Below are 141,107 nucleotides of genomic sequence, written 5' to 3' on the forward strand. Positions count from 1 at the left end.
TAACTAAAAGACTTTGGATATTACAGTACAACTCTTGTACACACCCACTTCAGAAGGACTTACACCTCAGCCTACTGAAACTCTTAGTTACTCAACTCTCAAGAAAGTGCGAAACACAATGTTCTGAAAAGACTCTTTTCAGATTACAGACTCTTCTGATAAAGTATAGTAGATGTAAAAATTGTGAAGAGTGTAAGAATCAGTAGCACAAGATGATCTTTAAAAGATCAGATATAAACTATAAAGCGTGTGCTACTATTCTTCGTGTTGAACTAAAAATGCTCAAGGAGTTCTGAGATCTTTTTAATCAGAGAGCAGCTTTGTTCCTTAAAATGATATTATGCGTAGTGTCGTGTCGAACAAGGTCTTGATCCAAGTATATATAGCCGACTGAGTTCAACGTTCATAATCAGAGTATGTCTTCAGATAACTGATAAAATCAGCTTTATTTCCTAAAGAAGTTCCTGCAGAAAAGCTCTAAAACAATCAGTTTGTTTTATACTTAATAGGATAAAATGCATTAAATGACTCCGTATAGTATTTAATGATGCAATTAATACTAGTACTAGGAATTCTTTAACGGTAACAATTAAGATAGCAACGTTAGAAAACGTTCTGCTGATTCCGAAATGTTATCCCTTTCTACTGGTTTAGATACAGTAGGTCAGCAGCTACTGAAAGGTTATTAGTACTGATTCTACTGATCTGCGGGTCTACTGGTTTTAGTTAACATCGCCACAATAAAATTCATATCTAACATTCTCTCATATCCCTTCGAAATCATTTTTATCATTTCCCTACCATAAGAGCTATCCACATGAGACAATATTATCAGTTAAGATCTGATGTTACTCTTTGATGGTCCACCTAGTCAACCAGATCAAACGGCACAATGTCAGCAACTTGACGTCTTTTAATGGAAAAGAGCGATAAAAACTCACAAATCTTATCAAACAGTGTCGCCAGACTCCTAAGAGCCGCTTTAGGCACCTAAGTCACGGTCCTGGAAAGTTCCAGGACATAGACAAAGGCGTCTCCCATACGGCCTGGATTGTTTTAGACCACATACGGGGAGTTTCATATATTTTTTAGTTTAATTTTCATTCATTAAGCTTTAGATTTATCCGGAATTCATTTATCGCTACCGATCTCATTAGTTGAGTTTGATCCTACTTGTATGTGCTATAAAAGATACGTACATATCTAACTTTTAATTATGAAAGTTAATGTTCTCTCTTATTCTCGACGTTTTTATTGATTTTAACCATGTAAAAAATGTCTAGTTAAGACATTTTAAAAATGGCTAGACGTACATATTCAATCAAGATATTGGACCAAAGTCCAGTCTCTCTTATTCTCGACGTTTTTATTGATTTTAACTATGTCAAAAAATGTCTAGTTAAGCCATTTTAGAAATGGCTAGACGTACCCAATCAAGATATTGGACCAAATTCCACGTGAGAGGACATTTACTAAATTAAATAATCTCAATTATAATTCAAAATATAGATTATTGGAAAAATAAGCATGATATGATTACATTAACATATATAATTCATAAATTTTCGATTTTATTATATTCTATAATGATTGCACATAAAGGACAATATTATAATATAAAATCATGAACGAACGAGTGTCGAAATAATCATATACGCACGCACGCATTATATATAATGACACATCAATTAAACAAAACGTTTTTGTAACAATAGATCCAATTAAATTAAATTAATGTAGCAGTTAGTTTAATTTAGGAGGAAAATTACTGTTCACTTGTGTTTCAATATTCAAGAGACGATCAGAAATACATTAAACATTTTTTCCTCAAATTAATATTGTAATTGTTTCAGAAGTTAAGTTAAATTATTTAATCCAAATATAAAAAATGGAATTAAGAATAAAGTGAGGGAAAAAAAAGGCACGATCGACAGCTAATGAGAAATAATTTCATTCATATATAGATAAATATTTTTATTATTAATTATATCATAATAATTTAATTTATTTCTTTTGCATGCACCTATCCAACTATAGGCATTCTGTTAACTTTGTTAGCTTCATCCAGGTGAACCGACACACGATTGCAGCAGAAATTATCTAGCACAATAAAGCCTGGAGGGAGAAGTACAACCGTCACCAAAGGGTTGTCTCGATTGATCGTAGCCTTGGCTTCTTGCGCAGCCACACCAACTAGATTGGGCCATTCATATTTGTATTTGCCATCAAAAGCGCAGCATTTGTTGTCGGAGCACGAATGGCAGCCGTGATCAAAGCACACAGTAGGTACGCATGGTGGATAAGGAATACGAAGAGGAGCCATCTCTATTTTCTTAAGTGCTTGTAAACAAATGAGCTTGCTTGCTGTTATTTATATACATTTTTCTGTTTCCTGGTCTTGATTATTCCTTCATTTTTTGAGATTTTGTGCATGATCTTCTCAGATTTTGAACTTTTTGACCATAATTGTTGAGATTTTCTTCCAGTTTTAGAAATCTAATATAATCTGTCATGGTTGAATTATATTGTTTTGTGTGTGTGTGTGTGTTCATTATAATAAAAATTTCATTTCCTAATTGTATTTGTATATAGAGTACATTTTCTTTTTCTATACAATGCATGTTATTATTATTATTATTATTATTATTATTATTATTATTATTATTATTACTATTATTACTATTTTATTTTTACAAAGAATTACGGCACTTGTTTTATATGTATATAAATTCCATTATATATAATGGGTTAATATTTTTTTGGTATAAAAATTAAATCAATGGTTTAGAATCCATTGATTTTTTGTAAGCATTTATTATGATATATTATGAAACTAATTGTCAAGATCGTTTCCGATTTAGAAATTATATTACGTTTGTTAGACTTAGAATCTTCATATTGTTAATAACATCAAGCAAATAATATTTTGATTTTATTCCAATATAAAACCCAAATATGGTAAAGATTATATTATTTTCCCATAAAATAAACTCACTTGCTCGTAATTTATATGAAGGTAAACAATTTTATGACTTATAGTTTATTATTGCCACAACTTTATCATATGTTTTATATTCCATTTGATGAGATCTTGGCGTCACGCACCTTAAAAATGCAAGTAAAGTACCAAAAGATAGATACATTTGATTAGTCAATGCAAAAAAAAAAAAAGCTCAATTAGCAACTGAATTCATAAAATCGTCGTTAATTTTAGCACAGTTAAATCAAATCCCGTCTCTAATTTGAGTCTAATTATTCATCATTCTAGTTGGGTAAAACCCATAAGTTGATTTCGTAATTCAACTTTTTTTTAAAACCAATAAGATCATGTTATGAATATAAATTTCTTCGTCCAAACTATAGGTAATATTTTGTTCAAAGTTATACCTTTATATTTGTAATAATGAAATTGGATGTATTAAATTGAACCATTAATTAACAAAATATTAAGTTTCGGAAGAGTGAAATGTGCAACAAAAAGTCAAATTATTTTTTGGCAAATATTTTAAATTATAGGAGGTGCATGACTCAGAGTAATAATATGTGAAGATAATATATATAATACTCATACTTCGTATTAATTAATATTTTCCAGAAAACATTTTTTTCAAGATAACTTTGATTCTCCAAAGACGTCAATTTTTTTTTTAAAAAATGAATAATTACATTCCCAAAAAAATAGGAATATAATTGTTGCATCATAGTTAGAAACGTCACACGCATTCTCCTCAACATGGTAATTAATTTTTTTGGAAAAAATAATTAATACATTACTACAATGGCGACATAAAGCAGTATTCAATCCTCTTCAGATGGTAATTTTATATTTTTTTGTTTTCATTTTTCAACATATGTAAGTCGCTACAGAGGAAGGCAACATGTACGTACAGGTTAGAAATCGTGAACAGAATCATGAATTAATCTTAAATTTAATTTAAGATACCAAAGCCGTTAATTAATATTAAAATTTAAGATATTTTAATATACAGATAATTTATTGTATATAATTGAATTATTTCATTTATTTTCATTTGATCAGTATTGGGTTTAATCCATGAGACCAACAAACTTATAGCTATATTTATATAGCTATACTATATTTATATATTTATTATATATATATATAGCTATATAAATATATATATAATAAATATATATATAATAAATATATAAATATAGTATAGCTATATAAATATATATAGCTATACTATATATATTTACTATACTATATATACTATATATATAGTACACTATATATATATAGTGTACTATATATATATATAGTACACTATATATATATATGTATACTATATATACATATATATATATATATATATATATATATATATATATATATATATATATAGATAGTAAATATATATATCTATATATAGTATTGCTATACTATAGGGCAGTGCAAGAGGCCCCATAGTTGTGTGTCTGTGTGTGTTTTAACTTGTACGTTTAAGAAAAGTTTTTCGAAGTGTGGAACACTTTGGCTTCCCTTTGCCTCTCTGCTATATATATGTAGTCCACTTTGGGTTGTGATTAAAGGACATTGAAAATCCTATTTCATTGCAAGAACATGGAAGTTCACATCTCTAGTTTGTATTTGTTCTTATGTGTTCTATGTTTCTCAAGCACGCCATTCATGCCTATTTCTGCAGAATCCAACACTTACATTATCCATATGGACTTATCCGCTATGCCTAAAGCATTCTCCACCCACCAAAACTGGTACTTAGCAACCCTCGCTTCCATATCCGACATGTCAGAAACCAACGGAGATAAACTTGTGTATTCTTACACAAATTCCATCAATGGATTCAGTGCCATTCTTTCATCTTCTGAACTGGAGGCCATCAAGAACTCGAAAGGGTACATTTCTTATACCAAAGACTTGACTGTCAAAGTTGACACCACTCATTCGTACCAATTTCTTGGTCTCAATTTGAATTACGGCGCTTGGCCTGTTTCGAACTATGGTGAAGATGTTATAATAGGTTTGCGTCGATAGCGGTGTTTGGCCGGAGAGCAGAAGTTTCAACGATGATGGAATGAGTGATGTTCCATCGAGATGGAGAGGCGAATGCGAGAGTGGCGAGCAGTTTAATTCCTCTTTGTGCAACAAGAAACTTATCGGAGCTCGTTACTTTAACAAAGGTTTACTTGCTAAGTATCCGAACTTGACTTTTTCGATGAATTCTGCTCGTGACACGGATGGGCATGGGACTCATACTTCATCAACGGCAGCTGGGAGTCCTGTCCAGGGCGCATCATACTTTGGATATGCACCAGGGACTGCAACAGGAGTTGCCCCGTACTCTCGGGTTGCGATGTACAAGGCCTTTTTTGATGAAGGGTCTTATGTTTCTGATATTCTTGCTGCTATTGATCAAGCTATTGCAGATGGTGTTGACGTGCTATCTTTGTCGTTTGGCCTCGACGGGGTTCCCTTGTTTGAAGGGTATTTCTAATCCATTTACTGCTGTTAAATTCGCTGCATAAACAGAGTTTTCTTCCCCAACGTTAGTCACGGTTCTGTAAAATTCGTGCACTTCTTTGACGTTTGATTTCGTGTTGTTTTCCTTGAAGTAGGAAATGAAAGAAGGGTAGTTTAAGTCGAGTGACTGAAATGAGCAGTTGTAAGAACTCGACCTTGTGATTGTTTTGATCTGGCTGGAGTTGAAGCTCAATGCACAGAGAAGATTAATATAATCTTGTAAGTTGCATTGTATATCAATCCAGGGTCTAAGGCACCGTTTGGATCGACATGTCCAGCTCCCATGCGTTTCTGATATTCTTGCTGCTATGGATCAAGCTATTGCAGATGGTGTTGACGTGCTATCTTTGTCGTTTGGCCTCGACGGGGTTCCCTTGTTTGAAGATCCAGTTGCTATAGCGGTATTTGCCGCGATGGAGAAGGGTATTTTTGTTTCGACGTCATCTGGGAATGCTGGGCCAAGTCACCAGACTCTGCATAATGGGACCCCCTAGGTTCTCACGGTTGCTGCCGGCACGATTGATAGAGAGTTTGGAGGAACTTTAATTTAATGCTCGGCAATGGAGTTTGCATGTAGAACTCAGAATCTGTGGCGTTTGATATGAATACTCCACCTACAACTTTGGCTTTTCCGACATAGTATACATGTTCGCTCAGGTCACCGTTGTCCACGCTGATAACAGTCTTGTGCCTAAACTTCTTGAGAGATTTTTATCATCGCAGGCACCTAAAAGAACGATTTGGATGAAATTTAAGGAATATTTTCCAGGGTAGAGGGACGAACCAGAGGCCGAAACTCCATTGCCGAGCATTAAAGTTCCTCCAAACTCTCTATCAATCGTGCCGGCAGCAACCGTGAGAACCCAGGGGGTCCCATTATGCAGAGTCTGGTGACTTGGCCCAGCATTCCCAGCTGACGTCGAAACAAAAATACCCTTCTCCATCGCGGCAAATACCGCTATAGCAACTGGATCTTCAAACAAGGGAATCCCGTCGAGGCCAAACGACAAAGATAGCACGTCAACACCATCTGCAATAGCTTGATCCATAGCAGCAAGAATATCAGAAACGCATGGGAGCTGGACATGTCGATCCAAACGGTGCCTTAGACCCTGGATTGATATACAATGCAACTTACAAGATTATATTAATCTTCTCTGTGCATTGAGCTTCAACTCCAGCCAGATCAAAACAATCACAAGGTCGAGTTCTTACAACTGCTCATTTCAGTCACTCGACTTAAACTACCCTTCTTTCATTTCCTACTTCAAGGAAAACAACACGAAATCAAACGTCAAAGAAGTGCACGAATTTTACAGAACCGTGACTAACGTTGGGGAAGAAAACTCAGTTTATGCAGCGAATTTAACAGCAGTAAATGGATTAGAAGTTAGCGTTTCACCTGACAGACTGGAGTTCACCAAAAAATATGAGAAGAAAAGCTACAAGTTGAGGCTGGAAGGTCCAAAATTGAAGAAATATTCACTGGTTTACGGTTTCCTGTCATGGGTCCAGTCCGGTGGCAAACGTGAAGTTAGGAGTCCAATCGTTGCCACTAGCTTAACTTACTGAAATATCTTATTAAAATAAATTTTACAGTTTATTTCCAAGATGAATGGATCGAATTCCAGTGGTTGTTATATGTCGCTTTTCATCAAATACAAAAACAAGAAAATGACAAAACGGTACCTGAGTAAAAACAATGGTATAATAAAAACACTTCTGGAAAAAAAAATTATTATTGTCTTTTAATAGACCCTTTGGTTCACGGTAGGGAATTTGTTGGTCTACACCTCTTGCTCTCTCCTACTCACAACTCGACATTGGCTCTGGAGATCTAAGTGCCACGATCCTTGATGAAAGCATCTAAGACAGTTGAGATCATAAAATTTGTCGTAGTAGTAGTATTAATAGAATTTAATATAAAACTGAATTTGGATGAGATTGCCATTTTTTATGTTTCTGAATCCGTCTAAACTAGTTGTGTGGGTAGTTACTTACACGGTGTTAAAAGCATTTGTTCGGTACCATTGGCAATTTTTTCTGAATCCTATTCAAGAGAAAATGCTTTCTTGAAAGGCTTGTGGAATTAGAGGAAATCTTCTGCTTAACAAAATGATGAAGGAATACTACAGATACTCATTTGCAAAAGCTTAAATTATCAATATGTAGAGATGATGGTTCCGATATTTATTTAGTTTCATGATTTAATGCACCCTGTTTAAAATTTTTGGCATTACAGATGAAATGGTTTTATCAAAGAAGAAAGACTCAAACAAACGTTATAGTGTCAGTGATCGGCGACAAGATTCCTTTGTATAGAAACGGCGCAAGTATGAGCATTCCAACCGGGATAACCACCCTACCACAGTACCACTGCCACTCAAGTTGGATTTCTCGGTTCGATCAAGAGCTTATATATTGGGTAAACTTGTGAAGCCAAAATTCTACAAGAAGATTGAGTGCGCAGTCGTCTTAGATCCCAAGAAACTTAACGTTCCCATCTCGCTAAAGAACTCATGCACATATGACTAGTTCTGGATCGAGCATTTCAAGTAAAGATATGTGTCTCGCAACGTTTAATTTCATTATAAAGTATGCAGTTGGGCATTATTCACGTCAATTGTCTAGAAGGCGGAGCGAGATTTAAATAGTTACGTTGTATCGTTTTTTCATGTCATGAAGTGTGTATATATACAGGGAACAACTGAGACTCCTTTCTCTATAGTATGACGGAATTCTCTTAAATTCTCGTGATTTTCATGCAGGATGATTCACGATTCTAAATATTTTTGATAAGATCAGGATTCAGGTTGATTGTATAAAAATTCAGATAACAAGACAAGGATTGTCTACATTGAATAGGAGAGAAGGATTATAGAGAACTTAAAATAAATAATAAAATAATTTTTTTCTAAAAAAAAAACATACCAGGGACTACAGAACAAAATTCAAACGAGTGCTGTAAAAAAATACGAAACAGATAAATTTTGCATGGCTTTCCTTCTTCTCTTTTTATCTCCTGCAACGAGTGATAGCGGAGCATCCTCTGGTGTACGGGTGCACCGGCCCACTAGCTCCGAAACAATTATGGGTATAATATGATCTTCCGGAGCGGGGCGGGCATGGGACCCGATCCGCAGTCAGCGCCCCGTACGAAATGTAGTATCTTCCCGGAGCCGCGTGTGCACTCCAGTACAGCATTCTACGACGCATGGTATCATGATCTTCTACACTACCTTCCCAATTTAGGGTTTCGTTCCCCGTCTGAATGCCGGAATAGTGATCGGCCCTGGAATCGACGTTCCGGTTGCTGAAAGTAGACAGGATGAGGAGGATTAGTACTAGCTTTGTTGCTGCCGCCATGCCCGTGGGGATGTGAAATGTGTGTGTGCCTTCGGATGGAGGTAATTAAGGGAAGTCACGTGGAAATACGCCGACTGCAGTAAATCTTTTGTCTGCTGGTATTCATCTTCCTTGATTGACGATGTTTAATGCTCTGTCTCCTTCATATGTATATATATTTGTTATATATTCAAATTAATTAAATCACCTTAAATGCTGGATGTACCCATCAAAATTACATGTTTTATGATACATATGTGCCCATCTAATCTAAAATTATGAAAGAATGGAGAAAATTTTAATTTACGTGTTGGGCACAAGAACCAGCTTCATCATGTTATTTGAAATTGAAATTATTTATCAAACACGTCATAAAAATTATACTCGTGATATAAAATAGATTAATTGAGTTGACATGTTTTAAACTCGCTACAAAAGTTGCAGACCGACGTCCCAACCGGTCAAACTACACACTACACTAAATTAACTTAGACCCGTAGGGTAGATTGCACCATCATCTAAGATAGGTTAATTGAGTTAAGTAATTTTTCAACTCGCCTAAAGTCGGACCGACCCCCTGTAGGAAAAGGAATTGGAATGGCTGGCTTGTTTATGCATCTCGAATACTTAACAAAATTTAAGAGAAAATTGATGCTTGAGGTTGATAAGTAACTCCTCACTACCAATTAATTCCTAACTGAATCCACCAAACTTAACAACTCCATTAATATATACCAAGATTTGATAAGTAATAAATTTCCCCTTTTTTTAACTTTAAATTTCAAAATTTAAAACTTTCCGTATCATATGTCGCAAATAATCATATGGTTCTCAAACGCACAAGTTAACAAATATTCAAGAGGTTTTGTTCATGATATTCGCATGAATAGTATCTTTAACTCATTCAGCGCATGAGACAATGTTTAGTAAATAAATCATGGTTGACCATAATTATCACTCAGTACGTGTGTCATGTGATGAATAGATGAAAATACTACCGATAAAGACAACATCTACCAATTATTTGTGTACAAAATATATATTAATTAAAAATACGTCGAATGAGCTTAGATTACTCACACCCCCAAAACGAGTTGGATGCATTAAGCATTTATGTGGCAATCAAGATCAGCCTCACGAAGTTTACGTGTTTATAATTAATTCACTAAATCTGAAATCATCACACCTACAATCCAATCAAATGCGAGAGAATCAATATATTTGTTTTTTCCACTATATTCTTTTCTCGAAATTCAGGAAATTATTGTTATTATTTCTTTTTAAAAAAAAAATAAATAAAAGCAGACGTAAGATATAATTGAGTATTGAGTGAGTCTCATGTGAGACGTCTCACGGATCCTAATCTGTTAGACGGGTCAACCCTACCCATATTCACAATAAAAAGTAATACTATTAGCATAAAAAATAATATTTTTTCATGGATGATCCAAATAAGAAATCCGTCTCACAAATATGACCCTTGAGACCGTCTCACACAAGTTTTTGTCTTGATTGTATTTTGTTTCCAAATATAATGTATTGTTCTATTTACCACTAGTTTTTATCATTTATATTTTTGCTGATATCTTAGAGCCACTAATTTTAGTTTCGAAAATGTATAAAAAAAATTCTCCAAATACCTTTTCGGATTTTCCCTTGATTATTCTCTTTGTAATATAGATAGTAAAATAAATCTAAGAAAATAAAATTAGAATAACAAATTAGTTCAACATAATTTTTTAATATTAAGAATTTACTTTGACAAATGGCGTGCCAAATATGATCACATACATTATAGCTGTGTAAGTAAACAAAGTGGGAATAAGTGAACAATTAAATATGACTAAAATTGAAAAAGTATTTATATAATTGATAATATGTTTAAACTTGAATTTATATACGTGAATAAGATCGACTTGATCATGCAACGAGGAATAATATTTTTGACATAAAAATTAATATTTTCAGAAGTCGTGTCATATATATATATATATATATTATAAAATTATCATGTAAAACGATCTTATAAAAGTTTTTGTAATTTTACTTAATTTATTATTATGTGTAAAGGAATAACAAATCTGTATAATTGAGATTAAAATAATATTATTATTAGAAGTTTTGGGACTAAGCGTCGAAATACGATGAACAAAAAATATTACTGGACATTATATATACAACAAATGAGCCCACGAATATTCTTTCCATATTTATGTGCATATAAATTTATAATATTTTACATGATATTTTAGAATAGTAATGCATGTTATTAAGTTATTCAAATTTATTATTAGAAACTTAATAATAATCGCGGTAAAAACTATCATGATGCCTATAATTTTTTTCCTAAAATATTTTTGGTTAATATTAAATTGAAATACTTAAAAATAAAAATATGGGAACTAAAATTATATGACATTTTTTCTGCTCTCATCTACTATTATGAAATTTCTACAGGCAACAAGTTCACAAAAATAATAATAATAATAATAATAATAATAATAATAATAATGGTTTCGAAAAATAATTAAAAAATAAATAAATAATTTATAATGGGAAGGGAACAAATGAAGAATTTTTCGAGATTTTTAAGTTCTGAATAGCAGAGAAAATAAGGTTTCTTTCGTATTCTCCCAAACAGACCCTTCCCGTCGTTTCTCTGTGGCCTTCAGCCATGGCTTCTTTCCCTCAAAATCAATTCCAACAATTCCTTCAACATCCACAACAATCCAAACCCTACAGGTGACTGATGATTTTGAAACGCAAGCTCGTAATAAAGCCCGATATTTCTTATAATTCTGTAATCTGTTTTCAAGATTCTTTTTTTTTTGGGGTTTTATTTCACAGAATTTTCTGTTGATTTAATACTGTATTTGTTCCCTTTTGCAGAGATTTGTATAACAATAACATGGAGGGTCAGATTTCGCAGCAAGTGACCTACTTTAACACCCCTAATCTCCTTGAACACCATCCCCCTTACATCCCTCCCTGTATTGTCTCTGATGTTTGTCTAACTTCTATTTGTTCATGAAATTTGAGCTGTGTCTTCTCCCCTAACGCCACTTTCTCTCCTTTTTTCCAGTTCAAGTTCAAGGGTTGGCTCCTGGCCCGGTTGAAGAAGAAATCGGGCTCGATTTACAGTGGAATTTCGAGACGGAGCCCCAGAAAAAGAGGCCCAAAGAACAAGTGTTCCTGGAGAACAGTAATGATTATAATAAGAACAATAGTAACTCCCAGATATCCTCTGTGGATTTGTTGCAGGCCCGATCTGTGTCAACTGGGCTCGGGCTTTCATTGGACAACAATCGATTGGGTTCTTCAGGTGACACGGCTTTGATTGGGCTTGTTGGGGATGATCTTGAACGCGAGTTGCAGAGGCAGGATTTGGAGTTTGAGAGATATATCAAACTTCAGGTAGGATATAATGGCTATTATTTTTATATTTTTTTTTTCTGAATGTTTGTGTGTGTTTGTTTGCTTTTTTTTCCTTTTTTCCCCTCAGTTGTGATTTAAGTATTTGGTTATTATTTGAACATTTTTGCTCATTAATATATTGTTTTTTTTCCTTGCGAGTGTTTTACAGTGCTGTGAGGAAGAAAATTGGCAACTTTGACGTACTATGCATGAATATTGAAAATATAGTCTCAAGTAATGCCATAGTATTTAAAACCTATGAGTTATGCGCTAAGATCAGAGTTTGTCAGCTCAGTCATTGCTCCTCAACAGAAACAGAGATGCAGCTCCTTTTTTCACACCTTAACCATAAAGCCGATAACATTTGTTTTACTGTTATTTGATAGTCTGCAAAAGACTCGTAGAGTTTTATATAATGAAATTTTCTTCGAATATTTAGATCATGTGTATATTATAGCATATCACTTAATAAAGTTTGTGCCTCCCGGTCTTGGACCTATGCTTTACCATATTCATGGTCTTTAGTGTGTCTTTTGCATCAAATGACTCTGAGTTATCTTAGTTCATATGATGAATACCAATGGTTAGTCATTTATGTTTTAACTGATTTCCTCATGTTCTTGTTGATATGCGGTTAGTCATTTATGTTTTAACTGATTTCCTCATGTTCTTGTTGATATGCTCCAGCTCACCTTATGTGACTTTGACTTTGTTATAAGATTCCATACGGGAAAATGTATGTGTTTATTATTTATGTCGTCTAGATACAGTAAACTCCCAGTTAAGTTAGATAGAAAATCAAAATCAAAATCCTAGTTTCAGATTGTCGTTGAAGTTAACAAAGCACTGTAGTTTCTTATAGTTTATTTACCATGCCTTGAAGTGACAAGGCTTCACATAGGCAAACCTTTGATAATCGATGACTTTTCTGGCATGACAAATGTTCCTAACCTGGTCAGAAAACAGGAAGTCATGTCATTAGTTTTTAAAGCTTTGATTATGTATAATCTCAGTTGCCTTGCTGTTTTGAGGTGAGGACTCCTACTTGTGCTGTATTGGGTGGGAAGAAGAAAGTTCTTTAGAGGGGTTCATAAATGGCTGACTTAGCCATATTAATGGCTGTTCATATTTTTTGTCACAAGGCACATATAGATAATGTGCTTATGGGTCTAGGCATGTTAGTTTGGTTTTGCTTTATGATTTTCTGGTAAAAATAAGAATTATTAGATTATTTTTTGAAGCATCCTATAATCAATTTGCAAATATTCTCAAAGCATTGTTCTTGTAACTAGTTCTCCTACTCTAAACTTCATTAATTATTAATATATTAACGTTGAGAAAGTGACTGCATTCTAAATTAACTCTTCGGTTTAAAATTAAAGCCCCCAATCATTTAAGAAAAATGGTCTTTTGTAGTTTGCACTAGGACGAATTTCCCATTCGTGGTAAACATGTTAGCAAATATATTTTTCAATAACAGCAAATAATCACTTTAACACACTTTCTTTTTGTAAAACGCTTGGAGATCTGACTCTAAGTTTGTATGAGAATCTTGTCCAGTGTTTATGCTAATATTTTAGTCCATTTAAAGTAGGTAAGTTCATTTAACTCTGGTTTTGGCATTAATAGATTATCATTGCTTACTTATGGTAATAGGGTGATCGTCTGAGGCAAGAGATTTTACAGAAGTTTCAAGCAAACCAGCTGCAGACCATCTCATATGTAGAGCAAAAGGTCCTACAGAAACTCCGGGAGAAAGAAGCGGAGGTGGAAGATATCAACAAGAAGAACATGGAGCTGGAGTTGCGAATGGAACATCTCGCTTTGGAGGTCAATACCTGGCAACAACGTGCAAAGTATAATGAGAACATGATCAACACCCTCAAGTTTAATCTGCAGCACGTTTACGAACAAAGCCGAGACAGTAAAGAAGGTTGTGGAGACAGTGAGGTAGATGACACAGCCTCTTGCTACAATGGTCGTCCTGTTGACTTTTGCCCTTTTTTCAAGGATGTCAACGAAATGAAGGAGATGATGATGTGTAAGGTTTGTCGAGTTAAAGAAGTGTGCATGCTTCTTTTACCTTGTAAGCATCTGTGCCTGTGTAAAGATTGTGAAAGTAAATTGAGTGTTTGCCCGTTGTGTCACTCCTCCAAGTATATAGGAATGGAGGTTTATGTGTAATTTGATGCTATGAATCTGATGTAGCATTGTGTTGGATACATTTGTCAACCGTTCTATAGTAGTAAGACTGGTTCTTAACTAGAAGGAAAGTTGACATGTGTGTGCCTGAATCACTTTGTTTAACCATCTTAAGCGATTATTATAATGTTATTTCAAGTCGACTTTCGACATTTTATATCAGTAGCTTCTCGATGAGTCTGTGTACCTTTTGTATGGGATCTGTGATCTTTCTGTGACGAGCTGCGTTTATGTATTTGATGGTATCTGTAATCTTTCTGTGACGAGCCGCATTTATGTACTTGTCTTCTGGTTGATTGGTAGTGAATCATAATGCTTGTCGTCTGGATGATTTGTAGAGGATCAGTTCGAGCTTGTCGTTTTAACCGATTGAATATGCTATGAGTTTTGATTGAAAGTGACTTCAGTTGGAGTTGTTTTGTACAACATGTTTGTATAAATCAAAGTATTCAAGAACTAAAAAAAACAAAAAACAAAGGAGAGACGGAGAAGCACGAAGAGCTAGATATAGGCATTAGGCAAGCCCAGCCCTCATGAAGGGGTCTGAAGTGGAGCTGCGAGCAGAGAAACAAAGGGAGGTCGAAGTATGTTCGATAACTTCCGTTTCTGATACAACCATGATACACTTTCTGGTTGCCTACATGAAATACATATAAATTCTGTATAAGATACATTCATTATTCACTCATTTTACCCAAATCAAAAGACGCGCGTTAATAAGTAAATTAAGTTTTTTTCTTCTTCTCAATTTTTAACATTGCAATCCAATCGCTGGATTTGGACATAATGACATACAGTATCGAAATACTAATAAATTTATCATACATCAAACATTTATGACAATATCTACTACCACAGCTTAACTATCGTGAAATATAGAACTGGGATATCACATCGACGTTTAGCACTGGATCCATGATGTGGGCTCCAATTTAATCATGAAAATTCCCTTCTTTTTCTTCTCATAATATTTATCGTCCACAGTATATAAAAAGAAGAGAAACAAGAGAGAAAAGAATATCGGGTATGCATAATGCATGTGATCTTACAGCCTTTATGTTCCCCCTCTTATTGCAATATTCTAAAAAATCATGCAAAAGCCACCATTTTCATTTCATCTCCTTTCTTCCGACGATCTACTTTTCTGTTCAATCATTTTTTAGACCGTACATTATTTTTTTTTTGCTGGATCTATTCTAAGCCAGAAACGATGAGCTCTCTTTTCTGTATTTAAGATAAGCACACACACACATAAATCTAATATCTCCCAACTCTCAATCTTTCAGTTTCGTGTACTGTAATTAATAGAATTATTTGGTATAATTTTTTTAGACTAAGTCACAGTTTACTACAACTTTTGGTTGCATACACATTTTATAAAGGAAAAAGAAAGAAAGGAAAAGGAGAAAGAAAGAAAGATATTGTAAGATTTTAAAGGGAAGAAATCAAAGGAAACAACAAATTAAAGGTAATAAAGAAAGTGTAGTAATGTTGCTCTCTGCTTTTAACGCATCTCTAATTAAAGAGTGTTTAAGAAAATGGGTTCTCTTTATTTGATTAGAAAGAATGAACCATGCAAGTTTTTATAACTTTAACCCTTTAGTATGGAAGACTCCTTTTGGACCAATTCATGATGCATAGGCTGCTAGGAATTGTAAAAATTCGTCAAAACAGAGCATGGGTTTCGGTTTGAATACGAAAATAAGTTCTGAAATTATATTTCATTTCTTAAAAAATAGAATATTCAATAATCTATACTGTATCAAGTTGCATATATGCATGCATTTGAATTTGAATTTGAGTTTCACCCGAGGAAGTTGCTTTTGTAGTGTTTTCTTAAAGGAAACTTTTGCATGGAGAAATCATCTTTTTACTATCCCGATTTATTCCAATTGCTTTCCCCTCCAATCACTACAATACTACTTTCTATTCCATTTTTCAAATTTAATTCGTGTACGTGCACTTTTCTTGGAACTGATCATACCGATGGTGCTTGATACCTGGTCATTTCGCACCCTAAAGGGTTGACAAAGTTACATATAATGGATACACAAATGTGCATTGCTTCCGAGAAAGAGAAAAAAATGCACCATTTTCACCAAATTTTACCTCACTTTAATTCATCAAATTGAGTTCATATATACTAACGAAGCAAAGATATATATTAAACAACGAATAACAAAATCTGAGACTGGTTATAAATATGACTCTCATGTACTCAACACGTGACCAGCTCAAACAAAAGTGGTACTTAGCTTCATTAGTTCAACTTCATCCTATACATTCACCATGTCCTTCCAACTGGTGCACTACTTTTTTCTGCAGTACATATTCTTCTTGTTTCAGACTCACGAGTATACGGGATCTGGGAGTTATTTCAAAATCCAGTGGATATTGTTATAAACACATACGACTTCAAATTAATCAACTTATTTTCATGCCCTCTAGACTTCACATTCAAGACATTTTCAGGTTAATCCACCCGAAGATCACTAGCTAGTATTGATAACGACACTCGCAACTAAAGTACGGCTACGGATAATTTTGATCCCTAGCTCCCTAACTTTATTTCATTATGTTGAGAATGCAACTAAAGTCTAACATTGAAAATATATGGAGAAGATCATTTGTTTATAAAATGGAAGATATCTTCATTGTTATGCGACCTTTTAGGTGAAATTAAAAAACAAATTCACGAAAGTTTATGCCAAAATTGAACTTTATCATGATATTATAGATATATGTGACTTTTAATATATAACAAGTGGTATCAGAGCCACAATCTAGATCGTGCCATGTGGATGGAATCTTCGGATACATACTTAAACGAAGGAAGTGAATGCTCCAAGTAAATTCGTGATGAGATCGAAGCAGGTGATGCTTCAAGTATTTCACATAAGATGTGTGTGCTCCCAGTACAATGAAGATGAGTGATCTCGCTTGGAATATATAATCCTTTAAGTAGAGAAGATGGACGAATGAGATTAAGGGAATACCCAAACCATGAAAAAAATGGTGGACTTTTGTTTGAGACGATGATTATTGAGAATACAATCAAAGTCTCACGTTAGTTATACATAGAAAAGATCGTATGTTTACAAAATGAAAGTTATTTATTTTGATATGAGGTATTTTGTGTAAAACGCTAAAATAAATTCATATAAATTTATACTCAAAGTGGACAATATCATTGTGAAAATATATGACTTTTATGCTATGTACAAAGTATATATGACAACTCAAGTTTTGCCTCTCGCCCTGCAGAAAGAGCCAATACAGTGTGTGAAAGAGAGTTTGAGAAGCCATACAACAAAGAACCTTGCAGCTTGTCGTGTACCGTTATCTTATTTATTCTCCCTCTTCACAACTAGCTGGCTTTCGGCCACTTACATTAGGAAACCGTGCCTAAATTAATATATAGATATACACACACACATACATATATATTCACATTTATACTATACCACCATAAAAAGGATGCTACAAGCAAGACTTGAAAAATATTTTTAATTTCAAATAAGTTATATTAGTCAAATTAGCCATCAAAGTTTGTCAGTTTTGTGTTATGGTCATGTATATTCAAATTTAGCTTTTGATCATGTAAGTTACGTCGTGTTTGAACTTTGATCATTTTTTTAGGAATGATGATGTGCCATCAGACACGTCGACATTTTCTTATGAAAATAGTTTTATACGTCAAGTCATAATTTTTTTTAACTTAAATCTTTTTGAACTACTATAAAAGAAGTTTAAATTTTAAAAACTCGATATACAGAAACAATATAACCGATGAGAATCATACAATATATCAGTTTTTGTCTGAGAGGGAGAAGTATGTCTGAAGGTTGCGTTGGTTTTAGCGTGAGGTCATGTGTTCAAAGATGTCTTTCCTTGAAAATCTCAACGTGCCATTATAAAAGTATGATTATATATATATTTATATTTTTCGTTATTATGAGAGTATCGATCGGCAGTGGTCATGTGAGAGTTGGTGGACTTTACGTATTTTTAATATGTACAACATATCTATCCGAGTGTATTCTGTAGCCAATGTTTACTTTATGTGATGACCAGAGGTCATAAGCAAAGATTCCATGTAATAAATAGCATTTGTTATCTTTATATAAGATATATTATTTAATTAACTTAAGAATTATTAGAAAAATTAATTTCTTGTAATTATAATTCGAATATGAATATCTCATCGAAAAACATTTATTGCAGACAATGAAAACATAAATTTATCGTCTTAATTAACTCAACACTCATCCAACCTCAAACTAATTAAATTTTCGAAATCCACCCCGATCAACTCAAACATAGAAGGAAAACCAAAATTTGCCTTTGATTCAAAGAATAATTAATCAAATGGCCCATGATTAATTTGGGGGCACAAGGTATTAATAATGGAAGTTTGAAAAACTAGTATAAGCCGCGTGAAGCAAGAAATAATAATAATAATAATAATAATAATAATAATAATAATAATAATAATAATAATAATAATGCATAGAAGAAGAAGAAAGAAGATGAAAACTGTCGTCACTCCACAGGCTTTTTAAATCCCATCACGTAATTTCATAGGTGACTTTACCTCATATATTATTCTGTCAAAGAAGCAATTATAAACAAAAGTTGCTGGAGAATACAAAATGATGAGATTCCAACTTCTCTGTTCTTTTCTGCTTCATCTTATTTATTTATATATATATGTGCGTGTAGATAAATTAGCTCGTTTGACGTGAAGTGAGAACCAAGGTCACCTTCTTCTACATCTTCACAATAAGTTATGACACACTGGGAGTTTGGGATAGAGTCATAGAGGGAATATTTTTGTTTTTTTCCTTAAATTGTCTCCATGTATTTTATTTTCTGACGTGACCTCTCCGATGTTTAATTCAGTTCGAAGAACAAACTTAAGAGAGAGATACATTAATGCTAAGTGAGCAAGAAAATGAGAATGTGTTAAAACCGTGACCACTACCTAATATTTATAGAAGCATGAGATGTTAATTACCTTGTTGGACTAGGATTCTTGTGGGGTAGATTCCTCCTTAGATAGAAAACCTCAGACGATAGGACTATTTAACCATGTCGGCTGGGACTCTTAATGGCGGTTATGACTATTGCTTTATCTCGATGAGATTTGATCGAATTTCGTATTATTGTGACCTTAACGAGAATGTCAAGACATTCTCTAAATGCGTCGGGCTCAGATTTCTCGGTCCCTTAGCGTGCTCGGACTTCTAGTAAGCATGGTCGAGGAAAGCCCTTAATGTGCTCGGACTTCTAGTAAGCATGGTTCAAGAAATCGGCCCTGTTGGAGGTTCATGGTCTCACATATAGGTTCGTACTTCTAATGTACTATATGGTTGAGCTCAGTATCCGGTCCTTGATCAACAACGAGATCCGAACCTTAAAAAACTAGAGCTAATTTTGAGATGAGCTTAGATCTGCAAATTATAATAAATACATATTAATTAAAATGAAAATGAAAAAGAGGAGGAGGAGGAAGAAGAAGAACGCCCTACTCTCGAAGCACAAATCGAACCATGTCATCAACGATCGAATACGGTTTTTCAATAGTTATTATTGATTTTAAATGCACAGAGATCGATCATGAAGTGTGTGAAATTAGCTTTGGGAATACAAAATTAGCACTTCTGTGAAACAGAACTCGGGGCTGAAAGTCTTTAAAGAGACTTTATCAAAGTTGGCCAAGTAGAATTAACTCTAAGAGCTAGCTAGTTTGTTTTTGGGATATTTATTTATTTATTTTTACTTTTTCTCAAATTACATTTCCTTCTTGCGAGTTACAATAAGTCCATTCTAAAGAAGACCATGAAACAATTACTTTTTCCACAATAAGGATTTTTCAAGTTTATATGCCCACCGAGGATCCATGAACTATATAAGAAAATAAATAAAAGAGAGTATTATAAGCAAGAAAATGTGTCACGGGTTTGTTTAGGAAATCTCTTAATTATTTCACAGTTCTACGCACACTGACGACACATATTCCTCTCTCACTACTTATTTATAATAATATTATAAAAATAACATCCTACGCCTACCCAAAACATTTTTATTGAAATTGCTTCACTCCAACTCGTCAAAACCCCTCATTTTCAAGAGCCACTGAATACATTGTCCCTTTCAAGAAAGTTGAGCTTATTATCTTGAAATTTTTCGATGGCCTTGATGCTAGATAATTGTGAAGGGATATTTTTATCCTTGGATTCACACAAATCAGTCCCGGCTCCATTCTTGACCAAAACTTATCAGCTTGTTGATGATCCTAACACAGATCATATAGTTTCTTGGGGAGAAAATGAAGCAACTTTCGTTGTATGGCGTCCCCCGGAGTTCTCCCGTGATATTCTGCCTAACTATTTTAAACATAATAATTTCTCGAGCTTTGTACGCCAACTTAATACTTATGTAAGTTGCTCATTATATTGTTCTTAATTTTTTTATCCACCTCGTTAATGGTTGTTGCTGCATGCAATAACGTTGCTGATTTGGGTTTCTTGATCCGTTTTTTGGGCAATGGTGGCATGTGAAACTAGGGTTTTCGAAAGATTGTACCAGACAGGTGGGAGTTTGCAAATGAGTTCTTCAAAAAAGAAGAGAGACATTTGCTGTGTGAGATTCACAGGAGGAAAACAGCTCCTCCGCCGCAAGTGGCTTCGAACCACCAATATCCCATCTCCGGCCAGAGTTTATTCTCCTACCCCAGCCGAGTCAGCATGTCCCCTCCTGACTCAGATGAGCAGACACAGAATACTTGGTGTGATTCTCCTCCATTCTCCTCCCCCAATGGAGGCAACGCCCCAGTATACGGCGGAAACTCCTACAACAGTTCATTTATAGCAATTTCTGAAGACAACGAACGGCTCAGAAGAAACAACAACATGCTAGTTTCTGAATTAACTCACATGAGAAAGCTGTACAATGATATTATATACTTCGTGCAGAACCACGTGAAACCAGTGGCTCCAAGCAACTCATACCATTCCTCTTTATTTCTTAGCGACTCAAGAAACCTCTCTACTGCAGAAATTCTCTCGAATGGCGGCTCTTCAATTCTGCAAAGGCCATCGAATCAGTTGCCGAATAGTAATGGGTTCAACCAAATGGGATCAAACTCAAAGCAAGCTAATGCTTCTCTTGGATCGTTTGACATTAACTGTTATACTCCAAGCAAGACTTCTCAGAGCACTGTGACGATTCTTGAAGATGGTGAACAGTACTGCAGAACTAAACTTTTTGGTGTGCCGCTGAATTCCAAGAAAAGATTGCACGCTGAATATAATTCTTCAATAGAGACAACTGACAAGTCAAGATTGGTGCTTGAAAAAGATGATGATTTAGGATTGAATCTCATGCCTACATCCCATGTTAGCTTTTCCCCTTCAAGAAATCTTGAGCCTAGATAAATCTACCGTAAAATCTCTAGATTTTGTTTTGTTTCTGTTATTTTTAGTTGTTATATGCTCCTCCTAGCTAGTAGAAGAGAAATCTTGAAAGGAGTTTCTATTAGTACTTGGTATTTGTGTAAATATAACGGTTGTTCCAGTATTCTCTTGTTCACCCCAGCCACGAACGCTGGTGGATTTTTTTTAAAATGTCAAAAAAGATCAAATCAAGAGTTTCAAATCCTCAAAGACAATATTGCTTTTTCAATTTTATGTTGGTTTTTCTTTTTTCCTTGTATATCCACTGTTTCTGGTTTTGTTTTAAAGACAACGGGAAAGAGGAGGCTGAAGCTTGAAGCTTTTCTTCTTACAGTTCTAAATATGAAGAGAGAATTTAAAAGGCGCCAGGTTCGGGATGTCAATTTTTTTTGTCTTAGATCTGCTACCCCGATCCACACTGCATTAATTAGTATATCATACCTACATTTTAAGCATATAATTTAACAAATTATATATATATATATATATATATATATATATATATCTTTATTATTAATATTTTCTGTTGATAATGTTTTAAGATCTCGATTTCTAGTTTATGTGAGTACTGAAGGTCACGCAAAAGTGAGGAAACAGACACATACGTATCTTAAGAATTAAAAAATAAAAGTGGGCTATTCTAGGAAAGAAAAATGGAGAAGAAACCGAATAATATATTGTTTGAAATGTTTCGATGAAAGCTTCGATATACTTCTTCTCATCGCCAGAAAACCTTTGCTTTTTCCTACTTTAAGTATCTGATCATTTTCTTTTAAACATATTTCTTGAATCCCCATCCACCATCTAACCAAAGAAAAGAAAAAATTAAATTTATTTTGTAATATATAATTGTTGGAATGTAACATATTCAGAAATCATGTTGATTGATGATATCTTATTGACCAATATTCCTATAAGCCCAATTATATATATCTTCTAAATTCAGGAATATCCCATAGCAACATGTAGTTTGTCTTCATTATGATTTTAATCCTCTGTTTAGTCATATTTCAGTTTAATGTAATAAGATTTTTTCATTCTAACCACTGCAAAAGTTATCCAAATAGTGAGCAATGAAATAAAATACATTATTTCAGGAGATGTTTCATGATCTTTTAATGAAAACGAATAAGATTCTTCGACTCGAATCAAATACATTAAAAAAAATTATAGCAAAGAGACATTTGAATTTTAGAAAATTAGCTCTTTGTAAAACAACATTGTCGTCCCAAAAACCCAACACAAGCCAGCCTGGCCTACACAAAAATTAGGTTAAATCCGAGGGAGCCAAATGATTAAATTCAAGATCCCTATAATCTTCGCTGAAAAAATCCAATCTTTTATGATATACATATATTTCGCTAAATCTAAGTAAATAATGAGGAATGTTTGATTAGTAAATCTAGGATGTGCAATGATTCGGTATCATCATACTGTTAAACCTACCCTAACCCTTGATTAGTGTGTGGCTAAATTAAAGCATCTTTTTCTTGTCTTCTTTTGTTGCGCGCATGCATGGACGAACAACACAAAGTTGCACGTGCACCTTGAATACATAATATATAGAATGATAGATAGATGTAAGATAACTCATTGACTAACTTGGAGTTCTTTTGAAATTTAAAAAGTTTTAAATTTTGTTTTTTAATTTATTTATAGTGAATTTAATATTCTTAACATATACATCTTCACAATAATTTATTTTGATAAGGGTAGTCATCTATATTAGGACAGATATCCATGAAAAAACAGAGAGTGAACGAAAACTTAAGTCGCAGTATTGTAAACTGAATAAAGAATACAAAGAATTATGTTTATATAGCTAGGGTAAAAACAAAAAATGTAAAATGAGTAATCTACCCTTGAGATCTAATAATAATATATTCTAACATCCCTCTTCAAACTCACGATGCTACTGCTAAAAGCGTTGAAAGTTTGTCAGACAAAAAACGGAAATGCGAAGCGGAATGTGTCTTGGTAAACATATCAGCTATCTGCAGAGAAGAAGGAACGAAAGGTAAAGTGATGATGCCAAGCTGGAGATTATAATGAGTGATATGACAATCGTGAGTAGAGTTTTTGTGAGACGATCTCACGAATCTTTATCTGTAAGACGGGTCAACCCTGCCGATATTCACAATAAAAAATAATAATTTTATCATAAAAAGTAATATTTTTTTATAGATAACCCGAATAAGATATATGTCTCACAAAATACGACCGGTAAGACAGTTTCACACAAGTTTTTGCCAAATCTTTTATTTTCCATTTTCTATATTTATTTTCACTTATTGCTTCAAGAAACAAGACATTTTCCATATTTATATATTTTTTAGTTAAATAAAAACATTTTGTGAGCATTGAAAATTAAATGGTAAAATTTATATAAATAAATATTGAATTAGAAATATTTTTAGCAATATTTACGCAATATATAATTCGAAATTAAAATTTATTGAGTAACATTAATTTTAAGTTGATTAATAAATCAATAAAATAATTAAAACATATAATGTGTACCAATAAGAACATAGATTTGACAGGGTAATGATATTGGATATTAGGATTAGAAAATAAGAAAGTTGGCGATGATATTTCAATTGGAAATACCAAAAATCATAAATTATGTTTGTGGGCCGTTTTTTATTCATGTCCGGGCTTCCACAATTCTCTGGGCCCCATATGGATACAAATTTTCCAACCCAATAATTAAATAGAGGCCCAACATTAAGATATTAATTGTCCAGACCACGTGTGTCACAGCAGTTAGCCGAAAGGCCCAAAACCTAAACCCTGTAATGGTCATGGGAGACGCTGAAATCTTGCTAGCGTCATCACCGAGGCATAAGCTGTTGGAACCACCGCAGCGGTGAGGAGCTGATACTGCACAAGTTATGCTCTTCTCCTCCAGATCTCGCCACCGTAGCCGGTCGCTTTCTTGCCGTCCCAATTTTCAATTTTCATGCACGCCCTATTGGCATTTTTTATGGAAGATGAATTTTGTAATATCTATTGATTTGGAAAAGAGTCGATGTAAATTGATTTAAGTTGCTGTGAGTTTGCAGCCACAAGTAGAAGTCAGTAGCTCCCTTGCAGAACCCATTGGGCCACTTGTCTCACATGGTGAGGGAACTCATATTGTTGGAGGAGGCCTTTCAGGCGATGTATACTTTTGGGAGGTGAATACAATCTAGTCTTCTGTATGATGCCTTTTTGAATTGCTTAAATGATTTTTGTTGCAATAGCTGTTTGGTCGTCTATTATGTTTCTTGCTCTATGTTATGCTATATCATTGAGGAAGGACGAATTGAGTGATCACAGAAACACTTAGTTATTGTCGATTGAGAAAATATGTATGTACTTCATTAAGCTAATTTTACCTAGTTAGAGATTGATTACTTATATTTGGATAAAGCAGCCTGGTTAGCTTCTCTTTAAACATTTGGTTCAGTAAATTTTTTATTCTTGTTCTTTTGCCTATTTGCATGTCAAAAGTTAAATTTTTAATGGTAGAACTGATTCTTAATTGTCTGACTGTGAAAGGAGTTTGCGACTTGGCTGGTTTCTAATTGTCCATATAGCATACTTTTGAACTTGATCGCTTTACAGTGCTGATGGATGTCTATTAGTTTCTGGATCAGAGGATGGCATTATTCGAGTTTGGGATACTAGAAGTCGAAATATTTTTCGTGTTTTTAGACACACAAAAGGTACTATTTTTTATGATGCTTGCTCTTTCAATTGATTACTTTACAATTTGCCTCACTTTTTAATTTCTCGACTCAATTCCTTATTTAATTTGACAAATTTCGCTGCCCCACTTGATGTATTTATGTTTGGCTGTGTGTAATGCAAGTCATGAGTCGTTTCTAATAGTTTCTTTTTAACTTTTGGAACCCTGTAAAAACTATATAAAAGCCACTGTTATGCTTCATTATTTACTGAGGAGGGATGCTTGGATGAGTACATTGATGATGTCTGCAATGGTTATTGATCCAGAGCTGGTTGCAAGCATTTTCTGAACAGATGACTGCTTTAACTGGGTGTTGTACAGTTGTAGTAATCATATTGTAGTTTTTGTCATTCTCGTGAGAACTCTATTTCTCTTGTTGCCATCTCAAATGTTATCCTTTTAACCAGTTGAATTGAATGTTCTTTCAATTTATTAGAGTATAAGGACGTTAAACTTGTACTTTTTGTCCTCGGCCTTGTGCAGGTCCAGTTAATAATGTTCTTGTCACCAGACAGCAACGATATATATTTTCCGAGACATCTAAAAAATTCGAAGCTTTAGCACTAGAAGAGGACACAGCTGGTTGTTTCCACCCAAACTAGAAAATTATGCTAGTACGCCAGAGGACAATGCCCGTGTTGAAGTTTATCTCAATCAACAACTCTGATCAATTCTTAGACTCACCGTACATTAGTGTTCAAACAATGGAGAATCGAATTAAAGAACTAGAGGTTTCACTTTCTTTTGATGGAAGTTTCCTCTTTATTACTTGCTTTGGCATCTAATTTATTTCTTTTTATGAGGACGGTACGTCTAGGTTATGAAATCGAATTGATGTATTATGTTTGATTTTTACTCATCTTCTGTGATGTAGTTTTCCGTCCGATGCTTTGAATTTAAAATCTTTGTGCATACATTTTCAAGTTATATTCTGAGGGGTAAGCATTTCATCATTTAGTTTTGCTTAGATTCTGTGTATCAGGAAATTTCTGCTTTCTAATTAAATTTTTTTCGTCTTATATTTTCATCTCGCTGCGTAATATAGGAATCATATGTCACTGAAATGAAATGTGGAGGTAAGATCACTCTTGACATTTCTCACTTTTGTTTCCCTGTTGCAGCGACAAGGTTCTTCAGTGGCTTCTGAAGTCGAATTAGAAAGGCTGAAAATTGAATAACCACAATCTGTTCAAATGAATCAACGATGGCAAAGATTGTGCAAGGAGCTACATCGATTTTGTGTCGAAGAGATTCCGGGTGGTAGTCTCATTGAAGGTGCCAAGAGTCCTCAGATATGAATGAATTTTCTTTGTTAAACTTGTTAATATTTAGGTACGTATTATCAAGTCAAAAAGTTTCCAAGCTCACCATGATCTCGAATGTCGAATCACTCTCTCATTTTTGGAGGGCATGATGGCACCTTTTAGAGTCCGCTACATGATTTTGGTGGTTTTCTTTCGGGGATGTATTTTTTGGACGATGAATGTAAGAGAACCATTGAGATACAGTCGTCCAAGTTGACTTTGTTGCAGCATAAATGGCATTGTTCCCGAGAATTTCCTATCTTTTTGGTACACCTGAAAATTACTCGATTCTTTTTCCAAGAAAAGAGTACTCCATGTTTTTCCAAGAGAAGAGTACTCCATGAAAATGGGAGATCGAGAATTTAAACCAAGCAACTAACTTTATACGTTCTAAATGTCACGCCGTTTCTCATTTGTGCAATTTGGTCCCAAGTCCATTGAATACGCCATCTTCTAGCATGATTACCTCGTCTTAGTCCCGGTTCGATCGAAAATGGCTTCTCAAAGTTACCAAGTCATAGATATTACTGCAACTTGCTAGAATAATAAAATACATTAAGAACCAAACCCCTTTCCAAGTTGGACCCAAGAAAGTCTCGTGGAAAGAAAGACAAATGGGAAAAAAGGGGACCACATCTGATTGACATATGGTAATAAATTTCGGCCTGCGATTTCCAACGAGAGAAGAAGAGTGTAGAGATAGGTGAGAAATTTTTTTTTAATAATCCTAACGTGGAAGTGAAATCAAAATGAAGTCATTCAATAAAAACATATAATAAGAAGATAACAGAATTAAAAAATTACAAAGTGGGGGAGAGAAGATAAGGTGATAATACAAAGTAACCCTCTGATTCTTTTATCCATTGAACCTCTTCTTGCAGGGATCATGACCCCTTTATTCACGTCTTGCTCAATAAAATACACTTTCTTTTTAATATTTATATTCTCAAGAACCAAGGGCATGAATGAGAGAGGGTGAAAAATTTTCAAAATGAAATGATGTTTGTACCTCATGCATTAGGGTTTGGACAGTGATTTGGTCGTAGGGTGGTGAATTTTATATTGTGTTTTGCAGAAAAGAAAAAGGAAGCAAACATCTCCCTTGAGAAACACATGTTTGTTGCATTAATTTATTCATTTATTTCTCTCTATCCTTTGCTCCCATCGCTCTGCAAATTTACAACTGTCTCTTAATGGCTCGATGAAACATAAATCTTGGTCCAAAATCAGAAATTTTTTTAAAAAAATTAAGATTTTGAATGTTTACCCAAAATTTTAATGAGAAAAACTAAAAAAAAAGAAAATTCAGACATAGCACATAAATTTTAAAACTATTGTGAAATCAGTCTAACATGTGAAGCCTTTTGATATTGTGCTGAATTCATAAAAGTCAAACTTTCCACCTATTTACCCTCATAAATTGTGTGCATTCAACCAACTTGGACAAGATTTGAGTATTTAATATTATGTTGCAGGCTTACTCGATTTCATATTTCATTTTTATATTTGAAGAGATAAGATTCCGTGGCACGAGCAAAATATATATTGCACCTACTAATAATAGTAGCAAATCTTATTTTTACTTGTCAATGTTAGTGATGTAGCAGGATCACAAATCATAGGATCGTGACATTGGAATTTTTTTATAAAAAAAGTTCATATTTCCTTAACTATCACATTATTATAATAACCATGATGATAATATACTGTTAATAACTGAATAGTACTTTTTTTTATTTCAAGTTTTTGGGTGTATTCTAGTTCAAATATCATAATGAATAATAACACCCAGAAGATATAGTTTGGTTGTGAGATATAAAAACAAATGACAATCAATTCTCACTTGTCGTTTAACATGATAAAATTTTGTCCCTTACCCAAAGGGTCGTCGTCTCAAGTTATTACCACTATTCATTATACATGCATCCGTTAGTTCATGTCCCTATCAATGTCAAATGCATATGTGTGTTCTTATACTTACTGTTTTTGTTGTGTTTGATATACCATATATGTAACATTATACTGTTTCTTTTAACACACATATACACACAGTATGTGTGTGTGTTTACAAGTTGAAATCACACTTTCCGTAGAATATGTTGTATTTGATTTGTTTTCCGAACATTGGTCCAAAGTCTAGATGATCACAGTCTGCAAATATAGCTAGATAGTCTGGAAGGTATGTTAAAGGCTTAAGTTGGAAGTCCGTTGGCTATAAGTCTAACAGCACATGAAACAGTTGGTGCAGTAATAAACCTGATCAATCCACCTCGAAGGGTGTGCCACCCTTCAAATTCTTTGAACAATACATGTATTTTGTTGAGGTGGGGGGTTATTTTATTTTAGGTGTATAAAATGAAAAAAATATACATATTTAATCTAAATTTTAAAATAGAAGATGGACGGACGTAACAATCATTTTCATATTATATGCTCTTATGTATTTAAAAACGCGTGTCATGGATTTCATCAATACCAAACTCTTCTTCGATTAAAATATATATTAAACAGCTGTATTAACACATGATAATCTGGAACAATGGGGTTTAAATGTGTCTCGTGATGGAATGAGTTGTCGGTGGTTGTCATCTCAAAGAAATGAAAAGGGTTTAATCTTTGCAAAATATGGATTTATCCTACAACGAGGCCGTCCTGATTTCATTGACGACGAGCGATGTCGAACGAACCCTTTCTTCGCTTTAGAAAGAATAAAATAGAAATGTGTACATAGTTTTTGAAAATTTTATGCTTAATATCCGTCAATCGGGACGACTTCGGGCTACATTCTTGGCTAGCAAATCAGTCCCAATAAATAAAATAAAAATAATGGCCCTTCTCTGATCAAACTAAATGAGCTTTTTTTTTAAACTGAAAATACATTACTAAATAAGTTAAAAATTAAAATTAAAATGAATTTAACTGGTAGAATAACCAGCAACGGGATCTAACTGTCGACCACCGGCTGTAGGGTGGTTCATTCATACAGGCTTCTGACTCCTGTCATGTGGGTGGGGTTTGTTTTACACTTGTTTAAAGAAACCAAAACTTTTAAGCCAAAGTTGGGACATATCAAATATATATGACTTGCCATTTTTTTCAAAAGTTGTAATATATAAGACTAAATGCTTTTTATTTTATAAAAAATTATAGTCTATGATAACGATAAAACTTTAATATTTCAAAATACTGAAGCATTATCTTTCCGTTGTTTTTTATTTATAAAATATAATTTCATGCATGTCATATTAATGTCCTAATTAAAGTGTACTTAAAAATTATATATCTATATAAACCACCATCATATCGGAAGCATTATGGCAACCAATAGAACAGTTGGTAGATTAGATCTCTGCAATCGGTACGGTGGGCCAAATTCTTGTTGATGTAGAGTGTTACATCTTCATCAGTACCCTTTCCCCCTTTCATGTTCTTTCGATTAAATACTGTAATTGTTTTTAAAATATCAAATTGTTAATGTAGTTTTAAATTTTATTATTAAAAAAATATTATAATTGTAAACTTTAAAATAATTCATCCTCAATAAATTTCTTCGAAAAGTTAAATTTTGAGGCTTGGGAGTTTTTTTAATATTTAAACATTTTTACCATGATACGTTATTTGCGGTGATTCAAACAATCAAACCTATACGTTGTTTGTAGACTTTCCTAAAGTAACATAAAACATTAGGACACATAGGTTAATTAACAATTCGAAGAGTTATTCATGCACCCCAATTTCGGACACTTGACGAATAACTTAGAAGATTAATCGATTAGAAAATGAAATAAATAAATTTTCCAAAAAACGTACAGAGAAAAAGTTCACCAACTTTAGGATAAACGAAATTATGCGCAATATAAAAATAAATAATCCCAAGTGGATGCTAGAGTGAGTTTCGTGTGAGATCGTCTCACGGATCTTAATTCGTGAGACGGGTCAATCCTACTCATATTCACAATAAAAAGTAATACTCTTAGCATAAAAAGTAACACTTTTTCATGGATGATCCAAATAAGATATCCGTCTCACAAATACGACTCGTGAGACCGTCTCACACAAGTTTTTGTCGTAGATACTATTATAATGGAGTACCACTTGTTATATATACCTTTCGCACCGGCTCAATTAGCCTGTTCCCAATAATCACTATTTTATTCCTTCTTCCCCCCTTAGCTTCGACATCTCTTCTTGAAAAACCTAACTAGTCTGCATCGCCCCAATTTCTGCTGAATTTGTCCGATAAATTTCTGAGTCCTCTCCGCCTTTATTTGCACGCTTCCTTTTTCCCTTTTTGGAACCTCATTTCTTGTCGATATTTGTACATACAAAGGAACTGAAACCCACCAGTTATGGATGCTGAATTCTTGAAATCTTCTGTTGAAGATCAGATGGAAATGATGCTGATGCAAATGGACAAACTTCCGGATTTTTCCGGGGCTTATGAGATCCCAATGATGGAATTCAGTAATCATCACGAAACCAGCAGTTTGGGGATCATGAGCAATAATTGTGATTCTGCTCTTGATAATTTACACGTCAACTCACCTGCTTTCATGAATCTACAACCCGGGAGTTCTTCATATTCCGACGGGTTTCACCAAGAATCGTCGTCTATGTTGCCGTTCCTGCAGCACAATTCAAGCTGCGAAGGGAGATGGAAAATGGGGGAATTTTCCGACGAAGCTGGGGATTCCCAGAAACGTAATTCAATGGCTGCGATGCGAGAAATGATCTTCAGAATCGCGGCGATGCAGCCTGTTCATATCGACCCCGAGTCCGTGAAGCCACCGAAGAGGAAGAATGTGAAGATATCGACGGACCCTCAAAGCGTGGCGGCGCGCCACCGCCGGGAGAGGATAAGCGAGCGGATTAGGATTCTTCAGAGACTTGTACCTGGCGGAACTAAAATGGACACTGCTTCTATGCTTGACGAGGCGATTCATTACGTTAAATTCTTGAAGAACCAAGTTCAGAATCTTGAAAGGGTGGCGGCGAATAGACCAGCTCCCGCGGATGCCGGAGTTGGATTCCCTGTGCCAATGTCTGGTGGAAATTACTTTCCGATTCCTGCAAAGGGTTACCACCGGTCAATGCCTCCCAATGTGCAGCATCCGCAAGATTCTTGATTTACAGAGAGATTTATGGAGACTAGTTTCTTAATTTCTCTCTTTCTTTATTTATTTTTCCCGTGTAAAAGTGCTTTAAATTCTTGCTTAACTGGGACGTGTTGTAAAGAAAAAGATGGTTCTTTTGTTATCATTTCCAAATAATGCCATGCACGCGTACACTATCCATCTTGGGAATAATATTACCACCTCGACCAACAAATTAATATTTAGGATATGATATTATATCACTAATAATTATAAAATTTTCAAAAAGTAGTTTGGACCTCGCAAGCTTAGAGATAGAACATGAATGTTTTATCAAATTAAGTTTTACGTGCTAAATTACATCTTTTGAAATTTGATTATTTGCACGTGACAAACATATCGGTAACCCCATGATTAGGGGAGTACGATATGTTCAATATTAATTCTATAGACAAACCAACACGTTGGAAAATGATTATATTAAATAAATAAATAATACGGCCACCAGGCTAATTAAAAAGTAATTATATTAAGTCAGCACCAAATCTTAAAGATGTGAATTATAAAAGTGCAATTAATTAAACGTTGTAATTTTCAGTATGGTGGGCTTACACTCCCATGTGCAAATTATCTTCACAGTATATATAGTGTACGTACTACTCGGAATATTGCCTCTAAATTAATATTAAACTTAGATATTTTTTCAGAATTCTTAGGTTTCCATGCTGGTACGTAGTAGTTGAATTGGGATCATTTATCGTATCTCGGACCATCTCCAATCCAAACGTAATTTTAGTGTTTCATTCCCCAACCCAGCGCTATTGCAAAGACACATTATGGCAACACGGTAGCGACATTGTCAAAATATTTATTTATTTTTAAATAAATTGTGTTTTTAAATTAGATTTTATTTCTTGTAATGGTTAATTATAAAGTTTATTAATGATTTTAAGTTTCAGTAATCTGATTAGATTATTTCTATAAACTTGTAACTTTTTTTAAAATAAATTTTATAAATAATTATTTAATATTTGACCTAATTAAGGTAATTGTTTAAATAAATTTATTTAGTTATTTAAATTAACTAATTCATCATTTCAATTAATTTCACAATACAAATGAATTAAACATAAAATCATTTTTAAAAACATTAATTATCTTAATTATGTAGTTACAATTTAATTCATCATTTTTCAAAAAATATATCAATTAAGTTAATTAAAACTTATATATTTTTATTTCATATATATATATGTGTGTGTGTGTGTGTGTTGATATATTGTACACACATTGTGTCGCCTATGTGAGCATCATTGAGGTGTAGCTCATCTATTAGATATGATGAAACATATATCAAAATTGTACATCCAATAAGTGAGTGTCACATCAGCAGTGTTCACATAAATGTGCACGATGAGTATACAACATATAAAAATTGGATCTTGTTCCATGGGAGATGGGGTTTTCGATTATGAATTAATACAAAATTGATGAAGATGAATGTGCATTAAAACAAGCAGAATAGGGACCATTAATGTTGCACTCGGTAGGGATTTGAATGGCACACTTGCTCCTTAAACAAGCAACTTGTAGGTCCATTTTGAACTATACACAATGTACAATGTCTAGATCAAACGTCAGTTTCTGGGCAAAAACATCACTTCATTATCGAACTTTCACAATATCGAATTATGAATTTATAAATCTTAACTTCTAAAGAACTGCGGATACAATTTAATTTACAACTTCGCTAGCTTGTCTTTACTTTGCTTGCAATAAGGATACTCCATTAACGTCAATGTGCATATAGTTTGATTCGTTGGATGAGAGATAATAAAGGATATGTCATATAAGAATGATAAATCTATAACTATATATATATATATATATATATATATATATATATATATATAACTATATATATATATATATATATATATATATATATATATATATATATATATATTATTTCATTAGCATCCTATTGTTAATAAAAATCTAGCAATCATTATGAATAAACTATGCAAGATTTATAAGGAATTTCTCGCCAAAGGGTTGGTTGTTTCATAAAGCAGGATGAAATTTGGTGGTGTTCGTGTCTTACGAATCATGCTTTTATTAAAGCCATTTATTCCTTTCATCCAACAGAAATAAAATAAAATAAAATCTCGATGCAATCCAATAAAAATCTTGGAACATTGAACAACTATATATATGTATGTATATATATATAAAGATATTCAGAAGAAAGCATTTCACTTCAAGGGGAAATCCCATGTGGGAAATTCAATGAATCCCCAGCATCTTGTGATGGGAATGCCGCCCTGTCAACTGTTAATTAAGCATAGACTTTTTTCTCCAATGTACAATGAATCTTTTGTATGTATAATAACATAAACTTGCTTCTTTTAATATAACCATTTCCATATTTAAAATATCAGATATTAGATGTATTTAGTATTTTAAAAGAAAAATATGCATATATATATTATATTATGTCTTGGTCTAAAAATGCATTTTATGCTATCTAATATCTTTGTAATATCTGGAGGAAAAGAGGGACATAAAAAGTGTTCTAAAAAACATGCAAGTGGCCCAATGTTTACGGTTTTTTCCCCTAAAATATACACATACACCTTACATATATCTACAAATAAATATATTTATGCAGTGCTCATGTCTCAAGTGTGTCCAGTACAGTCTTGATTGATTTTATTGATATTTAATTAATTTACAGAAAATAATTTAATGGACGTATGAAAATGAATGAAATAACATTGATGTTATATATAACTTTATGGTTGATTTGAAATTTTAGTGGGACGTCTTGTACTACAGAAAAAGACATTAAATTAATATCTCGTGAGCACTAAATTCTTCATCCTTTGTCCTTTGTTCTAGGTGGTCTGAATCGGAATCGATATTTAGAAACCTTGTCCACATGCTGTTTCTGAAATGTGTCGAATAATACACAAGTTCAATTTTATTGCATGGCTTTCGCGCAACAGTGTATTGATACGTCTTATATCCTTTGGTCTACCAAATTGTTTCAGTCTAGTTATGTGTTCTATCGAGAATGCAAACAGTCTCACATTGAAAATATACGAGAAAGATCATTGGTTAATAAGATATGATAATACATTGGTATGAAATATTTTTAGTAAAGTACAAAAATAAATTTATGAGAGTTTAAATAAAAGTGAACAATATCATACAATTATGGAGATATTTAACTTCTATTGTACACCGTGTTCAAATCTTTTGGGCTTCAAATCTGAGCGATTCACATTTTTTGGTTTGTATTTTCTCTATCCATTTTAATTTATTGGGAGGAAAAAATATGGTGTATTCCTTGATTTGATACAAAGCAAGTCCTTGAATTGAACTTCGCATAATTGAACATTGCACAAATATTTTGGTAAAGGCCAAAATGCACCCTGAACTAGTGCGGCTAAGCCCTGGAACGGATTTTGGTCGATTTTAATAACAACTTGAGCCAACAATTTTGGTGAAGTAAAAATAATATGGAGTGTTGCTTGCGCCAATCCGTAACACATTCACCATTAGCTACCATTATTCCCACAATAGCATGAGAATATTAGTTTCTTAGGTCATCTACAACCCAAAACTCTATTTTAAAAAAAATTATTTTAAAATCGTGCAGTTTATGCATCAAATACAATATCTATCTCCAACTCATCTACTTCAAATCTTACTCTAAAAAAGAATATTATTTTTATTTGATTTATTAAATTTTTATTCACTGATAGATGAATTTTGACCGGTAGATACGTTTGGACTGATAGATGAGTTTTGACTGATAGATATGTTTAGACTAAATCTATTTAAATTTTTTTAAAAAAATATATGAACTATTTAAAATTTAATTAAATAAAATATAGGTCGAGTTCTTTGTTTGGATCGAGTTGGACCCACTCTTCAGATCTTGGTCGAGCTCGACCCAAGACTGAAAACCTTGACCCAGGTAGGTCGAGGCCAGTGGGTCGAGCTCTTCACAAGGTGAAGAGCTCAACCAACTCTTCTTTTTTTTTTTAAGGTGAGTGGGTCGAGCTTTTGTTAAGAGCTCGACCAACTCTTTTTTTTTTTTTTAAGGTGAGTGGGTCGAGTTCTTGTGAAGAGCTCGACCCACTCATTTTTTCGATCGACTCTTACTTTTTGTATTTAAATTTTTTTCTTTTTTTAAATATCTAATTATTAAATTAATATAAGTATATCATATTATTTATATCTTATTATATAAATAATATTTATAGATTTTAATATAAATATTTATAATTAAAAAATTAAATAAATAAAAAACTTAAAAAAAAAAACTCCTTTACTCCAAATTTGGCGCAGGGAAATGGAGCTGAGCTGTTCTGCAAAATAATCCATTGAAGGAAACCCCATCATCTAAATAGCGTGAAGTTTCGATGCTGGCATTGGAGCTCGACATTTGGAGACATTTTGACTTTAAGTATAAAGAATACTTGGGAATTACATCTATAATATATTTATTGAAAAAATGAGGTCATTTTTGTTTATTCATTATAAACAACTAAACACTTTCTGTGGAAGTTGATAATGATTAATACAATCTAAATGTCAAGTACTGAAAGCATATTTAAAACTATTTTTTTTGGGGCCTCGCTAAGCATTCAAATATAGAGTACAAGGCAAACTCACACCAGCCTGGATCTTGAACAAGGGTTAATACATAAATTGTATGTGAATGGATCTCTTAGTCACTTCTTGATAAATGTCTGAGACAATATATATACTTACAATAAGACATACAACCACAACGATTCCAAGTTAAACCTCGGTAACAAATGTTTAGCGCGTTGTGATAATTATCATGGCCCGAATATTATCGAAAGGATCTAAAATGCATGACAAGTAAAGCAACCACTTAATGAACCTATTTGACGAGTTCTTCGAAATGATAATGCCTTGACAGAAGGCCTTTCAACCTGATGAGACTGGTTCGTGATCGTCAAGCTTCTCATATTCTGAGCCTTCTTCTGTGCTGATCTCAGTTTGTTCATAATTTTGTCCATAGAAGATGACCTCTTCTTCTCCAACTTCATCTAAACCATGTTCAAAAGTTAATACATTGATGTCTATGTTGATGTAAAGCATAATGGTCATCATTTTACATTCCCAGTAGTTCATGTGCTAAGTGATGTGAATTGGGGAAAAACTCTACGTTGGTTTCTATTTTAAACTTCTCACAAGAATGACTGGATACTATGCGCTTAAAGTTTTTTTTCTTGTCAGCCAACGAAAATCAAGTGAAAATTTGTAGTCAACACAAATGAAGCTGCAAATTGAGCTTTATGACAGCCACCGAGTGAGGGAAAGCTTGAAATTACCTCTAGTTTCCTTATAGCAGCTTCAGCTTTTGCTTTTTGCAAATTCTCCCATGCAGTAATTCTGGCTTCTTCCCTCTGAATCCTGAAAGTGGTAGCAACAATAAATTGCATATGCACTGAGCACCCTTTGCTATGATAGATATATTTATATGCATACTTGTAATTGTGACGAGCAAAAGAAAAGGAAAGAGTTGAATAAGATTACGTAGAAATACACTTAGATGTCTCAATCGAAACTTCCCAAGTAGCAGAGCCAATGTTTACAGCTTTTCTTTTCCAGTCATTTATATAGCCACCGCCCCTCTTAGAATTCTTACTCCTATTCTTTTTGGACCACCTTGTCATGGTGACTGGTTCATCAACCGGCACATCCCTGATCTCTGGTTTGGAGGCATGCGTACTTTCAAATTCTGCAAGGGGTAATATAGGAGTTGCAAGAGAGAAGGATGATCTCCTCTCGGATGAGGAGTGGATACTACTCTCTGGACTCATTTGAGTGGCCATGTCCCGCCTCGAAATATCGCGTGATATATTGTTGGACGAATCTTCAAAACCATTACACTTCCCATTTACATGGATATATAGCAATATATAAAGTGATAATCAATCAAATACCAACTACAAGACGAGAGGATCGACAGAGAAAACAAGGTTGGTTTATACAATATATCTTTTGCAATATGAATTTCAAATGTATTTATGTATAACCAGAATGCGTTTAAGTGCATCCGATGGCATATGATAAAAGGAAAAGGTTTGCCTTAGAGTAGCACAAAATAACCGAGAAATCAATTTTATACCTTGGAGTCTGGGCAATGATGATTGGTTTATCATTTCTGAACATCCGTGTATGCTAACAGACCTTGCCATACAAGGCTCTGTCCCTATAAGAAAGTTCGCATTACCATCAGAACCAGCATTTCGAATCCACAAGCCATCCGCAGCCAACACTCCGGCCGAAAATGGCGAGTTTGCAATTAGCTTCGCTGTATTCCCTCCTGCAGGCATAGGTGCAGAGGGAGAAAACATCTGATAGTAAGCAACACCTGGAGGCCCAAGTGGCCCACTCTTTGATCTGGGACGTCTCCGTGGCTGATGAGTGGAAGCCCTTATAGAACCATCGCCAGAGACAGGACTAAAAATCCACCTTTCTGCATCTTCCCATTTTGAAGGCAAGGTCCTTCCATTACTGTAAGAAAACAATGCATTATTTACAGTCCTCTTATTCGCATTGGTATGAGATGGAATCCGTTCAGAACTCCATCCTTTCTGAATCCTCATACTTGGGTGCCGGTAATTAGGTGTGCCAGGACTCGGGAATGCGCTGGTCCTTCGAGTTGCAGCAAACTGTTTTTTCATCACACCAACCCGTGGCGAAGAGGAGTTCGCAGAATTACCCACGGAAATGTTGAGATCCAGAGAAGCAGTTCTGCGATATGATTTGTTCAATAACCCTTCAGATCTCAACCTTCTGTCTTGACATTCTAATCAAATTAACCCACCAAGAAAGGGCACTAAATTAATGAACATAAAAGATGCATTTTTATTTACACGAGGAATTATAATGCATTGATCGTGATACCTTTAAGGGCTCGAGAGAACGAATTTCTTGCAGACACTATAGCCAGATTTTCATCCTCTGTAGTCTCTGCCTCACTGCTATCTAATATTTGAACTGAGTACACATCATATTTGAACAAAACAAAGTAAGTATTCCGATCCATGGTTGAATTTCGCACCAAATCTTGTTACCATTCAAAATACATCAGTATCTGGTCAAAAGCCAGCTAATCTAGCGTCCAAATTCAAGCAAAAAGGGAAAACAGTACCTTTAGTCTTTCCTTTCCTACTGAGGTTAACATTATTATTGTATACTAGTTTCGGCTTTTTTGGATCTAGATCTGGACCACTCAAATCCTCAGCCAGTTCATGCCCTGTCAAATGCTGTTTCAAATCAAAGATTTCAACTTCCAGTTCATTGATTGAACTCAAATGCTAAAATTCAAAACCCGCGTCTAGAATTCCAGTTCATAGATTATTTAACCATTTACACCAACTACAACCAGCGAGTTTTCCGCTTCACGTTTACGTCTCGACAGCATTCTCACTTTTCAAATGTTGACCAATTGGAAAAGACAAAACCAATTCTATTTATCGAACATGTGTGCATGAAAGGAAGGCAAACAAAGTACGTATCGAGGATCTAAACATAATGCAATTTTACCAGTGTCAAGTACATTGAACAAGTACATATATTTCTTAGAATGCAAGGGGGCAAAGAAAATGTAACGAGAACTGGAGAAAAAGATCAGCATTACTTGAGAAACTTCAGAAGCGGGAGAATCTTGATCAGGCGCATCAGATGTAAAAGAACAGCGCTCCACACTACCAGAAGCAGAAGAGAAGAGGCTGAAGTTTGATTCGGCATTAAAAATGAAAGAATTCGGGCTCACATGTCGGGCTCTGAAGCCCGATCCCGATTCTTGAATACCTGTTCCTGGCATTCTCAAGAAAAAGGCCAAGTCTGCAAATAATCCATGTTAACATAAAAATCGTGTCTTTGTCACCTGCTTTTTAGCTCATGGATGAACATAAATAATCCGTGTTGTTTTCGAGTTTGATGGGATAAAAGGAAGGTCCCGTGTTGTCTCCATCAAATCATGATTGTCTGTAAACAAAAGTTTTGATTGGGTTTTGATCTATTTTTCAGGGGGCGTGGCTGGGAAAAAGTGTGACTGCATTGTGGAGGATTCTTTGGCATAGATTGCGGAAAAGCGAAATTTGGAAATAAATAAAATTGTCGAATTAAATAGGAATAATTATCCCTGCACCGTGTTTGGAAACTGTCACAGGAGCGATTCCAAGTCTATGCAACACATAAAAAAAAAAATTAAAATTCCTCTAGGACTTATTTGTTTTTCATGTAGATTAAAAAATCATCGAAAATATAAAGTTTTTAAACAAACAATTTATTTTGTTTTCGCTTAATTCATTAAAAAAGTATTCATAGATTTTTCAAAATTAATTTAACAGAGATATGTTCGTAAAAATTTAATAAGATTCTAATAAATATAAAAACGATCAATTATATATTTATGACAATAGAAAAAAATGAACCCTATGTAAAAAAGTATAAATATATTCAATCATCTAATGTCCTCATAAGTCAAAATGTTGTGCTCTTCTATGCTATGGCAAATGGGTTGGGATGATTAAGAGAGATAAAATACAATACTTTATGGTCTCCAACGCAAATTTAAGCCAACTTTCTACATTAATTCCATACTTTTGAATCCATTCTTGTATTTTTTCCACGCATTAAACCTAAGAGATGGCTTCATAGATTATATTGGTCATAGATGGTTTCAAGAGATCACCCCACACCGGGTCGGCCGGCTACGCGCGTGTTTCATCGAGATCCACTCTATCAGGGCATTCCCCTTTCGAAAAATTTCCGGTACCTCTTAAGACCCAAACTTGAAACTAATAAATAAGATTTTTTTTGGTACATTTTTCAACGTGAGACATCTCTCACATCTTTTCATTCATCATTCACCATTTATCCAACGTTAACTTGTCTGAAAGAGCAAATTAATGAACATCACGTTTCTGCCATTTGCAATATCTTTAATGTTAAAAAGAACAATATTTATTTATGTAAGAATAGAAATAAACATAAAGTTGAATTCCTACAATCAATGTGAAAGCATCCGATGTTGACATTTTTATTCAAGACGATAGAAATGGCATCACATGGTGCCAAATATTACATTAATGCAATATGTAACTAAACAAGTATTATATGATAAATGTGGAATAAATCCATTTCCAACAGCACATAATGGGGTTATGATCTTGAAATTAATTAACTAATTTTGTAATAGCCCAATCAGTCCTTTCCAATCAATTATAGCCCAAACCCATAGGCCCAGCATAGGTGGTTAATATGTAAGATTTATTGGGCTGGGTTCTTTTTAAACGGGCCGAGCTTGGATTGGATCTAAATCTAACTGTGATTCTATACACACTCGATTATGTCAAATTCGAACGGGTGACAGACAACAAGATTATATAACAAGCATAGAGTAGAAAACACCAAACCACACAAACAAACAAAAATTAACAAATAGGTCTCTTGTGAAATGGTTTAACGAATTTTTATCTGTAAAATAGATCAACATTCAAACCTACTGATATTCATAAGAAAAAGTAAGAATTTTACTATAAAAAAGTAATATTTTTTCATGGATGACCAAAATAAGATATTCGTCTCACAAAATACGACCGTGAGACCGTCTCACATAAGTTTTTGCCGAAACTAATATAAGACGATTTATGTATAAAATTTATGAAACAAATCTGTAATATAATTCAATTCATGAAAAAAAATAATTTTAAACTTTAAATATTATTTTTTAATTTAAGTATGAGTTAACTGATTTCACAAAACAAGAAATAATATCGTCTTAAATAAAAATTAAATATATTTTACTTAGAATATATAATATATTTTCTTTTGGTATAATATAATGTCATGCTAAGTACTTTTCATGTAAAATATCCTATATTACATTAAAATTAAGAATATCGAGATAGTTTTTAAATGTTTTTTTATATAAATTAAACATTATTAGAGAACAGCAAACTTTTCTGTTGTTTTTAAATTTACGGCATTTTATATATATTTTTTCCGTGCCAAAATAAAAAATTTACGAAAACCTAAAACCTGTTTTATTATTTTTAACAAAAGCAGGGTCTTTGCGTCGCCAGACAACTTGAACGAAGCTGCTTAGTGATTTGGAAAATGGAGGAGACGATGGCTGAGCCTGGCGAAATACTGCCGGAGCGTAACGTAGATATGGCTGCGCTATACGATGTGTTGCAGCGGGGCAAGACTTCGATCGAGGATATCGTAGCCAAAATGTTGGCCATCAAGAAAGAAGCTACTCCCCCATCCCATCTCCGTGAACTCGTCACACAAGTTCTCCTCAATTTCGTCTCCCTTCGTCAGGTATTACATGTCATATTTCTTTTGATCGCGTTGAGGACACTTACTTCTGTTCTCATAGATTCGAGGCTTCAAGTGTTTTCTCATGACTAGGGCTCTGTCCGTGTTTAACGAAATTAATGGGAAATGGCTAATTACGGGGCTTTCCAGAATAGAATGTCACATTGCGATGGAAGAATGTAGATAGCAATTTGCAAGTTGGAATTGGATAACCTTGGATCTCACCATTTTTTTAACTGCTAGTTCATTATTATTCTCCAAGTTGTCATCTTCACTCATATGTATAGATCTGCTTGACTCGAGCGCTGTTAATTTCAGTTCCAGATTATTCTGGATGTCCCATGTTGGGAAGTTTGCTGTGAACAGTTTATTGTTAGGTAGAGCTAACATGGTGTACAATGTTCCGGAAACAGGCCAACAGGTCCATCTTGCTCGAAGAAGATCGGATTAAAGCCGAAACAGAGCGTGCTAAGACCCCGGTGGACTTCACAACCTTGCAGCTCCACAACTTGATGTACGAGAAAAATCACTACGTCAAAGCGATAAAAGCTTGCAAAGATTTCAAGACTAAGTACCCTGACATTGATCTTGTACCTGAGGAAGAGTTTTTCTCTGATGCTACAGAGGAGATAAAAAGCCCAGTATTATCAACTGATAGCAACCATGACTTGATGCTCAAAAGGCTCAACTATGAGCAATTCCAGGTAAACCTTTTAGTACGATTTTATTTTGTCTTTTTTACTCATTTACTTCTATACGCACTGCGCCCTTTATTTTATTTCTATCACTTTTCTGAATGAGCTTGAATTTTTTTTTCCTTTATCCGAATTATGATTGGTCCTGCTGCTTTTCTTATTAATGGTGAGTTGTGAAGAATGTGATTTTCTGTGTAGAAGATTTTTCGTTTCTACTAGCGTATGCACTACAAATTGGATGGTTCGTTCTTTACTTTTATGTAATATTTGAGCGGTATAGAAAATTTCAAGAGTTCTAGTTATGAATCAATTGTTTCTGTGGAAAAACAAAACGGCATATGAAGTTGTTGACTGTTGTATTAAACATGCCACAAAATATTGAAGTGTGAAGTGCTCTGGAGTCTGGATGCCTAAAAGGTTATTTTATTTAGCTTTCATGCTGGATGGTGTAGTAGAAACACTCACTAACCATGTATAAAATGGTCTGACTTCAAAAGACACCTTTGAATTGTGATGCTGATTGTTGATTTCTACTCTTCTTCTCTCCACCATTCCCACTCTCCTTCTTTGTCTCTGTTATGTTGTGCATTTGATACTCAATGCATTAAATAGCACTGTTGAGCATTGACATATTAATGTATTTACTTGTCAGCGTAAAGAATTATGTAAGCTACATGACAAATTGGAACAACAAAAGAAAGCTCTTCAAGAGACAATTGCTAACAGGAAAAAATTCTTATCAAGTCTCCCTTCACACCTCAAAGCTCTGAAGAAAGCTTCCTTGCCTGTGCAGCATCAGTTAGGTGTTCTGCACACCAAGAAACTAAAGCAGCAGCAATTAGCAGAACTGCTTCCACCTCCTTTATATGTGACCTATTCTCAATTATTTGCTCAAAAGGAAGCCTTTGGAGAGAATATTGAACTGGAGATTACTGGAAATATTAAGGATGCTTTGGCTTTTGCCCGTCAGCTAGCAAACAAGGACACTGGTAACTATGCCTACTAATCTTTAAGGTTGTTGGGTAACGTTACATAGTTTTATGCACCTCGCCAATTCTATGTATGAGACATGATGTTCGTTGTTGCAATTGTTGGGGAATTGATTTGTATGTGCTTAGTGTAAAAATATTCTCTATTAAGCGAATTTAAGGAATGGAATGCTGGTGACTTTTGTAGGAAGTCGACTGGATAACTTGAAAATGAAAAGAGAAAATAACTTCTCGATGTTAGTTTTTTATGCTGGAATTTTTTTTTTCAAGCCAATGCTGTACCTTGTAATGGATAGAGGAGTTTCCTTTATGGTGCTTAGCTAGTAAACAAGATTTCAAAAATTGTGCTGAATTTGTTTAAGCTTGTTTTTTGCCTTCTGTTGAATTTCCTAAACACCATTAGTTCGTTTGATTGGACAAGTACTTGATTGTTGTTTCAACTTGTTTTTATTTTTATCTACTTTTGTATTTCTTGGAGTATAGCTCTTCGAGTGAATCTGATAAATATTATCTCATATATTAATTGTCAGCTACATCTACGAACTCAGAGAATTGCAAGTTAGAAGATGACGTGCCTGATGAAGATGATGATGGTCAGAGGAGGAGAAAGCGACCAAAGAAGGTTCCAGGCAGGGAAAATCTTGACCAGTCTGGAATTTATCAGAGTCATCCTCTGAAAATTTCCCTGCACATACATGATGATGAGGCTTCCAATTCAAACTTGGCAAAACTTATCACCTTGAAGTTTGAATATTTGATAAAGTTGAACGTTGTGTGTGTAGGAGTGGAGGATTCTGACGAAGTTCCTCCAAATAGTATATTGTGTAACCTGTTTCCTGATGACACTGGTCTTGAGCTCCCTCAGCAGGTTTGATTATGAGATTGTGCATCAGTGATGAACTAATGTATGCTTCATTAGCATTAAAGTAATTGCTTTCGATGTTTGCAGTCAGCCAAGCTCTGCATTGGAGATTCTTGTGCCTTTGATGTAAGGAGAGCTTTTCGACCATACAAATGGGCTCAGCATTTGGCAGGCATTGACTTTTTGCCAGAGGTGTCTCCACTGGTTTCAGTTTCTGAAGATCCAAATAAGGAAACTGCTAAGCACTCTTCCATTTTATCGGGTCTGTCATTGTACCGTCAGCAGAATAGGGTTGAGACAGTTGTGCAAAGGATTCGTGCTCGAAAAAAGGCTCAGCTGGCTCTTGAGTGAGTCGTTGCCCAGAATGTTTATTGTAGCAATGCACCATTAAAAATGATAGATGCTGTAGGGCTATGAAAAGAAAAGGTGGAACCTGATTGTGATCTCTGAACCATTTGAAGTGTTGGAATCTGTTTTAATATGATAGCTTATATAGCTATTTTTCGTCTCTTCTGAATTTCATTTTGACTTTCCTTCTGTATCCTTGCGTTTCAGCTACGAAGTTTCTTTTGGAGATATCTTGTCTTTGATTCTCACTTTGATTTGTATCCTTGGTAACTTGAATAGTTCTACTCTCCTGTATAATGGCTTGCTTAATGTTTGTTTGAAGCCGGAAATCTTGGTTGACTTACAGGGAGTTACTTGGTTCACTAATGAAGCGTGATTGGCCAACTCTGACCTGTGAAAATGTTCCATGGGCCTCGCACACCCCACGCTGCAACTTGCATGGCTGGTTATCCTTGGCTTTTGCATGTGATAGTAATACATCTTTGCCTGTAACTGATGTCCGGCAAGGAGAGCGTCCTGCGAGTTTTGACGAATACAGCAAATCTGCTGTGTCCAGAGAAGAGATGGAGACCACAACAGAGGATGGGGAACTTCCATCTTTGCTTCCAGTTGCTACTGGTGTTAATAATGTTAAACTGACTCCATCGAAAGGAAATGAAGTTGAGCATTCCAGAAAGCTGAGCTTCATTTCAAAGAGTATCTTATCTCCAATAAGTAAAGGAAAGTCACATAGTTTTAAGAAGTACGAGGAGGATATCGATCTCATGGTGGAATCTGAAATTGAACTGGATGAGCCAGTACAAGTGGAGGAGGTGTCTGACGATGCATCACCATTGGGAGGACTAGGAATGGTCGAGAATTCATGGGCTGACTGTGGGGTCCAAGAATATAGTCTTGTACTAATGAGAGGATTGGATAATGGTAGCGAGAACATGAAATTAGAAGCCAAGGTTAAATCTATTGTTCCTTTGCTTTCGTTTGTGTTTTCCACTGATTTCATTTCTGTCTTGCTTTAATTTATTTTGTTTTCAGATAAAGATAAGTGCGGAGTATCCTCTTAGGCCGCCCCATTTTGAACTTAGTATACACGGTTCATCTCATGGTGAAAATGATTCGAAGGGTAAAGATTCCAAGTGGTCCAATGAACTTCGTGCAATGGAGGCAGAGGTGAGAATACTGCACCTGATTAATCGATGAAACAGTTGTTAAGTTTTACAACCCCGGAAAATCTCCAGAATGAACAAATGTACTGGCCTGAGTTATTTAGTTGAGAAATCTCCTATAAGTGATTGCCTTCCGCTGGCCCAATGCTCCAATAGTTGCTTGTGTTCTGTCTGATATTTTTGACATCGTACGTTGGTTTTTTTGTTTTTTAATACATTTTGCACTGTGAGTACTGCTAACTCAAATTGTCCATCTATCCTTTTCAGGTCAATGTTCACATGATAAAGACGATACCTTTCGATCAGGAAAATTCAGTGTTAGGTCACCAAGTGCTTTGCCTGGCGATGATGTTTGATTTCTTCTTAGATGATGAGCATGCATCTCCTGAGAAGAGAACTTGTACTTCAGTGATTGATGTTGGTTTATGCAAGCCTGTGATTGGCAGGCTTATCTCTCGATCCTTTAGAGGCAGAGATCGAAGGAAAATGATTTCATGGAAGGACCACATTTGCACTCCTGGCTATCCTTATTAGAATACAATTCAGAACTTATCGAGCTCGTACAAGGTTTGAACTCGGACAAGAAATGGGTGCTCTCTCCCTCAAATATCTGTTCACAGGATAATGAGTTAAATTATCAACTGATGATCACGACCCTTGTCTTTGTTATATGCGTTGCTCAGTTTTTGTCCTAGAAGTTGTCTGATGTTGAATAGATCAAAATCAAGTTCACGGAATTTCCATGTGATGCTTACATCTTATCTTCAGTATTCATATCAAATTTCAACATGTAACAATAGAAATTACTATATTTACCATAACTTACAAACTCTAATTATTATCATCTTTCTGTAGAGGCTAGTTTAAGCCCGGGACGGAGTATTCACTATAAGTGGTTCTTGTGTCACTCAAACAATCTCTGAAACCTTCCCTTGCAGACTCCCTTAACGTCAAATGAACTTAGCCTCGTCAACGGAATACAAGATAAAATATAAAACTTTCATTTCCAGCACGTTCATAGGTACCGTAAAACCGAATAAATATACACGTTCCACGTATAAGTGAAGACATAGCGACGTCACCTTTGTGATCGTTGTAATAAGATGTACATTGAGAGACGTATCGTCGCAAAATGGAGTACTTTTACTCTAGTTCCTTTTATCTACGGCTGCGACATTTTTCTATAGACTATTTTTGTCGACCTATATCACATTATAGTCGTTGATGCAGCAGCATCGTCTACCATGGACCTGTATTCGTCCTTCGCAAGCATGGCCTCTTAGCCCCATTCATCTGCTGGTTCGTCATCTCTCGAATCTATTGACATAAAACGAGACGTGAAAAAAGAAATAATGGCAACATTTTGGTTGAAATTCTTTCTATGCCGCTACTACGGCGGCGTGTATTCACTATTAGATATTCATTTCAGACAGAAAACAAAAACTTACGTAGTATCATTGATACAAAAAATTAAATTGCCAAATAATTCGCTGAAAGTTTAAGAATATTTAAGGTGGTACTTTATTCTAACCCAAGGTTGATTTGATATAACTAGATTTTGATGTAGTTAAACTGTTTTGTTCTAACTAAATTTGTCATGTATATTATATCTTAACTTTTACATTCTTTTTATTAGAACAATTAATTTCACCTATTTTCAATCAAGATGAATGTTTTAAATCAAAATTCTAAATTTTCAGACTCATCAATCTATAATTATGATTTAGGAAGAAATTTATATTGACATGATATGTTCATCGGTACGAAAAGTCATTTAAACAGATTTTTAACATAATATTTATTTAATTGTTTTGCTTATATGAGATTTTGTGAAGCGGAGTTTTGATAATTTTCCCTATATTTTACTCGAGATTTTGTCGTATCAACTACGCACCAAGTTATCGTGAATCATAGTACTTGTGTAGAATAATGTATGGTACTAGGATTAAAAGATGGATGATGAATACCAGACTCTTCTGCATTGCCTTCATTCCTGCCTGTGGAGCACGAATCCAACAAAAAATGTATCAATATACAAGAATGAACATTAACAGTGAAATATATGTAATAAAGTAGCTAGAGTGATCAGTGCATAATCATTAATTTGTTTACCTGTTTCTTCTGCAGTTCTTGATTTTCCTCCTTCAGTTTCGCCACTTCTTCTTCCAGTTCCCTCGTGTATGCCTTTCCAAGTATCCATTCTTATAATGAGTTAACGAAGACTATGCTATACATAAGACTTACTAGTAAAATACTGAAGCAAAACCATATCAAAAGCTTCAATATGAAGCTGCCTCTTGAGCTATTTCAACCCATTGTTCGAGTTCGTAAATTTCAAAGTTTGAGTGCTTATGGTATACTTTAGGTCGGGTCATATCTATTTATTTTGATTCAATATTATTTACCGCTTGATCAAGCTCGAGTAGTAGGAACTATGTGTCATCGTGAAATTATGTCAAAAGCATAAAATCTAGAATACTTTAATCTAGAATACTTTGGCATCCAAATGTTTCAACTTCTTACCTGCTTCCGAGCCCGTGATCTTGCCGCGGATTCTCTATTCTTGATCATTCTCCTTTGCCTCCTTTCAAGAACCTTCTCCACCGCGGCCATTTTCCTACCCCGTAAACCGCTGAACATGTACGGGGTTGGCGACACGGACGACGACATACCACCATTACCCTTTAAGTCGTCTGATGAAACTGCCGGTGATCCTGCCGAAAAACCAACACCATTATTTCCTAAACCATGAATTCCCAATCCTCCACCCTGTAAAACTGTATTCTGTGTCCCTGTATTGTTTATTTTCTGACTTGTAATCCCCAGGATTCCGGCCATAGCACCTGGACTTCTCAACTGACCATTGCTTGTCACCACCGTGGGAGAATGAAGCAACTGCTGCAATTGCAGTGGCTCCTGCTGACCCCCGAAATTTATATTCAATGGTAAATTAGCAGGTCTAGCAATCTGATTGCGGCTTTCCGCAATCCCAGCATTGATCGTGTTCAAATCTCCATTCCCATTTTCTTGCTGGTTGTCAAATCTGAAATCCCAATTATTCGAAGGATCATTATTAGGCCTTCCAGTTACATGATCCTCATCCCTAACGATCCCGGCTTTAGCCAAGAAATCTTCAAGTGTCATCTCCCCTAATGTCGGCTCCCTCTGAGACCCACTAGCACCAACTCCTCCACCACTCGATTCTATCCCCCCGCCACACTCCTTCAGCATATCCTGCCAAACCTCATCTACCGTCTTTAGGCTCAGTGTCCGAGGAATAGTCAATGATCCCTGCCTCTGAAGACAACCACCCCCAGCCCCTACTTCTTGGTCGCCCCCACTGCCACCACCACCAGTGATGGATCCAATGTTCTGATTTTCCTCCGCACTCCATATGTTTTTCAGAAACTCATCCATGTTCATCGACCCAAAATCCTTCCCAAATCCCCCAACTGTGTTTTGGAACTCATCAAAAGTCAATGAATATACTGAGGTCTGCCGCGATAAAGGGAAACTAAACGGCGTCACTTCGCCGCCGTCTCCCTCCGCAAGCTTTCTGTTTCCAAAATCCTTGAAGTTCAAATCGGTCTCCATTTCAAACTAGCTATACGAATATTTGTGGGAAGCAAATTCAAACTCCTTTATTCCTAAGCAAACACCAAGAATGACTGGAACCAATACCAGATCAGCCTTTCGTTAGCTCTATTCTTCCTGCATATACACCAAATTAAGATGCATGTAAATGGTTACTGGCGATGATGGAAATTATGGAAAACCACGTAAAATCACTGCATTGAATCAATCTTCAAACACGAATTTTAAATTACAGCATCATTAACGTGCATGGAAATATAAGCGCATGTGTATCCCCAAGCAGCCCACCAAATCCCACCATAGAGGAAAACCAAGATCGAAACCAAAAACAAGAAGCAAATGCTAGCTAGCCCACATGAATAATTATGCCCTAAAAGCAAAAGGACACAAAGGTTTCATCTTTGACTTAAATTTCACTCATTTAGGCAATGGAAGAAGGCTTAATTAGGAAAAAAAAGATAAAAAGTAATACACAGAAGATAAGGCAAGATAGATTCTTTATCTTTTCCAAAAAAAGGAAAAACATTTTTTACCTGGTTTTCTTTGTGTATTTTCTTTAATTTAGGGCCAGCTAGAAACTGCCATGGGGTACTGACAAGTGTGACGCTGCTGCGGACTTTTCAAGCAAGAAGTGGGGATGGGAGAATAATGGCAATAGCGTTGGCCACATGTGCTTATCATTATCTCCTCTTTTGGAATATATTAATTTTGCGCAATTAATTTTACAAGAAAAAGAGAGGAATTAAGTTGGTCAAATCAACAAATAGTGACATAAGAAAATCGTATATTAGAAGGAATGGTCCCACTGGTCATTATTTCCTATTGCTAGAACGGTCGAAATGATAAATTAATACAATCAAGTTGATTATATATGTGGTGATGTTTTGTATTTTTATCTCAAGTCAAGATTTTAAATTTTGAGTTTTTTTGATCTAATTACAGTAAAATTACTCCCTCCTCCAACTCCCAAAAAAAAAAAAAAAATCAAGAATACACATAAAAAATTTAAATAGTAAAGTTTAGTTTTTCACTACAAATACAAAATGGGAATGCCTACGAAGTTCAGGCATGGTAGGTGGGATGGACAAATAAAATAATGAAGATGATAAATGATAAGGAGCGGTTGATGCGACCTTAGCAGAATGGGAAATGGGAAAGCGAATTAATCGACCGTCCACGTATGGCATTATCATTCAAGTGGAGCCTGATTTTGTTAGCATTTGTCTTCTGTCATATAAATATATTTTGGATAAGAAATAGTTTTTAACGTAGCATATGAAGATATTATCAAAATATATTTGTTTCAAAACCATAATAATATGTTTGTTTTGAATCTTAGGAATCGGTAAAAAAAATGTAAAAAGATGGCATAAATATGTTTTTGGAAAAAGTGATTATCGATAATTTATTTCATTTTGAGTTGAGTAATAGTATTTTATTCACATTAAAAAATTCGACCCCAGAAACGACAATTTTGAGTTATAAGTTTAGATATATAAAAATTGCTGAAGCACCTAGTTGGAAGCATAGCATATTAACGAAGATTCTGCCCAAAAAAAAGGAGATGTTCAGTTATTATTTTAACTTCATTCATATTTAAGTCAACTAGATGAAAGTTTTTTCATCTCAAAAACACAAATGAGTAGCTCTTTGGTACGCAGCTACTTCCAAATTACTCAAACAAATATGAAAATTTTCTCTTTTTTGGCGACTCAACAGGCCCTGCTCCCTGCTCGTGGCTCTTTTCTTTTTCTAAATCTCAATGCATGCAATGTTTTGACTTTGCATGTGCATGATACCCTAACTTTAGAATTCATCTGGGAATTCTAAATATATATTAATCTCTTTTTGGTAAGGCCTGCGCCAGAAATACGCCGCTGGTGAAACCAAAGCAACATATATATATATATGCGCGTCCGCGTGCGTGTGTGTAATATTATGGTGACACCTGGTTTTCACATGGGTTATGTTCGTAGCAATGGTTGGCATGAGGCCGAGGCCGAGGCCGGCAATATAGTTGTCATTCAACATGAAAAAGAAGAAGAAAAAATTGTTTAATTTTTGAGAATTTAAAGTATTTCAAGTAGGTTTTTGGTTTATAACTTGTAAAATGTAATTTATAAGATTCAAGTGGGCTCTTAGCTCAAATCCCACAATTACATGAATAATCTATTCAAATAAAATTAAATAGAAAAAATTATCATCGCATTAAAAGAAAAACGACAGTGGAGCCAGCCATGATTGGCTTGTCCTCCGAAAATCGCTAGATGCCAAAAGTGTAGCAAAACACGACACTTGGCGCGTGAGACATCTTCTTCAGTCAGCATCATAGACGTAATGCGACATAATAGTTGATCTTCATACTCTTTAATTAAATAAAATCAAATTCAAGCCGTTAATTAATTAAATAAAACTCACACCGGACATTAGGTAATGTCAGACAGGACAGGCTTTGCCTAAACTTAGAAAACTTTAACCATTTGGCAGATTATTAATTACGTGAGCAAGTATATTAGGCAGGATATTGTCCGGAAGCGAATACAAAATTATATTTAACAAAAACAAAAGAAAATATGTTTTACAGGGTTTCGGCGTTAATTTTCCTTTTAATTTTCGCCCTCTTTCACTAATATATTTAACTACAACAATATTGACTTTATTAGGTAGGATTAGCTCTCCCAACACAGTCATCTCCGGATTATTCCATCCTACTCCTGCAGACTGCCTGCAGGGGTACATACAATGGCCGGAATTTTTTCTGACCTAATTTTTTTTTTAATTTTTTTCCCATGAAATAGAATCCCAACCATTCATATGAGGTGGATCGAGCGAACCGTCATCTCCGTGCATATGACTTGAATCCAAGACCTTAATCTTTTATGTTACGTTTTGTTGGAAGATAAAATTATGAAATGATTAAGAGATAAATGATAAAAAGAATGATTAAAATATCAATATAATATATAATGATAAAATAATATTATGTTTGGTATGATTTTTAAGAATGAGATAATTAAAAATCTTTTGATGAATCGACAAAATTGTCCACCCATTTCGACGGCGGCGACTGTCGGTTGGTCGGCCGGCGGAAGGTGGTCGGTGGCGGCGGACGGCGGTCTGCTGGCGTTCGGTTGGCAGTCGGCTGGCGACGGTGGTGGTCGGCCGACGGTCGGTGACGAGAAGTGGTACTGGTGAGTTTGGATATAGGAGAAATGTAAAATTGGAAAAATATGATGGATTAAGAGTTAGATAAATAATTCTAGTGGGTGAGGAGTGATTATTTTATCACAATTAATATAATTTAATCATTTATATGAGATATTGACTATGTTAAATAAAAATCCTACCAAACATTAGATTAAGTGAGTTAAAAAACAATAAGCCTACCTAATCTCTCGTACCAAAAACCATTTGACGTATTATCAATTTATCATGGCTTTCTCTTCTTTAGTAGGTACTACTTAAAAAAGAAACAACTAATTTACAACAAATGTAATCAGCACTAAAATCTGCGGTGTGATGATGTCCTTGGAAGACAATCTCAAGGGTAAAAGCTTAAAAACCCTGATCTTTTAACACACACATCAACAGTGTGGAAGAAGCAAGGGCTCCTATTGGAGTTGGGATAGAAAAGGTCACTTGCATGGTATTCGAGAGGAAGAGAATTGATTTACTGTTTCACAATTTATACTTGAGATTATTCATTTTGTTCATCGTTTTGGGTACTGCGCGAAGCTAGCTAAGAGGAATGGAATGTAAAAGACGATGAGAATAGTTTTTGGTGGGCTGGATTTTGGATAACGGATCACGAGTCTGGCCTTTCCAATAGCCAATCCGATCTGTTATAGTGGTCCAAACGAAAGCCCATTTGATTAGGTAGTGCTATATACAGGCCTAAGATAAAATACATATATTACATTTGCCGTAGTTCACACACAGGCGCCTGTAGCTCAGTGGATAGAGCGTCTGTTTCCTAAGCAGAAAGTCGTAGGTTCGACCCCTACCTGGCGCGATTTTCTTTTCATTTCTTTATTTATTGTTGTCTGTATACATATCACTACCATTCGGAAAAAATAAAATAAAAATCTCAAATTTGCATGGTTCAATATTAAAATAATAAATTCGTTTCACAATTGATTCTAATTAATATTTTTATAACATACTCTTTAAAAATAAAATTCCCATTTTAAATAATGTTTCTTTATAAATTTAACTTGCATTTCTCTTTGTCAATTCATAATTTTCAGTAAATTAAATAATTCGCAAGGTTTTTACTATTATATGTTAAATGGAACGAATAAAAATTAACAAATCATACCAAACTCTAATTAGAAAGTGGATTACGTGAGGTGATTTTCATCGAAAAAGAAGTCAAGTCTCCTCCTGTGTATGCAAATCTTCTCTTTTCTTAAGCTTTATCGAGCCCATTAATATTCTCTTTTTGTGGGGCTTTATATCTTTTTTTATTTTCTCGCAAAATAATTTTTCATGGTTAATGAACTCATAGTGTTCAATTGTGGTTCATATATTATTATTCTGTTGTAATGTTGCCTTTATTTATTTATTTATATATCGAAAGCTTAGCACTATCTTTTCTTGAATGTATTTGCCAGTAATACCATCTCCTCTGTCAAAGTTTCATTCAGTCTACACAACTTTGAAGCAAAAATATAATGGACAAACCTAAAAGAGTTGAGTTCTTCAAAAAATTTACCACTTTGATCACATGAACCCTTTTGTTTAGTTTTTCATGTAGTAATGTTTTTATATACATGTTGTTTATTGGAAATCACAAAAGCTATGCGTGATCTCCAAAAATCACATACCAGATAATCATTAGGCTATCGATTTGAATGATTTGTCTTAATTTAATGTTGATAAAACTATGAAATTGGTATGAGACTACAAGCAAAGTATTCTAACTTGTTTGAATTTAGTACCTTAATTTTTCCAATGGACTAAATATTAAACTTTGACGTACATATCACATGTTTAAACAAGGTAACTTTGGTACACACATATGGCCAATTAATTATTTCACAAGTATTGTTTCTTCTGCAGCAATGGATTTCTTGCAATGAGCAATTGCAGATTGAATTGCAGCCTGTAATTCTTCCATGGTACTGTCTCTTGCAGAAGGAATAGGAGTTCCACTTGCCACCAAAAGGCCACTATTTGTAGGAGAATTTATCATTGAAGCTGGTGCTGAGAATACTCCTCTCCTGCCTCTGCTCAGTTCCTTGTTGTTTCTTACCCGTAAGTTCCCCGAAAATGAGGGATGAGTTTGCCCGTGGAACTGAGGATTCATTCTCCTGTTTCTTAAAGAAAGAAATGGATTTATGAATCTCGTGTACCTTTTCACGACATTGCTTAAGTTGAATTTGGGCTTCCTTTGCTGTTTTTGATCTGTTTCTTGACCACCCTTGTCGAGTTTCCTCTCATCACGCCTTTTTCTCCATTTCAAAATCGAAAAGGATCTTGGTTTCCTTCGTACCTGTACCCCTTCTTCTTGCAAGACGCTGCTGCACCTTTCTTGGCTAGTACTGGGATTGATATGATCAATGCTGATGTATTCTTGGTCGGTGTAAGTATTGGAGCTGGAGTTATTTTCTCCGGAAAATCCATCGATTGGGAGCGGGAGCGTGAAACTGTCGAATGAATCATCGATGGAGTAGCGCTGGAAGACAGGGAGATTAGAGAGGTAGTGCTGAGGAAGTAAATGGCCATGGAAGAAAATGTTATCTGCAGGTGATAAGTCAAATGAAGGGCTGGATTTGTTTCTACCCGGAGCTTTCGACTGCGGATGGAAGGAGATTGTGAAGGAGAATTCATGGTTGGGAGAGGATGTTGGTGACAGTGGATTGAATGTTTTGGATTCATTAGGGCTCTCTTCTTCTGTATTTCTTTCGATTTCAGACTGTACTTCCATTGTGGCAAGTTTTGTAAGAGGGAGAGGGATAACGATATATATGTTTCTCTGTGGCGAGGGAGTTGGGGAATTCTTTTGTATCTCTAAACTAATTATTGCATGTTGAGTTATCAAAAGTATTTATAGAGCTGATCAGTGAGCCATAAAGGGACAATCGTGCCCCTCAAAGATATCTATATCCCATATTATATGTATTTCACACCGATTAATTTAGAAAACTAGCATCGATCTTATGTTTATATAAACATACATTCATACATAAAATTGATTAGTCGTGGAAATCACTAGTTGAAGGGTCACAAACTTGAATAATAAAAAGGTTTCCACAATCGGGTTAGAAGTCTTTTTCAAGTACGTTTCCAATTTATGAAGAATCTAAGGGGCTTTCGAGCTATCATGAGTTTACAGATTTTGTAAAGATCAAGGGATAGCAAGACACAAACCAGTAAGACACGAGCCTCAATAGAATGAGAATGTATGAATCGAACAATACTTGAAAGAGTTTGATGTATGCTCAATCATGCTAACTTAGGTAAGCATTTTGGGGAGAAGTCGTACATCTAATCAATAGAAGTTCTTCTACAACATTAGATTTCAAAGCACCCAAAAAAGTCCTTATATGATGATTAATAAAGTACAGTATTATGGAAATCAGTGCAAATAATGCAGTTTTGATCAAAAGCATGACTTCATCCAGCACAAAAGCTCACGTGCTTCAAGACTTGAAACTCCTTCAGAATGATACTGGATTACTACTCCTATCCTGGTGTCTAAAATTCCAGATCCAATTTGATGGTCATGAAAATTGCCAAGGAACTTTTATTAGCTCATCTCTTTAACGAGTTTTTCAAGTGCTTCACTTGTGAGAGGAATGTATAAGCAATCTTCACCATCTGAATTTCTTTTATTTTTGACCAATTCATGGTCTTTGAATTCTGTCAAATGAGCATTCAGAGTAATCTGACTGCTCACTATAAAGCTTTCACGACATACTGTGTAAAGATTATTGAACGGCATCCCTGGGAAGAGGAACAAACAATTATTGGTTTGACAAGGAAAAAATGACTAATTTCAATTAAACAAGTGTTTCATGTGAACACTTGCCTTCTTCATCAGGATGGGACAGCTGATGGTTGGCCAGAACTTTAAAAACGCCCTGAGCATTGGGTGTTAAACTCTGTAACACTATTGAAGCAGTCTTCACATTTTGCGCACTGCCACTGTGTGCGAGTATCAAAGGGGAGAACATTCCTTCAACCTTGTAAGGTGCATAAGTAGGAACATGGAACCAGTACCAATTGAACTGCGTTTGAACCATTTTCTTGTCCCACACTGGAAAAAGAATTATAATATACTTAGAACAGGGACTCACTCACTCACATGATATGTGCATAATAGAATGTTGACAAACAAAAAATCCTAATAAATCATAATTTGCTTCCTTGGTTTCCTTTTCACCTTCATACACCACAATATGACCCAGACTCCAGATTTAATGCTCAACTCCTGTTAAACCAACTGCTACACCAATGGACTGATTTTATGTTCAGCCACTGGCTTTATAATGGTTTTTTTTCCCGAAACAGGCTTTATATTGGTTTTGGTATTAGGAAAAATATACCAGAATTAAAATTCAGGGATCAAAACAATTTCTGAGTGAATATAGACTTTCACATAGCATTGAAAGAGAAACCCTCTAGCAACCTGACTATGAAACTTTCTACAAAACAGCTGGAACAAAATATAAACGATGCAGAAACTCAAGTAAGCCATTAACTTTGAAGCTCTCGATAAGGTAAAGAAAAGTCGCATGTCCCCAGCCATGGCAAAACTATCTAGTACAAGATAATTAGTAATGATCAGATAAACTTACAGAGAGGTGCATTCACATGATCAATGGAAGCAACCATACGGATATGAGAACAACCTGCAATCCTCGCAAGATATTGTTGAGTCTCGGAATCACGAAGGCCAGGTCCATCTATATTGTTAACTATGATACACACAAAGCATTCATCACTTCCTAAATGTGGTCCATCGAGAAATGAAATAAGGTCATCCATGGAGCGAGCATTAAATGGTTGTTTGTTTTTAAGATGCTTTTCCGAAGTATTTTTTTGCAGCATTTTCAATTGATCCCACAGGAGTTCAGCTAAAGTTGCCACAGCCTACATATTGCACATCAATGAACTGGTGAGCATCAAAAGGAAACTGATTTTGTCTACACCATTATATGACTTTTCTTGATTAAAATCATTGCATTTCTACAGATGTTTATAGTCACTACATAAGAAACTATAAGCTGAGTATCTTATTATGATAACGAGTTATGACAAACAAGTTGTGAGAGAACAAGTACCCGAACGATGGCTGATACAAAAATTCTGAGATTAAAATCCATACCTGTTTGAGATTGACTGATTGGAGATATCCATTGATTACAATAACAGAATAATCCCTCAACGCTGTTGATGCGAAATCCTCTATCAATGCTTTCTTTGACCCAAACCCATACATCAAAAGCCCAAATCCACATCTTTTATAGAGAAGTAGAGAGGTTTGGGTTACTATACTCAAATATTCGAAAAGGAAGCACCCTCAAGAAAAATGCCACAACTTTGGAAAAGCAAGAGATATCAAAATCTAGTGAGAGTACCTCAATACAAAAACCCATTCTTTGTACGAATCCTTATAACTGTGTACTAAATTACTAATTTCTTTCTCGTGCTTCTGATCAATGTTAGCATATGCTTCTCTTAGCTCCTGCAAACATAATAGAAATTCTAATTCTTTTCTGTGGTTTATTCAAATCTCAGAATAAATGACATGGTAGGTCAACAATATTTGTGTCAGCCAGCTCAACATTAAATTAAACAAAAGACCTGTTCGTCCACGAGATTGATATCTGAAACTTTGCGCGCAGGATTTTTTACCCGAGCTGCGTAGTTCTTTAGCTAAAAAGTAGTTTCTCGAGAACCCAAAATCATCCTCTTCCATGCCATTTGATGCCATACAGCGAGTCCAAATGCGTGCCCAAATTATTTTCCGCACGTTTCAACTTTTAAGTTTACAGATCAGATTCAAGTTCAAGAAAGTGATTAATTGGCTCAAATACTTAGGGTTCGAGAACGAGCTCCAGTGTCATGTAAAAGCTGAAAAACAAAATTAAGCACAGAAAAGGAGGTCAAACCAAGAAATATGTGAAAATATAAAGTAGATCAGATATTATAAAACAAAATAAAAAATCCATACAAAAATCTGAACTTAATGACCAACAAGAGATGAAGTATGAGCTTCAAAGGTGTAACAGGTGGGAAAATTGGATATGAGACTCACGTAGAGGTGGCTTAGTCGATGAAACAGTCGGCAAATGGAGGCAGCGACGCGGAGAAGAAACGATTTGGTGCATTCGCTAACCTGTTGAATCAAAGCTTGGAAAGGGGGGAAAACACGGTAATACACAGGTGGAGGTAACGGAGGAAAAGGGGCGGAGGACGGAAGGTGGAGGCGGAGGAGGACAGAGGTGTTCCAGCGGGTGTTGGCCGAGTGGATGAATTGGATCGATTGAATTTGATTAAAAACTTTAAATATATTAATAATTTATTTATCCAACAAGATAATTAGAGATGCAAATTTGTTCCCACTTTTTCATTGGGCAAAAACTTATGTGAGACAGTCCATGGATCGTATTTGTGATACGGATATCTTATTTGGGTCACCCATGAAAAACATTATTTTTTATGCTAGAGTATTATTTTTTATAATGAATATGAGTAAAATTGAACCTATCCTTCACATCCCGTGAGACGATTTCAATGAAACTCACTCCTTTGATTCGGAGATTGGCTAGCCCATAATGGCCCAGCTTGTAATATAGATCAAGCCACGGTGTTATAACACCCACTCACAGGCGAGAGGGCATGGGGCGTTCAATTTTTTGAACGCCCCATGTCAGTTTATTTTTTTAAAAAAATTGGCCAATTAGCGACGGTTTTATAAAAACCTGTCGCTAATAGCGACGCTTTTAAATAACCGTCGCTGTTGCTGATCGGGCCCACGTGTTTGAATGCTTTAGCGACATAAAAGCCGCGCTGTGGCTAAACATATATATCCGCAATACTATAAAAATACATCATAAGTTATAATAATATATCATTTAAATGTTAAAAAATCAAATTATATCTTTCATGTCAAAAATCGTAGTTGGTGACAAATACCGTGATGTTAAAATGATGTGGGGAATAGAGGTTCATGTATTTGTTGCCCTTTCTTGGTGGTGTTAAACCCCCATCGGGTGCCCTAGGGCCTATATTTGATTTTATTTCAGCGATTTGAATGTTTTACCGTGTTCGGAGCATTTTAGTCGAGGGCCAGCGTGAGATGGCTGTTCGGAGGAGTCGAGGGTGGATGGGTCCGGCGGAGGATGACCAAGAGCGCCTCCTGCATCAGCGAACATCCGTTGTATTCACTCCATGTCTGCCATCTTAATTTCGTAGAGATCCCTGCTTTTTTGATAATCTATTTTTTGTACCTTTCGTGTTGTTTATATTTCATATATCCTCCTCCAATTTCAGCGTATGCAATCTCAAAATATTCTATAACTTTTTTTAAAAAAATCAATATCTTTTTAAACAAATAATGGCACACGGCCCCTTTATTAATGTTCTTTACATAAGCGACCCAGGCTTCTATTTTTTGCATTATTTTGTAAACCCTGATACGTGTCGTCTTCTGAAACATGGCTACATTTTCTCTCTCTACCCTCTCTACGGTTCGTACACCTGCAATTCCTTCTTCTTCTTTTCGTCATCAGTTTCAAAGCGGAAGGATATATGTCAAAATCAAAGCTTTAGGTTCTGTTTCAGCTTCTTTATCTTCAACGGCCTATCCGAAAGTTGTGGTCACGAGGGAGCGAGGCAAGAACGGCAAGCTCATTCATGCTCTGGTAATTCTTTTATGTTTTATCTCGGTGAATTCCTATTAGGTTGTTGGGTTTAATTAACTTGTTTTTTTAAAAAAAAATCACTGATATTTAGTTTAAAGAATGAGTCTGATAATAACTTGCTTTGCTGAAGAAAACAATGTGCTTCTATTCTCTACTCGTTTCATCGCATTTGCTGTAGCTTGAATACGGGATTAGTTGTGGAACAGTTTTAGAATGGGTGTTTTTAATTTGTTTTTTCCCCTGCAGCTTGTGAATGATGAATTTCTAGATATGTACCCTAAGAATGTTTTTGTCCAGACAATTTACCTTCGCCTTTCATTTTATATGCATTAGAAAGTTTGCAGCCTTTGAGGAAATGGGATCATAGTTCTGTAATTGTAGATCTGCTATAATTCATTTCACTGCACAAATTAACAGCTCCAATTTTCTCTTGGTATTTATCACATGCAAAGTCCCTTAGTGTCAAGCTGTCACAACCTAACGAATAGCATTGATCATGGCATGTGTTAGACTTGTAAAAATGTATGAATCTTTTGGCTAGCTCATTGTAATATGGTTACGTGTGTAATTTTTTCCTCTGTTTGCAGGAAAATAATGGAATTAACTGCCTAGAGCTTCCTCTTATCCAGCATACTCAGTTGCCTGATTCAGAAAATCTTCCTTCTGTGTTGAGCAGTGAGTTCTAGATGATTTCTTTGCCTATTGTTTCTTTTATATGCTATAATTTATGCTAGTTTAACTTCCTACTCAATTTATGATCAAGGAACCTTGGTTTTATGTAAAAGATACTTTTCTTTGCTAATCTGGAAACATTTGTCCTTTCATAGTACTTGTGGTCTTTTCCCCTTTGTTTGTAGCTGACTTATCTTCCCTGTATTTTTTGGAATTCATTCGTATTTAGAATATGTAAATGCCCAAGTTTTTTTAATTTGTTCCCATGTTTATGGTGAATGACACTCTAAGTGGTGGAAATGATGTGAAAAGCGTCATCTAATATCAAATTGTGATCCACATGAAAATCTGGTGATGGTAATTCTGTATTTAGTAACACATAAGTGATCTCATCAAGTCACTTTAGTCTTGTTTAAATTATTTGGTTAGATTGGAATGTGTTGATGTTATTATAAATAATATCTTCCTAGCTTTCTTTGTTTTGCCAAAACTCCATTCTATGTGGTTGCAGGGTACACAAAATAACTAATAGTAATGTCACTCCCTCTCTTTGTAGGCGTGTATTTTCTCTTCCAATTGATTTTACTTAACTTCAAAAACTTCCCTTGTATGAAAAATCAAAGTTTAAAAAATGAAAGTACTAGTGATTATTTGTTAAGTGAGAGTAGTCTCTGATTTCTGCTTTCTATGGCTGCAGACAATTTGTTTGACTGGATTGTCATAACTTCACCTGAAGTGGGTGAGGTTTTCCTTGATGCTTGGAAGTAAGATTCTGGTGTTTCTAGAGCATTTGTCCTAAATATCATTTGGTTTGATGAGGAGAATTAGTCACTTAAAGCCTGATGCTGTTTTGTCACTTTATAATGTCAAGCAGCTTTCGAGTGATGCAATATTAATGTCTTGTTTTGTGACTCAAAGTAATCACACCTGCATAGTTAAAATTAGGCAGTTACTAATAACTCTTCATTCTGGTGCCGTGTTGGCTGTATTACTTGATAATTCTAGTTATGTGTTTACAGAGCTGCTGGAGCTCCAAAAGTCAGGATTGGAGTTGTAGGAGCTGGTACAGCAAGTGTTTTTGAGAAAATATTGCCTCCTGCAGCGCAAAGTCTTGATGTTGTTTTTGTTCCATCAAAAGGTTTTTACTTAATTCCTTAATTATGATAGAGAAAAACATTTTAGGCTAGTTAACTTGTGAATATGAATCTAGTGTGGGACATTAATCCAAACTAGTCACCGCTTGAAAAAGAGTAATTTTTGTTATGATATTCAGCGACTGGCAAAGTTTTGGCGTCTGAACTTCCGAATAACGATAATACAAGGTGCACCGTCTTATATCCTGCTTCAGCAAAAGCTGGCAATGAAATTGGTCAGTGCTCTAATATCTGGTTTTTTATTTGTGCTCCTTCTTTCTCATCACTAATTTGTTAAAGCATTATATCTGAAACATCTTTCCTGTGAAAGGGGATAACAGCAACAATGCTGAATTCATCAGGCTTTAAGTTGAACTTATCCGTTTCTATGTTCTGGAAAACTACAATAATTTATTGTATTGCTACTCTGTAGTTTTACCACTTGTGATGGCCTAGAAAAACTTCTTGGTTGCCGCGTAGATCTATATGATTTTTTTCATATTTGATTTTTCCTTTACTGTAATGCAGGAAGCAATCAGTCTACTGAGTTTTCGGCATATTACAAATAAATAACCATGTGAATGTAATGATTAGATCATCAGGATGTAACTAGTGAATTAATCATGCGTGAAGTCAAATTGCAGAGAAGGAATACAGCTAAATGGAAATTCCTGTTTGATTGCTTATTTCTGAATTTAGAGTATCCAACCAATTTAGCTGTTTTTTTCTCTCACTTTCTAAAGTCTTTAACCACTATAATGATACAAAGTGATATATCAGCCTTGAAGTTAAGTTGGATTTCATTTTTTAGGCCGTAGTTCATTTAAGAAGTCGAGAGATTATGAAAAATCTTTTGGGTGACTTGAAAAATCTTTTGTTGAAAAGTTTGGTTATGAAATGTTCCTTAGTTTTGAAAATATATTTTTCATTTATATGTGCAAAGGTGCCTATAATATGTTGGATAGTGCTTCTATTGGAACTCTTGCATTCAGATGAATAAGAAAAGATAGTTAATGAGTAATTTCGGGGCTAAAAAAGTAAGATTATGCAAATACAAATAATAAATTGCTGTTTAATCATGACTCTCAATGCTGCATGTGAGATCCGTATTTGTTTCCTTTTTCTTGTTTAATTCTCTCCAGATCTGTTTTTTTTATAATATCATTGAAATGAACAAACATTTGTTTAGTTTCGGGTTTTGTTTTTCTATTTCAGAGGAGGGCCTTGCAAAGCGTGGATTTGAGGTTACTAGACTGAATACATACACTACCGTATGATGCCTGCTTTGATATTGTCAGCTTACTTTTCAGTTGCATAATTTTCATACCTAAATTATACTCTGCTTCTCCCCTCCTTGTTGAGTATTGATAGTGATTATTTCTTGTTGCTGCTGGATTGACATTTGTGAATAAGCTTTTTCCCCCCTTTCTCCACATTTGGGAATGAGGGCTAAACTCGTTTTCTCATCCTTCGATGATTTTTGTCTCCTCTCACACCATCTATGCAATGGTTGAACGACAAACTGGTGTATTTGAATCTCATTGGCACCGTTCATTTAATATGTGGATGTGTGAAGTTTTGTTCTCTTTATACCTTGTCAAATGCTTTTGAAGTGCATAAGCCCACATGTCGATTAGAATTCCTTCACTGATATTTTGGTTGTGACATAAATTTAAGAAGGGTAGTTTATTAATTTTGAGAACTTAACAAGGTCGTGAAAAGGCGGGTACTATTGGGTGAGAGATGTTCGTCAGGACAAGGGCAACTACTGATATATTTGAAAATTGACATATCGAAGTTGAATATAATGACAGGATACTAATTGTAGGGGTTCTTTTTCAGGAGCCTGTCAAATATGTGGACCCTATGGCTTTGGAGCAGGCACTTTTCATTCCTGTAGTTGCAGTTGCATCGCCTTCTGCTGTGCGGTAAACCTCCTTCATTTATTATTGCTGGGCCTTTTTAGTTTTCCACTTTTCCTTCTTGCTTAGCCAGTTAAAAATTTTGGATCAAGCTTTTCGAGGTGCTGTACCGTTTAGAAACACGTTCGATGATCTGTACCACTGTTCATAGAGATTATTTTCCCACCCTGAATCTAACGTATATCTGGTTTTTGCCTGTTGAAAATACCTCTGATTGAGGATCGTTTGATCTTTGCCTTTTACCCTTCTTTGTGGTTCATTACTTTCATTTACAGTGTATGTGATTTTTGTTCTTCAACAGTGCTTGGCTTAGTGTATTGCCAGAATCACCACTTTGGGATAATGCTGTTGCTTGTATTGGGGAGACTACTGCAGTAGCTGCTAACAAATTGGGGTTTAGGAATGTGTACTTCCCAGCAAATCCTGGTCTTGAAGGGTAACCTCCAATCTGTTGGATTGTTTTGGGAAAATTATGTGCCTTGACTCATTCTATTGCACACAAGTCTTTATAGCTCACATGTTGCTTCAACACATGGATTTTTTCTCAGGTGGGTTAGCTGCATTTTAGAAGCTTTAAACGTTCACAGCCAAGTGCAGCAGCAGATCTGAGAACTGAATTTCGCTGACTTGCTGCCCAAACTGCTAACTTTTGACCACAACTCTCATCTGCATCCCCCAAGCAGCTGTACTTTTCGTCTCTGCTCAGTTAGTTAGGAGCTGAAAGGTTGTTTAGGTACTTGAACATACAGGTCCATGGCCAGTTTCGAGTATATGTGGTTCCCCAATACGAATGTCTAAAACCCAGAAACTCCGGAAAAAGAGCACTTGAGATTAAAATTTTACGTAACAAAAAGATCAGTGTATTTTATTTAGGAACCCAAAAAAAAAAAGAGAACCATAATGTACTGTTTTAGGCAAAAACTTGTGTGAGACGGTCTCACGGGTCGTATTTTGTGAGACGGGTCTTTATTTGGATAATCCATGAAAAAGTATTACTTTTTATGCTAAGAGTATTACTTTTTATTATGAATATAGGTAGGGTTGACCCGTAGTATTACTTTTTATGCTAGAAGTATTATTTTTTATTGTGAATATGGGTAAGATTGACCCGTCTCACAGATTGGGATCCGTGAGACGGTCTCACATGAGACCTACTCACTGTTTTAACTCTTGTGCCCGTGAGATTTTCTTCTGAGTTACATATTACGTTGCAAAATGCGCTGATGTAAATATTCTTTTTTAAAGAATAATTTTTGCTGAATTTTTTTGTCTAAAGTGCTGTTATTTTTAATTGTTTTGAATTCTAATTACATTTGCTTCTAAAATTTTGCACAATTAACATTCTAGCAAATGCTCACTAAAATTGCCTGCATGCTTTGTTTCGGCATGCAACCATTGGTGCACTCACGAGATGTAGCAATTTTCGAATTTTTTTTTAAAAAAATTAACTTGAGATATACTATCTATATTCACTGTATTATTATGTTTAAAACATCTTTGGTGAATTTTTAAAATAAATAATATCTCTTAAAATTATAAAAAATACTTTATTTTTATTTAATAAAAAATATTATAAAAACCTATTTTAATAAATTTATGTATTCTCTTATCAATATCATATCTATTTTTCAAAAAAAATCTTTTCTATAATATTTATTCAAATTTTTGAATTTTTAAATGAGTATATCATTTCAAATACAAAAATTTATTATAAGAAAACATTCAATTAAAAATAACAAAAAAAAAAATTAACACAAAAAATATTACATATATGCAATTGAAACAAAAAAATCAATGTTTGTCTGCCCTTCTAGACGGTCGCGTCAGATTTCCTAATTCTTTTTAGTTGAATCATAATTGTCCACCATATATTGTACAAAGACTGTGTGACAAATATTATATCAAAATAGAACAATCTATTTTAAAACTAAAAGAAAAGAGGGTCACGCATCAATTTGCAATTATTCTTATTTGTCCCAGGATACATAATAAAAACTACAATATTTTCAAACCCGATATTGTGACAAGGTTGTCATTTGCTAACCAATTAAAATTTTTTTAAAAAAACTCTAATTTGCAATTGTATCACATAAACATATAAATAAAAAAATTTGTATCTTATGAGACAGATAGACTCGATTCATAATTTTTTGTGACGAAATAGTAAAACGGCCTAGAAATGATCATATTGAGCATTGTCCAATTTTCCCAATTATTTGTTTTAAGGAGTTGTCTTATCAAATAAATGCGTACGATGATTCTGGTTATTAATTGAAATGGTTATTCTTTGACTCTATTGGAATGAATTATGCTTGACTCTCGTTGGACCAGACATGAAGATAATAACATATGTGATTATTTGGTGATTTAATCTTTTTTTTTTCGCTGGAGTTCTTAGAATCTTCAAATATACAATAATATAAATTTTAAGAAAAATAAATTTGATTTTTCTGATGGTTTGCAGATGAAAATTTGTACGATGTATGAAAATATCAAACTTTTTTTTGTAAATTAAGATATTGAGATATCTCATAACCATTAATTATCCATTGTTCGAGTATCATGATTATTATTTATCAGGCATGCCTAAAGAATTAATTAGTTTCTCCAAATTAATATTTATGAATTTATTATTAATACGTTTGAGACGATTTCATCAAATTTTTTTGATTTAATTCATGAACCAACTGTTCCATTTGGCAGGCATGCACTAAATTCCCGCAATTATGCATCTAGAAATTCAAAAGTTGAAGCACACATGCATTGACTTCTCTATACCTGCTTAATTCATGGAATGGTTTATTTCTCAATTTTTGCATCTAACTAATAATTTTTTTTAAAGAACAGTTTTCCTGTCCAAATATTAAATTCATTCTTCTATAACATGCTTCATTAAATAAACTAACTCAAAGTCTGAAAACGATTGTAATAGTCTTATAATATAATGTTTATTTGGACTAATGATTAGAAAATTTTGATATATTTCGTGCAGAAGTATATATAGATTATATTATACTTTGAAAAGACATGGAATCAAATCTTTTAGTATGTCAAATGCCATTTTTGGACTTTATATAATCTGATATTTAAATAAATTTTATACAATATATGACAACAAATATGATGTTTCAAAATTATATAAATAATAACGAATTGCAAATTAGAATAGTATATTGTTTTTTTGTTATTAAAACGGATACAAGTGAAATTATCAAAAGTAATAAAAGGCGGCTGAATTATTAGATTTTTGGAGTCAACAATATATGCTTGTCTCTACTGATATAAACCAAATCTCACATCTCCTCCTTCCTTAATTCTCTAGGCAGAAGCGAACATGGAGGTGATTCTACCTTCCCCGCCGCGGATTTCGATCTCAACAGCGCAAGGTCTTCGCCACATGTAACCGCGCCTTCAACACCTAAGCTCTTAGGGGAATACTATTTCAGTGCTCCTACCAGCCCCTCTCATCTCTCTCAGTTCTATAAAGATTTTGATGATATCTTGGTGGCAGCTGGGAGTGGCGGGATGGTGCCGAAATGCTCGTCTCCCAAGAATTTGATCGGAGATGATTTTGCTTTTGATGTGAGCGAAGAATGGGAAACTGCGTCTCAGCTCTCTGCTGAAGAACTGTTTGACGGTGGGGTGATTAAGCCTTTGAAGCCTCCGGTAGTGGGGATTCAGCTCCCTAAAGTGGCAGCGAAGAAAATTCAGGGAGCCTTCTCACCTCGCGGGAAGAACAGAAAAGAAAGGACCGACCTTTATGCGGTGGCCACAGCTGAGATTTCTCACAGAGGAAGACCAGTTAATGCGTCCAAATCCTCGAGTCGAAGGGCGGCACGTTCACTTTCTCCTATCAGAGACGGCGAATGCCAATACTGGGAAGATGACAAGCAGCAATCTGATAACACGAAGAATTCTTCAATGCTTTGTTCATCTAAAGGCAGCAAGAAATGGAGACTGAAGGACTTCTTCTTGTTCCGCAGCGCATCAGAGGGACGCGCAGCCGAGAAAGACCATCTGAAGAAGTACACGGCGGCTTACAGGCTCTCAAGCTTCAGGGCGATCGACAGCCCTGGTCCGAGGAAAGGACCGGTTTCTGCCCACGAGCTGCATTACACAATGAACCGGGCGGTTTCTCAAGACTTGAAGAAGAAGACTTTCTTGCCGTACAAGCAGGGGATCCTGGGCCGCCTGGCCTTTAACCCCGCCGTCCATGCTCTGGCCAACGGCTTTGGCTTCTCTCGTAAATGAAATCAAATAAAAATAATACACACATATCTTCATTTTTACACAAAAATGTCCGCTTCTGGTTCACCGTTTGTTTATTTATTTATTTTCAAATGTTTATATGAATTCGTTACTTTTCTGCTGTGTAAAATAAAATCATCAACATACAAATCAATTGGAAAATTCTAGTTTTGCTATTACTTTGTGCAAATATATACACACATATATATATAACCACTTCATTTATATTAAATATATCACGTCAACTAGATTAAGTTCTTGTGAATTATATATGAGTTTGGATAATGTCTCCCGTTCAACTAGCATTTGAAGTAGAGTTAGATTCAAATCTAATATCATTATGTGTTGGAAAACCTCATAATCAACTCATTAATATATCGTAGAATCCACAGTACTCTACGACTCTAGTTGTTTTCTTGATACTTTACTTCCGCTCCGGTTATCTTAACACTTAACTTCTTTGGCTTTGTTATAATTATTATTGTTGTATCAGTCAGTGCACTGTCTTAAAAATCACATCATAAAATAAAAATATTAAAAAGATCCTTTTATCAAAATTCAAATCGAATACGTGTAGGCAAACTTAACCAAACATGACAGCATGACGGAATTTTTAGCACCCCTTCATAAATATTTACAACCTAAAAAAATGAAATGAAAGCTTAAACTTAACCACTTTATTCCAATATTGACTATGAATTTACTAAAAAAATCAAGTCATTAATCACATTTATTTGTTTGTATATTTAATTACAGCATAATTAATTCATAATTCGACAGCGTACACGTTATGGAGTAAATTATATTTAATATGCCATATATTTTGTTCGACAATATTTTTTGTGCAACATTTAGTGAGAAATTTGTTTGTAAAGATGATAATGAGGCATCATTTCATAAGATAGAGTTAAAAGCAATTTAACCCACATAATTTAATTTATGAAAACATAATTGCGAGATATTTAGTACGAATGATTTGACAAATTTAAAGCGAAGATACGAATTTAGACAAAAACTTGAATTGTAGTATCATCTACTTTTTCTTTGACAATACATATATATTTGTACAAAAAAACTCATGTGACGATTTTACGAGTTAATTTTATAAGACAGATTGTCATTTGGATCATTCATAAAATAATATTATTTTTTTATGTAAAAAATATTATTTTTTATTATAAATATAGACAAAATTGACCAAAACCGTCTAACAAAAAAATTTCAATATAAATATATTAAATCCATAAAAAAGTCAAGATGGATATTCGTCAACTCTAGAAGAGCAAATACGTCATTTTCCATCTGAATTAAAAATCGGGGGTGGGCCCCTGGAGGGGAAGTTAGGCTCGACAGGAGCCGATATCAACAAGTGACATCTACGAACTACGGACCTACCACATTTTAGGCAAGTTAGCGGCTGGGAAAGGCTTGGGCTCTAAGTCAAAGTAAAATAGTTAAAAATCTCCCCACCCGACCCCCAAGTTGTATAAAAAAAATTATATTCAACTTGCATATTTTTCCATAAATTCAATTTACAAGATAAATATAATTAAATTAATATATGGAAATTGAATATGGAGATAAGTGTCTAAAATAAAATTAAAATAAATTAACATCAAAATATAAAGGTCTATCATTTGCAATCCACTTTATAATACTCAACTAGGAAAAAAAAATGAAAACAATTTTTTTCATAAAGTAAAATATACACACTCCAATATAAAACAAAGTACAAATGATAGATCTCATATCTGAACTATAGATAATCTGAAATGATGCACGATATCCTCAGTCAATATTATCGATTTTAATTGGAGTGATTTCATCCGCGACATCGAATCGTCCGACCAAACGGGCAAAGAACAGCATCTGCTGTTCCAGCGTGAACTTTATATTTTGGGCCTGCAAATTTACAATTATTCATCAGCAATATCCTTCCATCGAAATACAATCTACAAACAACGTACCTTGCGAAAACCATGTTGCTCTCCTTCGTATTCCACGAGCGCCACTGGCAACCCTTTGTCCTTCAATGCTTGATAGATTTTTCGAGCTTGATTCGGGGGGACGACCTGTAAGATCAGACGATGTTTCTTAGTTTTCATGAAGAAAACATGCATCAAAACAGATTGATAGCTTACCTTGTCATCCAATCCTTGGAATAGTATTATGGGGCAGGAAAATTTATGCACAAAATTGATTGGGGATCTTTTAAAGAATTCCTCGTCACTTCCTGGAATCACTTCAAGTAGTATCCAGAGGAGAATTAGTAAAATATCGTTATAAAAAAACTAAAAAAGGAGATGAGAGAAATTTCGAAAACAGCATATTAATATTCAGTTATTACCTACAAGATTGTCGAGGTAGCGAGATTCAAATTTGTGAGTGTCAGCTCGCAAAGAATCTAAATCAGCAACCTGTTTGTTAAGAAGAATAGAGTTGCAAAACTTTAATCCAAATACCCGACATGTTTAAAAAATAGACTAATCTCCAAAATAGGATCCAAGATAATGTCATTCAGGAATCTCGAATCCTTGCCAAGTTTGATTGCATTATACAAAATGCGCAACAAAAGTCTGGTGAGAGGAAAATATATATGACTGCTATCTTCAACCAAATGGTAGCACTCACACCATACAAGGATGCTCCAGCTTTGAATGTTTCTCTGAATGCAAGTGCCGCCAGGGTCGTGTATCCACCAGCAGAACCCCCGGTAATACATAGTCGGTTGCCATCAACTTTTCCACAAGTCAACCTGTGAAACCAAACCATATTATGGCCACAAAAAGAAAATTTGCAGTTTCCCACATTATTCGGAAAAAAGTTTGATTATTTTTATCTTACCAAAAACTTGGCACAGCTACAACAGTCATCAACATCGACAATTCCCCAGCGTCCTAGTAGCCTCTCTCGATATCTTCGGCCATAACCTTCATAGTTTTCACGAACAAACCAAATGTATAATAGCACAAAAAATTGAGACGCAAGGAAGATAAGGTTCAAACAAAATACCAGTACTTCCACCATAATTAACATCCACCAAAGCCCAACCACGACTGGTCCAATACTGGATATTGAGATTTAGAATACCACGAGTCTCAGCTGTAGGTCCTCCTGTATGTTACATAATAGGAGATTGATGTTTACAGTAGAGTTAAGAATCATATCTATTTTAAAAAATTCTCATAGAACCACCAATATTGAGGCAGGTAGAGATTTGATTTTTCATCTTTCTTCTATCGCCAACAAACAGTTTTCAAAACTGTGCCAAGTTTCTTCGTGGCGAACAAAATTTGAAAATAACAAGTCACCGTAGACAAGATCAAAGGGCACAGGGGAGAAAACTAAAGGACAGAAGTGCATAGGTGCCAATAGAAATTCTGAATTTTAGTCCCAATTGTAACGAGAAGAATACCATGACTCTTTAACAGAAGTGGAGGTTTCTCGTCTTGACTAGCTTGATATAGAGGGTTGGTTGGAGGGTAAAAGTACGCATAAGCATTTTCCCCAGGGACTTCTGTCGGGAACTCTATAAATTCTGGTGAACTTAAGTACGGCCTATATGATGAACTAATAGAAGCAGAAGACCATATAATCTTAAAATCAGCTGCTTTAGAATTTTGATCTTCTAAAGCCACCTGTAGAGAAAAAATACAATGCTCAGGATAATGAAACCGAAAATGAAAAAAATAGTTAAAATATCATATTGCAATCATCATTTGTATCCCAAAAGTAAAAACATTTTCATGGGTTTCAAAAGAAAGAAAACCATTTTTGAGAAAGAATAATGACAAGAAGCAGCACCTTAGCGATTGACGATGGATGAACTTCAGATGCTCCCTCAACATAAAGGCAGTCAAGCCCAGAAACCTGTTATTCATTAAGGCAGATAAGCAGAAAAATACCATATTTCATTGAGTAGTTATTTGCACTGAAGGAAAAAATGAATTTGATGATATATAAATAAAAAGATGAGTTGTTTACAATGTTGCTAATGTCCGTGAAAGGAATATCAAGAGGTGATAATTTGCTTGAAACAACATCCAGAATTGCAAAATACGACCTTCCTTTCTTCCTACAGACAAAGGCAGCCAATTGAATATATCAGCAACTTCAATATATGCGAGTATCTAGTCAAGAAAGAGGTAAAAGAAATGAATCTCATGAAAATTAGGTCTAACTGATGCATAATTCCCAGCAAAGTAATCTCAGAAACATTTTCATCCGTGAAAAGTGTCATTTTTATTCAATCACCTGTAATTGCAAGCAATTAAGTTCTTCTGACCCGGAATAAATTCATATGAGTTCATGCCAAAAACCCATAAAGGTTTTGCAAACTCAGCATCTAGCGAGTAAACTGGCAGTACTTCATTCATAGATTCTACCTGAGATCAGTTAGGACAAAAAATGAGATCAAGAGGGTTATACGACAGTGATTGTTTATTGGTGTAGAATGTCTTACATTGAGAAACAAAGGGGAAAATAGGAGAGGGTTTCCCTAAAGAGCAAATTAAATTATAAGATTGATACATACCCATTTGTAGATATTCCAAAACCCGCCAGTTCTGTCAGTGATGAAGAAAAGTTCCCCTGCAGGTATTGAGAACAAATCACTGAAATAATAACTTCAAGACAATTGAAGTGGTTACTCTTGGTTAGAACGCACAATAAGGCTGCAAATATTTTGAAAACAGTCAAGTATGAAGTGAACGTAGAAATCTAAACATCAGAATTAAAGGGAATGTTCAAGATCTAAAATATTAGCTGGAACAAAGAAGAAAATTTCAGCATACTGAGATTGATTTTCTAAACACGCACATGTATGCCATCCTTCTAAATAATGCTAAGTACCTGGGATAACAGGTTACTTACAGCTTGGCCATACACAGAAATAATAAGAACGTCTGAATGCAGTCCAATATTGTCATTAATGGGACTAATGTAAACAATTAATTATCTCCAAATGTTTACAATGATAAAAAAAAGGTGTTTGAAAGAAAATGGAGGAGGGTTTTCAGAAGTTCACTTCAAATATATTTGTGTATTATTTGTTGTTCGAGTACCTTCAATCGACCACTTTGGTTCAGTCGGAGATTCCAAAATTGAAGGATCACCACCAGCAACACAAATCCGTTTTTTGATCTCTCTGTAACCCATCATTCAAATGCAAGAACCACTTTAATAGGTATACCTAAAGTCAAGCCTTGAACTTGACCATATAATTATATCACAAGTAAAAGGGACAAGTTTGAGGCTAATAGAAAACTGGAAGTTTTAACATTTTTGGATACATACCCATTGTCCGATATATAGCCTACCCAAAGTTCTGATCGGTCCCATGGCATGTTCGGATGACTCCATTCAATCCATGCCACTTCGTTCTCCTTTGTGATCAATACGAGGAAAAGCATAGAAGTCGTTGCCTCCAACTAGTATTTTAGGTTCTGCGTCATAAACAATGATAATTAGTCTGCTGAGCCGAAAACCAAAAATCTTGAGAAAGAATCAACCTACCTCAACCACCCCTGCTGTCTGTAACACAAAATCTTATTATGAGAAAAATACTTCCACCTATACTCAAAGAAACAAATGAAAGGATGCAATTACCTCTTATATGGTTGCTATTGAGGTCAATCGAGACAATAGTCGTAGTGGCATTTGTACTACTTTCACGACGATCTATTGAAAAAACCATCACAGATAGATAAATAATACACCATACGAAGAGAAACTAAACAATCAATAACGTGCCCTCCAAAAGAATTAAGTATTATCTTCAAAATACACCTTCCATTATAAATAATACACCATATGAAGAAAATCAAAAAAATCAAAAACACGCCCTGCAAAAGAATTGAGTAATAACTTCAAAATACACCTTCCATTATAGTTATATAGCGATTAGATTGAGGATCAAACACTCCATCGGCATAGCACACAAGTGGTCCTCCGTAGTCTGGTGTGAGAGGAACAGGAGCTGAATCTGCAAGGACAAATTAATGTACTATCAATGATAATACAGCTCAAAACAGAAACTTAATTTACAAGAAAGTTATAAGTCTGCTAAAACTCAGATAATTAAATTTTACTAGTCTCTCTAATTACAACAATTCTCCAATGGTGATGACGTAAGCACGTAAGCAGTAAAGCAACAAAAAATATTACTGCTCAACATAAATAGTATACAATAAGGTCATCCACCCGAATATTTAAAAATCCTACAACCTGATTTAACATAACTATAACAGGAAGAAATAATGTGTGCTGCACAAAAACTGAGAAGAGTACAATTGACCTTTAGATGAAACTGACTGCTTGTAGAGTCTTTGATCCTTGTAATTTGAGAAGACAAGGATGTCGCCTGAAATTCTAAAAGCCCCACCTCCATATTCTTGAGCCACAGTCCTCACTGCAAAATCTGGTGGGGTAATATCAGTTGGCTTGTCCCCTTCAATCTCGGCTTGTCTGACAAGGACATCTCTTCTGAAACAGCCAGAAGTTTTCGTGTACTTCAGATAAAACTTCGTCAAAACCATATGCAACATCCCTCTAAAACATTACATAATTATGTTCCAATGAAACAGAACCCCTACTCTCCTGAGTCCTAAACATCATGAAATATGAAGCACAATTGATTTTCCATACACCAAAAAGACTTTGGGATTCGTTCACAGACTACTAAACCTCTTGAAACCTTCTTGAGTAGCTCATTTGGCAGAAAAAGAAAATAAGAAGTATTAGGTACACCAGTAAAAAGAACAAGATATCAAGGTGTGGACATTCATAGTCTCTCACATATAAATTATACAAAGCTTGAATTCACGCACTTAGCTAAATCTCAATATCCGTGTCTAAAAATATACCGTAGAGGGCCTTATTAAGTTAAATATAGTAATGTCTTTCTCAATAAAAATCCCAACAAAAAATTGCCAAAAGCATCTCAAACATTGTACACTTATTCGCATTCATCACGCTTTCGTGTTGGTCACAAAATCAACAAATTCAAGCAACAGATTCTGCGTTTAGCAAATCAACACACAAAAACCACTTTCCAGAAGCCAATTCAACCTCAATAACAACATAAAGGTTCCATCTTCAAAAGGCATACTGCAATTACAAGCACCAACCTTCACGACAATGAAAAACTGATGACTACTGCCAAACAACAAACTCCTTACCCAGATTCAGTGGGACGGGATTCCAGCCACACGAGGCGGCCAAGCGAATCGACTTCGAAGCCACCAAGCCGTTTATTCGACCCAGAAACGACGTCTGCGGTGATGGGAGACTTCCAAGAACCATATGGAGCAGTGAAAATCGTCTTCTCTGATTTAGTTTCTGCAACAGAAGACATCGGTTTTACAGCAAAAACTCGACCTCTGCAGCTGAAGTATTGGCGAGAAGAAACGGCAAACTTTGAGATTGGAAAATTGGGAAGTAAGTGGCAGTGTCTAGTGAACGTGATAAGGACAGCAAATGCCATCGGCTCAAGTTTTGGATTTCATAAATTTTCCGTTTGACATTCCAGTTTCGGAAAACCACGGGTTGGATCCAAACAATCGATCGATCGATCCAAGAGAACATTTGTTCTGGATTGGGCTGTAGAATGATGTTGGATCCAAATCATAGTAAGAGATTGCAAATTGCAATCCTTTAGTTTTCCAAGAAAAGGAGCCTTGCATGGTACGAGGAATTTCATTGCATAAAGGGAACCAAACTCAATCTTTAGGTGGCAGATCATCACACCAAATGTGAACTGATTAAAGGCCACATTAATAAATTATGGGTTTTAATTATAAAAGATGAAAATATACCATATGCTAATACATAACATAATTATGAAAATCAATTGAATAGATTCATAATGATTGAACATTATATCGAGTACAACAGATCTTGTGTTTATATTTTTCGTTAAAAAAATATGAAAACGATAAAGTAAGTTAAACATGACACACAAAAAGTCAAAAAGCATGACACTACAAATCCGATTCATCTTGATGAATGTTATGAGTAACATGCATATGCTAAATGTGATTTTGATTGAAAAGGAGAATCACTTACGTCTGGCAATGTAAAGTATAAATTGACGAGAGATGGGAATTGTTTGAGGGATGAAGGGGCTGCACCTCTATGTGTTAGTTTTTGGCTAAAGCTATGGGGTTGTGAGAATAAAGGGTCTCGTGTTAGTGGCAATACCAAAAGCTATATTACTTTTCCTTTGTTTTTCTCCAAGTCTCAACGGTGTATTTTGAATCCCAAAAACACAAAAGGTAAACAAAAATACATAGATACAATTTTTAAATTGACTTGTTGATCGTATAAATAATTTTAAAAAAAAAAAACCTTATAAATAAATAACATGAATTAAAGCGTCTAGGTGGCTGAAGCCAATTAGGAGGACGAGGAACGGTTGTCGTTCACGGTCTTTTTTTATTGACCTCCTCCTTTCTTTATGTCACATAGAGGTCAAAACTCGAATTACTGTGCAAGTGATTGAATCGATTTCAATATAATTCAATCTATGAAGAAAAAAAATCACGATATGCAGTATTTGAACCTACAATGCCGAGTTTTGAAGACCCACTTTTTCCCAAATTGAACAAAAAAACTTTTTTTAATCAAAATTTCAATCGGGTCGGGTGGGTCGGGTCAACCAGCGAATTTTTTTAATTTTTTCAATTCAAACCCAACCCGAACCCGAAGCAACCCGAAAACCCCCAACCCGAACACGAACCCATCTAACCCGAATTTTATTTATTTTTTTAAAAAAAATTAATGAAAAAAATTCGAAAAAATAAAAAATCATAATAAAATTTTAATATAAACACATAATAACAAAATTTCCGAATTAAATTTGAAAATTTAATTTTTAGAAAATTAAAGTATATTTACTAAATCAAATAAACAATTGTTAAAAAATATACCGAATAAATATTAAATAATGAAAATTTATCATATAAATATATAATAAATTTTGTTCAAACATACAATATATAAAAATATAGATAATATTTTTAAAAAAAGAGTTTTCGGGTCAACCCGCGACCCAACCCGAAACCCTTCTGATCTGACACTAACCCGAACCCAACCCGAACCTGATTTTTTTCGTGGTGGGTCATATCGAATTGACGGATCGTATTGTATTTTGATACCTCTAATTTGAACAATATTAAAGTAGACACGTCTATACAAAACACTATTTAAAAATTACAAACTTCACTAGTTTGGCCTTTTTTGACATTTTAATTATTATTTTCTTTTGAATCATTTAGATATCCAAGGATCCTTGTGATTGACTCAATTCGAACATAATTATTAAATCTCAAACCTAATCATACCAAAAAATCTTGCCATCTCAAGTCTCAACTACCTACCTAGAGTGAACTGAACCCCATCTTAACTAATTACTGTAGTGAGGTGTCTAGCTAGCTCCCTCGCCCACTCCATATCATTCCATTATCAAATACTCACGTCAAAAGTATATATACCTCAACTTTTCAGTACAACATTTGAATCTTTTTTTCTATAATGTAATATTTATAAACTTGGAAGTATTTTATCCCTTTTAAATATGAAAATGGACATCTATTTCCAATCACATTTGAAATTTCCTTTTTCTTTTGGTTTTCATACCATTTCCAAATAATTCTACATTACATGCTTCAAAAGGATTAAGCCCCCCGTTAGCTTTCATAATTTCCACTCAATCACAACAACTAGTAAAATCTTTCCGAATGCTCCTCCATTGATGAATCCGTTTCCGTTCCACCAAATGGCCGAAAACCCTGCCTTACTATCCAATATTCTACGCCGCGCCACCCTTCCTACTGCGGTGAAGCCGTCGAAATCCAACTTCCATGGTGGCGGACTCTTCCGCATTTTCAAACTCCTCCCCATGCTAACCGCCGGCAGCAAGATGGCCGCGCTTCTCGTGAGCATACACCGTAAACCACTCCTGGCAGACAAAGCCACCACCATAACCCTCTTCGGCTACCGCAAAGGACGGCTCGCCATAGCCATACAAGAAAACCCTCATCAACCGCCAATTTTTTTGCTAGAACTCCCCATGTCAACCGCTGTGTTTCACAGAGAAATGGCCTCCGACGTGCTACGAATCGCGATCGAAAGCGAGACAAAAACCCGCAAGAAGAAGCTCATGGAAGAATTCGTGTGGGCTGTCTATTGCAACTGCAGAAAACTTGGGTGCTCCATTAGGAGGAAGAATATGAGCGATGATGAAATACATGTTATGAATCTTCTGAGAGGAGTGTCCATGGGAGCCGGGGTTCTGCCGAGCCTGTGGGAGAAGGAACGAGCAGAAGAAGGCCAGTTGACGTATATCCGAGCCAGGTTCGATAGGGTTGTTGGATCGAAGGATTCTGAGTCGTTTTACATGATCAATCCTGAAGGTGCATCAGGGCAAGAACTTATTATCTTCTTTGTGAGAGTGAAATATAATATTTGAGAATATTTTCTTTCAAAACTATGAGGGGTATGGTCTCAAAGATCTTAATCTGTGAGACGAGTCAATCCTATGGAATTTTACAATAAAAAGTAATACTCTTTTCATGAATAACCCAAATAAGATATTCGTTTCACAAATACGACTCGTGAGACCGTCTCACACAAATTTTTGCCCATAAACTATATATGCAATGGGATGTTGGTATTGCATGATTCCAGTTTGCACTGAATTTTATGTTGTGTAGCAATAATCTAATCATTTGAAGCTTCAAATTAATATAATATTGCAACAATTAAATAACAAGCAAAAAAGAAAATATATGGACAAATAGATCTCATTTATTTTTAAACTAAAAACTCAAACAAAACCTCAACCAAATTAAACTGAATTAAATTTCCCTAACCAAGTTCATTTTCTTATCAATATCAAGAAAACTATTCTAGAAATAAGGGAAAAAAATCAGACCAACATTGCATATTCTGTTTGTCAGAAAAAAAATTCTTAAATCGAATCAAATATATAGATTTCTATATTTGTATGAAATCAAAACCACAGAAATCGGATCTATATACATCCTTAATTGCACACCGATATTAATTGATGTCGTATTTTAGTCGTTATTTCTTTCTGAGAACTAATATCAATTTCTTGCATGTACTTGATTCCTTTATTATTGGGCCGGCTAATTTAGTATCAGTTACTCGTTTGGTCTTTTTTTTTTTTCATTTAAGACAAAGCCCAACGCATGAAAAAAATTAGGAAAAATCACTAAAGAATTTCTTCGTTTATATTGCTTATATACCCAACTCCATGTTCGCACTCTAGTGAAAAATAATCAAAACTGAAAAACGATACAAATTAGAGAATTGACCGATAATATTCACAAAAATAGAAAGTTTACAAATTATAAGACCAACAATATAATTTCTCTATATATTTTTCTTAATTTAGACGGAGTCGAAATTTTAGAAATGTAAGATATCATAGAATAATCCAAAAATTGAAAATAATGGGACTAAAAAGATACTTTATAATAATCAAACTCATACAATATCCTTCTACTAATTCACTCATGCATTTAGCATCGATTTTCACCATTAATCTATCATCTTAGACATCTAAAGCAATAATAATGAAATCAAATAGAAATTTGTATGCCAGACAGCCAACAGTGAACAAACATATATATATATATATATATATATATATATATATATATATATATATATATATATATATATATATATATTTTAAAAAAAGAGATGCAGAAAACATAGTTGAAATACAACCATATAATTAACTTGTCTATAAGAAGACTTTAATTTGTCAGTCGCTTGTCTAGTTTTTTTAAGACTAGAAATATTATAAAATCGATTAAGGAAGGAGACTAGGAAACATCCTCATGAACTTCATTACAATAATTCACTTCCCATCGACTATATTGCGAAGTGTGATCGCTAACAATATTTTATCATATTGTTACATACATACCGAAACTATTGACTCCACATTTTTGTCCATAAATTGTGATTTTTTTTTTCCAAACGAATTCAAATTCTTGCACCCAAAACAAAGGCAATCGTATATGGTCAGCGGGAAACAAAAGGGGGAGTCTCATTCATTGTCAATTATAAACACAAAAGTTGGAGACAGACCGATTTCCATTATTATTTTTATGACGGTGTTTAATGTTATGTTAATAATACAACCTTGTATTAGAACAAATTGATATCGTTTTTTTTTTCTTAGGATGCTATTATTAATTATTAAAAAGTCTTAAATTAATGACAATTATTGTGTATTGACGACTTATTTAATTTTTCTTGAAAAGGGTGTATGCCTTGTTATTATTGGAGTGGATTTGGTGTTTGGATTTGGACCGTGCCGTTCGGCGGTCGGTGGAATGGTACTCGGACAGCCTGTAATGCTAGCAACTGCCCAACTGCAGCTGCTCTCATCTGACCAATTATATGCAGACACGTGTCGAAAGACTTCCGTGCCATGGTGGCTATTTGGTGCACGGGTACGCGGCTGGCGCGCGTTTGCCCATTCATCATTCATTTGTTGTTATATATAAATCGCAAATATGTATTAAAAAAACTTTAATATTTATAAATGTCAATTATGACAAAATTTAAATTTACTCAATAAATGATGTGTGGTTGATGTTTAAATAAGTAAGATGCGAATTTAAGTTTTATTTATTGTTTCATCGTTAACGATAAAATTATAATCCGAATAAAAGGATTTTAAATTCAGCTTCTCAAATAGAAAATTAAATCCTAATATGTCATTTAATTTATTTTTAAAATATGCAGAATATTGCATACTCTATATATATGTCAAAATTTTAAGACAAAAATTTGTGTAAGACGCTCTCACGGATCGTATTTGTGTGACAGATCTCTTATTTGGGTCATCCATAAAAAAATATTATTTTTTATGCTAAAAGTATTACTTTTTATTGTGAATATGAGTATGGTTGACCCGTCTCACATATTAAGATCCGTGAAACGGTCTCACATGAGACTCACTCAAATTTTAATATCAAATACGGTGACACCAGATACAGATATATTTATTTATGACCTTGCTTTAAGATGTTAAAATTGATACGGAAGTATCACTGCATCGCATAAATGAAACCAGAAATTGTCCTTAAAAATATTTAGTTTGCATTATTAGAAAAATCATGAATTAATTTATTTTTTCGAGCTTCATTTTTCCGACGTCTTATTAATTGATTCAATAACATGAATCACATCGACAACTAAAATGTTAGCATGTCTGTTTACAAAGTCCAATCGAAACAGAATGGAGAAAATGTTCGTTCGACGACCTTGGTTTTTTAGGAGAATTCATGTTAAGTCAATCCCTTACTACAAGTTAAAAGTAATGTGTACTAATTATTGAAACGAAATGAAATAAATCACATATTTTTTTTAGTTGAAAATTGATATATATGAACGACAGACAAATAGCAACAAAAATATATGGAACAGGCAATATAAAATCAAATACGGCGAGTGGAGCCCGGAATGGGCTGAAAGTCAAACGAAAATCGAGGACTCGAATCACGTGAGATTCTGCCAGGCTGTGGTGGGTCCCGTATTACGTGGAAGCCGTTGAAGTCATCCCCAAACTGGTTAAATTATTAATGGCCAAAATACACCTTTTGCATTTGCCTACAGCCGATCGTAGCCGTTGATTCCCCCCGGCCTACATGAGGACTCTAACCCCTCCCACAGCTGTAAGTGCAGGGGACGCAAAGTAGTCAAAAAGCGGTGGCACCCCACTTGACGTTTTCTTGGCTTTCTTTTGAAATCGCTTTTTTTCCATTGTGATGACAGCTTTGTCTTCACTGTCATGTTTTAAACATTTGAATGATACTTTATTTTCATCCTCACTTGCACCCTAAATTCATCATGTTTCCGAATTTCACCATTCAATTTGAAAATATATTCATAGAAATGCACACTACATATTAAGTTACAAGGTTTAGGTCAGAGTAGCAGCCGAGTCAAACAGAGGTTAGAACAATATATCTCAGTTCTAGATTTGAGATATTCTTGGTGTCACATGACCTTCGAATCATCCACGTATATTGAAATATTTTGTTTGAAACATTTAATATACAGAGTTTTTTAAAAGATTGGAAGAAAAATCACTATCATGTATGTAGATTTTTGAATGACAAAAACTCGTGTGAGATGATCTCACGAGTTGTATTTTGTAAGACGGATATCTTATTTGGGTCATTCATGAAAAAATATTACTTTTCATTGTAAGAGTGTTACTTTTTATTGTGAATATCGTTTAGATTGACCCATCTCACATATAAAGGTTCGTGAGACCGTTTAACAAGAAACCTACTCTTTTTGAATATATTTATAATCCATTCTCACATCCTCTTAAATCTAATTTGATTATAATGAAAAAAAGATTGAAATAAACTCCGTAGGAAAACAAACGACTATTGATCACGAGTGACAATTGATGTTGCCCCTACTCTTAAGAGAAATAAAGAAAGAAAGTCTGGTAGGCTTCCGAATCTTTCTTTTAACCATGGAGTTTTTAATCTCCATTCAAAGAATCCTTTGTAAGATAACACTGAAAGCAAATAAAATTTAGAAACATTAATTTGTTATCTTAATGTTGAAGAAACATCGTTCATTGTTGTACGGGCAGAGGACAATATCAGAAAATTTGCCCCCCCAATTATTAAACTTTGAATCTAGACTAACAGACATATTACTCTCCACCTCCATTCAATGAACCTAAATATTGGTTTAACCACACGGTTAATTTACTTTGTTACATTAATTAAAGTTTTCCAAATAATGCTGTCTGTCCTGATTTGTCATCTTATCCGCAGGGACAAAACATGGCCAGTTTACGACAACTTCCATCCGCAGGTACAAAATCCCAAATTTGTTTAGCCAACCAGTGACCTCATCCGCTGCTTGGTATTCACAATTATTCATTTCAGTCTGTCTTATCTATAATATGTTCAGATTCATCAATTGACTCTATCACATTAATCTTTCTTGTCTCGAGAGTTGTCCAAATAAGTTGAACAATGTGAGAATATATGATCCATTGTCTGGAGTACGATTTTCATTATCAATACTTTTTTACTTGAACATGTCGTGCATAACTTGTCCAATACAATTTATCTGACTAGTGAGTTAGTCCGGTGGTTTATCTGGTGTTTACTGAAGTCATAAAAATAATAATAATTTTTTTATAAAAAATTAAAGGAGATCTGAGAATATTATACGCACATATATGTATATATATATGCTATGTAGGTAATATATTTGACATATGTAAATTATTATAGCATATTATAGATATGATGGACGAGGATCTCATAATTTGACATTGTATCTTCCTTAAGATTCACACAAGATCATGTCTTTATATCACAAAATAATTAATTGAAACTTTAGTCGATGTCGTTCCAGGATACACCACAAACCGACAAGACATTTTAAATAAATTAATGCTCAAATTTATGCCCTAAATTGGCGTCACATTTTTTCTCACCAATTTGGAAAATATCCTAATATTTATATTGAAAGTATATAATCGATTCATTTAATATGGCTCTGGCCTCATTAATAAAGATGGCTCCAAATAAATTTTTAAAAAAGAAATGAAATAAGAAATTATATATATATATATATATATATATATATATAAATATAATTTAATATCCACGATTCACACCTAGCTACTTTACACAAGGCAGTTTCGAGGAACTAACCTCCTGTATGTATTCTACCTTTGGCCTAAAAAACCAGTACCCCCAAAATGCATGCATCCTTTTACTATATAAACTCCTCACTCTGTGTTCTTCCACTTGTTCTACTCACCACTCAAAACATATATTTAATCAACCAACAAAATACTTTCGAGCATGGAGAGGTTTAACCGGTGTTCATCGACGAGTTCTTCTTCATCGGACTCATCATCGGACTCATACGGGAACAAGACTCTTCCAGATGGAGACAAGCCCGAGAGGATTAAAGGTCCCTGGAGTGCGGAAGAAGACAAGATTTTGACCAGATTGGTCGAACGCTATGGACCACGAAACTGGTCTTTGATCAGCAAATACATAAAGGGAAGGTCAGGGAAATCTTGCCGGCTGAGGTGGTGCAACCAGCTCAGCCCAGATGTGGAGCATCGGCCCTTCTCAACCATGGAGGACGAGACCATCTTGGAGGCACACGAAAAGTACGGGAACCGCTGGGCCACCATTGCGCGGCTCCTCCCTGGTCGGACCGATAATGCTGTAAAGAACCACTGGAATTCGACTTTGAAGAGGAGATATCTGCAGAAACAGAAACAGAGCATGGGTGAGGCGAAGGAAGTTGAAAGGAATATGGGTTCTGCAAGCTACGGTTTTGACGAATATGATCCCATGACGGCGTTGTCGTTAGCGCCACCGGGTATGGGAGGAGGCGCTGCGATGGAAGAGAATAGAGCGGGGATGGAGAGCATGCCGGTGGGGTTTTGGGATGTGATGAGGAATGTGATTGCTAGGGAGGTGAGGGAGTACGTTTCGTCTTCATTCACGGAGGCTAATTCTTCAAGATTTCAATAATAGTCACCTTGTTGATTTAATTAATTACGGTCATAAATTGGATTTCCGTTGTTTGGGTTGATTAATTTGTTAATTTTCTCTGTTAACACAATGTTTTGCATCAAATAATATTCTTAAGTAATTATGAGTTTACGAACGATTTAACAGTTAACTCGAAGACTTCCCACTCCATTATAAAACTATTCACGTGCAAATCGCAACGTGCGACAATTTTCAGACCTGGGAAGGTTTGTCTCGTACACATGCTTAAAATTTTTCTGTATCCGTATTCATGAAGTTGTGTATTTCACTCGAAAGGAGTGATCGATTTGTACATTGATTAATAGTTCGAGCTGAGAGAATTTTATGTATAGTAACGAAATACTTTCGCATAATTGAAGATTAAGTTTAATGTGGTGTGATAATTGGTGGTGGTAGATGGGAATGTGACAACAAACACCGTGTCGTTTGTAGGTAGAAAAAACACGTTTAATATCAAAGGGGAATTTACGTACTTTACTGATCTTTATCATCATGTCGGCATATGAAATCAACATTGTTTCTGGATTTGGACAGTAAACTCTGCCTACACCACATTGTAAACGTGTATGAGAAAATATGGACGTTGTTTGTCCGCGACACTACACTACACTACACTACACTACTGTGTTATTATTATTTATTCCGGGCGGATCTTGTTTTTTCGGATGTTGTTTTACGTCCTGTTGTAAGTTTTTATATTGATATTGGATGAGGAATATATTCACTCATTTTTACTATGAGAATGAAGTGTATGATGGAATCGAAGTATAATAAAAATTCAAATGAAAATAATTATATACTAAGTAAGCCGTGTACTAAACGTGAATTGCACGTGTTTTTGGAGCAATGATTAAGCAAATTGATCGGTTGCGATTGGGCCTGATATTTTGGCAAAAGTAAGATAAAAATAACCCAATTTGTAATATTGGGCTATGCATGGGAGTTGGTATACTCAACGCGTTAACTTGGCCCTTTATTGAATTACCCAATAAGCCCAAACTTCTATTAAATTATATATATAACCCAATGCCACGGCCCGAAGAGAGAGGTTTTGTGAACTGAAGAGCAAGGTGAGCCGAAGCAGAGACCATTTGCAAGTGGAAAAGAGGCCACGGTTCTTGAGTTTTATTCACCAAAGTGTAGCCTGTGCAATTCCTTGCTCAATTTGTGATTGAAGTTGAGAACAGGAATTCTGTTTGGCTTAATTTTGTCATGGCTGATGCTGGAATGATAAGTGGTTTCCCGAGGTAATAAATAATCTTTGTAGTGTAAATTTCACGGCTTAAGATTCTTTACCATTGTTAGATGCAAATGAGGAACATGTCATAGTGCGAATTAGTGTACACAGGGCAAAAAAGTTGCTTTTTTTTTTTGGGAATAGCCACCTCTGGCTGCGTCTTGTTTTGCTCCTCTAGAATGGGTTACTGTTGGTTAGCTGAATATTGGGTGTTAGAGTTCAGGTCAACTGCAATGAATAGCTGCTTTTCTGATAACTTTTTAGGAAAAAGGATGCTAGTGTTAAAATATATATAATGATGCTAGAGTCCGTAACCAAGGAATCAAAGTGCTGATCACAAGAGGTGGAACTGATTTAGGCTTTATCTCCTCTAACTTCGATCATCCAGTATATATTTTTGCAGCTTTTTTATATATAGGTGCTTATTTGCATCTGAAATTTGTGGAATCGTTCTCTTTACTGTTTTGGTTTGAGAAGGTGAAGCCGTGAAATTTGTGGAATCGTTCTCACTTTCTTGAACTGGAATCTGATCTGTAAACGTGCGCAAAATAATTTGGGCACACATTTGGACTCGCTGTATGGCATCAAATGACATGGAAGAGGATGATTTTGGGTTCTCGAGAAACTACTTTTTAGGTAAAGAACTACGCAGCTCGGGTAAAAAATCTGCACGCAAGGTTTCAGATATCAATCTTGTGGACGAACAGGTCTTTGTTTAATTTCATGTTGAGCTGGCTGACACAAATATTGTTGACCTACCATGTCATTTATTCTGAGATTTGAATAAACCACAGAAAAGAATTAGAATTTCTATTATGTTTGCAGGAGCTAAGAGAAGCATGTGCTAACATTGATGAGAAGCACGAGAAAGAAATTAGTAATTTAGTACACAGTTATAAGGATTCGTACAAAGAATGGGTTTTTGTATTGAGGTACTCTCACTAGATTTTGATATCTCTTGCTTTTCCAAAGTTGTGGCATTTTTCTTGAGGGTGCTTCCTTTTCGAATATTTGAGTATAGTAACCCAAACCTCTCTACTTCTCTATAAAAGATGTGGATTTGGGCTTTTGATGTATGGATTTGGGTCAAAGAAAGCATTGATAGAGGATTTCGCATCAACAACGTTGAGGGATTGTTCTGTTATTGTAATCAATGGATATCTTCAATCAGTCAATCTCAAACAGGTATGGATTTTAATCTCAGAATTTTTGTATCAGCCATCGTTCAGGTACTTGTTCTTTCACAACTTGTTTGTCATAACTCGTGATCATAATAAGATACTCAACTTCTAGTTCTTTATGTAGTAACTATAAACATCTGTTGAAATGCAAAGATTTTAATCAAGAAAAGTCATACAATGGTCTAGACAAAATTAGTTTCCTTTTGATGCTCACCAGTTCATTGATGTGCAATATGTAGGTTGTGGCAACTTTAGCTGAACTCCTGTGGGATCAATAGAAAATGCTGCAAAAAAATACATCGGGAAAGCATCCTGAAAACAAGCAACCATTTAATACACGCTCCATGGATGACCTTATTTCATTTCTCGATGGACCACATTTAGGAAGTGATGAATGCTTTGTGTGTATCATAGTTAACAATATAGATGGACCTGGCCTTCGTGATTCCGAGACTCAACAATATCTTGCGAGGATTGCAGGTTGCTCTCATATCCGTATGGTTGCTTCCATTGATCATGTGAATGCACCTCTCTGTAAGTTCATCCGATCATTACTAATTATCTAGTACTTGATAGTTTTGCCATGGCTGCGGACATGTGACTTTTCTTTACCTTATTGAGAGCTTCAAACTTAATGGCTTACTCGAGTTTCTGCATCGTTTATTTTTTGTTCCAGCTGTTTTGTAGAAAGTTTCATAGTCAGGTTGTTAGAGGGTTTCTCTTTCAATGCTATGTGAAAGTCTATATTCACTGAGAAATTGTTTTGATCCCTGAATTTTAATTCTGGTATTTTTCTCCTAATACCAAAACCAATATAAAGCCTGTTTCGGAAAAAAAACCATTATAAAGCCAGTGACTGAACATAAAATCAGTCCATTGGTGTAGCAGTTGGTTTCACAGGAGTTGAGCATTAAATCTGGAGTCTGGGTCATATTGGAGTGTATGAAGGTGAAAAGAAAACCAAGGAAGCAATTTATGATTTATTAGGATTTTTTGTTTGTCAACATTCTATTATGTACATATCATGTGATTCCCTGTTCTAAGTATATTATAATTAATTTTTCCAGTGTGGGACAAAAAAATGGTTCAAACACAGTTCAATTGGTACTGGTTCCATGTTCCTACTTATGCACCTTACAAGGTTGAAGGAATGTTTTTCCCTTTGATACTCGCACACAGTGGCAGTGCGCAAAATGTGAAGACTGCTTCAATAGTGTTACAGAGTTTAACACCCAATGCTCAGGGCGTTTTTAAAGTTCTGGCCAACCATCAGCTGTCCCATCCTGATGAAGAAGGCAAGTGTTCACATGAAACACTTGTTTAATTGAAATTAGTCATTTTTTCCTTGTCAAACCAATAATTGTTTGTTCCTCTTCCCAGGGATGCCGTTCAATAATCTTTACACAGTATGTCGTGAAAGCTTTATAGTGAGCAGTCAGATTACTCTGAATGCTCATTTGACAGAATTCAAAGACCATGAATTGGTCAAAAATAAAAGAAATTCAGATGGTGAAGATTGCTTATACATTCCTCTCACAAGTGAAGCACTTGAAAAACTCGTTAAAGAGATGAGCTAATAAAAGTTCCTTGGCAATTTTCATGACCATCAAATTGGATCCGGAATTTTAGACACCAGGATATGAGTAGTGATCCAGTATCATTCTGAAGGAGTTTCAAGTCTTGAAGCACTGTGCTTTTGTGCTGGATGAAGTCATGCTTTCGATCAAAACTGCATTATTTGCACTGATTTCCATAATACTGTATTGTATTAATCATCATATAAGGACTTTTTTGGGTGCTTTGAGATCTAATGTTGTAGAAGGACTTCTATTGATTAGATGTACGACTTCTCCCCAAAATGCGTACCTAAGTTAGTATGATTGAGAATACATCAAACTCTTTCAAGTATTGTTCGATTCATACATTTCGCAGTATCGTTCTATTGAGGCACGTGTCTTACTGGTTTGTGTCTTGCTATCCTTTGATCTTTACAAAATCTGTAAACTAATATTCAAGGTGCTCTAGTTCATTATTAGTTCTCAGTGTCTTAAATCTCTTCCCGGGTTTGATTTTCTACCTAAGCTTTCCATTGTTTAAAACTTCTATATGCCTCATCTTTTTTTTTGCTTCGTATGTAAACCCAAACTTCTCTTAAGAAATCGACAATGAAGATTATAAAGTATCTGGATCCAATTTAGAGTTTTAACTTTAGCCGGTCCCCGAATATCTGAATGAATGCAATAAAGTATCTGGATCCAATTTAGAGTTTTAACTTTTGATATTCCATGCCGTGAATGTGGTCTTGAGGAAAAAGAACGTGTTCATGTTGTGGACCACTAATTGTGATCCTTTAAAATATGCTGTTGAAGCTAAGGTTGTGAAATTCTAGTCTTGAGCCGTGAAGTATGTTTTGGTGACTACTTATCATCAAGGTGTGAAACATAATTAATTAGACATATGTCTCTTACCCTTAGCAAATGATATTCTGGGATGTATTTTCTAAGAAGATAAATGTCTCTCTGGAATGATATTTTGCAATATGATGTCTGTTTCTTGGGGCAACTTTTGGCCAAAATTTATTATTTTTCGAGTTCGTTAGCGATCTTTTTTTTCTAATTTGTTTAGGCTAGAATAAAATCTTTTTCTTCCAGTAACTATTGTTTAATTATTTTGTGAACAAAATCTTTGAGGTTCACTACCTGTAAATTTATCTTGGTGCTGGGGACTTTTGGATGAATTTCTATTAAATATACTATCCTTTGCTTAATTGAATTTAAACTGTCTTTTATTTTTTAATAGAATCAGCCTTTGCTTATGAAGAAATTTCTCCTCTGTTGGGTATTGAGTAGTCTGTTTGTTTTATATTATCTTGGTTGCTTCATTACTCTTTGTGTTCGCTTCATGCAGCTGCTTCACTATGACATCAAGTACGTCCCATGCATTGTCTTACTAGATGAAAATGGGAATGCACTTGCAAAAACTGGTGTCCCCAACAGTAGATTCCAATGATTGCAGGTGTTTCCCATCTTCTCAAAATGAAACGCCCTCTTCACAATCATTAGAGATGAAGCCTTTATACGTCAGATTAACATTGAACTTACAGCAGAACTCAGGAAATACAAGAATTTGCTTTTGATGTCAGAAGTACTTCCTACATTCAGTTGCTGGATGATGACTGTGATTCATCTCTTTGTTCATTCTCTTCATTTGTTTGGTCTCTGGAAATTCTCATTTTCCGCTAGGTTCTCAACTTTCACCAACCTTCTGTTAAACTAGTTATGGAAGTGAGGGAAGAATTGTTTTTGTGTCGCAGGACTCGTAGCTGCAGTTTATATTGTTAGGCAGGGGATATATCAAATGTTCTCTTCACTGTTGTTGAATGAGTTTGTGCAGATATCATTGAATTCTGATCTGGCAGCAAGATAATGAGGTGATGACTATAAAATTCTAAGATCAAATTTACAAACAATCTTATCTGTTTGAGCAAAGCAACTCGTGTATTACAATATAGACTTGATTCAATGTTTTAACATTGAGAAATTTTAACAAAGTTAGAAAGAATACATGAAAGGGGGAACCTGAATACGAATGATGGGGAAAAGGAATAGCTAATAATTTCTGGCCGTTCATTGCAGTGCTTATTATTTTTTTCTTTCTGCCATTTTTGGTATTAGATTCCTGAGGTTTCTCCTCCATGGAAAAGCAGATACGATGTCGATCCCAGGTCTCAAAAGCGAATTGTTTTGAGTGTTTGAAGGGCTTGTAATATTTGAACCACGATTTAGGTCTGGTGAAGATATACCAGAAAGGACTTCAAGCGTTGAACGAGGAGACAAATTAGATGTTACTCCATTTTCTATGGATTCAGTAAAAGAATGTCGGTTTTTGTCACCAAAACTGTAATCAGATTTCAGTTCAAGAAAACCAAGTTATTCAACTGTCTGCAAAACAAAAGAGCGGGATGAAACATACCAGTTAAGTGGCAGTTTCCCTTGCTGTATCCTTGGAGCCGATGATGGCTGGACCGCATCCTTGTTCCGTTTAGTCCAGCCACTTGGACTCTGTATATCCTGAATGATACAGCTCACTTTAAAATTTTGAGTTTCAGACAAAGGAGAGAAGTCATAATGGAAATTTCAACAAGAACTTGTGATTTCATATTCAGGTATAGAATCCATGCTTTAGTTCGTGTGTGTGTGAATCTTACAGGTACTCTCATCCCTGAAAATTCTTGAGGAAACCCTCCAACATTATTCTGATCCTGGGAGCTTCGTAAGAAAGGATGCTCGAGCAGCTTAACAGCCGATGGTCGATCTTCAGGTTTTCTCTGAAAACACCATTGCAGGAAATCCTTCCCTTCTGCGGACAGTGCTTCCGGTATGGGTGGTGTTTTGTTCAATACATTGAACATTGCTTGTACCTGCCACCAAAACATACTTCACGACTCAAGACTCGAATTTCACAACCTTAGCTTCAACAGCATATTTAAAAGGATCACAATTAGTGATCCACCACATGAACACGTTCTTTTTCCTCAAGACCACATTCACGGCATGAAATATCAAAACTTGTTTGATATGGCTTTCACACCTGATAGGACAAAATGTGAATTTGAGTTCCACTCTCGGGTTTGTGGTCTGATAATTTTCTTGCGTGCAGATTGAGGTGATTCAACTACTTACACCATTATGTTCACTCCAAGGAGGATTTCCTGTCAGCATCTCAATGACGGTACAACCAATGCTCCATATGTCCACTCCGTAGGCCAGTTCTGGATTAGCATCTTTTCGCATCACAGCCTGTAGTACCTGTGAGACTCATTTCATCAAATATTTGGAAATTTAGGTCAGCAAGAAGGCAGTGAGAGTATCCTAAACGGGACTTGAGATACCTCTGGAGCCATCCAATGTGGGGTACCCTTCAATGAAAGTTCAATATGGTGCCCTGTAAGCTAGAAGAACAAACAAGAGCCACAAACAGGTCACTATAATTCATTAGAAGCTTAAAAACAAGTTAAAGTTTATGTTATGAAAGCTTACATGTTTTGCCAATCCAAAATCAGCAAGCTTCACGACACCAGATGTATCCACAAGTAAGTTTGCCCCTTTAATGTCCCTGTTTTAGTCATATAGAAACTTCAGGATTATTCAAAATTCAGAATACCCAAGTCCTAAACTAACCGTCACCTGTGTATTATCTTTGAGCCATGCAAGTAAGCCAATCCTGAAAGAATGTGACGGGTGAAATTGCGAACAATACTTTCAGTCATAGCCCCACAATGTTCACGAACATATTTATTCATCGATCCAGGGTGAACGTACTCCAAATATATGCACAATCGGTCCTCAATCTACAGAATTACATCTTCTCGGTCAATCTGTTTCTTGAGTATGAGTTACTAGAGAAGCATCGAGGAACTGATATTTGCTTACAATTTCACAACCGTAGTATTGGACTATGTTTGGATGCTTCAACTCCCTGAGAAATTTGATCTCCTGATTCCCAGAAACAGATTAGATAATACATGAAATCTGTAGTAAAATATATATAATAGTAAGAAGAAGATCTCATAACCTGCTCCAGCTGCCTCACACATTCTGCACATATAGGGTCATCTGGAATAATCTCAACTTCCTTCATTGCACACGTCGCTCCAGTTTCACTATGGAAACAAAGCCAAAACACGTAAAGCAAGTGAATCAAAATATCAGAGTAAAAAAAAAACCCATTTATATTTTTTTTTTGAAACTACCATATTTTTCACTCATACCAGTGAGTTGCAACATAAACAGTCCCATATGTTCCCCGGCCTATGGGTCGTCCCCTCTGCCACTGCCCTTTACCTGACAAGCTATCTAATTTGTTCATGCTATGTCGAGTAGAAGGTGGTGGCCTTGATACTGCTGGTGGAAGAGGCAGCGGATGAACATTTGCATTATTGTGTGAATGAAGTAAAACGCCCTCACGACTTCTTGAGTTCTCGGCATCAGATGAGCTCTGAAATGGAGAGTGGTCGAGGATTGCAGATATTCTGTCAGAAGTGGAAGCCTCTAAAGCTGATGAGACATAAAACGAGGGGTGGAAAAGATCCACGGTTTTATGTCTTTGTGGGCTCAGTATGGGAGTAGAGTAACCACTGCTCGGAGCACTTCTTGCAGGGAAATGTATTCGGAAGTCGTCGTTTTGTGCAGTATCGACATTTAGGTGTTGACGCAACCCTCTTCGACGATAAGTTGGAGAAATGCGTGATCTTCTTATGGCAAAATCATCTGTGGTTTTTCCTAGATTTTGATGTGAACCATATCTGCCAGATGAAGATTATTGGAATAGTTTTATGCTTCTATATAATCGTTGAAATTTTAATACTCCGACTGCTTGAGAACTCGAAATGTGAATCCTTAATTCACTCTTCGTTTTCTCCCCTATGCATGTACCAAATATACCTTCAAGCTTTATTCTTTTTCACAGGCATGGAATCTACAACAGTCGCCTCAACATACCTTGCTTTCTTGGCCTTTGATTGGAAACAAATGGTATGATCGTATTCTCACCCGATTCAACTCAAGATTTAATTCCTTGTTTCTAATGTTTATTTTATTAAAAATTGATATTTATCAGAAGCTTATTTCCATAATAAATAGCTAAAATCATATTTTTTCACCTTCAGTCAAGACTTTTTAATTAATAATAACTGTAATGTTTGTGCTAGTAAAATCAAATCAAGCACATCCCCATTCCCAGAACCAATCTCTAAATATCATGCAATCCAATCAAATATTCAAGACAAAAAAGTCAAACCTGGCAGCTGAAGAGCCATGCAAACCATCATTCTGCCTTGACTGAAAAGCCGCTTCAGGAAGGGGAAGCGGTTGCGGGATGGCTGAGTTGGACCAGTGACTGACACCGCCGAGGGACGTCCGTGGCAGCAACTCTGAAGCAGGAGAAACAGGGCACGACTGAGAGCCATCAAGACTGCTGCTCCTGCCCTGCCCCACTTCATCATCCCTCAAATATCTCAATTTCCTTTGTCGGTTCAGCTTCTTATTCTGATCACAATTACTGCTCGAGTTCTTGAGCATATCATTTGAGCTTTTGCTCTTGCTCTTCAATGAAGGATTTGCAGGAGAAGAAGATGACGACGATGACGATGAAGTAGACGATGAAAACGCACTCCAAAGAGAAGGCATGGTTACACTGAATTTGAATCTTTCTTGAATTAGTTCAAAGTCTAGAAGAGCAAAATCCCACAGGATAACGAAATGTTGAATGGGGAAGAGAGGAAAACAAGGTCAAACTCTATATCATTTCTTCACATGCACATTCAGTAAACATTTGGAGTCAAAAACACGCTCAAAGTTTGTGATTTTTTGTTTGAGACAAATCAAAGTCAATGGTGACGAATTAAAAGATTGTGTGTGTTTTTTTTCCTTTTAATGAAATTTCCTTGGAGAGGCCAAGGTTGACAAAATGTTGCCGTGTGGGACTTGCCGTTGTACGCAAAACGTACTATTAGCATGAAGAAATTAAACAAGAGGATAAACTTCATATATTATCCAACAATAAATAAACTTATAATATTATTAAACTAGGCAGTAGTAATATAATTAATTATTTTTTACGAATTCATATAATTTATCAAAATTATAAATATAAATCATATTTTTTTTTTAAAAAAGAATTTATCTTCACTTAATTGTTTAAAATTATCAAATTTAATTAGATATCATCTTCAATTGTTTTTATTATATCATTTGATAACTTTTTTAGTCGATGAAACCGTAAGTGAAACTGTTTCATCAAATTATAATCAGAAATTACGAAACATTGCTGTTATATTACTTTTAATGATATGAAAATCATAGTCACTATCATTCAATACACAATGAGTAGACTTTCGAACTAACTCAGTAATTTGCAAACCATGTGATACTCACGGAAAATTTAGGCTCCGCTCCCAGCAAGTGTCACTAATCCAGACGCGGGTTTTGAAGTTACCCTGAGCCTGAAATAACAAAGAAGATCGTTAAGAGGGGGCCAGGAGGGTGTCCTGGCGTAGCCCCTCCGACGCTCAAGTCAGTGACTGAGGATATATGGGGGAGCAGCTAAGGGTGCTGCTGAAAACAATATATTGAATTCCCTCAACTGAACACTCAAACCTGTTATTTATAGGAGAATACCTGGGCCCTTGGTGGGCCTGTCTTCCATTTGGGCTAGGGCCCTTGGTGGGCTTGTCTTCCCCTTTGGACTAGAGATGAGCCAGGGGTAGTGGGTTCATCCATGGGATATCACCAGTCTCCCCCTCCCGAGTCGAACTGAATCGCAGGTTCGAAGTTCGATTAGTTGTGCTGTCCCCGAGTTACCGGGTGCGAGTTGTGCATGTTTTTCTAGCCGTTCGTCAGTCCCCAAAAATTTGGAAACAAATCGAGTCACTTTCTCGTTTTGAAGGGCTAAGTCTGTGTTGGGCTCCCCTGTCAATAGTCATTTATTCTCTACTTTATTCACATCCCTCCAACATAATATTATATACACCCTTTACTCAGCACTTCGCCATCACTCACGCCACCATCTCACTCCATCTCGCCTATCTGCCGCCTTGCCTAGCAGTGCGCCTGTCTCGCCACGCCAGACACCGTCTAGCTTCACCATCTCGCCACGCCTGTCTCGCCTGTCATCGCCCAGCGTCGCCACCTCCCCGCGCCTAGGCACGCACACCCTCGCCCAACGCACTGCCATCGCCCCTCCTCACGCTCGCCTACCTCCCGGTCGCCCGCAGCAGCTTCGTCTCGCCTCTCGCACGCCTCGCCTGTCCTGCTCTCGCCCATGCCCAGCCGTCTTGCCCCTTCGCCCGAGCACTAGCATCACCCTCGCCCCTTTCGCCTCTCACCCTTCTCGCCGAGCACAGCTCTCGCCCGCCCCTGCCTTCTCCTCGCCTCGCCCCCTTCGCCCGCACACAGCAGCCTCGCCCCTCCTGCTCTCGCCCATGCCCAGCCGTCTCGCCCCTTCGCCCGAGCACTCGCCTCTCACCCTTCTCGCCGAACACAGCTCTCGCCCGCCCCTACCGACACTAACCCCTTCGCCTCTCAACCAAGTCCCATCTCCTTTATTTTTCTCGGCTGAGCCCCTAGCAGTCTCGCCCACTCCAGTGCTTGCTCATCCGCTGCTCGCCCGAGCGCGAGCTCGCCCGATCCCTCGCATCGCCCATCCTCGTCCAGTACGTTGAGAATTTTGATATACTCCCTTACGAAGGGTTGTGTGATTTCTGAATAGGCGATCCCCGTAAACTCTGCTCCCCCAACAACTTTCGTTATCGACTAACCAAAAAAAAATATTTTTCCTCCCAAACTCTGCTCCTCTGCTAGGCGATGCCTTAGCAGGAAAATTTAATTCTCCTCCTCCACTCTGCTCCTCTGCTAGGCGACGCCATAACAGGAAAATAACAATTCACCACCTCCACCCTCTAACTCCTCTGCTAAGCCAGGCCTTAGCAGGAAAATAAAAACTCAACATCTCTACCCTCTAACACCTCTGCTAGGTGATGCCATATCAGGAAGATAAAATTCAACGCGCCCACCCTCTAACTCCTCTGCCAAGCCGGGCCTTAGCAGGAAAATAAAATTCAACGCGCCCACCTTCTAACTCCTCTGCTAGACGATGCCTTAGCAGGAAAATAAAATTCAACGCGCCCACCCTTTAACTCCTCTGCTAGGCGATGCCTTAGCAGGAAGATAAAATCAACACCTCCATCCTCTAACTCCTCTGCTAAGCCGGGCCTTAGCAGGAAAATAAAAATTCAACATCTCCACCCTCTAACTCCTCTGCTAGGTGACGCCATAGCAGGAAAATAGGAATTCAACACCTCCACTCTCTAACTCTTCTACTAAGCCGGGCCTTAGCAGGAAAATAAAAATTCAACATCTCCACCCTCTAACTCCTCTGCTAGGTGACGCCATAGCAGGAAAATAGGAATTCAACACATCCACCCTCTAACTCCTCTGCTAAGCCGGGCCTTAGCAGGAAAATAAAAATTCAACATCTCCACCCTCTAACTCCTCTACTAGGTGACGCCATAGCAGGAAAATAGGAATTCAACACCTCCACCCTCTAACTCCTCTGCTAGGTGACGCCATAGCAGGAAAATAGGAATTCAACACATCCACCCTCTAACTCCTCTGCTAAGCCGGGCCTTAGCAGGAAAATAGGAATTCAACACCTCCACCCTCTAACTCCTCTGCTAAGCCGGGCATTAGCAGGAAAATACTCTGCTCCTCTGCTAGGCGATGCCTTAGCAGGAAAATAAAATTTTTCTTCTACAAGCTGCTCCTCTACTAGGCGATGCCTTAGTAGGAAAATAAATTTCTCCCAGCCCCAACTTTGCTCCTCTACTAGGCACAACCTAAGTAGGAAAATTAAATTTTTCTTCTACACGCTGCTCCTCTACTAGGCGATGCCTTAGTAGGAAAATAAAACTTCTCTCATCATCACAATACAACAACGTCCATGAACTTAATATAAGAACTTGGCTTTATTAAATATCAACTGATAATATAAGACAAATTCAAGAACGAAATACATCAAAAATAAAGTCAAGATTAATATTCTCTACGGTGGTAAGCATTCTCATGCCTCTTTTAGAGCTTTACCCAGAGTTTCCATCAGTAGCACCCCCCGAGATCATATGAATCATTCCTCTCGTAGGGTGGTTATCCTCATCCATTCCCCTCCTCGGTTCGACGGGTCCCTGAGGAACATCTTGACCTCGACCTTCCCCTCTCTGCTCCCCGACCCTCTGATTTATCCATGGAGGGCCTTGACCATGTCTAGGGGACGAGCGAGACCTCTGTCGACTCCTGGATGGGGATCCTTCTCGTCTATCCCGCGAAGGCAATCTAGCACTGCTCTTAGCCCTTCGCGACTTCTCCCACCTCTCCTCGGGCTCCCTCACCTCCGTCACCTCGTCACGACTCCTATCCAGAGGAACATGTGATGAGAATTGTCTTCTGTCCCTAGCTTTAATCTCCTCTCTTTCCCCTGCGCCCCTCTTCCTTCCTCCTCTCTCCGCTCCCTCCACTCCACTCCTCCCAGGTCGCTGCTCCATTCTCTTATGCCGCTGGGCATCTTCAAGATTTATATATTTCTCAGCTCGAGCCAACAGATCATCATAGCTCGACGGAGGCTTCTTGACCAGCGACTTGAAAAACTCCCCTCCCCTCAGTCCTTGTGTGAAGGCACTTATCATGATATCAGGGGTAGCCGCTGATATTTCCAACGCTGCACTATTGAAAAGATGGACAAATTCTCGCAAAGTCTCATTCTCTTGTTGTTTCATCACGAACAGGCTCAAATAATTTTTCTGGTATCTCTTGCTGCTAGCAAATCGATGCAAGAAGGCAGCTGATAAATCCTCGAAAGAGCGTATGGAGTTGGGCGGCAAGGAACTAAACCATTGCTGGGCTGACCTCACCAAAGTGCCCAGAAACACCCTGCACTTGACTCCATCTGAATACTGATGCAACAGAGTTGTGTTCTCAAACCTCCCCAAGTGTTCTTCGGGGTCCGTATGTCTATCATATTATTCAACGTTTGACTGTCGGAAATTTGGAGGAAGCCCCTCTTCCAAAATGGCGAGGGAAAAAGGACTTCCCTTCTTGGGGGCTGCAGCCCTGTTTCCCAATTGCTGCCTCAGCGTCCGTATCTCCCTCCACATCTCTTCCATCTCCGGATTCTCCTCACTTGGGCGGGGTCGCGTCTCCTCCACCCTACTCTGACTTTCCTCCACATTCTCCTCTCGCTCCTGGCGAGCGGCCTGATCTTCTGCAGACATAGACTCCTGATTCCTTTTCATGGCCTCATCCACTGTCCGAGTGATAAAGTGGCCCAACTGCTCCAGGGTCAAGTTCCCCACATTCTCATTGGGACGGGGTTGCTCGACCCTTGTCTCGTGAAGGGGCTGCTCGGTTCTTGTCTCTTGTCGAGGTTGCTCCTGTCTCGTCTCAAGATGCGGTTGTTCCTGTATTGTCTCAGCACGAGATGGTTCAGGTCCCCTCCTCGGACGTGATGATGCTGAGGTAGCTCTTCCACTACCTCTCTTACCTACCATATCTACGTCTCAACTCAAATTTCCCACAGACGGCGCCAAGTGATACTCACGGGAAATTTAGGCTCCGCTCCCAGTAAGTGTCACTAATCCAGACGCGGGTTTTGAAGTTACCCTGAGCCTGAAATAACAAAGAAGATCGTTAAGAGGGGGCCAGGAGGGTGTCCTGGCGTAGCCCCTCCGACGCTCAAGTCAGTGACTGAGGATATATGGGGGAGCAGCTAAGGGTGCTGCTGAAAACAATATATTGAATTCCCTCAACTGAACACTCAAACCTGTTATTTATAGGAGAATACCTGGGCCCTTGGTGGGCCTGTCTTCCATTTGGGCTAGGGCCCTTGGTGGGCCTGTCTTCCCCTTTGGACTAGAGATGAGCCAGGGGTAGTGGGCTCATCCTTGGGGTATCACCATGTTATATAGATAAATCACACTTCGCGGGTAATGACTTTTTGCATATGTTTAAGATTTAAATTGATTAATGAATTTTCATGAGTTGAATAAATATATTATTTTTTTTGGTTAAAATTTAAAATGATTAATGATTTTTTTTTTGGGAGTTGTGGGAGGGATTAATGACTTTCTATGCTGAGCAATTTGTCTTATTATTTTACGTATAACATTAGATAATAGTATATTTTACTCTTTCCCGAACGTTTTGGTTGGTTCATAATTATACCCAACAATCACCTACCAACTTAATTGTTTATGTCATATTTAATTAATTAAATTGAAATATAAATATGAATCATAACTTGATTAAAATTATTTATTGTTTCAAAATATTAAGATTATTAATTTCTAAAAATGATATTTATATTTAGTCCAACACAATATCTAAATTCATTATCAGCTTGTATATATAAACAAAAACTCAAAATGATCAATTTTATTAGATAGATTTCTGATCCGATCTAACTCATTAAAAATATTATTTAATATATATCTATATATATCGAATAAAATTATTTTGGCTCGAGTTCGGCTAAATAAAAACTCGAACATGTTCGAATTCGATAAATTCGAATATTAATCAAATAATTTATTGATTCGACTCGAAAGATTCACAAATCAGCTCGATTCATTTACCTTCCTAGTTGTGGTGATGGTTTTCTTAAAATAAAATAGTAAACTACTCATCTCAGTATATTATAAAAATTGGAAAATTGTATGATCATCAACGTACAGTGCTTAATGTCCGACTTGCTAAACTAATTAATCCGTTGCACGATAAGATTTTATACATAAGACGGTATTTTCTAACTTCTTTTTTAAAATTTAAAAATTAAACTCTCTTTGTTGTTGCCACGTGTGCAGTACTTTTAATTTTAAATATATCAAATTCACTTTCGAAAACAAAACTTATTATAACAAACGATATTTGGTGTGGTGTATTCAATTCAGAGTTTTGATGACTTTTAATGACTTTTTTAAATGATAGACTTTTATGGATTTGATAAATTTTTATTGACTTTTATGGAATCTCACAGATTTATAAACAGATTTATGTGGATTTATGTAGGCTTTTTTGCAAGATTTTTATAGACTTTTGTAGATTTTTTTTTTATAGAATTTTATAAATTTTGTACTTAACTATAACATGTGATTTTTTATTAATTTCTTTGAACCAATAATTAATTGACATATATAACATACAATTTGAAATTATTTTTAATATTTATATTAATAAATAAATTTACTTATTTAAAAATTAAATCGTTTAATCTTTACATGTATATATATGTGGGTTTATATGCATTTTTGTAAATTTTTTAAAATACATCAATTGATTAACATGTAATCTTATTTTTTAAATTGATAATATAAATGTAAAAATAATATTATTTATTATTGTGTGAATATAATTTTGTATAAAAATATCATAGCTTACATAATAATTAAAAATACGAAAATGAATTTAAAAAATCATTGTTGTTACGAAACTATTCAATTATTAAGAATTAAACAACATTTTTTTGATCATCTTTTATTATTATTGAATATTACATTAATTTGTATAAATCATAAATTAAAAATCACAAAATCAATTCTATAATTCAAAATTTTCCTATGTTATTAAAATAAAAAATTATTAAATGAACAATCAGCCAAAAAATGAAAAATTTGAAAAAGAAAGATGAAAATATATATAGAGATACACTTCGAAAATTTGAGAGAGTAATAGAAATAGATAAGAAGAGAGAAGATATGAATATATGTGATGTGAAGCGACAGAGAGAGAGTTAGAAGTTTTAAAAATCCATTCAAATCTTTGGGTGAACCAAATACAATTTTTTACAATTTGTAGTTGTACCTTAGGCTTTAATGTTTGTATGTCAATGAATTCCATGGAGTTATTAAAAGTCCATGGAAAATTTGAATACCTGTAGACTTTTATAGAGTTTATCAAAGTCAATGTTGAATACCACTTGACTTTTTAAAACTCCATGAAAGTCTATTTTGAATACCACAAGATTTCTATAGAGTATGCAAAAGTCTTGATTGAATACCTCTAGATTTTTAAAATCTAAAAAAGTCATTAAAAGTCAATAAATTTCCCACGTTGAATACACCCCCCTTAATTAATAAATAGGTCTATTGTGAGACGGTTTCACGAATCTTTATCTGTAATACGTGTCAACTCTACCGGTATTCAAAATAAAAAGTAATACTCTTAATATAAAAATATTACTTTTTCATGGATGACCCAAATAAGAGATTCGTCTTACAAAATACGACCTGTGAGACCGTCTCACACAAATCTTTCCCTTAATTAATTCGGTAGAACATTAGTACAATTCATCCTTAATCATTGTGTGATGAATAATCTTATTTAAAAATGTATTTTCAAGTCTTGTAAACATCAACGACATTTTAGATTACTAGTTGGCAAATAAAGTGATTACGAGCATAACAAGCGATTTGATGCATAACATATTAATTTTTTTTTATGTTAAATAATATTTGCGTGAACTTTAAAAATTATATTAAAATATAAATTACAACAATAAATTTATTTAAAAATTCAAAAATATAGATAAAAATAAATAATTTTTGATAAGATAAATAGTGTTTTAGACAAACCGAAAATAAAACTCAATTCGATTAGTATCGGACATTCTCGTATCACGTAATAACGAACAACCCCAAAAACTAGTTCAAGTGGGAGGATTGTTGAAGCCCATATATACAACTCTCAGGTTATTTATCTCACCAACGTGATACAATTAACATTATATTATATGTTATCCCATACAAATAAAATGTCATTTACTTTGTATGAATAATGTGAAACCATGTACAGGATTTGTGGGAAAAAACAAAGCACGAGTGCACACGTACATTGGATGCTGCTAATTTTCTAATCAACGTGGCAGTAAGATTGGGTTACGGAAACGGAAGTTGGTAAAGACATTGACCAAGGGATGCACGCAAAATTGGAGGTTTGAAAACTTTTTATTCCCTTTTAATTATTTAAAAATCTTGTATTTGTGATTTACTCACCCAAAAAATGATTAAAACATAATTAATCAAACATTTGTTGCGGGAACAAACTCGACCCTTTCAATAGCCATTGCAAAATTTTAATGAAAATCTATCATTCAATTAACACCTGAAATGAGCCTGCTGAGTTTTGGCCACATTCTTAATGAAATTGAATCCCACTTGCATTGTACTCCGTTTCACTCGCACCACTTTTCTTCAACCACTCAAGATATTCTAACATACTCCAATGGAAGGACATGGATATGAAAAATCTTTTTTACAAAACAAAAGAACTCACCAAAAGAAAATGAAAGTTCAACACATCAGTATCCATTTCAAGTTCATCATATGTATCAGATGAGAAGAGCACAGAATGTGATTGCCAGTATAAAAAACAGCTGGGTACAAACATACATGTTACTCGCAACGTATCAAGATCCTGGTAAAAGTTAAGTAGAAACCATAGCGCATGTTCGATAACAAACTCGTAACTAAAAGTCCAAACAGTGCATATATAGTCTGTGTACCGGCCTCCATCTTTTTACTTAACCCGCTAAAGGATTCATAACTTGCCCAATAAACAACACCACTCCCGTCATATCTTCTCGTATAACAAACAAGAACGGATGGTCAGCCACAAAGTCCAACTTCTCATTCATCACCAACGCCCGTAGTGCAACAACACCAGCAGTAGCAGCTGCAGCTTCTGTACCTTCCTCATTGACCTCAATAAATGACTTGTGGAAAATGCTTGAAACGTAAAGATTTTGGCTGACCGTGGAATCCACCATCTCTGTGAGACCATCACCAGTAAAGGGCAACACGAGCCCTTGTCCTTTGAAAATTTCAGATGCCTCAAAACCAAAATCTATTTTGAATTTCGGAATGCGAAAATCACCAACTTCTACTCTTTGATTTGGAAGGTGATGTTCTATGAATCCAGACGTGGAACCAAATTTCTCTAACAAAGTGAGAATCCCATCCTTGGCATCCGGAAGAAAGAAATACATCGTGAATTTACGTATATCTTCACCTTGTTTGTATGATAGTGCCAAAACTTTAAAACCATCAAACTCGCGTATGTACTGCTTCTTCTTGCTGGTCATGAATGGCACCTGAACTGAGCTGCCATCTTGGAGGAAAAACTCATCCTCTTTTGTGTTTGACGCATCAAATTTTTCATTCCAGGCTCCTTTAAAGTACACTGCATTTGTAAAGATGAGCCTTGTAGAAGCATCAACTGAACCGGGTGGAAGAATTTCCTTAATCAGGCCATTTGTTTCCTTGCTAGCCCATGTATTCACCTCATTTGTTACCTCGACAGCCTTCAGAAATTTTAAGGACGAAAGTGCTGATTAGCACATACCAAAATTCAATTTTTTCAAACTATATACAACAAAACTATATAGTAAATTATTAGCAATTTGATTTCTCGGATCTGCATCTGTGGCCCCTTAGCACTGCATATAAGCACCATTTTTTTTTAAAATTTTAAACATGTTTGGTAGCATTCAACCAACTAGTGGAAAACGACGAAATAATTTCTAGCAGACAATGGGCTTGGAATTGCATACATAGTCATCAAACAATTATATTGTAACCAGACTCACTAATGCGCAGAAACCTGAATGTTGTGAGTGAAAAACATAAAATAGTAAACGCACTAGGATAATATATAAAAGTGGACCTCAAAAATATGCTAAATGAACACCAAATTAAGATACTCATTTCGATCACATGCATGCATTCAACAGAAACTCAAGCAAACATTGATCAGCAAAGTTCAGTGATTATTTGAAACTCTTCATCCAACCCCAAGGAGCTGCAACTCTTTGTTCTCTCTACTTTTATAAATAAATTGCAGAGTCATTGAACTATAACTATAAGGCCGAGCAATCATTCTTTTAGCAAAGGTGGTTTTCAGACCACCAACTTGTCAGTAGCATTGAGCCACTATCTTGTCTTTTGCCTGGTTATGACCATAGAACTATGAAGTTGGAAAAACAATAAATGTGTTCAAAGACCAGTACTCGAATCCTTGCTTTGCTTAAAAGGAAATTTTAAGAATCAAGAATCATTGAGGACATGGAATTTGGCCAGAAAAACGCATGAATGAGTGATCCCTGTGGTAGAAGGATTCCGTATTAAATTACACCATCATTATTCAAATCCTACATGAAAAATTACACCACGGAGTCTTCACTTGTTCATATAAATAACTTTTGTTCCATAACAGATTCCAGACATACAATTTAGTTTGATTGCCTTGGTCAGCAACAATTATATCATGCATACTGTAGTCCTGGATTTGTAAATATATCGCAAACTGATACATATTTCAATATTTCATTCCTAAGTTCAAGCAAATCTGCCACCATTGCCAAACAAATTCCTGAAGTTAAATCTAAATATTTAGTGAATCGCAAAATCAAACAAATGGCTCCAAGAATTTGGATCTCTACACACAAGTTTCAAAAATATAAAATGATCATACAACTTCTTGTTCGAGTATTCTCACAGAAAGTACCAAAAGCCTCCAAATATTATGGCAAAAATATGAAATAAAAAGAAAGTCTTCATGTCAAAACAGGCATTTCAGTTTTCTCGCAATTAATAAGAGTAGAAAATTATACCTGGATGCACGAACCAAGGATAATAGAGAAACTACATCGATGAAATTACAAAAAGAATTTCTAACGACTACCATAAACAAAGAACTAGCTTGATTAACAGTTCTACAAAACCAAATCAACAATGAAGAAAAAGAAAAAAACCAACCTTGGTCTGGAAATCAGCGTGGCTAGAAACAGCCTTGTAAACGTTATCTACAATTTCCTTGAAATCGGGCTTAAATTTAAGGCTCTGATCAACCCATACACCGTTGGCCAAAGACAGCAGGGGCCCACCAAGCGGCCCACCGTCGGCGAACAAAAGACTTACAAGCTGTGACGATAAGGAATTAAGGTCTTCCGCTGATTTTGTCTTGAGAAATCCCAGTAACTGATCTCTGGTCGGGCCATTTGACCCGGCGGTAATCAAGCCCAAAACAACATGAATTGACAGCGGAGAGAACACAAGGTTGGCGACCTTGGCTTCGGCCGAGATCACGTGCTTCGCCAGAGACAAAGAAACGTCAGTTTGGTTGAGGATTGATTCTCGTAGATCCATGGTTCGCTTGTTGAAGGTGTTTCCTTGCAGAAAGAAAATGAAGTTACTCGAAGACGAAGATGAAAATGGACTTGTTAGATGCCAAGTAGTTGTCGGTCAACAGTGACAGGAATCAATCAAAGGGAACTTCCTTCTTTTTTCTTGGTATGAAGAAGAAAGATATATAGCATTCAGTTCGAGCTAATGTGGAAGAAGCAGGATTCAAGCAAGGGATTGGTTCTTGGATGAATAACACGTAGTCTTTGAAGTGGATGAAATAGTTATTTCATCAATAATATATGCATTTAATGATATTTGACAGCCTATATATAAATTTATTCAAAAATATATATATATTTTTTACGAATACTTAACTGTAAAGTTTAAAAATCCGAACTAGTAATTTGAATGTATGCAAATTTAGAGGTTTGCTAAAAATATGTGTTAAAATATTTTTTTATACATTAAATATATGATTATAACATGAATAAATGTTTTATTTTGTGGTTCGTTAAGATTTTATTTATTGGGGTTTTTAGATGTATTTAACGTTCGAACGAAGAACGGAGACCATGGACAGTTAAAGAAAAATATTTTTATTAAATAATTATTTAATATATTATTTATATATGTGAGATTTTTGAAAATGAGCTTTTGTTGGATATTTTTACTCATCGAGTTATATTTTAAATCGATATGTAATTTTTAACAAATTAGAGAACTTTTTGAGGGTTCGACCAATATTTTCATAAATCTACTTAGATGAAATATTTTATGGGAGTGTTTTTTAGCTTAATAGGACTACTTTAATATACAATGGGCCCTCACAATCTTATTATATCTAATTAAAAGCTCATTATACCAATTATATTACAACTAACCCTACTTTCCAACCCTAAAATCACCGCTCCATATCTTGGCCGCCGCGTTCCAAAATTTCCAGCAGCTTTTCACGTCCAGCAGCCCTTGTGTCGACTTTTACAAGAAAAATCACATAAGAACTCCACAGTTAAGCGTGTTTGACTTGAGAAATTTTAGGATAGGTGACTCCTTAAAAAGTTTCTTAGGGTGTGTGTGAGTGAAGACATAAGCACGTTGGAAAGACTCATCTTGGTAAATGAGTACAGTCGTCGAATCTAAGGCGTTACAGTTGATATCAGAGCCGACATCTCCTAGTACGGTGTTGTTCGGAGACGAACCAAGCGGAAGCTGGTGAACATGTGAGGCCCGGGGTCGAAGAAGGTGGGGGGTGATCGCCGGTCCCATGAGGTTGTACATACAATGAGTAGCTCCTGACAGGCTTCTAGGCGAAGAGAACATGAATGAACCGATCTCATACACGAATGTGAGGGATTCCAAAACTGTTCAGGTATGAGGGCTTAAAAGATTTGAAATGTACTACTCATGACAAGAAGATGCATCTTCTTTTCAGTAGCTCATTACATAAAAACTACACAGTTAAACGTGCTAGACTTGGGGACTCTTGGCGGAAGTTCATTTGGAACCTCAAGTCTCAATTCCACCCAAAGTCTGAGGTCCACAATTTCATACCGTCAGAACTCGACTTGGCAGTTCCAGGTACGTATCCCATGTGCCAATCTTCTTTGGCATCAATAAGTAATGCACTGTTTTTCTGCCCATTCAGCATGCGAGTTTGGAAGAATGGTAATTTTTGGGTCTTTATTCGATTGAGTCGCGAGAGGTCCATTCTTAGATATCATTTATGGGATATGTCATTTTTTCATGATGATTTGAGTTTATTTTATGCTATGTCTTGGGAGATTTGGGGAGAGATGTATAAAAGAAAGTACGATCCTTCCTCGCATTTTCAACTTGTGAATGTTGATTGGGATTGTTCTCTCGTTAAGGAGTTTAAAGGTACCAAATTGATTCCCCACTACAGAATTCTGTCTTGGAAGATAGTCGGATTACTCATTGGGAGAAGCCTCCTTTGGGACATTTTAGACTGGATGTCGATGCAGGTTTTTATGAAGGGCTGGTTTTTTATTTGGGCTATTATACGTGGTTGCTCTAGACAGGGTGTGGCTACTGTGAAACCCTGTTTTTTTTCTCCGGAGATAAAAATTTTGTTGATAAGCTTAATTTTGGGATAAAACCAAAATCTAAGATTTGACATGATATTAATACCAGATAAAGATCTAAGATTTGATATGATAATTATCCTATATTTAAAGTTTGATTCAAATTTCAAACACAAGGATAAAACATGATCAGGATAGCAGTCAACCCCTATAAATAGGAGAGCCATGTCATGAGAAATTCACACCTCCATATTTTTTAAATTTCCTCTCTAGTTCTCCCTAGGAATTTAGAGACTTTGCTCTCTTAGTGTGCCAAGTATCGAAGCTCTGAAGCAGTCCAAATCCAGACTCAGTTTCGAAATCCTATCATCACCAGATCTCTTCTTTTTTTCTCGAATTATTCAAGGTAAGTGGGTTTTTGTTATACTATAATTTGCACACTTGTCATTTGTAAGTGAGTTTTTGTTATACTATAATTTGCACACTTGTCCTTCGTAAGTGCGCTTTTGTTATGTATATAATCTATCATAAGTGAATCTTTGTTTGCCACACTTGTTCTTTGAAGTGTGCTTGCGTTTAAAGAAATTATAATTTGTGTACGAATCTCTCTTCAGTTTTTGAAAGTTCGTTCGAGTTCATGATATATTTTCTTCAAGATTTGTCAAATTATTTGTTCAAAGCACTGTTAAGATTCGATTGGATACGGGAAGCTGAACTATGACCCTTATACGGTGGGATGTTAACCGTTGTACGGCCTCACTCCATAGAGGATTAACATATTGGACTTAGCCACACTCCTTAGAGGATTAACATATAGAAGACCGATATCAAGAAACCATGAAAATGAGATGACTTTCAGTGATATATGAGTATGCTAAACAAGTATGATGTACGAGTATGATATGTGATGACATGTATGATTATGAAGTATGAGTATTCGTTATTATTCAAGCTACGATATGCTATGTAAATTTGAATTCAAGTATATTTATATGTTGTTTCATGTCTCAAACGGCCTCCACTTGCTGAGTATTTCTCAAAATACTCACCTCTTACTTCCTCTCCACCCAGATAAGAGCGAAGAGCAAATGGATGAAGATGACCAAGAACAATTTTAGGGATGGTAGAAGAGTATTTCTCAAAATACTCACCCCTTACTTCCTCTCCACCCAGATAAGAGCGAAGAGCAAATGGATGAAGATGACCAAGAACAATTTTGGGGATGGTAGAAGATCTCGAGTTATTCCAGAAGTTTTAAAGCTTAGTTTAAGCTTATCGCTTCCGCACTATTAAAATATTTTTATCAGTTTATTTTGGTATTTAAGTTGTAAAAACGATTTTTTTTGTTGATTATGAGAAATAAACTGGTTTTGGTATATACTGTACTACGAGGCTTGTTGTTTGACGATTATGTGATTGTTGAGCAACGTCGATGTCGACTAACCCCGGTCTCGGAGCATGACAGCTGCTAGAGCTTGCCCTATTCGCAATCCAGACTCAGTTTTTAGGGGTAAACTCTGGGCCATTCTGCATGGGTTGTAGCTTTGTAAACTATGCAACACTGCCAACGTTTGGACTTTCTCTTTTCTTTGGAGCTGACCAGAGCTGTGCTTGATACTTCTGCGTACTTAGGGCTAGATGGAAGGTTGATAGCTGATATCGGGGAGTTGCTTTTAGAGGGAGATTTCTTGGGGATCAAACATATGCTAAATTCGCTTTAAATTGTGAAATACACGTGAATTTGTAAAGTGAATACACCAATAATTCTGTAAGTGTTATTTGTGTAAAAAGTTATAATTAAGACCTAATTTTTTTTAAAAAAATTACAAATACTCTATAAATATTTTTATTTTCACAAGTGATCATTACACTGTTTGTAATTAGGAATTGAATTTCTTACAATCGAAATAGGATTTTCTTCCTAGTACTTATAACTACATATAGTTAATTTACCACAATCAATTCCTTACATTATAGATAAATCAAAACTATATTTTCGAAATATTTTTCCATAGTGCAGCAACAGTCAAATGAGTTTCTTGATCTCCAAAATCAAAGCTATTTGGTTAACACAATATTATAAAAACCCCAAATGAAGAAATTGTAAACTGAGGGGAAAAGACTATAAAAGTGCATTGAGGCACATCAAAATAATCACACATAATTAATCTTCAAACAAAGAAAAATTAATGGGCCGTGCAAGTCTTGAAAATTAGGTCACAGTTGTTTTTCTATTAGCCACCATTGATCTCCAAGCAACTGATGCGTGTGTCACCCACAAATACACGGTTGTGATTTTCAGTGGGCTCCCATGGGATTCACCGGATCCATTGAAGTTTCGATGCAGATCCAAGAACGACGATCTCGGTTATCATGAACTTTCCTCCAGGCAAAATTTCACACGGTCGTTTTGTGAAAGTGTTAACCGGTACACGTTGTTCACTTGCGACCTTAGTTGAGGTCCAAGGTACCAATCTTTCCGAGCTTTTAACTAAAAAAAGATGGAATGTGTGACGGAGGGTCATGCATTTGGCTAGCATGGAGTGATGGTATTTATTTCCAAAGAGTCAATTGACCGTTGGTCAAGGAATTTGATTGGTTTATTCGAGGCACATAGATAGTATTGCTATGGTTGTTAAAATGTAAAATATCAAAGTTACACAAAACAATGATCTTGAAAGTAATACAACTAGCACAAATACATATTACTCTTACAGAACTAGTCATCGAAAATCTGACCTAAAGGATTCAGAACTTGCCTGATAAACAACACCACACCCGTCATATCTTCTCGTATAACAAAACAAAAATGGATGGTCAGCCACAAAATTCAATTTGACATTAAACCTTCGACGCTGTTGTAGAACAACACGAGCAGAAACAGCTGCAGCTTCGGTACTTTCCTCATTTTATCTTCAGAAAGGGCAGTAAAGGATCTCTGGTCGTGCCACTTGACCGGTTGACCCGCAGTAATCAAGACCAAAACCACATGAATGGATAGCGGGGAGAATAGAAGGTTGGCGTTCTTGGTCTGGGTCAATATCACGTGCTTTGTCAGAGACAAAGAAACGTCGGTTTGGTCGAAGATTGATTTTCTCATATCCATTAATGTGACTGATAATTTGAAGGGGTACGTGTTAGTGTGTGTATTTGCATAAGAGAATTCTAAGTGAGATTGCTTAAATACTAATTATTACACAACAGAGAATACTTCAACATTGCAAAGAAAGGGGAACTTCCAGTTCTTTCATCAATGAAGAAATGTCCAAAATATTAAAATTCGGAAGAGTGTGAAGGGGGGTCAAGTTTCTTGGTCCTGACTTAAACTTGGTCTATGAATAGGTAATAATAATAATAATAAAGAACAAAAGGTGCAAATATTGGAAAAGTATATAACTAAAAATATTATTCGGTTAATTCTAATGTGAAAACTAAGGTTACGTAACCATAATCAATTCCTTTTATTACAAATAAAAATCTAATCATAATCGAAATTATCTTTCGTAATCCAACAACAATTGATCTTACAGTACTTTCTTGATCTTCATACCAAAGCCATTTGAGTGTCACAATATTACAAAAAAAGTTTCCAATGTAATTATTGGGTTGTAAAATGTGAGAGGGAAAAGAAAAGACTATATAAAGGGCATTGAGGCATCAACGTAATAACTCGCATCTTCTTTTCAAGGAAAGAAAATGAATCATGCAATTATAAGCCTTAAAACTTTGGTCACTATTCTTGTTCTATTAGCCACCACTAATCTCCAAGCAACCGATGCGTGTTTCACCCATGATTACTTGGTTGTTATAAACAATTGGCTACCACCCGAATCGCCTGATCCGTTGAAGCTCCATTGCAGATCCAAGAACGACGATCTTGGTTATCATGAGCTTCCATACAACCAGAATTTCACATGGACGTTTTGCGAAAGCTTGATTCACAATACATTGTTCACTTGCGAAGTTGGTTGGGGCCAAGCACACCAAGGTTTCAAAGCTTTTAACTCGAAAGATGAAGGAATGTGCGGCGGAGGGTTATGTTACTGGCAGGCACGCAGTGATGGTATTTATTTTAAAAGAATTGACTATCCCGAATTTTACAAGAAACTCAATTGGATTATTGGCCGCACATAAATATATAATGTTCAATGGTTTTATTTTTGTTTGGGTATGTATGGATTATCGATTTATGGGTTATTTTTTTAATTAATTGATTAAATAATAATTTGAGTAAATAATAATAATAATAATAATAATAATAATAAAAGTACAATAAAGAAATGAGATTGGTGAATGATTTTGTCCTTCGATTTTCTCTGTATTACTCTTACTTTTTGTATTAACTATTTTATAATATAAGCGACCGTACACACATGTTGTGTACGTGATATTTTGTGTGTGTGGTGTATGTATGTATTGTTTTGAAAGTTCCGATATGCTTACGATATTCAACAATAAAATATTCAACAATAATTTTTTTTTTTACAATTATAAATATTAAAGTTTAAGCATACTCTATAAAATTAAATATAAATTAAAGTTAAATGTGCGAAAAAAACAATTTTGGAATTTTTTTTAAAAAAAAGAAGCTTAACCAAATGTGATTACTATTCAAACATTTCAAATATTCAATTCTTCTGTTTTGTTAACAGTATAGATATGTTAAATGAAACTTCAACAAGCTCGAAAATCACTATTAGTTCCATCGACATCTCGGCCCTTGCTTTTATATTTTAGATAGATTTACCTTAAACATATTTTTTAATTTTTAGTGTTTACATATACATCTCGGCCGTTGCTTTTATATTTGGCAAAAACTTGTGTGAGATGGTCTCATCGGTATTTGTGAGACGGATCTCTGATTTGGATCATCCACGAAAAAATATTATTTTTGTGCTAAGAGTATTACTTTTTATTGTAAATATCCATCGGGTTGACCCGTCTCACAGATTAAGATACGTGAGACGATCTCACATGATACTCACTCTTTATATTTTAGATAGATTTACCTAAAAAAATATTTTTTTTAATTTTTAGTGTTTACATATGTTTAAGGTATGCATTCTAACATATTATTTTAAAATTAATTTATTAGAATTTTGGGGGAAAAAGTAATTATAATATTGAAGGAAATTTAAAAAAATCTACTTATCTATAAACTCAGAAAAATAATTAGGAAAAACAACATTTAGTTTGTCATAATCATATTTATTTCTTCATAATTTTTTAGCAACTTATTTTTAAATATTATAAGGTATTTTTTCCTTAAACATCACTTTCCATAACCTTTTAAGTTGTTCAGATAGAGGACTAGCAGAACCTGTTCTTCATAAATGATTTGGCATGAATGGCAAAAGAAGAAGTGTTCAAAATATTAAAATTCGAAAGAGAGTGAAAGAGGGCTAAGTTTCTTACGTAGCGCAAGCACAATTGTATTGTTTCAAAGATAGTTCATTAAGTAGGGTTTGTAAAATTTTATTTTAAGATATGATTTTAGTGTTTCTAATGTTCTAATAAATGAAATGATTGGAAATTATACGTAGAAATCGAGAACAATTAAAAATAAGTCCTTGCAAACATTATCAAACAAAATGTGCAAATATTGGAAAAGTTGTCACGATCATATTTATTTCTTCATAATATTTTTTTCAAAAATCCCTTTCCTTTTTTTCTTTTTTAATGAACTTCAGAAATTTCATTAAACCTGAACCAGATCAAGATTTACATATTTTCTTGTTTTTAGAGTTCTTTCATGGAACTTTGGAGCTGTGTAATCTTGTGGGAAGGGAGATGATTTAGGATGTTTTGCAATGATTTCCTGGAGCATTTGGCTGGCAAGAAATCAACATATCCATGAAGGCAGGGTGATGACACCCAAGGAAGCAGTCTCAAGAGCAAGCTTATTACGGGATCAATTTCTGACTTGTCAACCAGGGGCCTCTCCAAAGGCTTCACTTCCTCCTCAATCTATTTCTTGGATGGCACCACCACCAGGATTAGTGAAGATCAATGTTGATACGGCGGTGACGCAGGGGAGTCAGCGAGTGGGGATAGGTTAGTAGCCAGAAACGGGCAAGGAATAGTGTTAATGGCTCAGTCTTTGTGTCTAGATGGAATTTTCCCAGTTCATCTTGCAGGACTTTTGGCAGCAAGGGAATGTATGATAATGGCATCTCAACACCATTGGACCCATGTCATCCTCGAGACCGATGCTAGCAATGTTGCTAAATCTTTAAGCCACTCACTTCGATGATGAAGCAATTTTGTCTATCATACACGTTCTTGGATCAAGTTTATCTTTTTTTCGAGTTAAGCATTGCAAGCGCACAGCCAACACGGTACTCATTTTTTGGATTCAAGGATTAGTTCAGGGTGAATCTATATTGTATAACATATAAGTCGTTCAGGTAGAGGACTAGAAGAACTCGTTCTTAACTTTTATCAGAGGAAGCATAAAAGTTCAATGTCATCGTATAGATTTTAATTTGTGTTTCGGTACATCAGAGTATTTCACAAGCTAAGGTTAGAACTATTATTTACAGGTACATAAAAGAATCCACAACAAACGAATCGTCAAAATAATTTATCTGATGGCATTTCAGTGGATATTAAGAGCACGAAAATGCGACCGTGCTCCTCATACGGGAAGTATCATGCACCGTGTCGGATACTCTTGAAGGAGGCCAGTATCGGAACACGGATCTACCAACAATGTTTTTGATAGGAAGCGGACCCCTGGTAAAACAAAGAGCAACATAAATTTCACACTGCACAACATGTGGTTGGGAGAGTGCAGATTATCATATATTTCAAGATTTCCCAAGTAACTGAATCGAGTGGTTACCAGTTATGAGAGTCGAAGCTGTTATTCCGATTGTCTCCCATCACGAACACATGGCCTTCCGGCACAATCTGTGCGCAATAGATCCAATGAGGGATATGTTTTCTCCTAATAATAGTCCAAAACAAGCTTAAAGACAGAAAGAATAAGAGGTAAATGCAATTACCAATAAATCCAGTTCATATTCAAGGGGTTCGGAGATAAAATCCTCTTCTTGGGCAATACCATTGATCACCAATCTCCCATCACGAACCTGCAGGATGCAAAATAATTACTAGTTGACGAGCAAAGACAAGAGAAGACCAAAGGAAAATAGTTTGAAACACTACAGGAGATTACTTACTTCGACCGAATCACCAGCTGTTGCTACTACTCTTTTGATAAAAACATCTGATGAACTAAAACCCAACTCCTGCAGATTAAGTTAAACAGAAATGATTGAGCCATCGCCTTTCTCCGAATTAAATTTTTTAAAATGCTATTAACTCAACAAAATATACCTGAAGGATTGAAGGGGCCTTGAAAATCACAATATCTGAGACTTCCGGCTGCCTGAAAACATAAGAAACCTGAAAGCCGAAACGTAGGAAAAAGAGTGAGTCCCGAAATCATTCGCCCTATAGGCCATTTTCTTAGCTGAAGCTAAAAAAACTACAAGGAATGAATAATAGTTCACATATCATAGTTAACAGAAAAAGAGTGAGTCCCGAAATCATTCGCCCTTTAGGCCATTTAGTTTATAGTACTATACTAGTGCTATAAACTGTTCATTGCAAAGTATAAACGATGCAACTGCAGAACAATTCCTATAAAGCATTGAGAAACACGAACGAACCCATCTAACAGATTGTGATTGTTTTGGTTTAGTTGGAATTTGGAAATATACCTTTTCAGCTAAAATTCGATCACCCACATCAAGGGTCGGGTACATAGACCTCGAGGGAATTGACCTCGGCTCAGCCAAAGTCGATTTAAACAAAATGCTAACGCTGAAAGCCGTGAAAGCTGCCTTTGCATCCTCAGAGCTGAAACAAAGATTCATCAATTTCAACATCCAACTGTTGCTACTACTTCCAGTCCTATGTGGTAAAACCTTTACACTGCTAGAACCAGCACTCTTAGTCGTCGTAGCCAACGCCGCAGAACATCTACTGCCTTTGCTACTGTTGTCGTCGCTACAAAGGGTCCCTCCTTTATCCACCTCCGTGCTCGAGGGCTCATTACAGGGCAGCCATTTACAACCCTGCAAGAACGGAATCATAGACGAAGCCTTAATCGGTGAAATCCCCAACACATTCACTTTGGAGTAAGTCCCAACTGACTTAATCAAAGAACTCAGACTGACAGCCAGGGGTGATTGAGAATTCCCACCAACAATTTCCTCAGACAATGTCGAATACACGAACGCCATTGAATTGATGGGATTAGATCTTGAGCTGGAACGGCGGAACTCCGAGTAACTGGAATCAGGCTTCTGTGACGGCGGATGATGGAATATTCTAGATCGAATCGCGCATTCGTGGAGGAATCGAGTTCCAGCACACTTGGAGGAGGCAGCGGAGGTGATGTTGGAGGCGATAAAGCCTGAGTAGGTGACGGTAAGTCGCACAGCCATAACCGAAAATTGTAATAAGCTGATCAAAAAGTAGAGGAAAATTTCGTGGTTTGTGATTTTAATTGAGATGAACAAGAGCTCTAAAAGGCGAATGAAGCCATCGGAACGGAAGAGAGAAACGATGAACAGGAGGAAGGAGGGAATTGAAAGGTAGAGTTCCGATCAGTGCGCAGGGTAGATGACGAATAAATATGGAAGATCGACACCCTACAAGCGGCTGAGATAGGGTGGAGCTCTGCCGGAGAAGGTGGAGAGCTAGATAGCTGTTGGGGTGCGAAATTTTCATCAGCGATCATGCTCTTCGGTTTAAATATCTAACTGAAAGACGCTTATACCCTTTAGATAGGGGAGTCATAACGGAAGGACAGTTTGATGTCACCTTGTAATTTGAATCAGTTGGTTGGGTAAATTTGTACTCTCTGATCTGTTAAGACTTTTGACTAATTTTTGTTTTGTTGACTGGCTCTAGCTTCCTGGCTATTTCCAATGTTAAGAGTGATCTTTTTCTTGATTGCTTTCACACCTTCATTTATTTTTATTTTTTTATTAATTAAAAATGATTAAAAATTTGCTGCATATATGATATATATATATATAGAGTAGGTCTCATGTGAGACCGTCTCACGGATCTCAATCTGTGAGACGGGTCAACCCTACTCATATTCACCATAAAAAGTAGTACTCTTAGCATAAAAAGCAATACTATTTCATGGATTACCCATATAAAGATCCGTCTCACAAAATTTGACCCGTGAGACGGTCTCACACAAGTTTTTGCCATATATATATGTACATATTGAGTTCAAATATTGATTATATTATATGTAAGTAATCATATTGAAAAATATAAGAACAAGCTAAAAGTATTTTTGAAAACTCATATGTCAGAGAATTCTACATTACCTAAAATTTGAATTATAAAATATTTTTAAAAACATTTTGTTAACAAATGATAAATTGTTCAAAAATTTCCAAAAACAAACAAAATTTTGATTTTAGTTCTCCTGGCGAAAAAGTTATTTGGATATTTTTCAGTAGGTTTCTTGTGAGACGGTCTCACAAATCTTTATCTATGAGACGAGTCAACTCTAACGATATTCACAATAAAAGTAATACTCTTAGTATAAAAAATAATATTTTTTTATAGATGACCCAAACAAGAGATCTATCTCACAAAATACGACTCGTGAAACCGTCTCACAAAAGTTTTTTTCCTTTCTTTTGTTCCGTTCTACGGAGTTCTATGGCTAATTGATATTAATGATAAATTTTTTTTTCAGATGAAAATCAGTACAAAATAATGAAAATATGATTATAATAAATGATATTTGAGTACGAACGATTTCATATATGATGCAAAAGATAAGCTTCTGAGTATGTAATTGGAACAACTTTGTTAATATCAACATTTCTTTTACATATTTAGCTATTAAAATATCATATATTAATATTATATATGAAACATTTAATATTCAAATATCATTTTTTTTTTTTTGTTTTGGATTTATATTCGAGAAATACACGTGGGTTCACATTTTATTGTGAATAAGAGTGACATAATTTTTCAAATTTATATGTGAGTCGAAAGCTTTAAAGCAAACTTATTAGATCACGAATGGCCAAGACATCGCATTTATTCACGTCGAGCCTTCCAAACTTTGAAGTTTGTAAAAGTCATATTCTAACCCGGTGGTAATTTATCTATAAAAATTAATTATAATTAAATAATTTTTATTTTTATAAATATACAAAGTATCTTCTTAAAAAACAATAATTATATTATCATTTAAGTATGGTTCATATAACAACGAAAGACTCATTAAAAAAAATAATTAATCGATAAGAATAATAATTTGACGAAATTAACCCTTGGTCCAAAGGCAACGAATGCCAGTCAATCAAACTTTTATTTAATATTTTTAAGAGTAGGTCTCTTGTGAGACGATTTCACGAATATTTATCTGTGAAACGAGTCAATCCTACCGATATTCATAATAAAAAATTATACTCTTAGCATAAAAGAAATATTTTTTATAGATGACCCAAATAAAAATCCATATCATAAAATATAATCAATGATATCGTTTCACACAATTTTTTTTTTTAATTTTTTTTTTTGTGTTAATGTTCGAGAGCATCACAAGTACGTTGAAAGGGTCAAATGCATCAATTCCTCCAACAGTCTATTTTTGGGAGACAACATTCATTTTTTGCCCTCCTCATTAAAATAATAAATTTAATAGTATTAAATTTTTTTGGTAGCTTTCGGGTGGTTGGTACTTGGTTGAATTGCTTCAATTTATATTATTTCTTTTTTATTTTTTAATTTCCAATTTATATTATCTTACTATACGAATTTGTAAAAGTCAATAAATCGATTTTTGATTTGTTTTTTTTAATTGCAAGGATGATTAGCGACGAAGCAATTCCATAAATATATTTAATTTACGCAACTCAATAAACACAATCAAGTATTCTAAACTTTTGGGAAAAATATTGTGAAAATATTTTTTATTGTATCCCTATAAGATATAACCGATTCCATGGTTTATAACCATCATATAAATTATTTGTTAAACAATTTATTTATGACGTGAGAACTTGTAACCGTTATCGAGTGGTTTTTATTATAAATAAATATATGTTTTCTAAAAGAGTATAGATTAAAAAAATTGATTACCATTTAATCAAATAAGTTACCTCGAGGGGAATGTTGGTCAAATAGCATAGTGAATACAACGGGGCTTGTGAAATTGGGCTACCCAATTAACGACGAAAGGCCCAATTTTTGAATCCTAACATTTGAGGTCCAAGAAATTCGAATATGTCGATTTCACAACGGGGATTGGCTTGTGAAATAGAGCAGCATTTACGGTTTTAAAGTGCCAAAAAATGAATTTTTAAAAAATAGTTTAGAGATGTTTTAATTAGAATAACATATAAATTTGTTCAAACACTTTTAACTGTAACAAAGTTTGTATAAAATAGTTGTTCAAACACATATTTATTTTTAAAATATTATAATTTTTTTTTTGTGTAAAAAATACTTTTACACAAACGTTTTATAAATACTTATATAAACCGAATCATAAAAACATTGAAAATTCCACACAAAAACCAATTCAATGCCCATGCAGGTTTGAATTTGCTGTGAGGCATTCTTCTTGAACAGTACCAGTACTGCAAGAAAGATAGGTCGAAAACTGCCATTAAAATAGAAAGCGATGTTGAGAAAACGCATGGTGGAGGGTGGGGGTCTCATCACTAATCATGCATGCACCCAAACAATCCAAAGTCAAATTATTTTATATATTTTCAAATATAATTTAAATTTCAATATTTTTAATAAAAACTAATGCTATCAAAGTGTGAGTAGGTCTCTTGTGACACAATCTCAGGAATTTTTATATGTTGGATGCATCAATCCGTCTTGCGTTAAAGTGTATGGCTTGACGACCGGTTTGATCCAAAACTTAGCAGTAAGCCTCGAAGATATCTGATCTCAGTGCGACCTCCCAGTCTTAATAACGAAGGGTTGATTGGTGACTATCTAGCCGAGGATGCAAGATATACACACTCTACCCAGCCCTTAGGGCATCCGCATCCGTCGGAATTAATTCATGTTAATAACTCTCCATCTCATCAAAAATGATGGGGTCCACGAGCCACATATTCATTACATTAACACTTCCCCATTATTAACACACACCCACATTCATTTAATTTCACTACATTTAAGAACCGTTGGTGAATAATGTTAGCGACGGTTTTTCAAACACTGTCGCTATTAGCGACGGTTTTTAACGAATTCTTGCACAAATAACGACGGTTTTTACAAAACCGTTGCAAGTTGCGATTTTTTTTTAAAAAATAAGAAAGTAGTGACGCTTTTGAATTTGCGACGGTTTTTCAAAAACCGTCGCAAATTTCGGATTAACGGCGTTCATTCTGATGAATTTTTCTGCTGACTTGGCACAAAAAATTAATAACACCTCCACCCACATTGGTGCTTTAATGTTAATGGGTGTTAATAACACCCATTAACATACCAATGTGGGTGCCCTTAGATATATGGACATCACTAGTTATTTTATATATATATATATATATATATATATATATATATATATATATATATAATTTTAAAAATGAAAGAATAATATTTTTTGTCTTCTAACTATCGTACATTTTTCATTTTTTTCTTATCATCAATCAATTCATAGTTTTTTTTTTTTTTTCAACTTTAGTCATTTTCCGTCGAGATGCTAACATGACATCGGAAAATGATGAAATGACAATGAAAAATACTGACGTGACGTCGAATATTGTTGATGTGTTTGATTTCATGTTAACATTCCGATGAAAAACGCCTACAATTTGAAAAAACAGTGCAAGTTTTATAATAGACTAAAATCGTGAACTGGCTTATAACCAATTATCTAAAAAAGGTTAGGTGAGCGGCTACCCACCACCTAGCACCTATATGGGACGCCTCGGTGGTTTTTTTTTTTTTTTTTAATTTTAATTAATTATAAAAATATACAAAATATTGTATAATAAAAAAAATTAATCAAAATATGCACAAGTGTGTCCAACATTTTCATTATTATTTTTTATACATCTTAATAATGTGCATAAATTTTTTGTGACATAAATTTCAACAAGATATGCATAAATTTGTTTAATCAATTTTTTTTATTTACTAATTTTTGAAAATTCATTTTTTTTTAAAAAAAATGAACTATGTAGACAGTTTGTTACTCGTCCAGTCGGTTTAGACGACCGATTTTTCCAGTACCTCTTAGAGCCACCAATTTGATAAAAAAAAAAAAAAAACAAGACAATGCCATGAAGTCAGTCTTAAGTGCCACCTTTCGGTCCGATCACAAACAAGCCAAGGAAGCAAGTGGGAAGAAGCCTCACGGCCGAGTCATTGTCATTTTGAAATTAACCAAATAAATGTACATTAGAAAAAATAGGCTTGTATGGATTTACATTTCATTTTCATGATGCAACAAGTGGGTGGCAATGGTCGGCGATATGTCAACCAAGATCTACTATTTGCGGAACAAAATCAAATAGTGCATCATCCTATATATTAGGCGGTGTGAGTAGCTATCTATTCAATTGAAGCACAATAAATTGCATCAATCTTAGCTTGTTAGCTTATGATTATTGGTGTCCGCAATCTTAAACCTTCAAATCTAAATTTTATTTGGAGTTTGTAAAAAATTTAAAAATCTCAATTTCTATAAAAAAAATTCTCCACGATCATAAATTCACTAAACAAGTTTTTGTCGGGTCCTAGCAATTAATACATCATTTCAACTCAGTTTCTTTGTGAGGTCATCCTAGTAGCTTTCATCACTCCTATGTATAATATAGTGTTATCCCTAGTCTATAATTGATCTAAAACATAAAAAAAAAAAAAAATTAATTTACAGTCTAGAAAAACCATTTTCAAGCAATATTAAATAATAATCATATATTTAAATATGGAATTCATCAAATACAAAACGATGATGGATCTATGATGTGCGTTTTAAGACTAGAAATTGTATTGAAATAATAATTCATTTATTTGTTAATGTTTTTTTTCCAAAACAATGCATTCTTTTTCTTGACCGTTGATAGCCTAACTATTTTTCCGGTACAGATTCGAACCAATCAAATTGAAATTATATTTTTTAATACTGGATTATGGCTTAAATATCGAGTTAGTTTTACAGGCAAATTTAACATTTCAGAACCAAACAGAGGTTAAGTTGTTCAACTTGTATGGCAAAGGAAAAAGACTGAGGGCGAATGGAACTAGTTCACCGAAACGAAGAACAAGCTATATTTTTACCGGAACTTATATGATATGAAAGTCGAAGAAGATTTGATTCGAAAAATTCGAATTTTGTCTGTGTAATAAAAGTTCGAGATTTAACCCGTAATCTTTAATTAAGATCTTCAAAAGCATTTTCACATAATCCCTTGAGCCAAAATATGAGAATGGCCTCCTTTCTGTAATGCTAATATTCTTACGACTAGATTCCACACAGGTACTTGGTTAGACCCATAAAACACATGAAAATTTCTTGTTCAGGCCATTTCCATTTTTCTCAGTTCACTTGAGAGCTTTGGCTGGAGTGGGAATAGCGAGGTCCGGCCAAGAAAAGTAATCACCGTCGTCGTTGCCACCAGCCATCCGCCACGTGTTGCTACCCGGAGACTCGCACACAGAAGCACCATTAATAACACCGCTCATATGCTCCAAGGGCCATTCCAACATACCAAGCCCATATTCCAGGCCAGCACTGATCCCGACCCCGTACATATTTGACTGGAAAATCCCATCAGTTGTTTCCATTTGTCTATCCAACCAAGAACTCGAATTCCCAGAATCTGGCCGTCTTGCAGCCTCGTTCAAGTTCAGTTCCTCGGGGGGTCCAGACAGCGGACCTGGACCAGGATTTGTAATCAACCCGTTAATGGTTTGAGTTTCCGCCGTCTCGTCTTTCTCCGTACTGCAAGAAACCAGACGGGCGGTGCTTGCAGGGGAGGCGCTAGTCGGTGTACTGGGGGCTATGCGGGGGCGTTTGTTCGAGGAATGGGTCTTGCGAGTACCTCCGCCGACGGGGACGTTTCGCAGCGCGCCACCTCGGGTCCAGTACCGGCGGCATGACTTGCAGAAGTGCCTGGGCTGGGAGAGATTATAGTTGTTGTAGTAGCAAAATTTAGTGTTGGTGGATTCGCAGCGTGGACACTGAAACTGCTCCACCTCCGTTCGGGTCCCTTGACGATATAGGGTGCGGTCACCGGATTCTGATGCCATTTCCAGTGCTTTCGAGTCGGGGTGTCGTGGTTTCTTGTTGTTTTGTCTGGTTTTCAGGTGGGGGGAGAAAAGAATCCTAGCAAGTAGATATGTACAAGTGTTACAGAAATCATCTTTTAAGCGGAAAATGTGTGCATATATAAATAATATCATATATCATTTGTCGATCATAATATCAGAGAGGAAATAATTTGAGCATTGTGCTTTATAATGATTTTTTAATATAAATTTTTTTCAAAATAATTTTAAACATGCAATTAATTTTAAAAATATCATGAATTTTTTTAGATAATAAACCTTCCATTAAGACTATTGTAAAAAGTCACAATATACTGTATTAGAAAGAAAAACAAGAAAGTGATATATAATTAAATCACTCGAAACTAGACTCATAGTTGATGACTTTACTAGCTAGATGATGTGCATCTTTCATATGTCTATTTTCTCATATGTTATGATATAAGAAAATCAGAGATCCAAAAAATGATTATATTTCTAATATGAGAGTTCCTTCATATCTTAGATCATCACTTAGTTGATTTACTATTTGAACTGCCTAAAGGGAATTTAAAAAAAATACATATAATATTGGTAAACTCGCGATGCAAACAAAAGTCCTTACCAAATGAATGTTGTCTATCAATTCTGCATCTTTCACCCAACCCGAATATCATATTATGAACGCATTAGCTCCCAACACACGCCTTAACACTGAATTTGTTCTTGGAAACATTGCATCTCGCATTGACATTCAATCTCAAATGATTAAATAGTGGAGCCTTCCACATCTGTTCAAATCTCATCAAACTTAGTACCAGCCTATCACACCTATCAATAACCTTACGAAAAACTTCCAACAAAGAGCAACCCCAATCGAATTTCATAACAACCGGCTATGAAAATCTGCATGTGCGAACTTGTAAATTTCATACCAGATAGCCAACATGTCATACAAAAAACTTCAAAATCTTCCTTCTTCAGGGCCTTCAACAATATTAATAATTGTTTTTGTTTGATAAAACAATCGAAATATTTGATATTTGAACTGATGTGAGATACAAAATATTTGAATTACACATTGTTATCACGTAAAACGACGTTCTCCATCATTTTATACATTAGAAGACCATATGCAGTTTGTTCGACACGTATGGATCAGAATTGTAAGTACAATAAATAGTTATTGATAACATACACACGCACATGTGTGTTTGTCAGTATATAGTCTCGGTGAAGAAGGAAGTGAAGAAAGAAATATATATGGTGAATGGGTTGGGACAGCATGATTGGTATTGATGGTGGATTCGCGTGGCTAGGGATATTGTGTGGTGTGCAATGCTGATTGTGTTGCTGCCACCGGATTTTAGGCGTGCCTAGGAATTACTGTGCGCTGTGCTGATTGTGTTGCTGCCGCCGGATTTTTAGGACTTCTCACTAAGAACTACATGCAACTAATATTTTTTAGTCAATTATAATATAATATATTAATTCAATTGTTTATATAGTGTGACTCACATAAAAAATATATACATATAATTATTTAGAATTCAATATATATATCAAAAATTTAAGCCATACCATTTTTTTATTATTTTAAAAATCGTTTCAAACCGTGATGTTTTGAAATCGATCCAAACTGGTATAGTTTATGAACTAAGGCGGCGATTTTACGATAGTTAAAAACAAATTAACTTGACAGAGGCAAGGTTAATTTTGTTTTTTTTTTTTGTGCTGCAAAAAACATTAGAAAATTGAAGTTGAAATTATTGATGGGATTTGAATGAGATGGTTTACGTGTTATTTCTGATTTCAAAATTGATCCTGAGAAAGAAGGTGACGTGTGTATTAGTTAGCAGTACGTGGTAGCGCGTTCGCGTTGACTGAAGAGGAAAATCAGAGGGAGACTGGTGCGGGTGGTTGCGTGGCACCGTACGGAAACACGTGTCGGTCTATGATGACTCTGTTCAGGCACGCGCAGCTTAACTCACACAGAATCTCTGTTGTGCTGCTGTGTTAGGTCTCTTTCGCCTTATAAATTTCATAGTACATTTCACCTGGGATGTTCAAATTTCCACTAAATAAATATCACACACATTTGTAGTTTTTTTTTAAAAAAATAAAATCGAATGTTTAGTTGAAAACTTGAGATTTTAGCGTGAAAAAATTTGAAAGAAATGTAATTTATTTTTTACTAATATTTTTTTCCCTAATATTGTGCATATTAAATTATAAAGTTTTATCTTTATACATTATTGGTATTTGCGATAAATTCTGGATATGATAAATTATTTAAAAGAGTTTATCTATTAATGAAACTCTTATTTCCAAAGACTAAACTTTAAGGTAAAAGAAACCTATAAATAATAAAAAATATATGATGGGAGCGATGGATGAACACAGATGTCATAGGAGAGTAAATTCGGGAGTTGTTTCGAAGAGATCAAGTGCTCAAATCAAGACGTATTACTGTGTTGTCGTAAAATGTTGAAGATAAGCAGACAAAACATCTAACCACAGTACTAATTAGAGCATTGTTCATCAAACAGAATTTCGGCTTCATAAACGTTCCATCCGTAGCTTTGGTTATTTAGTTTGATAAATGTTTTGAATACACTTTGTTAATAGAGTTATTTTTTTTATTAACTAGTACTGATTTTGTAAATGGACAAGTTTTTATGGTAAATCTTTTATCCTAAGTCAACACACAAGTGTTGTGTATATATTTTTACACGACTAGTATGAAACACGTGTGATGCACGTAAATATCAAATTTATGATAAAAATTAAAAAATTTATTTTTTTAAAAAAATAATTTGAATTATTTTGTTATCTATTTGAGTTTAATCTCTTGTTATATTGAGCGAATAAATTAATTAATAACTTATATAATTTACTTTCAAATTTTTTTCCAAATTAAAATCCAAGATGTTAATTTTATATTATACAATAAATTATAATTAACATATTATATAGAACCAATTGTACTACCGAAATTTGTATATTTAATTTATAAATTTGTTTGATATATAATATTTTTTTATAAATGGCTATTATTATCCATTTTTTAATATTAAATAAAATAGTTATACAATAAGTGAGTCGTGAGACAGTAAACAATATACAATAAGTGAGTCGTGAGATAGTGAAATTAATTGTTTAAAAATAATGCTTTAAATTTATATATTATGAGAGTCGATCTTGTAACTGAAGTCAAAAACAATTTTAGTTCTGCTTTTGGTTTCAGTGTTCTTGAAATCATGGTCGAGTTTACCTGTAGACCTCTATTACTTAAATCTTAAACATTCTTAGCAGATGTTTCAAATATTACCAAATTTTGTTTATTGAATGTATAAATTTATTTGATATATAATTTTTTAAAAAAAGTAACTAAAATAAAATTTCTTATTATAGCTAATCTATTTGAATTCTTCTAAAATATTCATATTTTATGATATTATTGATATATTAACACTCATAATTGTTGATATAAATTCTTCTAACTCTTTATTTTCATATCTTAGTTAAAAAATCAAAAAATATGTTAGTATTAAATTTCATATTATTATATACTTATCATGTTATTCTACTTATTGCATATATAATTAATTTTTTTTATATTTTTTCTTGTGATACTATAATTTATTACTTAATTAGAAACTGCACTAAAAATATAATTACAAATTTGCATTAAAATAATAAAATATGATGTAGAGAGAAAATTTAAAAGATAAAATATTTATGATATATTATAAAGATGAATTATTTGAAAAAATTAATCAGGAATTATATTTTATTCTTGAAATAATATTAATTTTTACAATTAATGAAATTGTAGTGATAATTCGTTAGCGTTTGTTAGAATTTACATAAATATAAAATGTGGTTAATTAGTATTAATTATTAATAGACTAAGTGTGAAATTACCACATATGTTACTTGATAATGAAAATAAGTAAACATATAAAGTTTAATTATGTCCGTTCACAATTGAAAAACTTTTCAAGTATTCACACTTTTATTTATAGGTATTAATATATAATATATTGAATAATAAAAATGAATAAACATGTGAAAGATAATCATGTACATTCACAATTGGAAAACTTTTCAAACATCCACATATTTATTTATTATTAATAAATAAATAGATAGATTAATTATGTTTTATATTATTCATCTAAGCTCAATTGTATGATAAATTCTATTATTCCACTGTATTTTGTGTTAAAAGTATTACGACATACACAGAACAACCCCATTTGATTCTCACACTCTCCATCTATTTAATAATTTTATGTCAATCAACTCTTTCAATAGATATTGTTATTTGGCTACTAGAAAAAAGACCAACAATAAATTGTACTGAAATTCTCAAGTTGGTTCACAACATAATCACACAGCAAGAGCACACATCCAAAAAAAAAAAAAAAAAAAAAGGGCACAATACAAGTTAAGATATTTACATCAGTTTCTGGGCTTTAAGTTGACTAGCAACGGATGAAGCTTATGAGTGGTTAGCCCCAATGTATCCACATTTTCTTCTTCCCCATCCTTCAGTCTCCATTCGAATTCTTGCACCAATCTGCCGATAGCCACGCAAGATATAAGCATCGCTTGTAGAGAGCCGGCACACACTCTCTTTCCACCTCCGAAAGCCATTGTTTTGTGCAATTCCATGGTGTCGTCTTTTCCGGTTATAAACCGCTCGGGGATCCATTTTTCGGGAGTTTCCCACACCTTTTCATCCATGTTACATCCGTATAAGTTTATAGCAACCTGCAGATATACATAATTCCATTGTATGGTTTATGCATAATTACGCAAAAAGTATATATATCAAGAGGTTAAGGAAATTGTGAATAACCTCACTGCCTTCTGGGATATCATAACCTCCTAATTGTGTGTTTGCATTCACGTATCTTAGCGGGACAATAGGAACTGGACTGTGCTTCCTTATTGTTTCATGGAAAACAGCCGCCAAGTATGGCAGTTGGCACAACTTCTCTTCCTCGAGTTTGTCCAGTCCACATATATCTTGAATTTCCGACAACAAACGACTCTGTTTACATAAAAAAATATCATAGCACACAGTCATGTAAAAATACACCAAAACAGAGATATGGTTAGAAGAAATCACAAAAGTCCAATAACCTGGTTCTCGGGATCTTTAGAAAGTTCGTACATCGCCCATTCTGAGGTGACTAATGTAGTATCCGATGCTTCAATAATGGCTTCCCAAAGCAGCATTAGGATTTGTTGTTCGGATAATGTGTTTGCTTCCGATAATAGATAATCAAGATAACAGTTGAGTTCCTGCCACAATCTTTAATCATTAATGCAGAGGGAAAAATAGATTCAAAAGACACGGGCATACAGGGAGAGCCGTGTTCACTCTGAGAAAGAAAAAAAAATCTAAAAATTAATTGAATCTCTCCCTTTGGAATTCATGGTCCATCCTGATTTTAGGTCTTGAATACCTCTCCTGAAGAAATACGTTTCTTCTGCTGCTCGATAAGGGCCTTCATCACAGCTTGCCGGTTGAAATGCATCTGCTGAATTTTATGTTCAAAGCTTTTATTCGGGATCCATTTTAGATGTGGGACAAAATCTCTCCAATCCACCTCGATTGCCCCTTCCATTGGGTCGAGTACCAAAATCTTGAATATCTCCCCTCTAGACAACGTAGAGCCAAGATCCTTCACGTAAAGGGAATCCACATCTTCTCCAATAGCCTATGTGGCAAAGAAATTGTTTCTAAAATTTTGGGACTTGGTGAAAACACAATGTTATATCACTCACTGGAAGTGGATGAGCTCACTTGTTTCAGTGATAATCCAAAAAGTTCAGATTGAAATATATTTCTGAAATCGACAGCTTCAAGAGGATGCGCGTTCAAATGAGCATGGAACCGATCACAAATGTTCTGTATCATAACATCCCTATGAATACGATGACGTTTCTGCAATAACCATTGTATTTAGTAATAATCACTTGCAACATGAATAACCATACACTAGGTGAACACCTTTGACAGAACAAACCTGAGCGTTTGGTCCAAGGGTACTCGTAAGTAAATGACGTTTGGCTGCCTTGTAAAATTCATTATAGTCACTCATCGCTACTATGCTTTTATCAGACGTGAGGATCTTCAATGCATTTGAAAGCTTTCGTGTAGAGATGGATGTGTATTTCGTCACCATAGCCTAAAGCAAAACGAAGCATGTGTAAGTAAGAATTTTTTTTTGGAAACTCAATCTTTTGATATATTTGGTCAAAAAGCATGTTATCTATGCTGCCACTATGTTGATTTGAGCTTAGACAATGAAATAAATAAACTAAATTCATCGCCAGCATTATTAGAGCTGTAATCCAACCATCAGAGTTGACATTCCAGATTAGCATCAGAATGAGTACTCCATAAAATCTACGACCATATGTTTTTGCACAGGAAGAATTGATTGAACTTGTCGATCTGATGAAATATATGCAACATAACTGTCACTCAGATTCAGCAGCGGAGCGCGAGAAAATGAATCTGGTCACGAGTGACTAATTAATAATCAAGTTTTTACAGCCAGCAGAAAAAATCTTAAATGAAAGACAAGTTACACAAAACCAACAGCGCGTATAAGTTTCAAAAGAAATTTAACACCTAAAACTCATTTCACTCTTGTCCCTTCTGGTATCTTTACAAACACAATGTCATTCCATTTCAAGATCTTATGATATTAGTTCATCATGCACTGATGAAAGGTCAAGATACAAACATCAAAAGAGATTGGACGACTGCTCTATCGACAAAATTACACATCAACACAAAAACGTCTTAGATTTATGCTCTACCATATATGTAAATTACAAGTTTAATGAGAACCAAAATTTGAGAGATAAGGAACTTATATCTACCTCCTTCGCAACATCTGTGGAGTTGAGAACAATCATATTGTTCGACCCCATCTTGATAGAATATATAGGACCATATTTCTCAGCCCATTTGATGAATGTCTTGTGCGGTTTCTTCTCATTTACTTGTAGTAGATTGCCAATTACTGGTAAACCTGGCACCTCTGCATTGGGTACGCAAAAACTAACAAGGTTTAATGAAGTTTTTGGATTAACAGGAACTCATTCTTGTACTGAGGAAAGACACGTGATTTTTGCAAGAATAATGCTAGTAATATTTGAGAAGCTAATCACCATTGAAATGGTTCAAATATTCTCAATTTCAGGACATATCTTCTCTCTGATTAAATGATCGTTGGTACCACAACTGATTAATCAGATCACGATGAGTTCAAATCATTGAACAAATATAAATGAGAAATGTCATCATAAAATGCATCGAGCTTGAAGGGCAAAAATCTCGCACCACTCAGTCTCTAATATACGTCTAAATCACTGCATTAACTTTTAAAGTGAAATTAATAAAAAGCTTAAATGAATATAATTGTAACCAAAATTGACTAAATCATCACTAACTAAAACCCACGATCCTTCCCATTACAAAGTAAATCAATCGTTAAATATTTTTAAAAAAATAAAAGGAAAAAAAAAGACTTAACGGGGTGGAGGAAGGTGGCCAGAAGATCTTTTCTTTAGATTATTCACATATTCTCTGATGAAAAACAAAGTAATCCCACCAACAGCAATAGCTGGGCCACCAATCGCAGCTTCCAAAGGCAGAGCTTGAAGATTCAGAAGCGTATCCATTCTACCCAGATACTCTTTTTCAAGATTTCAGTAAAATTTATCTCAGTTTCTGCGAAATTTATTGAGCCATTGATGCTCCTGATAATATGCTGAAGGAAAACAACTCAGAAAACGATAAAAGGAAATCATATGTCATACGATTAAACTAAAACTGAAAAAAGAGGCATTGGCTCTCCAGACAAAGAAGACGGCACCACCCTCGTCGTTTCTTGAATTTGGACAGTCGAGGGAATTGTGCTCTTGGGCTTAATCATGGCAAAGAATTATGACGTCCACTTTGGCATATATTTTATTATATACGGGAAACATTACATGTTCGCATGATATGATCACCGGCACCGAGGAGCCTTGCTTAAAATCTCGATTCCTTATATTTATTGTAATATTAATGCGTCGTGTGTTTGTATAATATTTTTTTATAATTTATTTATTTTATATTTAAATAATAATCAAAATGTAATTATAAAATATAATGAGAGATTACCTTTACATTTGATATATGAATTTAAAAATAAATGAAAAAAGAAAAAAAAAAGATATGGATGATTGAACCTAGACAACTTGATATTTTAAAAACAAAGACTATATATGTTGAATTGCATGTTAATTATATTAAAATTTTAACATTTTATTAATATATAATTATTAAAACAGGAGACTAAAAGATTTTAGTCTTCACATTTCTGACTCTTGAGTTTTAACAAAAGTCTCCGTTTCAATTTCTCTTTCCAACGAGAAAGCTTTGTATCTTCATCCCGAATCTTGCTTGTGGTTCATGGATTTCAATTTTTTTTTTTTTGGTTTTTAATCATTTTTTTTACTCCATGCTCGTGATATTTCCTCCCAAAAATGAATTCTATTTGATAAAATCTGTCCTAAATTTCAGCTGCGTTACAACCATATTCGATTTCTTATCATAGTAAGACCGTGTGTTTCGATTTTTTATCACGAAAATAAATTTGGGAGCTGGAAGAGGCGTAGACGTGCTAGCAGCATGGATTGAATTCCTTTCAAGTTTGAAACTTTTAAATTATGGTGATTTATGACTTTCACTTGTATTTTATTGTGTTATGTTATGTACTTGAAGCTTAAACTTCAATTACAAAATTGTTTATCTTGTTGAGATTTGAACTACAACTTGTATGTTTGGATCTTTTATGTATGCATTCTTAGATAGATGTTAGATGTTGCTACTCTATTTTTTGTTTCATTGGTTTTGTGGTATTTTAGGATTATTTTTTATCGTGAATATCGGTAAGAATGATCTGTCTCACAGATAAAGATTCGTGAGACCGTCTCATAAGAGACCTACTCATCTAAACAAAAACTTGTGTGGGATTGTCTCACGGGTCGTATATTGTGAGAAGATATCTTATTTAGGTCATCCATGAAAAATTATTACTTTTTATCGTGAATATTACTTTTTATCGTGAATATCGGTAAGATTGACCTGTCTCACAGATAAAGATTCGTGAGACCGTCTCATAAGAGACCTACTCATCTAGACAAAAACTTGTGTGAGATTGTCTCACGGGTCGTATATTGTGAGACATATATCTTATTTAGGTCATCCATGAAAAAGTATTACTTTTTATGCTAAGAATATTACTTTTTATCGTGAATATCGGTAAGATTGACCCGTCTCACAGATAAAGATTCGTGAGACCGTGAGACAAACTCTTTAATCTAATAGAATCTAATTATAAGCTAATGAATAATGATAACCCAATTTAATGTTAAAAACGTAGGTTCATACCCGCAATTGTTGTGATTATGAACACAAAGTACTGTTGTTTTGAAGTAGTAAATAATATTCTATTATTAATGTAATATTATCCATTAATTTTTTGAATTATCAAAATTTAAGTAGTCCCTAGCTACTCAGATATAACTTAAAGTACCCGATTTAAACTAATATTATCCAATTTTAAAACAATCGTATATATTATAAGCAAATAGTAAGGCACTTTGACAATTTAAAACATAAATTCATTCTTGAAATTGTGCAATTGCTGGTGATTATAAACACAATTTATTATTATTATTATTATTATTATTACATACTGGGTACAAACTACCAGAATGTCTTGAGAAAGAGGACCTTTAAGTCTTTTTTCTCTCCATTCTGGTACCCAGGAGGTAGACATGTCAAAACGGGCTGGCGGGACGGTCCGACCCGCCACCCGCCGCAACCCGCCATTAGACGGGGCGGGGCGGGCCGGCCCGCATTTTGGCGGGTCTCTAAATGGTCAACCCAACCCAACCCACCTTGGGCCGCGGGTCAGGCGGGCCGACCCGTTTATTTTTTTTTAAATAAAAAAGGCTAAACATTATCGCAGTAAACATTGAAGAAAAATATATTTCAATCAAATAGTTTCATAAAATACTTAAAAACATTGAAATAAGAAATTAAGAAAGTATACAACATAATCCATAAAAAGCAAACTGATTAAACCAAACATGAAAATTGAGACATGGAAGAGAACATAAAGTCAAGGAAAGAGACAGTTGTAAATTTTATAAAATTTTATGTGTTCAACAATACACATAATTAGCAAACCTCCATCGGGTTCAAAAACTTTCACTGCAACTCGTCGGATTTCAAACGAAACCGCTCTTGGGTTCACAAACACCTGTTATGCTTAAAATTTATTTTTAGATTCATGAATAAAATTTACAGAGATTCAGATTTTACCAGAGTGAGTGATGGAGGCGAGGCCCATGAGAAAAATAAAAAATAAATAAGATAAGAGAGTGATGGAGGCGCATGAGACTTATTCCAATTTTTATGTAAAACTTAAAAATGTATAATTCTACATTAATTTGGCGGGCTTTGGCGGGCCAGCCCGCCCCGTTTGGGCCCAACCCGTCTTGGCCCGCAACCCAAACGGGCTCAACCCATTTGGCCCGCCTCCAGACGGGCTGCTATTTTATCAACCCAACCCGCTCAATTTTTATAGCGGGGCGGGCCGGCCCGACGGGCCTAACCCAATTTGACAAGTATACCAGGATTATTATTATTATTATTATTATTATTATTATTATTATTTGAAATAGTGAAGAGTTTTATATTATTATTATTATTATAATATCCATTAATTTTCTTAATCATCAGAAACTCGAGTAACCTCTACCATGAGATAACTCAAAGTATCCGATTTTAAGCTAATATTTTATAAATTTAATGTAATAGTACCTAATTATAAGAAAATAGTATGCTGATTTGACAATTGTTGGTGAGTATATATGAACCTAAACGTTGGTTTGAAGTAGTGAATATTGTCTTATTGTTGATGGTGTAAATTATTACCCTCTAACTATCTACGTCAGTAGAGATGATAATGGGATGAGTTTGACCAAAACCGAGAGCGACCTCGTCAAGAAAAATTTAGACTCTACCTCACCCTGAACCTGTCTTATTAATCGGGGGTCTGCCAAAATTATTTATATATATAATGATTACAATTCCTTCTTCAGCTTGTTTGGCCACAGCTTGTTTAATATTTTGCAGAATCGTTCAGAGAAAAGACAAATCAACTCATAATTTATCAGAAAAATTGAATTATACATATGACACATTCAAATAGACCTTGGGGTAAATGTAAAAGTAGTTTATTTAACTAGGCCATAGAAACACGATATTATGCAAAAGTGACACAGCTTTCTCCGCTGATAATGCTCGATTAACTCTTTCGTCTACCTTGGCCACCTCATAAGCTTACTCCGCTGCTCGTCGAGCCTCTTGAAAGGTTAATGAAAACTTGGTAAACCCCCTACAAGATGGAAACATACCCTAGAGATTCCATTTAACAAATCCATGATAAGATTAAACCCAACAGCACCTTATCCATCACGCACTAATTAAGCTGATAAATAGCACTGGAGAATGACAGTGGAACATGAAAAATTTACCCGAACAACGTTAAACACTCCTGAGTGGTTAACAACAACGGGAGAAACGGGAGAGATTGTGCTCCTGAGTGATAGGCACATCAAGAATTCCATTTTGCCAATGGCCTGATTGAGTTTCTCCATTCCTGAAAGTGTACAATATGACCCGGCCGTCTTTGCTCTCATGCCAAGCACTTTCGTAACGGCGGCCATTTGAGAAGAAATAGACCTCGAACCCATGCATAGTACCTAATTGAACGTAATGCATCTGACTATTATCGACGATTATCACGAAAGAAAGTAATTTGAAGGATTAGATTTTGTTAGGATCGTGTCTCACACTTGGGTAAGCGACCGATGAAGCTATTCTTTAGCTAAATGATTAGTCGAGTATGCTTATATTAAAGTGCAGAAATAATTCGAGACGATAAACAATAATAAATAATAATATTATCAACGTTAGGGATAAACACACAAAAATGATAGACTTAAAATCCGCCAATTATTTTCGTTTATTCAAAATTATTTTCACCCCAAATTTCGCTATTATTATTTATATTTTCTTACCGGACAAAAATTTGTGTGAGACTTTCTCACGGGTTGTATTTGTGAGACATATATCTTATTTGGATCATCCATGAAAAAATATTTTTATGCTAAGAGTATTATTTTTTATTGTGAATATAGGTAGGATTAACACGTCTAACAGATTAGTATCCGTGAGACGCTCTCACACGAGACCTACTCTTACCGATGTCGTAAATTTTATTAAAATTTCCATTTTAATATTTTGAACATTCTTATTATTATCATCAATCAGGATCACCAACAAAATCATTGTTACAATATGTTATCAAATTAATTTTAATATTTTTCAAATATATTTCGATTTTGGACAATTTTAATCATTTTTCATTAAATATTGATGATATTTGTTTACCACATCAATGCCACATAGCTCATGTAAAAAAGGACTCAAATTACCAAAAATACAAAGATAGCGTAGTTGACTAAAATTTAATAAGGTAAAAGAAAAAATTGCAAAAAAAAAAAAAGAAAGAAAAGAAAAATATACAAAAGTAAAAATATAATGGTAAAAATTTGTGTGAGACGGTCTCACGGGTCATATTTTGTGAGACGGATCTTTATTTGGGTAATCCATGAAAAAATATTGCTTTTTATACTAAGAGTATTACTTTTTATGGTGAATATGGGTAGGGTTGACCCGTCTCACAGATTGAGATCCGTGAGACGGTCTCACATGAGACGTAGCTACTCAAATATAATTTTCTCTTAATTTGTTCCTCTTTTTCCGATTACATTCTCCACTACTCCTGATATAGAGCACAGATATATGGTAAAAGAATTTTGTAAATTCAGATAATTATTTGTAGATTATAACTATTTTTAAATACTATTTTACTTAATTTTTCAACTGAACGTATGCCGTAAGGCATATCTACTATTATCATATATATTATACATATAGCACCCATTAAGCAATAGTTCCAGTAACAGTAAGGCTGCATGTGGATCTGAGGCCGGCTGTCGCCGAAGCTCCGGCCCCCTCTCTGACACGTACAGGCCACTTCATCGATAAATTTTAAGATAGTGATGGTAATTTCGAATTTTTTAAATCACTTTTTGAGCTTGTGTAAATGCTCCCTAAATTGTTAAAGTGCTTTAATTAAATATACATTAAAATCGGATCACAAAATTATACATCAATCCATTTACATAAAAATGTTTTCTCAGGTGGTCAAGAATTTTAAAGAAAGCATTGATTGACTATTTACTCGTTTAATCATGCATGGTTCAATTTTGTTTGCGTTAATAATATAATATAATTAATGCTGTGTTAACATTAATCTACCGTCTCCTTTAGCATTATCTATTTTTTTATTCCTTTTAAGAGTTAAGTTCTGCGCTTGGTAAAAAACACCTCATTCATGCAAACAATGTATATACAAACCAGTTCTCATGGACGTGGAGTACTTGATGGAGTATGTGAATGTTGAACTAGTGATTATCAGTTTGGTTATACACTTTTTTCGGATGAGTATGTTGTACAAAACCTATTCAATGCGATTTACCTAGTTAACTCAATATATATGTATAACCATAAGATACTGAATTTGATGAAATAAATTTCACTCTTTTAACCCATTTTTTACGAGTCTTCTTCTTTGTACACATTTTTCACGTAAAAAATTCCTCCGATATATATATTTGGCTTCTTGTGCTATTTGGCGGAACTGATATGTTTTCTCTCAACATCTTTAACAGCAAAAAATGTGTCTTTTAGCTTAAACCAAGTCATAATGAGAACCGAAGATTGTTCCACCATGCTCGATCTTTCTTTACAGATCACTACACCTTCACTGTCATCAAACTGCAAGTTCATGGAAATATGGCAACATTGCAACGCTCATACGACTGATTCTGTCGGCAGTGGAAGCGATCGGAGGCAAGAAAATGGGGTTTCCAGTGCACAAAAGATCAGTACTTCTAATCATGTTATATCCGGTACTGATCCCAGTTTGAGTTTGGGACGTGAAATGCTTGGATTGAATCATATCTCTGTGAGAATACCAAGAAATTTTCATCAAACACGTCGCGGAGGGGAGTTCAAAAGAACTTCAAGAATGGTGAATGGGATTGATAAGAGATCAACTGTTAGAGCTCCAAGAATGAGATGGAATTCTACTCTCCACGCTCATTTTGTTCAAGCAGTTCAACTTCTTGGTGGCCGTGAAAGTATGTCGAATTTATTTTTTAGTTATACTTTATATTTAAAAAATCAACCTTGGCAGCAGCTTCTTGATCATAACTGATAGATGGGTTTTCAGTACTCGTTTGGGTTGAATAAACATTTTAAAAACATTATCTGACTACAATTAATGTTTCCTACAAATATTATATTACAGGAGCAACACCAAAGTCTGTACTAGAGTTGATGAATGTGAAAGATCTAACCCTAGCTCACGTGAAGAGCCACTTGCAGGTGGGATCAGTCACTGAATTCAATCAATTTATTCATTGAAATTAGGGTAATTAGCAGAAACCTACCCCTTTCGTATTCTTCCATCTCATTTTCGTTGCCTTTTTAATTTCCTGTCTCTTTCGTACCACTTGTGGGGGATATGAGAATAAAGGTATTAGGACAAAATGGCATCTTTACCTTAAAATATTTTTCTCATTCTCTTTTCTCGTGTAAAATTTACATGCAGATGTATAGAACAGTCAAGACCACTGACAAAGGATCAGGTAATAAATAAAAATAGGATCTTTCTTCACAAAAAGGTCCCATCCCTGCCCACTTCCCATTATTCTCTTTGTTGGTGCTCGCATTTAATTATGATTAATCGCGACAAAATCTTCCATCAGATTTGCTCCCAAAACTTCAAACCAAAGCATGATTGTTCGGAATTTCACATGCACATCCTGACTCATACTGTATATATTCGTGACAACAGTGTGTGATGTAGATTTGTCTATCCTAGTATATTTTTACACAAAATATTTGTGTGACCATCTTATAAGTTTCATATTTTTTGTTTAAGTTCAGATGAGCAAACGAATTTTTTGTACGTAAAACTACACATGGAGTAACATTTTTGATATAACAGACTTACCCGTGTGAATTAGTTATAGTATTGACTCCGTTACAGAAGCTCACGGCCCGACAGATACGGGATTAAAGTTGCGAAATCATAAAGGGTTTGAAGATGAAAAGGCTGATATTATTAGTACTCGTTTTAATGCTTTCATCCCATTAGCAGCACCAGTTTCATCACTAGACTCGAATACATTTGTAGATGCTCAGAGGTGAGTGCATTCTGCACTTTCAGTTTCTATTTTGGTGCACTGCACTACTTTTTTAATGTTCCACAATCTTCTTTTTGCTGCTTTGACTTCTTTTATTTGAGAGAATTAACTCACAAGATCGAATAAAAAACTACATCTTTGTAATAAATAAATATAAACTAGTTTATCGTACACATAGATGTGTGTGTACAGAACTCTAAATATATAGAAACAGCTTTTGATCAGCCAACACCTAGTGATATAGTAGCATAAACCTCTTCAATACGGCTGAGACTTGACTTCGATCTCATATAAAGCTACCAAAAAAAACCCCACCCCACCGCATTGTAATGGAAAATAAATAGTTGAATTAATTTAAGCCTCAAGAAAATCTAGTCCAAAATACACTCATTCAACGTGCTCGTAAAAAAGTGACTTATATGACATCCATGGGCGGGCCTGATATTTTTTCCTTTATGCTTTTGTAAAATTATCACACTATCATATATGATATTCTTGTTCCAAGTACGTAATTTAGTTAATTACATCCTCTAGTACTTTTTTATGACCTTCAGAATTCCATGGACATCCTCTCCGAACGACGTCCATGTGATCGGTCCTGTACCGAGCAAGTTCAGAGGCGGGATAGTGGATGAGATGGAGGTATATGGAGTTGAACCAGAAGATAACAAGTTGCTTAATCTAGAGTTCACGCTAGGAATGTCAAGCTGGAAAGTTGCTAAATCATCGTATTGATCATAATTAAGCCTGTCGTTGATTGAATTCATTTGCCATATATATTTATAAGTTAAGCTGGAACATAGACTAATTAAACGCGCGATCTGTTTATTAATTTGTTTGTTCGTTTGTTTTATATTCATTTTTATTTTTGTGATCTTATATTTTCTCCGTATGAGAACAATTGTTGGAAAAACGAAAATGTGTAGGATAGTTGGATGGTTTGTTTTATGTTAGGTAATAAATCCAACAGGTATCATCCCAAAAATATTTCCTAATGAAGATATACCCTCATCTACTCATTATTGGTTTTAATAATTAATGTGAGACATTTGTAACATTCACAATCTTTTTACCACGGCAAAAATCGACGAAGTGGGAAAAACAGTTTATTAAATGAAAACTAAATTTTGACTAATTAAATAACTAAAATTTTATTTAGGCCAATCAGACGAGTTTGGGATTGAATATCCGCAAAACTGCAGGCGCAATATGGTTGATCTTCAAAATTTGCTTACCTATTTCCAATTCAGTTTTTTAATTTACTGCGGAAAATGGAAAATCAACTGTGTATAGAATGGAATAGACTTATCCAAGTTTGGGTTTTTGATCTAGTAATTAAATTTTCAAAATTAGGTTTTGTTACGTAGACTTTTATTTTTTGCTATTTCTGTCAAATTGCTGACGTGATATTCAATAAATCAAAATTTTTCGATATCACATCAATATTTTTTAGTATTACAAATAGGTCTGAAAGAAAAAACAATTCAAAGTTAATACATCAAAATTAAACTTTGAAAACTAAGTGTACAAAAAATATAAAAAAATAGGTTAATGGTCTTAAAAAAAATTATTTTCTCATAAATAGGACATGGTTGTTTTCTTGTCCTTGTTAAACTAGACAACATACGTTTGGCATATTATAGAAAATTAATTTAAGAGCACGACGTGCATTATGTATTTCTAAAC

At 35.0% G+C, this 141,107-nt stretch overlaps 19 protein-coding genes, 2 long non-coding RNA genes, 1 other non-coding gene and 2 pseudogenes across 26 annotated transcripts; 14 read left to right on the plus strand and 10 right to left on the minus strand.

The window, feature by feature from the left end:
* Nucleotides 1–4,470: 4,470 nt before the first annotated feature.
* On the plus strand, nt 4,471–7,865 carry LOC140807835 (subtilisin-like protease SBT3; annotated as a pseudogene).
* A 3,555-nt stretch (nt 7,866–11,420) lies between these two features.
* LOC140807111 (probable BOI-related E3 ubiquitin-protein ligase 2) lies at nt 11,421–14,616 on the plus strand. The gene is made up of 4 exons (XM_073163815.1): nt 11,421–11,590; nt 11,738–11,838; nt 11,931–12,262; nt 13,919–14,616. Exons 1-4 carry the CDS (start codon nt 11,523–11,525, stop codon nt 14,444–14,446), a joined length of 1,029 nt encoding a protein of 342 aa, XP_073019916.1. The 5' UTR covers nt 11,421–11,522; the 3' UTR covers nt 14,447–14,616.
* Nucleotides 14,617–20,511: 5,895 nt separating this feature from the next.
* Nucleotides 20,512–22,116, plus strand: LOC140807345 (heat stress transcription factor B-4-like). Its single transcript, XM_073164159.1, has 2 exons — nt 20,512–20,905; nt 21,034–22,116. Exons 1-2 carry the CDS (start codon nt 20,657–20,659, stop codon nt 21,901–21,903), a joined length of 1,119 nt encoding a protein of 372 aa, XP_073020260.1. The 5' UTR covers nt 20,512–20,656; the 3' UTR covers nt 21,904–22,116.
* Nucleotides 22,117–24,856: 2,740 nt separating this feature from the next.
* LOC140808300 (uncharacterized) lies at nt 24,857–27,226 on the plus strand. Of its 3 annotated transcripts, none has more exons than XR_012112858.1 (4): nt 24,857–25,100; nt 25,465–25,631; nt 26,138–26,385; nt 26,776–27,226. It is a non-coding gene; the product is annotated as an uncharacterized lncRNA (long non-coding RNA). The 3 variants fall into 3 exon arrangements; XR_012112857.1 differs by having other exon boundaries at nt 25,531–25,631; nt 26,776–27,225; XR_012112859.1 differs by having other exon boundaries at nt 25,563–25,631; nt 26,776–27,225.
* Nucleotides 27,227–31,103: 3,877 nt separating this feature from the next.
* LOC140808077 (transcription factor HEC1-like) lies at nt 31,104–32,172 on the plus strand. The gene has a single exon (XM_073165099.1). It carries the CDS (start codon nt 31,308–31,310, stop codon nt 32,082–32,084), a length of 777 nt encoding a protein of 258 aa, XP_073021200.1. The 5' UTR covers nt 31,104–31,307; the 3' UTR covers nt 32,085–32,172.
* Nucleotides 32,173–36,746: 4,574 nt separating this feature from the next.
* LOC140808161 (uncharacterized) lies at nt 36,747–40,185 on the minus strand. The gene is made up of 7 exons (XM_073165208.1): nt 39,745–40,185; nt 39,256–39,370; nt 39,009–39,101; nt 38,227–38,910; nt 37,632–37,971; nt 37,427–37,508; nt 36,747–37,141 (listed from the first exon to the last, which is right to left on the minus strand). The coding sequence occupies exons 1-7, from the start codon at nt 39,928–39,930 to the stop codon at nt 36,935–36,937; spliced, it is 1,707 nt and encodes a 568-aa protein (XP_073021309.1). The 5' UTR covers nt 39,931–40,185; the 3' UTR covers nt 36,747–36,934.
* A 1,963-nt stretch (nt 40,186–42,148) lies between these two features.
* LOC140806910 (THO complex subunit 5B) lies at nt 42,149–47,333 on the plus strand. The gene is made up of 8 exons (XM_073163459.1): nt 42,149–42,437; nt 42,848–43,138; nt 43,782–44,118; nt 44,649–44,986; nt 45,068–45,327; nt 45,675–46,278; nt 46,361–46,495; nt 46,759–47,333. Exons 1-8 carry the CDS (start codon nt 42,231–42,233, stop codon nt 47,023–47,025), a joined length of 2,439 nt encoding a protein of 812 aa, XP_073019560.1. The 5' UTR covers nt 42,149–42,230; the 3' UTR covers nt 47,026–47,333.
* Nucleotides 47,334–47,469: 136 nt separating this feature from the next.
* Nucleotides 47,470–50,746, minus strand: LOC140806911 (bZIP transcription factor TRAB1-like). Of its 2 annotated transcripts, none has more exons than XM_073163460.1 (5): nt 50,619–50,746; nt 49,015–50,202; nt 48,604–48,675; nt 48,459–48,488; nt 47,470–47,808 (listed from the first exon to the last, which is right to left on the minus strand). In XM_073163460.1, the coding sequence occupies exons 2-5, from the start codon at nt 50,083–50,085 to the stop codon at nt 47,731–47,733; spliced, it is 1,251 nt and encodes a 416-aa protein (XP_073019561.1). In that variant the 5' UTR covers nt 50,086–50,202; nt 50,619–50,746; the 3' UTR covers nt 47,470–47,730. The 2 variants fall into 2 exon arrangements, with proteins under 2 accessions (XP_073019561.1, XP_073019562.1); XM_073163461.1 differs by lacking the exon at nt 50,619–50,746 and adding an exon at nt 50,319–50,596.
* Nucleotides 50,747–54,024: 3,278 nt separating this feature from the next.
* TRNAR-CCU (transfer RNA arginine (anticodon CCU)) lies at nt 54,025–54,097 on the plus strand. Its single transcript has one exon. It is a non-coding gene; the product is annotated as a tRNA-Arg (tRNA).
* Nucleotides 54,098–54,993: 896 nt separating this feature from the next.
* Nucleotides 54,994–56,084, minus strand: LOC140807813 (BRI1 kinase inhibitor 1-like). The gene has a single exon (XM_073164776.1). It carries the CDS (start codon nt 56,012–56,014, stop codon nt 55,118–55,120), a length of 897 nt encoding a protein of 298 aa, XP_073020877.1. The 5' UTR covers nt 56,015–56,084; the 3' UTR covers nt 54,994–55,117.
* A 358-nt stretch (nt 56,085–56,442) lies between these two features.
* On the minus strand, nt 56,443–59,581 carry LOC140808138 (origin of replication complex subunit 2-like). The gene is given in 8 exon segments (XM_073165170.1): nt 56,443–57,033; nt 57,119–57,346; nt 57,888–58,182; nt 58,418–58,550; nt 58,671–58,777; nt 58,897–58,935; nt 58,937–59,166; nt 59,351–59,581. Coding segments are annotated over 7 exon segments (1,089 nt in total). The 5' UTR covers nt 59,027–59,166; nt 59,351–59,581; the 3' UTR covers nt 56,443–56,836.
* A 1,149-nt stretch (nt 59,582–60,730) lies between these two features.
* LOC140808065 (uroporphyrinogen-III synthase, chloroplastic-like) lies at nt 60,731–65,947 on the plus strand. Its single transcript, XM_073165075.1, has 9 exons — nt 60,731–60,959; nt 61,547–61,634; nt 62,329–62,395; nt 62,651–62,769; nt 62,905–63,000; nt 63,980–64,035; nt 64,607–64,692; nt 64,988–65,122; nt 65,235–65,947. Exons 1-9 carry the CDS (start codon nt 60,753–60,755, stop codon nt 65,293–65,295), a joined length of 915 nt encoding a protein of 304 aa, XP_073021176.1. The 5' UTR covers nt 60,731–60,752; the 3' UTR covers nt 65,296–65,947.
* A 2,010-nt stretch (nt 65,948–67,957) lies between these two features.
* LOC140807374 (uncharacterized) lies at nt 67,958–69,110 on the plus strand. Its single transcript, XM_073164199.1, has one exon. The coding sequence runs from the start codon at nt 68,212–68,214 to the stop codon at nt 68,935–68,937; it is 726 nt and encodes a 241-aa protein (XP_073020300.1). The 5' UTR covers nt 67,958–68,211; the 3' UTR covers nt 68,938–69,110.
* Nucleotides 69,111–70,515: 1,405 nt separating this feature from the next.
* Nucleotides 70,516–76,544, minus strand: LOC140807389 (acylamino-acid-releasing enzyme). The gene is given in 19 exon segments (XM_073164219.1): nt 70,516–70,836; nt 70,902–71,006; nt 71,076–71,167; nt 71,282–71,351; nt 71,566–71,683; nt 71,774–71,864; nt 71,947–72,048; nt 72,350–72,572; nt 72,739–72,804; nt 72,919–73,009; nt 73,189–73,319; nt 73,469–73,524; nt 73,998–74,080; nt 74,230–74,309; nt 74,311–74,378; nt 74,542–74,613; nt 74,813–74,917; nt 75,230–75,417; nt 76,113–76,544. Coding segments are annotated over 19 exon segments (2,160 nt in total). The 5' UTR covers nt 76,418–76,544; the 3' UTR covers nt 70,516–70,722.
* A 2,061-nt stretch (nt 76,545–78,605) lies between these two features.
* LOC140807750 (protein MIZU-KUSSEI 1-like) lies at nt 78,606–79,478 on the plus strand. The gene has a single exon (XM_073164711.1). It carries the CDS (start codon nt 78,686–78,688, stop codon nt 79,400–79,402), a length of 717 nt encoding a protein of 238 aa, XP_073020812.1. The 5' UTR covers nt 78,606–78,685; the 3' UTR covers nt 79,403–79,478.
* A 5,127-nt stretch (nt 79,479–84,605) lies between these two features.
* Nucleotides 84,606–85,721, plus strand: LOC140807294 (transcription factor MYB1-like). Its single transcript, XM_073164086.1, has one exon. It carries the CDS (start codon nt 84,825–84,827, stop codon nt 85,509–85,511), a length of 687 nt encoding a protein of 228 aa, XP_073020187.1. The 5' UTR covers nt 84,606–84,824; the 3' UTR covers nt 85,512–85,721.
* A 784-nt stretch (nt 85,722–86,505) lies between these two features.
* LOC140808448 (origin of replication complex subunit 2-like) lies at nt 86,506–89,809 on the plus strand (annotated as a pseudogene).
* Nucleotides 89,810–91,369: 1,560 nt separating this feature from the next.
* Nucleotides 91,370–95,388, minus strand: LOC140808447 (mitogen-activated protein kinase kinase kinase 5-like). 2 transcript variants are annotated; one of them, XM_073165594.1, is made up of 11 exons: nt 94,749–95,387; nt 93,721–94,254; nt 93,525–93,612; nt 93,383–93,445; nt 93,137–93,300; nt 92,990–93,065; nt 92,842–92,901; nt 92,633–92,758; nt 92,158–92,370; nt 91,923–92,020; nt 91,370–91,847 (listed from the first exon to the last, which is right to left on the minus strand). In XM_073165594.1, the coding sequence occupies exons 1-11, from the start codon at nt 95,135–95,137 to the stop codon at nt 91,592–91,594; spliced, it is 2,067 nt and encodes a 688-aa protein (XP_073021695.1). In that variant the 5' UTR covers nt 95,138–95,387; the 3' UTR covers nt 91,370–91,591. The 2 variants fall into 2 exon arrangements, with proteins under 2 accessions (XP_073021695.1, XP_073021696.1); XM_073165595.1 differs by having other exon boundaries at nt 91,669–91,806; nt 94,749–95,388.
* Nucleotides 92,193–93,971, plus strand: LOC140808449 (uncharacterized). Its single transcript, XR_012112878.1, has 4 exons — nt 92,193–92,327; nt 92,610–92,681; nt 92,796–93,042; nt 93,833–93,971. It is a non-coding gene; the product is annotated as an uncharacterized lncRNA (long non-coding RNA).
* Nucleotides 95,389–103,856: 8,468 nt separating the features above from the next.
* On the minus strand, nt 103,857–106,927 carry LOC140807259 (serpin-ZX-like). Its single transcript, XM_073164039.1, has 2 exons — nt 106,306–106,927; nt 103,857–104,852 (listed from the first exon to the last, which is right to left on the minus strand). The coding sequence occupies exons 1-2, from the start codon at nt 106,693–106,695 to the stop codon at nt 104,073–104,075; spliced, it is 1,170 nt and encodes a 389-aa protein (XP_073020140.1). The 5' UTR covers nt 106,696–106,927; the 3' UTR covers nt 103,857–104,072.
* An 8,242-nt stretch (nt 106,928–115,169) lies between these two features.
* Nucleotides 115,170–117,474, minus strand: LOC140807884 (thylakoidal processing peptidase 1, chloroplastic-like). The gene is made up of 6 exons (XM_073164840.1): nt 116,444–117,474; nt 116,058–116,126; nt 115,901–115,969; nt 115,724–115,810; nt 115,561–115,628; nt 115,170–115,451 (listed from the first exon to the last, which is right to left on the minus strand). The coding sequence occupies exons 1-6, from the start codon at nt 117,170–117,172 to the stop codon at nt 115,325–115,327; spliced, it is 1,149 nt and encodes a 382-aa protein (XP_073020941.1). The 5' UTR covers nt 117,173–117,474; the 3' UTR covers nt 115,170–115,324.
* A 5,810-nt stretch (nt 117,475–123,284) lies between these two features.
* On the minus strand, nt 123,285–123,992 carry LOC140807838 (dof zinc finger protein DOF3.4-like). The gene has a single exon (XM_073164801.1). It carries the CDS (start codon nt 123,990–123,992, stop codon nt 123,285–123,287), a length of 708 nt encoding a protein of 235 aa, XP_073020902.1.
* A 4,335-nt stretch (nt 123,993–128,327) lies between these two features.
* LOC140808136 (ent-kaurene oxidase-like) lies at nt 128,328–131,971 on the minus strand. The gene is made up of 9 exons (XM_073165168.1): nt 131,841–131,971; nt 131,555–131,751; nt 130,899–131,059; nt 130,034–130,195; nt 129,811–129,951; nt 129,470–129,724; nt 129,144–129,305; nt 128,857–129,051; nt 128,328–128,768 (listed from the first exon to the last, which is right to left on the minus strand). Exons 2-9 carry the CDS (start codon nt 131,700–131,702, stop codon nt 128,457–128,459), a joined length of 1,536 nt encoding a protein of 511 aa, XP_073021269.1. The 5' UTR covers nt 131,703–131,751; nt 131,841–131,971; the 3' UTR covers nt 128,328–128,456.
* A 5,831-nt stretch (nt 131,972–137,802) lies between these two features.
* LOC140808285 (probable transcription factor KAN4) lies at nt 137,803–139,179 on the plus strand. The gene is made up of 3 exons (XM_073165365.1): nt 137,803–138,350; nt 138,521–138,597; nt 138,824–139,179. The coding sequence occupies exons 1-3, from the start codon at nt 137,915–137,917 to the stop codon at nt 138,869–138,871; spliced, it is 561 nt and encodes a 186-aa protein (XP_073021466.1). The 5' UTR covers nt 137,803–137,914; the 3' UTR covers nt 138,872–139,179.
* The last annotated feature ends 1,928 nt before the right edge of the window (nt 139,180–141,107 follow it).

Source organism: Primulina eburnea, chromosome 12, assembly GCF_022965805.1.
Source record: "Primulina eburnea isolate SZY01 chromosome 12, ASM2296580v1, whole genome shotgun sequence".
NCBI lineage: Eukaryota > Viridiplantae > Streptophyta > Magnoliopsida > Lamiales > Gesneriaceae > Primulina > Primulina eburnea.

Excerpts from the sequence above, each read along its gene's own strand:
- LOC140807813 (XM_073164776.1), bottom strand. The coding sequence starts at position 56,014 with ATGGAAGTACAGTCTGAAATCGAAAGAAATACAGAAGAAGAGAGCCCT.
- LOC140808136 (XM_073165168.1), bottom strand. The coding sequence starts at position 131,702 with ATGGATACGCTTCTGAATCTTCAAGCTCTGCCTTTGGAAGCTGCGATT. Across the intron at positions 131,060-131,554 it reads TGGCCACCTTCCTCCACCCC|AGGTGCCAGGTTTACCAGTA; the intron begins GTTAAGTCTTTT and ends TACCCAATGCAG. Across the intron at positions 130,196-130,898 it reads CCACAGATGTTGCGAAGGAG|GCTATGGTGACGAAATACAC; the intron begins GTAGATATAAGT and ends GTTTTGCTTTAG.
- LOC140807259 (XM_073164039.1), bottom strand. The coding sequence starts at position 106,695 with ATGGATCTACGAGAATCAATCCTCAACCAAACTGACGTTTCTTTGTCT. Across the intron at positions 104,853-106,305 it reads ACGCTGATTTCCAGACCAAG|GCTGTCGAGGTAACAAATGA; the intron begins GTTGGTTTTTTT and ends AAATTTCTGAAG.
- LOC140808285 (XM_073165365.1), top strand. The coding sequence starts at position 137,915 with ATGAGAACCGAAGATTGTTCCACCATGCTCGATCTTTCTTTACAGATC. Across the intron at positions 138,351-138,520 it reads ACTTCTTGGTGGCCGTGAAA|GAGCAACACCAAAGTCTGTA; the intron begins GTATGTCGAATT and ends ATTATATTACAG. Across the intron at positions 138,598-138,823 it reads ACGTGAAGAGCCACTTGCAG|ATGTATAGAACAGTCAAGAC; the intron begins GTGGGATCAGTC and ends ATTTACATGCAG.
- LOC140808447 (XM_073165594.1), bottom strand. The coding sequence starts at position 95,137 with ATGCCTTCTCTTTGGAGTGCGTTTTCATCGTCTACTTCATCGTCATCG. Across the intron at positions 93,613-93,720 it reads GTTTATGTTGCAACTCACTG|TGAAACTGGAGCGACGTGTG; the intron begins GTATGAGTGAAA and ends TTGTTTCCATAG. Across the intron at positions 92,902-92,989 it reads ATTTTGGATTGGCAAAACAT|CTTACAGGGCACCATATTGA; the intron begins GTAAGCTTTCAT and ends TTGTTCTTCTAG.
- LOC140808161 (XM_073165208.1), bottom strand. The coding sequence starts at position 39,930 with ATGCCAGGAACAGGTATTCAAGAATCGGGATCGGGCTTCAGAGCCCGA. Across the intron at positions 38,911-39,008 it reads GTTCTCTCGAGCCCTTAAAG|AATGTCAAGACAGAAGGTTG; the intron begins GTATCACGATCA and ends TAATTTGATTAG. Across the intron at positions 37,142-37,426 it reads CTGCTATAAGGAAACTAGAG|ATGAAGTTGGAGAAGAAGAG; the intron begins GTAATTTCAAGC and ends AACATGGTTTAG.
- LOC140806910 (XM_073163459.1), top strand. The coding sequence starts at position 42,231 with ATGGAGGAGACGATGGCTGAGCCTGGCGAAATACTGCCGGAGCGTAAC. Across the intron at positions 44,119-44,648 it reads GCTAGCAAACAAGGACACTG|CTACATCTACGAACTCAGAG; the intron begins GTAACTATGCCT and ends ATTAATTGTCAG. Across the intron at positions 45,328-45,674 it reads AAGGCTCAGCTGGCTCTTGA|GGAGTTACTTGGTTCACTAA; the intron begins GTGAGTCGTTGC and ends GTTGACTTACAG.
- LOC140807884 (XM_073164840.1), bottom strand. The coding sequence starts at position 117,172 with ATGGCTGTGCGACTTACCGTCACCTACTCAGGCTTTATCGCCTCCAAC. Across the intron at positions 115,970-116,057 it reads AGGCCCCTTCAATCCTTCAG|GAGTTGGGTTTTAGTTCATC; the intron begins GTATATTTTGTT and ends CTTAATCTGCAG. Across the intron at positions 115,452-115,560 it reads AGCTTCGACTCTCATAACTG|GGGTCCGCTTCCTATCAAAA; the intron begins GTAACCACTCGA and ends TTGTTTTACCAG.
- LOC140807838 (XM_073164801.1), bottom strand. The coding sequence starts at position 123,992 with ATGGCATCAGAATCCGGTGACCGCACCCTATATCGTCAAGGGACCCGA.
- LOC140807345 (XM_073164159.1), top strand. The coding sequence starts at position 20,657 with ATGGCCTTGATGCTAGATAATTGTGAAGGGATATTTTTATCCTTGGAT. Across the intron at positions 20,906-21,033 it reads TACGCCAACTTAATACTTAT|GGTTTTCGAAAGATTGTACC; the intron begins GTAAGTTGCTCA and ends ATGTGAAACTAG.
- LOC140807111 (XM_073163815.1), top strand. The coding sequence starts at position 11,523 with ATGGCTTCTTTCCCTCAAAATCAATTCCAACAATTCCTTCAACATCCA. Across the intron at positions 11,839-11,930 it reads TCCCCCTTACATCCCTCCCT|TTCAAGTTCAAGGGTTGGCT; the intron begins GTATTGTCTCTG and ends CCTTTTTTCCAG. Across the intron at positions 12,263-13,918 it reads AGAGATATATCAAACTTCAG|GGTGATCGTCTGAGGCAAGA; the intron begins GTAGGATATAAT and ends TTATGGTAATAG.
- LOC140808065 (XM_073165075.1), top strand. The coding sequence starts at position 60,753 with ATGGCTACATTTTCTCTCTCTACCCTCTCTACGGTTCGTACACCTGCA. Across the intron at positions 60,960-61,546 it reads GCAAGCTCATTCATGCTCTG|GAAAATAATGGAATTAACTG; the intron begins GTAATTCTTTTA and ends CTCTGTTTGCAG. Across the intron at positions 63,001-63,979 it reads AAAAGCTGGCAATGAAATTG|AGGAGGGCCTTGCAAAGCGT; the intron begins GTCAGTGCTCTA and ends TTTCTATTTCAG.
- LOC140807294 (XM_073164086.1), top strand. The coding sequence starts at position 84,825 with ATGGAGAGGTTTAACCGGTGTTCATCGACGAGTTCTTCTTCATCGGAC.
- LOC140807374 (XM_073164199.1), top strand. The coding sequence starts at position 68,212 with ATGGTGCCGAAATGCTCGTCTCCCAAGAATTTGATCGGAGATGATTTT.
- LOC140807750 (XM_073164711.1), top strand. The coding sequence starts at position 78,686 with ATGAATCCGTTTCCGTTCCACCAAATGGCCGAAAACCCTGCCTTACTA.
- LOC140808077 (XM_073165099.1), top strand. The coding sequence starts at position 31,308 with ATGGATGCTGAATTCTTGAAATCTTCTGTTGAAGATCAGATGGAAATG.
- LOC140806911 (XM_073163460.1), bottom strand. The coding sequence starts at position 50,085 with ATGGAGACCGATTTGAACTTCAAGGATTTTGGAAACAGAAAGCTTGCG. Across the intron at positions 48,489-48,603 it reads AAGAACTGCAGAAGAAACAG|GCAGGAATGAAGGCAATGCA; the intron begins GTAAACAAATTA and ends CGTGCTCCACAG. Across the intron at positions 47,809-48,458 it reads AGGCAATGCAGAAGAGTCTG|ATTCGAGAGATGACGAACCA; the intron begins GTATTCATCATC and ends TTATGTCAATAG.